General features: G+C 36.4%; 1 protein-coding gene across 1 annotated transcript; it reads right to left on the reverse strand.

Annotated features, from left to right (window-relative positions):
* Positions 1-24,025: 24,025 nt before the first annotated feature.
* RASSF9 (Ras association domain family member 9) lies at positions 24,026-72,693 on the reverse strand. The gene is made up of 2 exons (XM_072655511.1): positions 72,243-72,693; positions 24,026-25,746 (listed from the first exon to the last, which is right to left on the reverse strand). The coding sequence occupies exons 1-2, from the start codon at positions 72,287-72,289 to the stop codon at positions 24,486-24,488; spliced, it is 1,308 nt and encodes a 435-aa protein (XP_072511612.1). The 5' UTR covers positions 72,290-72,693; the 3' UTR covers positions 24,026-24,485.
* Between the last annotated feature and the right edge of the window lie 37,696 nt (positions 72,694-110,389).

The raw sequence follows: 110,389 nt of genomic DNA on the forward strand, positions 1-110,389 counted from the left end.
AGATGTTTTTTTTCTCAACAAAATCATTTTTTTAGTTATTGTTACTGTTGCTAAAGAAAAATATATACACCAAGTTCAGTAAAACATAAAAGTTTCACCACAATATGTTTTTGTGCACAAAAAAGACATAGCATAAAGTAACTCAGTGCTAAGAGGTTTGGAGGCAGAAGTCAGTTTGCTCTTGAACAGCTGTGCCAACTTTCTCCAATTCTCAGATTTCTCAGCTGCTAAATTTGGGGGTTTGGCTAGGCAGGTTCTAAGATCCCTGGAAGGCATAATACTTTTGATTACCATGTTTCTCTAGGTGAGATGACCTCAAGGATTGTCAGAAGGAGAAACAATTAAATATTTTTTTTTTTTTTGCTTGGCTCAGAGAGAAGGAAAACAATTCATTATGGGATGTGACCAAATTTTAGCTTTTTGGCCAACCTATACCTGTAAAAAATCCTCTCTATAACATACTTGATGGATAGCCAGCCTTGATTTAAACACTTCCATGAAAGGGAAATCCATTAATTCCTGGGGCAGGCCCTTCTGCTTATGAGTAATTTTAGTTAAAAGTATTTCCTGTCACCTGTCCTAAAATTTCCTCTTTGTAACTTCAACTCCAGGCTCCTATTTCTACCCTAAAGGAATACGGACTTCAGTCCAGTATAAAAATCAGTTTTTCTTTTAAAAAATATATTATTTTAAACATTTTTTTAATTTTGAGTTCTAAATTCTCTCTCTCCCTCCCAACCATCCCTCACCCACTGAGAAGGCAGACAATATATCAATTATAGATGTGAAATCATGCAAAGCACTTTTTCATATTAGTCCTATTTCAAAAATAAGCAGGAAATAAAGAAAGTAAGAAAATTATACTTCAATTTGCCTTCAAAGTTCATCAATATTCTCTGAAAGTCGATAGAATTTTTTCATCATTAGTCCTTTGGAACTGTCTTGGATCATTGTATTGAACAGAATATCCAAGTCTTTCACAGTTGATCATAAGTACAACATGCTGTTACTCTGTGTCATCATCTCCTACTTCTCATTTCACTTTACATCGGTTTATAGACATGCCATATCTTCTTTCTGAAACCACCCCCGTTATCTTTTCTACAACACAACAGTGTTCCATCACAATCATATACCACAATTTGGTCAGCCATTCCCCAATTGATGAGCATCCCCTGGATTTCCAATTCTTTGCCACCACAGAAAAGATCCTTTACACTTTTTTTCTCCATCTCTTTGGGATACAGACCTAGTAGTGGTATTGCTGGATGAAAGGGTATACACAGCTGTATAGCCTGTTAAGCATGGTTCCAAATTGTTTTCCAGAATGGTTGGACCAGTTCACTACTCCACCAACAATTCATTAGTATATCTATTTTCTCTTCTCCTCCAGTATCTCTTATTTCTAATAGGTGTGAGGTGGTACCTCAGAGTTCTTTTAGTTTAAATTTCTCTAATCAGTATTGATTTAGAGAATTTTTATGTGACTATAGAGAGTTTTGATTTTTTTTCCTGAAAGCTGCCTGTTAATATTTTTTGACTATTTTTTAATTGGGTGTGAGAAATAAATATTTCTCTTATATTTAATAACTAATTATTGCACTAGAGTCAAGGTTTTTCCCCTTTTCTCCTTCCTCTTCCAGAAACCAACCAGGGTGAGAAACCTCTCTTAAAGATTTACGCAGACCAAGATCTAATCAGACAGTAAAAGAAATTCTAAGTTTGGGCAAATGGGTTTATTTCTTCTCTTTGTGGTTGTTCAGAGAGATCTGGGAAAATATTGATTCTACCTATTCTCAAGACAGATGATGTAGAATTGCTATCATATTGATCAAGATTTGAGTGACCTAAGTCATGTACATCAAGATAGCCCACCTCCTCTTGTGTTAACCAGTTGATTAGGCACCCCTCAAGAACGTTTACTTTTCAAAGAACATATAAACTGTGGATCCACTTCCACAAGGGTACTTTGGTCTTAGAGAGATGGCCAAATGACCATCCTTTTATTAATAATATGATGGCCTTATTAGTAAGATGAATAAATTAATCAGAAACAATATCTCTTGAACATTTTTAATCATCACATGGGGAATGGCTCCTATTTTTTATAAATTTGACTAAGTTCTATATTTAGCCTGTGTTTGAAAAATGAAACCTTTATCAGAGAAACTTGCTGTGAAATTTTTTCTATTAATTAATTATCTATTTTACCTTTTAAGAAAATGTCATTTCCTTGATTATCTCTTCTAATTAGGTCTATTTTTGCTTTTGCTTTGTCTGAGATCATGATTGCTAAGCCCAGACTTTTTTTTTTTTTTACTTCTGTTGAATCATATTAGATTCCACTCCAGTCTTTTATTTTAACTCTGTTATCTATTTTTCTATTTTAAGTGTAATTATTGTAAACAATATATTGTTAGATTCTGGTTCCTTATTCATTCTGATATACAGTTTTGTTTTATAAATGAGCTTTTTAATAATGGAACTGTCCCAAAATAGACTTGGTGGCTTTAAATGATCCCGAGTTTATGGAGATTCAGATAGAGGATGAATGACCACAAGAAGGATTCCATGAGTCATTGGGTATGTTATAGAAAGGATTCATGATTTGAATGGGGTTTGTATTGAATAACCTTTGAAATTCTTAGACACATGGCAGAGTGATGAGAATACAGCCCAGGATGGACTTACACAAGTTACTCATTATAGGCACACGTACATGTGGGTGTTTTTCACCTTTTACTCTACTTTTCTTGTGGTATTATACATCCCAGTCATCTGTGGTTTTATGTAATCCACTTACTAAATTTTAAACTTGATGAAAGAAGACACCAAGACTTAACTAAATTTTATATCTTCTCCAGAGCCTAGCAAATCCCTCTGCACACAATAAATGTTATTAATGTTCAGTTGTTTCAGTCATGTCCAATCTTTGTGACTTCATTTGAGGTTTCTTTGAAAAGATGCTGGAGTGGTTTTCCATTTCCTTTTCCATTTCATTTTACAGTTGAGGAAACTGAGGCAAACAAGGTTAAATGACTTCACCTATAGAAACTTCATAAAATATTTGTCATTTCCTATATCACCAAATTCCTCATTTTTTGTAAATTGTAAACTAATGTATTAAGTGAACTATTAAAAAAAACAAACAAATATGGTTTCATGGATATAAAGACCTGGATCCATGGCCTATGACAAATATAGACTGTGTGATCCTACTTCTAAGTATTCTAGTTAAATCTGTAAGACAACTTCTTAATCTTTTTTTGTCATGGACCCCTTTGTCATTCTGGTGAAGAATACAGACACCTCAGAATAATATATTCTTTTCTTTTTAATTAATTAATTTATTTTTAATTTTTGATATTCATTTCCACAAGATTTTGAGTTCCAAATTTTCTCCCCATTTCTCCCCTTCCCCACCCCATAACACCTTGCATTCTGATTACCCCTTCCCTCAGTATGTTCTCCTTTCTATTACACCCCTCCCTTCCCTTATCCCCTTCTTCTCTCTTTTTTGGTAGGGCAAGATAGATTTCTATACCCCATTACCTGTATTTCTTATTTCCCAGCTGCATGCAAAAACAATTCTCAGCATTCATTTCTTAAACTTTAAGTTGCAACTTCTCTCCCTTTCTCCCTCCTCACTCATCCCCACTGAGAAGGCAAGCAATTTAGTATCAGCTATACATGGGTAGTTATGCAAAAGACTTTCATAATAGTCATGTTGTAAAAGACTAACTGTATTTCCCTCCATCCTATCTTGCCGCCTATTTATTCTATTCTCTCTTTAGACCTTGTCCCTCCCTAGAATGTTTACTTCTAATTACTCCCTCTTCCCATTTGCCCTCCCTTCTATCATCCCCCACCCCACTTATCTCCTTCTCTCATACTTTCCTGTAGTGTAAGATAGATTTTCATACCAAATTGAGTGTGTATGTTATTCCCGCCTTAAGCCAAATGTGATGAGAGTAAGCTTCACTTTTTCCCTCTCATTTGCCCCCTTTTCCCCTCCACTGAATAAAGTTTTTTTCTTGCCTCTTTTATAAGAGATAATTTGCCCCATTCCATCTCTCCCTTTATCCTCCCAATATATTCCTCTCTCATCCCTTAATTTTATTTTTTTAGATATTATCCCTTCATATTCAACTCACCCTGTGCCCTCTGTCTATGTGTGTGTGTGTGTGTGTGTGTGTGTGTGTGTGTATAATCCTTCCAAATACTGAGAAAAGTTTCAAGAGTTATAAATATTATCTTTCCATGTAGGAATGTAAACATTTCAAATTTAGTAAGTCCCTTATGATTTCTGTTTCCTGTTTACTCTTCATGCTTCTCTTGATTCTTGGGTTTGAAAGTCAAATTTTCTATTCAGCTCTGGTCTTTTCATCAAGAATGCTTGAAAGTTCCCTATTTCATTAAATGATCATTTTCCCCCTCAACTATTATACTCAGTTTTGTTGGGTAAGTGATTCTTGGTTTTAATCCTAGTTCCTTTGACTTCTAGAATATCATATTCCAAGCCCTTCAATCCCTTAATGTAGAAGCTGATAGATCTTGTGTTATTATGATTTTATTTCCACAGAACTGGAAATGTTTTTTTCTGGCTGCTTGCAATATTTTCTCCTTGACCTGGGAACTCTGGATTTTGGCTATAATATTCCTAGGAGCTTTTCTTTTTAGATGTCTTTCAAAAGGTGATTGGTGAATTCTCTCACTATTTATTTTACCCTCTTGTTCCAGAATATCAGGGCAGTTTTCCTTGATAATTTCATGAAAGATGATGTTTAGGTTCCTTTTTTGATCATGGCTTTCAGGTAGTCCCATAATTTTTAAATTGTCTCTCCTGGTTCTATTTCCAGTTCAGTTGTTTTACCAATGAAATATTTCACATTGTCTTTTATTTTCTCATTCTTTTGGTTTGGTTTTGTAATTTCTTGGTTTCTCATAAAGTCATTAGCTTCCATCTGCTCCATTCTAATTTTTAAAGTACTACTTTCTTCAGTGAGGTATTGAACCTCCTTTTTCATCTGACTAATTCTGCTTTTTAAAGCATTCTTCTCCTCATTGGCTTTTGGGGCTGCTTTTGTCATTTGAGTTAGTTTATTTTTAAAGGTGTTATTTTCTTCAGCATTTTTGGGGTCTCCTTTAGCAAGCTGTTGACTTGCTTTTCATGATTTTCTTGCATTGCTCTCATTTCTCTTCCCAATTTTTCCTCCACCTCTCATACTTGATTTTCAAAATCCTTTCTGAGCTCTTCCATGGTCTGTGACCATTGCGTGTTTACTTTGGAATTTTGGATGGAGAAATCTTGACTTTTATGTCTTCCTCTTGTGGTATATATTGTTCTTCCTCATCTGAAAGGATGGAAGAAAATACCTGTTCACCAAGAAAGTAATCTTCTATGGTCTTATTTTTTTCCCCCTTTTTCGGCATTTTCCTGGCCAGTAACTTGAGTTTTGAGTCCTTTGTCAAGAGCAGGGTATACTCTGAGGACCTGTAAGTTCTCAGTTCCTCCAAAGAGACACAATCAAGGGAGAGGAGTTTACTCCTCTCCTGGCCTATGCTCTGGTCTGGTTGCAACCACAAGTTTTTCTGCCCAGGATCTGCAAGTAGAATTCCCTCTCCAGAGCCTCCTCCAGCTACACCAGTCAGTGCTCCTTGTCAGCCCAGGACTGCCATTCAGGGCTGAGATCCAGATCAGTAGCTCAATTCCCCCAGGACTTTTAGGCCCAGGGCTCCAAAAGTGGATGCTGCTGCTGCTGCCATCTGGGACTAGGGCTAGGGGAGGACCCTGCTCCCTTCCCACTCAGGTGAAAGAACTTTCTCACTGACCTTTAAAGCTATCTCTGGTGTTTGTAGGTTGAGGGATCTGGGAACTGCAGTTGCTGCAGGTGCCGCCCTGAAGCCTGCTCCAGTCCTGTCCAAGCCATGCAGCATGGCCAAAAGGCCAGGCTGTGCTCTGCTTTGAGCCCTGTGCAATAGACTTTTCCTGTTGGCTTCCCAGGCTGCCTTGAACTGGGAATCTCCTTCACTCTGTCATTTTGTGGCTTCTTCTGCTCTAGAATTTGTTTAGAGTCATTTTTTACAGGCATTTTATGAACTGTGGAGGGAGAGCTTCTACAGGTCATCCTTCTACTCTGCCATCTTAACTCTGCCCCCAGAATAATATTTTCAAATGCATGAGTCAAAATAACTGGTGCTCCAAAGGAAACAAATTATACTGAAAAACAGTTAATGTAATATATATTAACTGTACATATATGCATAAATTTGACATATATATGTGTATATTTATAAGAAGGTGTACACATACATAATTACTATTCCAAAAAGTCTTAAAGCTATTAAGCTACTAAAGCTTGAAAGATTAGAAAGTACACACACAGACATACACATATACATCTCTCTGTGTGCATTTTGGTGCACATATATATTTATGCCCCAGTTTGAGAACCACTTGTCTATAAGTTGAAGAACTGAATACCAGCTGTATTGGTAGGATGAGTTTCCTCTTCTGGGAATTAATTCCCTCTACCAAAGCAATCATAGGTTCACTGTCCATTAATGTTTTGTATTTACTTATCTGCCTACACTTGAACTCCTATCCTTCCTTCAACACTTTGCAGCTGTGTGCAACTAGCTGGTTGAATCACTTAACCTCTGTCTGAGTTTGCTCATCTGCAAAGGCAAGTAGTGATACAACCTTCTTGATAAAGTTATTGTGAGGCTCAAATAAGTTAGCACATGCAAAGTGATTTGCAAACTTGAAACTTCTATATAAATACCAGCTGGTATTATTTTCATGTATACCAGTACAAATATATATACATATATATGTATATATACACGTATGTGTCCATATAAGCATATTATATGTGTATGTATACATACATGTACATGTGGGCTTAATACATACATATATACAAACGCACACATTTATTTATCTGAATTACCCCTCCCCATAAAATGCTAGTTTCTGAGGATAAGGGCTACTTCAGTTTGGCCTCTTGCATCCCTAGTACTTCAAACAGTGCAAAGGACCTACTAGCTAATTACCTACCCATGTTTATCAGCTAAAGGCAGCTAGGGAATGCAGTGAATAGCAGAGTGGACCTGAGGTCAGGAAGACACTCTCGAGCTGTGTGACCCTGAGTAAGTCACTTAACCTTTGTCTGCCTCAGTCTCTTCAGCTATAAAATAGGGATACTTAATAGCACCTGCCTCCCAGGATAAAAACAGATAATATTTGTAAAGCACTGTGGAAAGCTTTAAAGCACTACATGAATGCTATTATTAGCTGTTATGTCAAATGTGGGTTTCCTGAGAGTTTGATTCCTATAAACATGTCTCTCTTCGTAGATGAAATGTTGTGGCCTGTGGAAACAGATTGTTACTTATATTTCTTATACAAATATATTTCTTCATGTTGATTTATTCAGCTTCACTGTTTGCAAAAAGTGGGAGTTCAGTGAGGTTGGAGTGGGAGGGAATGTTTATTAAGGAATTCTATTGAATAGAAATATGCTTTGCATGTTTGCATAAACAACAACAAACAACACAACAGAATAATGTATAACCATATTAAATTGCTTGTTTTCTCAATAATGGGAAGGGGAGGAACTCTAAATTTAAACACTATTTTTTAAATATTAAAAATTGCAATTACATATTACTAAAAATAAAATATTTAACAAAAGAAATTGTAGTAATAGAACACAGGAAAAACATTTTAAAAGTATTTTTGATGATTATAGGGTTCTTCCTTCCCTTTCCTCTTTCCTTCTGTTTTCTACCATTCTCTTTCTTTCCCTTTCATTTTCCCTTCCTTCTCTCTTTTTTTCTTTTCCTTCTCTTGGTCTTTCCCTTTCTTGTCTTTCTTTCCCATTCTTTACTTTTGTTCACTCCATTCAATCCCGTGGAGTCTGGTAAATAAAGCAATAATAGAAAATCTGAGACTCTAAATCCTGAACCCAGTTCTGGTTACAATTCAATTTGCCACTTGGCAAATCATTTTATGTTTTCGTATGTACCTTAGTCTCACTCTCTGTACAATGGGGATAATGGTGTTTGACTTAACCTTCCCTACAGCAAAGTTATGAAGATAATCTAAAATTATATATTTAAGTACGCCAAGTCTTTGCAATAATATAATATAAGGTCTAATTAAGTACAAGAAAGGCAACTTCTCTTTGGGCTCCTGGTAAATGTTGTGTAGTCATGATGCTTCTCAGATTTAGAATATGAAAAGTAAGCTTCTAGTCCTTGCTTATTAGTCTCACTTCCATGTGCAAGATTTATGTGCTCCATATCAATTAAGAGTGATAACATCCATTATAGCCAATTTGTTCTAAATTCAAGAATGGTGAGACATGACTGACTTCCTCCTCCCTCCCCCAGGTTGTGTATGTTGTGTCAAAATTCTTGTTCCAGATTCCGTTTTTACAGTTAGTGTACAATCAACTTGCAATTATTTGTGATGGTAGGTTTCAATGGTGATGGGAATGAATCCACAGAAAGGACTGGTGTTAACAGACTTTCACCTCCTGTGAACTTCCATCCCATCACCTACAAAGGGAGTGATAGATGAAGGATGCTGGAGGCTGCTGGACTGTCAAAATGTTGGTATATTTGCCATGCAAGGGTATCTTCTTCTATACAGTTTCATGGATACTAATGCAGTAATATTGCATTCTTATTTTTAAACTATATAATTTATTTTTCAGTTCTCAACATTTACTTCCACAAGAATTGGAATTCAAAATTTTCTTCTGATCTCTCCCTACCCCAACCCAGGACAGCATGCACCCCATCCACCCCTTCCTCCAGTCTATCCTCTTTTCTATTACCCCCTTCTTCCATCCTCCTCCCCTCTTTTTTCTGTAAGACAAAATGGATTTCTATGCCCCATTGCCTGTATGTCTTATTTCCCAGTTGCATGCTAAAACAATTTTAACATCCATTATTAAAGCTTTGAATTCCATATTCTCCCCTTTCCTTCCTTCCTATCCACACTCATTGAGAAAGCAAGCAATTCAATATAGGTCATACATGTGTAGCCATGCAAAACACTTCCATAACAGTTATGTTGTGAAAGACTAACCACATTTCCCTCTATCCTATCCTGCCCTCCATTTATTCCATTCTCACCCTTGATATGTCCTGTCACAATGTTTGCTTTTGATTATTCCTTTCCCCAATTTGTTGTCCCTTCTATTATTTTCCCTCTCCTATCCCCTTCCTCCCTGGCTACCTGTGGGGTAAAATAGATTTCCACATCCCATTGCATGTGTGTTATTCCCTCCTTAAGCCAAATTTCATGAGAATAAGGCTCTCTTATTTCCTTTCATTTCTCCTTTCTTCCCTTCCATTGTAAAAGCTCTTTCTTGTCTCTTTCATGTGAGATGATTTGCTACATTCTACCTCTCCCTTTCTCTTACTCCTAGTACAATCCATTCAGTAGCAAATTTTATTTTTTAAATATTCTACCTTCATGTTCATCTCACCCTGTGCCCTCTATCTATGTGTGTATACACACATACAAACACACGTGTATATATACATACCTACACATATATAATATACATATACATACATACCCATACACTTCTACATATATACACACTCATACGTGCACACACACGCACATTATTCCCTCTAACTACCTTAATACTGAAAAAGATCTCATGAGTTACAAATATCATCTTTCCATAGGGGAATATTCAACTTTAATGAGTTCCTTAAGACTTCTCTTTCCTGCTGACTTTTTCATGTTTCTCTTGATTCTTGTATTTGAAAGTCAAATTTTCTATTCAGCTCTGATCTTTTCAATAAGAATGCTTTCAAGTCCTCTATTTTATTGAAATTCCATTTTTTTTTTCGTCTGAAGGACTATACTTTGCTGGGTAGATGATTCTTGGTTTTAATCCTATCTCCTTTGACCTATGGAATATCATATTCCAAGCCTTTGGATCGGAAGCTGCTAAATACTGTGTTATCCTGATTGTATTTCCACAATACTTGAATTGTTGTTTTGTGGCTGGTTATAATATTCTCTCCTTGACCTGGGAACTCTGGAATTTGGCTACAGCATTCGTATGGGTTTTCCTTATGGGATCTCTTTCAGGAGGTGATCAATGAATTCTTTCCATTTCTATTTACCCACTGGTTCTAGAATATCAGGGCAGTTTTCCTTGATAAATTCTTGGAAGATAATCTCTAGGCTCTTTTTGATCATGGTTTTCAAGCAGACCAATACTTTTTAAAATTTTCTTTCCTGGATCTATTTTCCAGGTCAGTGTTTTTCCAATAAGATATTTTACATTGTTTCCTATTTTTTTCATTCTTTTGTTTTTTTTTTTTAATTTTTATTTCAAATTTTAATTTTGGTTTTATAATTTCTTGGTTTTGCATAAAGTCATTACCTTCCATCTATTCCATTCTAATTTTTGAAGAACTATTTTCTTCAGTGAGATTTTGGATCTCCTTTTCCATTTGGCCCATTCTGCTCTTTAAAGCATTCTTCTCCTCATTGGCATTTTGGACCTCTTTTGTTATTTGGGTCATTCTATTTTTAAAGGTATTATTTTCTCGAATATTTTTTGTGGTCTCCTTTAGCAAGCTGTTGTCTCATTTTTTTTATGATTTTCTTGCATCACTTTCATTTCTCTTCCCAGTTTTTCCTCCACCTCTCTTACTTGATTTTCAGAATCCTTTTTGAGTTCTTCCATGGTCTGAAACCATTGCATATTTTGTGGGAGACTTTGGATGTAGGAGTCTTGACTTTGATGTCTTTGTCTGATGGTATACTTTGTTCTTTCTCATCTGAAAGGATGGAAGAAAATACCTTTTCACCAAGAAAGTAACTTTCTGTATTTTTCCCCTTTTTGGGCATTTTGCCAGGCAATTACTTGACTTTTGAATCCTTTGTCAAATGGAGGGTATACTACCCTAGACTTCAGAGCTTTGTGCAGCTATTCTCTGAGAAATGTATAGGGACCTGTAAGTTTTCATTTCCTTCAAGGTGGCATAATCAAGAGACAGGTATTTACTCCTTTTCTGGCTTGCACTGTCATCTGTGAGCAACCACAAGCACTCTTTTCTTCCCTGGAACTGAGAGTAGAATTCACTCTCCACAGCCACCACTAGCTCTTCCATGCCAGTGCTCCTCCTCACCCCAGGACCACCACTCAGGCCTGAGACCCAGATTAGTCTCTTGATTCCCCCAGGGTCTATAGGCTGAGAGCTCCAGGAGCAGCACCAGTGGCTGCCACCTCCCTGGAACGGGGACTGGCTGGACCACATTCCCCTCTCACCCAGGTGAAAGAGCTTTCTCACTGACCTTTGAAGCTGTCTTTGTATTTATGGGTTGAGAAATCCGGAAACCACAGCAGCTTACAGCAATACAGTACCCTGAGGCCTGCTCCAGTCCTATCTATGCCCATGCAGCCCAAGCTGGGCTGTGCTCCATTCTGAGCCCAGTTCCAAAAGACCTTTCGGGTTGACCTTCCAGGGCTAGAAATCTGTTTCACTCTATCATTTTATGGCTTCTTCTGCTGCTGTAGAATTTGTTTAGAGTCAATTTTTATAGTCATCCTAAGGGCTATGGGGGAGAGCTAGAGCAGGTCCATGCTTCTACTCTGACATCTTGATTCTGTCCCAATATTGCATTCTTAAAAGCAAAATAATTTATAAGTATAATACGAAACTTGCAAACAGCTTAGATTGCACAAATTAGAGAGGTCAAGTGATTTAGCTGTGATCATATAGGTATTAATAGAAAAGTGGGTTTGAACTCAATTGTTCTCATTCCAAGGCCAGAAAACTTTGCTCTTTGAATTGTGTCATGTTTCCAAGGCAAATAAGTGCATGAATGAATTAATGAACAGATAAACAAATAGATACAGAAATGAATGAATGAATGAATAAAACAAATAAATGAGTATATGGATAGAAATGTAGATAGACAGACAGATAGATAGAAAGATGAATTAACGAATGATTTGTGTCATGACAGTTATTTTATACATATAGAATAAAGTAGTACAAGACATCCTGGCTGACTTTTCATTGCATCATTCACAAGACTTCCTGCACCAAAGTGATGTGCTCAAATATATTTTAAAGGTATTTTGAAAAGGACTTGAGCAAATGAGAAAGCTTTCCCAGAATACTGGCAGGAATGTGCTGAAGCTTCTTCTGAGCAAGTGATGCTAGACCCAAATATAATACCAACAGAAACAGAGGGGCAAGGGATTCTTATGAGTTCCTATAACAAATGGAAGAGTTCCTAGAGCAAGCTGGGAAAGTGGGATGAAGATCCAACTTGGGGAGGTATTATGGTCTAGTGGAAAGAATATAATCTCTTTCTGTCTCTGTGTGTCTCTCTGCCTTACTCTCTTTCTAATTTGTATATTTATATTAGAGTTATGAATCCTATAAGTTATGTATGCCCACACTATCTCCCCAAGAACAGCTCTCTATTCACTACATCTTGAAATTTCTCCATAATCGATTCCCTTTACAACCACCCCAAATTTGTTGTGTGTTTATCCCTTGGACTTGATTAACGTGCTTCCTTCTTTCTATGGGTTTCCATACTGGGAGTTCCCTACTTTGTTAAAGCTCAGGTATGGGATACCACCACTAACAATAGCTGAGTCTTTTTGAAAAAAAAAATAATTCTCTGGAGGGGGAATGTGCACAGGCTGCATATATAATGCATAAGTGTAATGCAAAATACTTTTTAAATCAAACATACCAAGGGAGTTGTTTTGACATGTGAGTCATTATTTCCAGGGATGCAAATAATAAACATTTATATAGTGCTTACTATGTATCAGGAACTATGCTAAGAGCTCTATGAATATATCTCATTATTATTTATTGTTCCTCACAACAAGCCTAGGAAGTGGGTGCTTTATATCATCCTCATTTTGCAGTTGAGGAAACCGAGGCAGAAAGAGGTTAAAGTGAATTTCCTGGAGGCTAGTAGGCATCTGAAGTGGGATTTGAACTTACGTCTTCCTGATTCCAGGCCTAGTACATTATTCACTGAGTCACTTAGCTGCCTCCTAGCTTTTAGCTCCAAATACCGAGGCAAAATCCTCAGTACATTCTGAAGTTCTCTTTAGGAAGTACCTGCAGAGCCAACTCATCAGTCACGTTAACGGATTCCATCCAGTTACCTTAGATACCACATAAGTGTCTGCTAATAAGTAATCCCTTAAAGCAATTATATAAAATTGAGTCAAATACTTGGTGCAGCAGAAAAAAACCTGAAATTTGGGTTTCAGAGACCCTGTCATCAAATTGTAGCTCTGTTGTTCAGCAACAAGATGTCCATGGATAAGTCAATTGACTTGTCTGAGGCTCAGTTTCATCAAATATAAAATGATGGTACTGGTTGACTCCTATAGTCTCTTCCAGTCCTATGATCTTTTTCCTTTGAAACTAAGACCTATGAACTGGCTAATGAAGCTGATTCTGAGGCCCTATATTCTTCTCATCCATGCCCATCCAACTGAATAGATAGTGCCAATCATGAAAGTGCAAAAGCAGCAGGCAGGAAGGAGCAGAGGCAAAATAAATGTAAAGACTTAAATGATTGAGAGCAGCTTGTCTATGGAAACCATACTCCCTCTTGCTTTGATTTTTTAAGAGGCTTTTATATTTTTGTTCTAATTTAGCATTTAAATTGATTTGAGATCTTGTCATTGGAATACTCTCTCCAATATTCACCATGTGCTAAAGAAATAAGTACTCATTCTGTCTATCTGTCATGCTTACTTAAGAAACTTGTTTTTATTTAATGCTACGTACTGATTTTTACAAAGTCAGCATGAGATTTACTTAATGGTGTCTTTGGATATTTATTCCATAATGGATGCATGTGAAAATACTGAATTTACAATTCTCTACTGTTTAGAGTTTAGAAATATACAACAATAATTTTTAATAGAATCGTTTCAGCAAATGGAGTGTGATATATTGATTTTCATTGCACCTTTCTATATAATTAACATTTTTAAAAGTCCTTGTTTTGCCTCAGACACACACAGTCTACTTCAAAACTCTTCCAGATTCATTCTTACTATATGATTTCATTTGGAAAGAACCCATATTCTATCATAAACAGTTCTTAAAGGTGTGTGGGTATGTTTGTCCTTCATTGTCTGAAGAAGACCATGCCATCAGAGAAATAATGATATGACTTGCACTTGACTTTGTTTTCTGAGTGAGGGAGGGCTGTGCAGGTCACCAGCCTCACTTCTCCTCCAGAGACATCTGAATCCAGTGACCAGATATTCATCAGGATGACTGGAGATGACCCAGGATGAGGCAATTGGGGTTAAGTGACTTGCCCAAGGTCACACAACTAGTGAATGTCAAGTGTCTGAGGTGAGATTTGAACTCAGGTCCTCCTGACTCCTGTATTGGTGCTCTATCCACTGCACTACCCAGCTGCCCCTCTTAAAGGACAGTTAAAAGTCATAGGATCATAGATTTGGAACTAAAAGAGACCTTAGTGTCCATAGATCTCACCCTCAGTTTACAACAATGGACACTGCGACACTAAGAAGGAAAATGGCTTGCCCAGTATCACCTAATATCTGATCTGGGATTAGAACACAGGCATTCCTGACTCCAAGTTAGTTGACTGAGTTCACTACCCCAGACTCTGGCCATCTTGCCTACAACCCTTATTTTATAGGAGAGGAAGACCAAGACCCAAAGGAGTTAAGTGGCTCAGCCATAATCACAGAGAAGTAAATGGCCAAACCAGGATCAAGATCCTATACTTTTAGTCCTAACACTCTTTCCATTACAGAAAGCTCCCTGTCTTCTTCTCTGTCTCTGTCTGTCTTTCTGTCTCTCTTCCATATTGGGTAATATGTACATGGCTCTTCGATCTCTATGTTCCTCTTGTTTTATTAAGGAGTGACTGGCTAAGATCTTGGCTACTAAGTCCTTTATGCTCCACTCACCAGTTTCAGAATAGTAATTAGTGTCCCGTGTAATATTAATTATTCCTCACAGATGCAAACTGAATGAGACTCAAAAGGAACCTGTGTACCCTGTATTTTTACCCTAGCCCTAATTACATATTACCTGGATTGAGCCAGCTGCTTCAACAGTTGCCAATTTAGTTTAAGCTCTGAGAAGCCACAACACCTGTGGAAGCATGATAGCAGGCAGTAACATCCTGGAAATGAGTTAAAGCTGGCTGAGTTCCTCACATATGGGAATGGGATGGGTGTTGACCAAAATGAAAGCACTCTAAGCTATACCACCCCTTCCTCCTCTCCTCATGTTTATTTCTCTGATATGCCAGTTGGCTTTAATCCTAACCCCTGCCTCTAGCTGCCAAATATTCAAAGTAGAATGCATCAGGGTGGCATTTTTAAGCATGACTTTTTTCTAAGTTGTTGAGTAAAGGAGGAAATATGGCATAGTGGAAAGCTTTCTGGTCTTACAGCCAGACAAATTGGAGGACTTGGTTTCAATTCCTCCCTTTGAAAGCTACCAGCATAACCTTGGACAAGTCCCTTTATAACAGTCTGCCTTAGTTTCTTTATAAATTAAAGGGTTGGATTACATCACCTCTAGCATACTTTCCAATTCTAGAGCTATACAATGTGAGAAACAACCTTTTGACTTAGAGGTGGGTAAAAAGAATACTAGAATTGAGTCAGGAAACTAGGGTCTAATCCTAATTATGACATTTACTAGATATGTGACATTGGGCAGGTCATTATCTCAACCAATAAGCATTTATTAAGCGCCCACTGTATGCCAGCCATTGTACTATGTGTTGGGGATACCGTAGTCCTTCCCTGAGTGGGAGGAGGCTTTCTGGGCAACCTCAAGGAGCTCCATCTTTTTGAGCCTATATCCTCTCCTGGATGTTGAAAAGAACGATATTTGTACAGAGTATACCAAGAGTCGTAGTGCATCTTTCATCCATTAAAGCTTTTAGGATACTCTAGCACAGGGGTAAGGAAACTACAGCCCTGAGACCACATGCAGCCCTCTAGGTCCTCAAGTGCAACCCTCTAACTGAATCTGAATTTCACAGAACAGATTTGTTCTGTAAAACTTGAACTGTTAAAAGGCCTCACCCAAGGACCTAGAAGGCTACATGTGGCCTTGAGGCTACAGGTTCCCCACCCCTGCCCTAGTATATGCTTCTATGGGTTTTGAGGATTTAATGATATAACGTCTTCTAAGTGCTTTGTAAACATGAAACTGTTAGATCAATGACAGTTATCAACGATATTATCCTCATCATCAATTCATTCTTATCATTTGTTCAACAGAATTCTTATTCTTTCTTGTTTTGCAGATTGCGGCATTGGTGGATAATGTGACTTTGGTAACTGAATGAAAGTATTAAGATGTAAGCTTATTTTCTGTAGAGTCACCGTAACTGCATTTGAACAAGTTAATATGATCATTGCAAGGGCGATTATCATGTAGTCAGGGTTTTATCATTACTTCTATTCATGAAATTTTGAGAAATAGCTTGATAGCTATTAGAGAGGTAGTCTGTGAATTAGAAAAAGCTGGGATGCAGTCCTGCTTCTGATACTTATTAACACTGTGACCTTGGACAAGTCACTTAGCCTCTAGGTGCTCTAGGCAGCTCTGTCAGACTGTATCAGAGAAGGTGGCAGTCTTATAGATTTTATACACATACACACGCACACACATATGTGTGTGCGTGTGTGTGTGTATATATGTGTGAGTATATTTGTATATGCCCGTGTGTCTTCCATCCATCATCTATCTGTCTGTCTCTCTATCTATCTATCCATCTATCTATCATCTTTCTTTCTGTCTATCTATCTATCTATCTATCTATCTATCTATCTATCTATCTATCTATCTGTCTATCTATCTACCTATCTACCTATCTATGTATCTATCATTTCTATCAATCTCTAGACCTAGGGATATGGAAATCTGTAGATATAGAGAACTCTCTATAGATAGAAATAGATATTTATATAGATATAGATATAGATATATGAAAGTATCTATGTTTATCCATCTACCTAGTTGCTGGTCATCCTTTATTTTCAAAGAGAACCAATGATGTCATGATGATGGGATAAAATAGTAGACATTGGGTGACATCTTCAATTGCACATGAATTTGAGCGAGGTGGAGCTGCACAAACTCATCAACCTCTCCCTTCCTGAGTCATCAAAATTCAGTGGTAGGACAAAAGTTAAGATGACCAGAGATGGCTTGAGATTCAGTGGGTAATCTTGGCATCTTTGATGTCTGACTAAGCTCTAAGTGCTCCACAGAACCTGCTTCAGCCACCATGGCCATTGGAACTAACTGTTCTCATCTGTGAGAGGTAGTACATTATGTGAGAGGTAATCTTCACATGTTTGGGGTCCCCTTAACTCACAGACAGGTTTGAGGCTTGTCAGTTACCTTCAGCCTGGTTTAGCCTGTCTACTGAGACAACTTTACCTAGGTGTGGTCACTGTGCATGTTACAGCTTCTTAAAGACACAGGTGAGATTTGGGTGGTAGGTGGACACAAAGGTGGATGAACAACCCTGAAAAAGGTTCAGTAAACTCTCACACTAGAAGTGCTAGTCCTCCCTAACCTATCTATATATCCATATCTATATCTAGACACATATATGTATATATGCATATGTGTGTATATATACACACCCATACAAAATATGTATGTATCTATACACATATATGCAGAATACAATTGTATGTGTATATGTACATATAAACATATTTATGAACATATAAACATACAAACAAAAAAGTAGTGTATAGCTATGTGTATATATATATATATATATAAAACATATCCTTTTTTTTTGTAGTTATTGTTACTGTAGACTGTCATTCCAATTCTAGCAAAAAGGTCAACAGAATACAGAGATTACTCTTTATTAACACTCACTACAATTTTAATTACCTGAATGACTTAAATAAGAGAACTTTAAGGTCTGAATTTCCAACATTAGTTGGAATTATGCCTAAATTTCTAACTTTACAAATGCAGAGTCGACCTGAGCGTTTGTGACAGTGTGATAGTGTCTGGACCATGCTAAAGAAGTGACCTCTCAATAAAATACCACTTTGCTAAAATCAGCTCTAGTTTCTTTCAATGGATGTTCAAGGCCTTTCTTAATCTGGCCATGAATGACCTTTCTAGCTTTGCTTAGGGAAGAATTTCATTGGTGAAAATCAATGAAAATCGTCACTTGGCAGAGTGGAGAGAAACTAGAAGATACATGATTTAATACTTTCCAACTTCTACTGATTGTCACTATGTTATGAAATAAGTAAAATTAAGAAGCAGAATTACCTCATATTTATACATTAGAGGCAATTTGAAGTGAATCAATTGTTCAATTTATAGTCAGGAAATCCGAAGTGCTAGACTTGTGTCTGATTATATCTAGCTACATGATCATGGATGAGATACATCTCTCAGTGCCCCTTTCAACTAAGAAAATAAAAATGAGATTATGGGGGCAGCTAATGATAGATTGACAGAAGATTGGGCCTGGAATTAGAAAGGTCTCAGTTAAATCTGACCTTAAACATTTAGTAGCTGTGTGACGAAGTCACTTAACGTCAGTTTCCTCATTTGCAAAAATGCAGATACTAGCACTTGCCTCCCAGAATTGTTGTGAGCATTAAATGACATAATAATTCTAAAGCCCTTAGCATAATGTCTAGCACATAATAAGTGTTATATAAATGTTTGCTTTCTTCTTCTTATTATTATTATTAATCTCATTTGATGAAGTGGAGAATCTTTGAAGAATTTGAAGACTCCTACACTAATATTCTTCAATAATTCAATATTGCATCCACTCCCTTTCCCCAAATAAACAAAAATCAAATTTTTCCTTTCACTTCACTTGAATAATCCAGATAATGTCTTTAATTTTAAAGCTTCAGAATATGAGCCTACTATAAAATTTAGGGATGTATTTTCTAAATCTCTGTAATTCTGGCTCAAAACGTTGGGAAAAAAGATATTGGAAAGTGTTTCCTTTAATTGGTTTTTCTCACTAGATTCATGAACTAAGAACAAGTAATACTTCTGGCTGGAGTTTAGGGTGAATTTAGGCCTCTCAGGATACTTTTTTTTTTTCCAAAACTAAGCTCAAGTGTCACCTTCTACATGAAGCCTTTCCTTATTACTCAGGCTACTAATGACCAAAACAAAAATCCCTTGTATTAATTTAAAATATGTATACTTGTCCTTTTGGTCAAATATAAGCTCCTTGAGGGAAGGAATTATTTCATTTTCATCTATGTAACTTTGGTACCAAGCACAGTACATGAACATAGATACAAGAAGTCTTGTGCTTTGAAACAGCAAAGAAATTCATTCTAAGATGTGAAGGAATTTGGTAGATTACGACGAAGGAGATCTGCCAGTGTGAGGATTCTTTATTCACTTATTTCTTCCTTTTACAAGCATTTATTAGGTGATGAGTTTTTCCTGGTGACACTTTATCTGAAGGAATGCTTGAAAACTCTAATAATGAAAAATAACATCTACTTATATTTGCTTGGGTATATTTTCATAAAAGTATTAATGCAAATATGTATCATATACTATTTATATGATCAGGAAGAATTTCAGGAAGTTAATAAACAAATATTAAAGTAATTTGTTTAATTTGGCACAGAAATAGGTCAACTAATATTAACTTTCATATGTAGTTACATATCATGCACAGAAAACACTTGGTCAAAGAAAATGGTAAAATTATTCTTTAATATTACATATCAGTTGCAATTTGAAGAAATCATATGTGACTTGAATTTGTCCCACGGGATTAATTAACTGGTAGCAGAAAAAGGAAATAATGTTTAAATATATCCCCCTTTTCTGGAATATATATATATGTATATATATATATATATACACACACACACACACACACACACACACACATATATATACATACATATATATGTATACATATATATATACATACACATACATATATAACACAAAAACAAATGAGATCTGTAAATTCTAGAAAAGAAAGTGTTCATGTTGCATAGAATATTTTCCATCTCTAAATTATTTAAAATTTGTCCACTAAAAACATTTTAACATTTAAGTAGTAGAGATGATACTTAGATAATTATAAACATTTGTTTTGTCTAGGGGGAGAGTTCAATTTCTTTGGTTGTATCCTTGCCTTGGAATTGAAGAGTAGACAACTGAGAAATTGTCCTGTGCTTAAAAACAGAGAAGGGAAGCCATACTAGAATATTCTTCTTCATGGAAATTTCAGATTAATTTTTTAAATGCCTATCCTGTCTCTCTGGGCAATCTGTAATGAAAAAACACATCCATCCCTATTTCTTCAATTAATAGATGACACCTTAATTTAACCTTGCTGGCATTTGAGTTTTTCATCAATCACTGTGAAATTCGATGAAAGATAGCAGCCGTGTTCAAAAATATTTTTGGATGCACCATGGTATGACATGGTGCTTTTTACTTGTCACACGTATTTATTAGGACGATACAGCTAGTGCTATGATGAGGATAATGATTTTATATCATCACTATTCTTTATCTAATTATACAATACCCTTTTTGTATGTTAGCATATGCTTCTTCCTAGTCTATAAAATCCTTGAGGACAAGACCATGTCTTTACTTAAATTTGTTACTTCTCCTACACCACCTGCAGCCTACATTTTTCACAGGCCATCCAAAATCCTTTGGTGGGCCATAGATTACTAAACTAACAGAAGACTTGGCTCCAGAAAGTATTTTCCTATCAAGCTTGTTCTTTCATTCAGTCATTTTTTCAGCTATCTCCAATTCTTTGTGACCCTGTTTGGGGTTTTCTTAGCAAAGATACTGGAACGGTTTTTCATTTCCTTCTCTAGCTCAATTTATAGATGAGAAAACTGAGGCAAACAGGGTTAAGTGACTTGCCCTGGATCATACAGCTAATAAGTGTCTGAGGTCAGATTCAAACTCACAAAGATGTGTGTTACTGACTCCAGTTGTGCCATTTAGCTGCCTGATCAAACATAAGCAAATGCAAATAATTTGAGAGACTACTAGATTATTATAAAATATTAGGATTTTAGCAGAGGTAATCCTTTATGCACTATAAAGTATATGTAGATATCCTGAATCAAAGGGATAGAGCACAAGACAGAGCCCCCTAACATGTAAATATAACAAATCAGACAGCTTTAGTTTTTCTACTTCTAAATGTCAAGACATTTTAAAACCCCATAGTTAACTGGGCTGCATTACTAAGGACACTATAAACTGTATTAGTGTTATGCTTTCCAACCAAATTTCCATTCAACATGTAGAGTTACAGTACACTGGTATGAGGCTGTCATGTTTTATTTTATAAAATACACATATATGAATATTCTACATGCATATCATATTTGAAACATGAACTGATGCTTTATTTATCATGTAGAAGAAATATATCTTGGGGTCTCCGCTCCATACATCAGGAATGCACAGAATTGAACTCCACTATATGGTGAATATTTAACATGGTGTTGGACTATGAATGCTAGATTTGGATTCAGAAGGACATGGGGTCTAATCCCAGGTCTGACACTTTCTATTTTTTAGCTTTGTTAACTTTATCATGTCATTTAAGCTCATAGAATGGGTTTGGTAACACTTGTACTATCTTCCTGACAAGGTTTGGGGTATTATCATAGTTGACTGATAGACCTAGAGCTGAGAGGGATTCAGAGGATTTCCATTCCAGTCCCCTCATTTTACAACTGAGAAATTGCAGCCTCAGAAATATTAGGTTACTTATCCAATGTCACAACTACCACACATTAGAGCTGGTCCTTGGACTCAGCTTTTCTCATTCCAAATTCGCTGCCATCATTATTATTATCCTTAAAGTCACAAATAGTGACTTTATAAAACAGGTGCCACTGTGTTAGGCTATAGAAAAGTGTTTTCTTCCTTCAAAATCAGAATTCAAAACATTTCTTTTGTCATTTTTCTTGAGGAAATTATTTCCTCTTTGAGTCTCTTCTTTATATTAAGCAATAGTCAAACAGGTGAGAAAAAACATCATCCTTTCTCCCTCTCCAAAGAGCAATATTCCAGCTACATTATATCACCTTTTCTCCCTTGAGAGACAAATGACTCCTAATGGATTGTTTTCTCATTGTCACAGAAGCTTCTGATTATGGTAATTAAAAAACAGAGACTTCCCCTGATAGAGGAATATATAATCACATAACCCACCAAAATCCTAGTCAGTAAAGCTTCACTGACCTCCTGTCCAGATGTGAAATAAATTTTTGTTTTGGCTCAAATATGTGATCTTCCCTTTCTGTGTTTTATCATTCATAACTTTTGCCTTATAATAATAGCTATTGAATATACTGAGCCATTTCAACTTCATTTTTGCCCTAGTTCTTTTTTTCTTTCTTCTGTATGTTACATATACACACATATATGTACATACATATATGTATATGTACACACATGTGTATGTATATGCATATATATAGACATACATACATACAATTCCATTCATCTATTTACTTTGAATTCAGAAAGCTTTGGGTATCTAGTAGAAACGCTCAGGTCATAAAGTGGTAATACAAAATCTCCCTAACAAAGTAAGTCTGAGAAAATAATTCATATTTTGAAGAGTAAGGAGATGGATAAAAGGGGAAAGAAGTAGTAAAAAGTTGGATTCAAGAATTCCCTTTAAAAAAATTCCCTTGGTAAATAGCACTGGGAATCACTGAACAACATTGTGTTAAAAATAATTTAAAATCAGCACATCTGTATTCACATATACATTGACATATAGGACAAAAATACTACAACACTTAAAATAATGTTCAACTACAGAAAGATGAAATTTACTGTTTTCAATATAAAAAAAATATGCTCTATCTTATGCCTCTGTAAATACAAAACTATGCTATTGGAAAACTACACGTATTGTCTGGTCTAATAATGCCTATATCTGGCAACTCCTGAGGTGAAAACAGTGGTAGAATCTGTTCTCTGGAGATCATTTTCAAGGACATGAAGTTGCTTGGACACTACTTCTCAGTTCCCATTATACTGTATAGCCAGATGTTAGTAGGAAATTGCTGATTTGATTTAAAAGGTTCAAGTCAAACCTGAAAGCTTTGATTTTTATCGGATTTACTCTTACTGACATATTTGAATTTAATTAATGAAATTTTAATCATTTTAAATAGGAATACAGAATCATTGATTTGGAGCTTGGGGCTTATCTGGTCCAATCTTCTCATTCTCTCTCCCTCACAAATGAGAAAAATGAGTCTAGAAGCAACCCTTTTAGGTTTTTTATTTGTTTTTAATACCCACAGAATGGTTAAAATGTGTAACTCTCACCTTTTGTAGATATACAGCACATGTGGAAATAGTAGAGTACAATGAAAATGTACTCACTCAGGAGTTAAAGGACCTAGGTAAAAATAGTTCTGAAGCCAACAACCATGGTTGTCTTTCACTTTTCTCTGGGCTTCCATTTAGCCCATCTTAAAGTGAGAGTATTAGACCATATGACCTCTAAGGTCCTTTCCAGTCATAGACTGATAATCCTATATCAAGTTTTCTGTTTGGTGATTCTTTCTGAAATTCTATTTTGTGTTTCAGTGAAGTAAAGAATTCCTGTGTCCCATTGATATAAGCCTGAGCCCTTCCTAGGCAAAATGGAAGAGAGCCACATAATTCTTCTCTGGGGTTCTAGGTTACTCAGAATAGTTGTTTTTGTCTAGCTGATGATTCCACCCCTTCTTCTCACAAATTACCCAATGTTTTAGCCTCCATCACTGTAGCCCCAAGTCCTCCCAGCAGCCCTCCTCCACATTTTCCAACGTAGATCTTTCTCTACAGGTTAGGAAGAATCTAACCGAATGTGTAAGTAGAAATTAACACAACAAAGATTAAGAAGAAGTCAGGTAAAATAAGCGAACCTCTATCACCTTTTCAGACATAAAATTCCAACCACTTAGCACTGAAGAAAGCTTTTATATATGGTGTTTATTATTCTTATTATACAGTATCAATTGTTTGGACTCTTTCAAAATAATGACCAGTTAGTTTACAAGTCATATGAAATATAAACTAAGGGACAAAAATATCCTCTATAAGCTCAAGTTATATCTGTTATCATCCTGTATAATATCTCTGCATATTTGAAGTTCCTTTTGTTTTAATGTTTCTAATAAACAGTATATTTTATTATAGAGCTTATAAAGGTTAAATAGGCTTTTTTTTTAAAGTCAGCTCATTTGTTATCCTTGTTTTCATCTACTTTGTAAGTACTTTAACTAAGTATCCAAGTGATGTAGTCAGTAGCAATCATTGATGGAACCAAAGAGATCTGCCATTCTAGCTTTCACCATCAAATGTTCCTGTTTAAACAATCTTTTAGAACATGATAGTAAGTCATCAAACAGCCATTCCATTTATGTTGATAACAGCACTACATCCCCTAAGGCGGTTTCGGAGTCTTGACTATGAGTAGAGCTTATTCCAGTATCTGAGTCTGTATCATTGGTATAGGAAGGAAATACTTTCTGAGTAAAATGAGGACCTGCCACACTGCTGCTGGTACCCTCAACTCCTTTCTCCCTATCTTCATTAGATTGGCATCCATCCTTGTTGCTGAAATGAAGCAAATTCAGTTCCTCTGCCAGGAGGTCATATTCTATCGCTTTCTTCTCAAGCAAGGAGTCATTATATTTAATCTCTTTCTGGATGCCACTTAAGTGAGAATGGATTTTTAAACCAGCTTTCATGCTTTTCTCCAAATCATGCTTAACACTTTCTAAGTTTTTCTTTTCTAATTCTTCAGTAGCTGTCGCTTCTATTTCCTCATTCACATCTACGCAAATGCTTTTGACTTCTTTGTCTATTTCAGCAGATAACTTGTCAATGAGCAGCCTATAATATTTCAGTCGCTCTTCCAGCTGTAAAATCCCTTCACTCTCACTCAGATAATCAGGTGTCTGATTTTCTTCTTGCTTCACATCTTTTTGTCGTTTGACCTCAACAGGACTGGCTATTAGATAAGAATCCTGGACGTAATTTTCTCCCTCATATTCTACCCTATCCAGATGAAATTTTGCTTCACATTTCTCAATTTCCAGATCCAGTTCTTTCATTCTTTTGACCTGCTGATGAATGGTATGGTCCTGAGAAATGATCAAATGTATCAATGTCTCCATGCTGTCTCGGTCTTGTATAACAGAGTCCTGCTTAATTTTTGCTAGTTTCCTGAATGTTTTCCTGACTATCCTTTTCTGCTTGTCTAGTGGCAACATCTTCATGTAATTGGCTGGACTGAGGTCCCATTGTTTTTCTGTATTTTGAACTAGTTTCGCTTCTGCTGTCCTCCATAATGGAACTGGAACCAAAGCATCTGCTTTAACTAGGACAAAGTGCATGTTTGGCTGTTCTTCTCCCCAAGCCTTCCAAAGCCTCAGGATTTTTGTGAGTGGAGGAAGGACCCGCTCTGATCCTCTCCATTTTTCTATGATACAGTAATCACTGGGCTGTCCAAAAAGAAATCGTTTCTCTCCCAAAGTGGCTTCATGTTCTTCAAGCAAAGCCTGGATCACATCAGCTGCAGTGGTACGTTTGGTCAGTCCACAGACAATCTTTTCTTCTTGGCAAACCCAGACAACAATTTCCTTCTCTTCTGCCTCCATGTCCTTAGGTGATGATCTAAAATGAAAATAACAAAGAATATTATCTTTCTGTAATCCCATATGAGAATTCAGAAAGGTAACTGAGCAGTCCTACTCCTTCAAGATTTTAGGTAACTTCTCATCAAAATATGATTTGCCAGGCTATGTATGATCAATAACCCTTGGTTATAAAGTGAAAACAAAATAAGAAAATGGGTAATCTGACCACCAATCAAATCATTACAACAACTTTTCATAAAATTAATTCTTTAGAAATAGAAAGAATCTTAAGGACCATCTGATCCAACCCATTTTACAGATGAGGGATCTGAGACTCATGGAGTTTAAATGAGTTTCTCATGGTCACATAGTTAATGAAGATCAGAGAAAGGTTTTCAACCTAGTTCCTCTGACCCTACAACTTGTTTTCTTTTCTCTATCCCATATTGTCTTCCACCATACTATCTGCCACTTGATACCACAGGATTTAAACCTAGAAGTGGCCATATTGATCTCCATCCTCATTTTATAGATGAAAACAGTATAATTCAGAAAACGAAGGATCATGGATGTAGAGTGGGAAGGGTATGAAATCACCTGTCCAAAGTCACACAGATAGTGAGTAGTTTAGGCTATTGGTAGGGCACTGATCCAGGTTATAGTATCTTGCAATTAAAGAACCAGGCTTGGAAAAGACATCAGAGGCCCTGTAATTTGACCCCTTCATTTGGTAGATGAGGAAAATGAGATTTGCAGAGGTTAAATAATTTGGCTAATGTCACATAGTAAACATTAGAGACAAGATATGAAAATAGGTTCAGTGATTCCAGAATCAGTTTTTCCTTTTGCTTTGTTTTTCCCACTGTTCCACAACATAGGTCTTCTACTTTCAAATTCAGTAAACTTTATACTGTCTCTTGCTCCATCCAAAAGCAAACTCTGTTTTTCATTAAGGTCAGCTAAAGTTTCGTTTTTTTTTTCAGCATGGTCCAATGGTAGATTCCTAGATTAGGAGTCAAGAGATTTGTTTTTTAATTGAAATTCTGTCTCCTATCTACATTGTCTTAGGCAATTCTCTCTCCCTCTCTGGGCCTCAGTTCAACAAATGGTAAAACCATGGAATGACAGATTTAGAGAGAGAAGGGACTTTTGAAATCATTAAGGAAACAGTTCTAGGAAGATAAAGTGATTGATTAAAGTTCATATACATAGTAAGTGATAGAGCCCGGATATAAAACTTATTCCTGACTCCAAATCTAGTCCTCCTGATTATACTGGATGATTCTCAAATGGAACACCTGTTCCACTTCTACTTGCCTGATTGAGCTTCAGTTCTTTATTTTTAAAATAAGGGATTTGGAGTAGGGGGTCTCTAAGATCCCTTCACACAGTATGAAAGGATATGTTCATCATTGTTATTATAAGGCCCTATTGTAATTTACTGTGTTGATACCAATAGCAAAATTGAAAAAACTCAAAGATCAAGTGACTCTATGGGGGTCTCAGTCTAAAATGGAATAAGAAACTTCACTGCTGATATACTTCACTTCTCCCAGAACTACAAAATAAAATTTAATAAGTCCAGGTCTTCCACCAAAATTTAGCCGCTGCTCTATTGTTACCATTATTATAGTTATCATATCTCAGAATGTTGGGGGAGTCATTAAGAGTTAGAAAGAGTAGCATGAGAAAGCAAGAAGATGATCAAAGTGACAGTGCATAAAACATTCTAGAGAGGTGTAATGGTGGGGACTTAGAGGTGACCCTCCATTGATGATATACCCAAGGCATTGACTCTGCTTCACACTAGTGGTATCAAATTCAGGTAGAATTAGGGGCCACTAAACAGCACATTAGATTCACAGTGAGCTAGATACTGAACAGAAGAAAAAATAATAAAATTATTTATGTTTGAATTGTATTTTCATTCATTTTATTAACCATTTACCAATTGCATTTTAATCTGGTTCAGAATACTCTGGAGTGTGGCCAGTCACATGTGGTTCATGGGCTGAGTGTTTGACTTTCTCTCATTTACACTATAAATAGACAGAAGGGTTTGGATATTTGGAAAATTTGGAAAGGAAATTTGGGGAAGGAAACTCCAATAGATTTTGAAGTGAAAACATCATTCATTGACCTCATTTTCCTGAACTATAAAATGGAGGCATTGGATTAGATGGCCTCTAACATCCATTTATAGTTCCACATCTGTGAATTTTTAATGGCAAAAATATTAGCAGAAGTCATGGATGCCTTAAGAGATTCATAGTTCCTATTAATATGTAGTATATACTATATTAGCATATAGTATACACTATATATTAATGTATCCTATTTAAACATGGCTCATATTACTATATTATGCATGTATATGCATATGCATATAAACAAATATATATATTAATATATATATCATATAAAACAACTAATAAGTATCTACTTTGTAGGCAGCATTAATGTTCACTAGCCTAAGATGTCACAGATTTTTGAATGTATAAGTTTCATTTGAATAAGTTCCATAAATTCCACTTACATTGAACATATAAGTTTCCATTGCAAATAGAAATCAAACTAATTCTTTAGTCATATATATTTCAGTGATGGACACAAAAGATACAAAAGACAACACATGCTCCTATTATTTCTAATTATGTAGAGGCAGCATCCTCCAAAGAGGAAAGCATCTTGGTTTTCCACTCATGGGACCTGGGTTCTAAGTCCACCTCTGACTACCTGTATCATTTTGGGCAATTCAGTTAACTTCCCTGGAATTCATTACTTTCAATATAAAATTAGGAGATTTAATTAATCTATAATCCCATGTGGGAAATTTTAGTAACAATTGTTCTATTTTTAATATGATATCACAGTAACTATTGTAACATTTTGTTTACTCTATGTGAATTACAAAGGAAATACCGAAGACAATGTTCTTTAAAATTAAGATTGTGAAATGTCTGTGATTTAGTAGCAATGGAGATACATTTTTCTTTATTAACTTTATCTTTAAAACTGTTGTTAAAATGAATGGATTATTGTTTTTTTTTCTCAAAATAAAAAGGTGCTTTAACACCCCTAAATGAAAAGTTGCAAAGTTGCAAATCCACACAGCGGATTTCAATCTAGTGCGTTTATAAAGATCATCTAAAAAACTTGACTGGTTTATTCCTGTTTTGTTTTGTGGGAAATTTGTCTTATGATCCTCAAAATGATGAAAAAATGTGATACTTTGGCAACTGCTAAGAAGGACTTTGAAAGACATACTGACGTAGAGTGATAGGATTATTTCCAAATTTAGATCAAAGGGAAATTGCCAGAAATATACTCAGTATTTGACTTAAGAAAATAATTTCCAAAACTAATTGTAAAAACTAGGTGTAATAAAAATAAAAAATGAAGCTGGTAGCTGATGTCTGTTATATAACTGACCTAGAAATCAGCTTGTAAGGCTTAGATCATGTAGTTACTTTCTATTTGTCCTCTATATAATGGCCATATATTTATATCCCAGGTTTTACTGTTCAGCTGATGTTTTTATTTTCCAGAAATTAGAATCTCTCAGGTCCAGACTTTACCAATCCAAGAAGGAAGATCTCCTCCTATGCTAATATATCCTCCCCACCTTGACCCCCTTTTGCATATGTCCCCTAAGAAGTCAATGAAGGTTTTTTTGTCTTTTTGTAATGATAAACATCCCAGCCCAGATTCACTGGCTCAACTGTATTATTCCTCTCTGTGGGAACTACCCTCTGTGGAAGAAAGGAAAATGTGGTTCTGCCAGTATTCTTCCATACATGACCAGAAACATATAACTTTCATCCTTGTTTGGGGTGGGGAAGGGAGCTCTGAGTCAGCCAGGGACTGGGGTAGTGATCTTGATTGTCAATATTTATTCTTTTTCGGGGTTGCTGCATCCATAGTCATTGGGAATCAAAGATGTCATGCAGCTGTTTGGGCTCTTGGTCCAGAAACTTCAGTAAATTGAACTCACTGTATTTGGGACTGCTAGTGAATAGCTGTTCTTGGTAATCTCTGTAGTAAACCTCTTTTCTCCCTATAAGCTTAAGCCTCTCACTTCCCTTCTGGAACCTTTTAATTACAGACAAGTTCTGATTAGCTTGTCCATCAGACTAACTCAAAGCCCTTATCTTGGTGTGCTCTAATTAATAATATAATACTAATGATAACAATTCAGATTCAAATCCTGCTATGTGGGCTTCAGAGGACTTTACATATATTATCTCATTTCATCCTTTAGACAACCCAGTGAGGCAGGTACTACTATTATTCCGATTTTGCAAATGAAGAAACTGAGGCTAAGATATGTTACAGGGTCACACAGCTATTAAATGTCTGATGCTGGGTTTGGTCCTAGATCTTCTGATCCCCAGGGCAAGCACTATGCATGCTATTCAAAAACTCAAGAAAATACTATACTCAAAACTCCAAGGAATGTAAGAAAATCATGTGGCATCTTGATAGTTATTTTCACCCTTCCAAAAAGAGACAACAGAGAAATAAAAGGACCATGGATACATTTTGAAAAACTCAAATGGAAATTTTAAATCCCGGGAGATAGAAAATGAACTTTAAATCATTATAGAAGATAATAAATAATTATTAATAAAAATTAGTGAAATCTGGAAAAAAACACATAGAAATCAGTGAGGCTAAATCAAGGACATTTTACCATTATGTACATGATTTTAAAGATTTTTAAACCAAAAACCATCTCATTAAAAACACAAAGATAGAAAAAAAATCAAACAATTCACTCAGTCTTTTAAATTGGAAAGTGTTCCTTTCTCCTGTAATATTTGGCATTTCATTTGCAGTATCTGGCCCATAGTAGGCTCTTAATAAACATTTTCTGACTGAATGACGGCCAAAGACCACAGGAAGATATCCTCCTCTATTTTCTACACCAAAGTCAAGGACTTGGCAATCCTGAAGAAAGTCCCTGACCTTATCATGCCCCATCTAGCAAAAGGAAAAAAAAAAGAGGAGAAACAATTTCAAATGACCACAGAGGACATCGGCAAACACAAACTTACCTCTGCATCCTCCCGTCCCTGGCCCTAGATGCTGATGTGCTTTTTCCAAAATAGTAATGATGATTTTTCCAATGAACTGAGATTATTTCCTCAGCTAACCTGAATCCAACTGACTGACGTAGGGCTCAGCATACTCAGGGAGACAATTCATTGGTCTACCCCAGTTATGAGTCTCTATTTCTTGTCTCCCCACAAGCCCCAGGGGAATTTCAAAGCCAGACCTCCAGCCTGGGTCAGTCATCCTCATGCTCTTATGAGCCCAGGACTTTGCTATCAGGTTTCACTGCAGGGCAGGACAAGGACTATGAACAAGGGATGATTAGCTTTGGGAAGCATCTCTGCCAGCTGGAATTCTGCCATAGGGACTCTGGACTAAACAGTCCTGAGGAAGCAAGAGACATATGTCAATGCAGATGTGCTTCACAGAAATGAAGGTCAGTATTAAAAAAAGAGAAAAATCTGATCCTCTCAAAAAGACTAATTAGGGAGTGATCATTTATGCTCCAAAAGGAACATGGCTCTACTAAAGGAATTCATTTCAGCATTTCTTTAAAATACTTCCCATACTACATTTTAAATAAGATTTGATTTTTACATAACTTTAGGAGTAGATTGATTCATAAGAATTTCTGAGGCACCTACTGTGTGCCAAGCACTGTAGTGGGCATTGAGGAAGCCAAACACATATTAAATAATCTTTGTTCTGAAGGATCCTGTCAGAAGATATAATAATAATACTTACAGCACTGAAGATTATGATGAGGATGATAGTTAACATTTGTATTATATTTTAAGGTTTGGAAGGATATAGACATTTTTCATAAATATGACATATACATATATTATGTTTCTTTGTTTTCTCCCAGTACAGTAGACAACATGTATGTGTATGTGTGGTGTTCCAAAAATGTTAGTGAAGTTACTAGCTTTAAAAACTTTAAGATTTTAGTAACTTTCAAATTTCAATGGTTTAAAACTATACTAAGATTTTTAGAACATTCTATGGGAGCTACCTCCAGTCATTCTGATCTCTATCTTGTCACTGGACTCAGATGACTCTGCAGGAGAAAGTAAGGCTGGTAACTTTGCAAAGACCTCCCCCACTTAAATCCAATTCACTTGTGTGTCATGGCATCACCTCCCTGATGTCATGGTCCTCTTCCAAAATGAAGGACAAGCATTAACAACAATAGAACATCCTATATAGAAAATATATACAAAATAACAAGTTCATTTGGGTAGGAGAAAAGGCACCAGTATATGTTCTGAAAAGCAAAGCAGATTTTCATGCTCTTAGTGTTTCAACTTTCTTCAGAGATAATATGGCATACTACATGTGTACGTTCATCCTTCATTGCTGAAGAAGACCATGTCATCAGAGAAATGATGACATGACTTGTACTTGACTTTGCTTTGAGTGAGGGAGGGCTGTGCAGGTCACCAGCCTCACTTCTCCTCCAGAGCCATCTGAATCCAGTGACCAGATATTCATCAGGATGACTGGAGATGACCCAGGAGGAGGCAACTGGGGTTAAGTGACTTGCCCAAAGTCACACAGCTAGTGAGTGTCAAGTGTCTGAGGTGAGATTTGAACTCAGGTCCTTCTGAATCCTGAACGGGTGCTCTATCCACTGCACTACCTAGCTGCTGGCATACTACATATATTAAGACCAGACCAGGAACCACGAAGACCTAGATTCATATCTTGCCTTCAGTTTCTACTACCTGGGTGACTATGGATCAGGAGTTTACACTTTCTGAATCTATTTCTTTATCTATTGATAAAGATTGATGATAATGAGATAGATATAAGGATAACCTCCAATTTGAGAAAAGCTTCACAAGCCTTAAAGAAATATATAAATATTAGTTATTATAAATTATGACCCAAACACATTTGTAGAATTATGGAATGTCTTGTCTATGAGGGGATTTGCCTTTAGAACAAATAAAAATTAAAATAGCAAAATAACAAGTAACCAATCAGAGAATCTCAGAATTAGAAGAAATCTCAGATGTCACATGAAGCGTATGATGTCTTCTCTCAATCTTTTTTTTGTATAGCACTTATTGCATGGAATTTTTTTTCTCCTTTATTGATCAAAAATTTATCATTTATTAACTCTCACCTCTCCTTATTTTGGTCTCTGGAATCACACAGAATCTAATCTTTCTTCCATTTATGATTTTGCAAATATTTTTAGACAATTATCGTGTTTCTTCTACATTTTATATTCACCATGCTTAACAACTTATTTCCTTCAAATGAGAAGTACGTGGCAGAATTTCTGCTCCCCTCACCATCCCTGTTGCCCTCCTCTGGGCATGCACTTGATTATCAAGTCAGATCCACTCAACAAACATTTTAAAAATGCTTACAATGTGCTAGATACTATGCTAAGCATAGTGATAAAAATATGAGAAAAGGAGTAGGTCTCTCTTAAGGAACTTCTATCTAAGGGAAATCATTATTAAATAACCAAATATTGGGGAGATCTAGGAATTTTTCCTTTCCTCATTTGAAGATTAGGTCAAGGCTTAGTTCCCTGAAGGGCAGGGCAGAGGATGAGATGACATTCTTGGAATTACCCCACCCAGCTAGAGAATTTTACAAAGAATTTAATCTAAGGTGAATTCTGGTCTATTGTGTTCCCCTCAGCCGGGTCTGAGCATGGGTGGATCCCCTCTTGTCTAGATTGCCCTAGGCAGGCGTAGTCTGGATAAGGATAAATCTCTTTGTACAATACTGGGTGATCAGAATCACACTCCCAGTCCCTCACTAAAATAAACACACCTCTCATTATAATAATCATTCTTCCCATTGATTGTTAATGATCAGAGTTGATTGGCACCCTCAGGAAAACTCACTATTCCAAGGATATAAAAGCATTAAGTGGGTTCCCAGAAGCATCCTTGGCATTCCAGTACCCAGCTGTTCCATTTTATTCAAGGGCACCACTGACCTTTTTTATTATCAACTAGCATGTTTAATAAAATGATTAATTAAGCAGAAACTATGTCTTGAATTTTTTTTATACATCACAATTCTAATAGGGAAAATTCAGTTTAACAAGATAATAAACATTTCTTAAGCATCCTCTCTCTGCCTAGCACATAGTAGGAGTTTAATTAATGATTACTGATTAATACTGATCGATTGTCAGACTTTATGAAAACCTCTGAGGATAAAAAAGAAAAAGCTTCTCCCTCCCCCTCCAAAAAAAAGTCTAATGGGGGAGACAAGATGCAAACAACCATGTATAAACAAAATATACATTACTCTAATATATGATAAATTACCAGTATTGTTAAGGAAGAGCAGGTGAAAAAAGTATTTTACAAGGTGGGATGTTGGCTAAAATTTGAAAGAAACAAGGGAAGTCATAAGATAAAGACAAGGAGCAAGAGTATTCTAAGAATAGACCAGCAATCAGTAAAAATACAGTCAGAAGATACAATATTGTCTTTATAAGGAACAGTCAGCAATATAGAGAATATGGAGGAGAATTAGGTATAAAACCTGGAAATAGAGGAATTGTCAGGTTCTTTCCTAAAATATGGAACCCTGAACCGACACTCTATTCCAGATTGGGAGACAGAATAGCGAGGCCATAAGTTTTCTTTTCTCAATGTTATGTTTCTACTTCCTCCAGCCTTGGAGTCAGGAAATCCTGGGTTCAAGTCCCAAATCTGATACAGAAGAGCTGTGTGAATTTGGGAAAGTAATAATCTCTTAGTGCTTGGGGCAGCTTTCTAGGATAGGCACACTCTCAAGCTGAAGATAAGGCAAATTTGAGGGAATCTTTGAACCTGGAGGGGAAAATTGCATCTTTGTTTTAATATGATTGATTTCATTTATAATCCTGTTCATTTTATTTTATGCATTTAAAAACATGATTCTGAGATAGGATCCAGACTTGAACAAATAGTCAAAGAGGTGGATGACAAAAAGACAGTGAAGAATACTTATTTTAAGACTATAAATCTCAGAGACTAGTCCCCAAACTATTTCTGTGAAAGTAGTTTCCACACTGACAATGTAGAGAACAGAAAATTAATGTACTGGCTTACAGTCAATTTCCAATCATTATCTTCCGTATAGGTTAATATGGTTAACATATGTGTGTGTTTGTGTGCATATACATATATATGTATACACACATATGTATATATATAAATATATATTAAGCATAACTATAGTTAAAATTTAAAGTACTTATTGATACAAAGCACTTTATAGGCAAAAGATGGTAAACTTTAAGAGAAAGTTTGTTTTTGTTTTTTTTTAGGTTAGCACGTTAGAAACAAAAAAGCCCAACACTCCTCATCTTTCATTTGTACGGTCAGCATAATTTAAATGTTGGTAATTTTTATAGTCTGACATATAATTTACAAAAATCAAGCCACTAGACTGAACAAGTTTAAAAGTAATGACCATTCATTACTAAATTTTGGCAAGAGGCTTTCCACACCTGGTATGTGCTTCATCATGTCTAAAGTCTACTTTATGGCATTGTTTGGGTTTTGAAAGTTGCATTTATTTCATAATCCTATTCTGATTGGGTTATTCATTAATTCTTTAATTCATTCAGCAAACATTTATTTAACTCTGTATAAGGTCTGGGCAAGTCACTAAACCTCTTAATGTCTTAGGCAACCCTCTAAGATGATAAATTGCAAAGAAGATCCAGACCTGCATTGGTCGAGGAAGTTTGCTCACCTCAGAGTTCCCTATAAAATAAATCACATATCCAGTCACATTTACTGTACTGTGTGTGTGCACGAAGATATTGTGTGTGTATGCATGTGTGTGTCTATATCTATGTAGGTATATCTGTATATACACATTTATATGTATGTATATACATTACACATACATATATGTATATAAATGTACACACGAGTGCACATGTATGTAATGTATATGTATACACACAATTATACATGTGTGTGTATATATGTGCATATATATTATCTATGTAGGCATAATTTTGTCCCTGCTTTCAAAAACTCTGAATTTTATAATAATAATTCCAGGGTCAGAGAATGCCAGAGTTAGAAGGAACCTCAGGAAGCAACTTGACTGATGATGATGACAATGTTGTTAACCTTTCCTACAATATATCTAGAAGTGATCCTTCAGTCTTTGCTTAGAAATTTCCTATGACATTCTAAATCCTGACCAAATATCTCTAGTTCCTTCAATGAGTACTTTCATGGGATAAAAGTGAGTCATTTCATCCCCTTCATTTACCCCAAACTGGCCATCCTCAGCCATCAAAGTCTTCCAAAATGGCATTACTGAACTCAAGTTATTTTGGCTAGGGCCTGATGACAACCTTGGGTGATGGGACTTTCACTTCCTATTCCTGAATTCCATGCCCATACTAACAATGCTCCTTAAGATCTAATTGTCTTTCTTGGCTCCTGTATCATATTCTTGTTCTCACTCTGAGTTCAATTAACAATGATAATGACATTAATCAATAATAGCTCATATTTGCATCTTACTTTGCAGTCTCCAAAGCACTTTGCATCCCCCTAGTCAAATCTAACATTTCACATTTTATTATAGTTATGAGACAGTTGTTTGTTTTTATCATGACCTAAGGCATATTCAAAAGAATAGTTAGGTTAACTACAGATATCTATTTAAGGAAGTCAGTGTAAATTAGCAGAAGGCCAGAGCTGATCCCAGTCACTTAATCACTGCCTGCCTCAGTATGTTCAACTATAAAATGGGGAAAACAATAGCATCTATCTCACAGAGTTGTAGTAAGGCTTGAGATAATATTTATAAAGAATTTCTTACAGTGACTGACATATTGTCGCTGCTCAGATGTTTCAGTCCTATCTGACTCTTCCTGATCCCATTTGGGACTTTCTTGGCAAAGATACTAGAGTGGTTTGCCATTTCCTTTTGCAGCTTATTTTATACATGAGAAATTGAGGCAAATATAGTTCACTGACTTGCCCAAACCCAATACATGTCTGAGGTCAGCTTTGACCTAAGGTCTCCAGGTCCAACACACTTTCCACTGTGCCACCTTGCTGCTCACATGGTATGCTGTGAACACTTGATAAATGTTTGTTCCCTTCTCTTCCACTTTACACTGTCAGAGAGAATAAATTATTGAAGAGTTTCTAGAGGAAGTCAATGCTGTGAAAGTCTTAGAGAAAAAGGTTTCTATTTCCTTGTCTGTAATATATATTCGCAAATATAAGATCCTCTGGGTGTCATGCAGTAATAAGATTTTATCATTTCAAGTAACATTAGAGATTTTGTATAAAGCAATACACATTCTTATACCTTTCTAGTCAAATATGTTACTGTAAATCCTAAAAAAAATTGTATTTATTTTGTATTTTTGTAATTGACACAAATGTAATATATTCAACTAATAACATCTGTAAAGTTAGTCTTGAGAAGATCTGTTTTATTTTTGTACCTACATATGAATAACTGATTTCAAGAAAATTTTGATAACTAAAGAGAAAAAGAATATAGCCGTGTCTTTATAACAAAGTAAACCTGCACAAAGGTCATTGAATATTTGTTAGGATAAAGGATGGAATATGACTTCACTAATACAGGGAATATCTACCTTCTAATGCAGGTCAATACCTTCTCTGCAATTTATAGTCTTCAAAAATTGCCTAAAAATTAGAGAGATTAAGTAACTTCCTCAGAATCACAGATCCCATGGGTGTCAGAGACAGGATGTGAACCCAAGTCTTCCTAATTCTAAGATCACCTCAATTGCTCCTCTATCATGCAACTTCTTGAGAGTATCTCTGAAAATAGATGGACTAGGACAGGGGAGGGGCATAGGGAAGAAAAAAGAAATTTGCATGATAATTTTGTTGTGTATTTGAAAGGAAAAGCAAGTTACATAGAGTAGATTTGCAGTTTCATGTGCAATCATCTTTTTTTTATTGTACAATATTATGGAAATACTTTTCCCCCACCATAAATTAAAAATATAATAAATTTTAAAAAAACAATCTCAATCATATACTATTATTTCTTGCTGCTTTTTTTTTTAGCTACTGGGTTTAAAAACCATTATTAAATTGCTAAATTTGGAGGTTTCATGATTTAAATTCAATTGGTACATGAATTTCTAATATATTAAATTATTAAATTATATTTTCAAAGCCCGTGGGAATCAGTGCTGTATAGCAGCCAAAGGACCTCGGTTCACATTTTACCTCAGACCCTTACTGCCTACATGACTTTAACTGTTACTGTTCAATAATTTTTCAGTTGTATCCAAGTCTTTGTGACTCCACTTGGGATTTTCTTTGGAAAGATACCAGAGAGGTTTGCTATTTCTTTCTCCAGGTCATTTCACAAATGAGGAAATTGACCTAAACAGGGTTAAGTGATTTATCCAAATAGTAAGTATCTGAGCCCAGATTTGAACTCAGGAACATTCCCAACTACAAGTTGAGCACTCTATGGTGGCACCTAGCTGCCCTCTGTGACTTTGGAAAAGTCACTTGATCTCTCAAGGTCTCAATTTCCTTGCCTGTAAACTGAGAAATTTGGTTGAGTTGATCTCTAATGTACTTTCCAGATCTAAATGTTATGATCTAAAATCTAAACTAAAATTAAGTCAAGCTTTAGAAAAAGCATGTATATAAGAATTTGTGCATATATGTACATTTAAATATGTAATTAATTATAAATTTCAAACCCAGGATCTAGAAAACAGCAAGAAAGAGTATAACTGAGATTGGTCTTACACACCATGTGTATTTTAAAAAGAAGATATTCTAGGGACTGGATATAGGTATGTATAAAGATGTGTGTTTATATACATACACACACACACACACATACATACTCTCTATTTCCTTTCTCTCTCTCTCTCTCCTTCCTCCCTTTTCTCCTCTCTCCCCCTCTAATATTTAAACATTATCTATCTATTTATCTACCTATCTATCATCTATCTATCTATAGTGTGTATATGTGTGTGTAATATAATACATTGTATTATATCTTATATTATACATATACATATGTATACATATGTGTATATACACATTATAGACAAAGAAAGTCAAATAGTTGGATGTGTGTATGAGTGTGTGTATGCACGTGTGTGCTTCTCCAAAGAAAAGTCACAGATCTAGAAGTGGATGAAACTACTTCTCAGAAGCCATCAACTCTAACCTCCTAATTTTAAGATAAGGAAACTGAGTTTTAGGGAGGCTAAGTCATTTGTCTAGGGTTACCCAGATAATAAATATCTAGGGGAGGACTTGAGCTCAGTTCCTCAGATTCCCTACTTGGCGTTCTTTCCATTTTAGGCAACACTGCCTGGAGAGTAGCAGACAATAGCTTTGTATTGCTTTTCTACAGGTGGTGATCTAGGTCACTAGGCTAAGAAGGAAGACTCCTTACTTCTCCACCTCCACAGTATTCCTCAGGAGCCCTGACAACCTTAAGGCAAGCAAGCATCTACTACTGGGAATTGTTTGGAATGAAATCAGCCAACTGGTGCTGAGTTTCCCCAAAGCTTACTAGCCTTGTCCTTGGACTAAGGTTGAGAGACCATTACCTAACCCTTACTAGAATCTCTATTTTCTTTTTATACTAAGCCTATGATTAAATTGGTATAGGTTCTCTCAATAGGAAATTCTCTTTAATAACATACATTGACATCCTCTCTGAAATCTATCAATGTAGAATCTTAAATCTCCTGAACCCGAACTGAAAGTATACAAGGCAATGCTACTATTTGGATCATGACATTGACCCTGCCAAATCACCCTCTGGCTATTCAGAACTCCAAGGCAGAGCCCAGGAGGACAGATCAACTGGACTAACCTGAGACTCCTAGGGCTTGGGAGGCTGCTTATGTGTCATAAAAGAACAAAAACCTTCCACACTAGCCAGCCCAACTCTGTTTTTGAGCCCATCCAATACCTTAGTAAAAAACATGAAAGAAACAGGTGAACTCGAAACTATTCATTTGTAGATTGTCTCCCATCTTGTGAATGAGATAGGTTTCCAATGTACATACAACTTGGTTTTGTTTCCCATAGAGAGTGTAGTAAGTGGGAATTGGATACTAGCATTGCCCACAAAGGCTATTCATTTAACACCCTTCCCCCAGAAGAATTATAAGTACCCAATAAGCACCATTTGACCAATGTGACCTATGTAACTCATAAAGTAAGTTTGCTTTTTCTCTTCTTACCACACCCACATTTTATTTGCTAGCAAAAGATAAGATTAGGAAAAGTGCCAGCAAATAGTACTATTATTAGTAACATGGTAACATTGTAGGATATGAGGAAGGGTTTAGAAGTGGGGCAAGAAAGGTGAATATGGCTGTGGCGGCTTCCTTGTGCCTTCTGTAGGGGGAGCATCTAGAAATAGAGGGGGGAAGGGGCAGATTCCAGCAACAGCAACTTCCAAAGGGTGTCTGAGACCGAAGTTTTGTTCATCTTTTATTCTCAGAGAAGACCGATTATATCAGGACGATGATGTCTTGATGTGAAAGTGAATTGGATTTCAGTGAAGTAGAGCTGTGCAAAGACATCAACCTCATTCTGGTCCCCAGAGTCATCAGAGTCTAGTGGCAAGACCTGAGAGGTGGTAAGAGGCACCCTTGAGAGCTTGCCATAGTGGAAAGAACACTTTACCCAGAGTCAAAACATCAGGTTAATATTCTCAGTACCAAGTTGTATTACCATGGGAAAGTCACATACTTGTGCAAGCCTTGGACTTCTGGTCTTACGATGATAATAACACCTCTCAATCCCATTTCACCTTTGTTTGCTTTAAACCAGTCTGGGTATTGCATCACTGTGGGGGAACTCTCAGGGTGAAAACTCCCTCCACTGATGCAGACCAAGGATGTCTTCTTAAATTAGAGTTTTGGAAAGTGACTAGATGCAGGGAGAGATTGGATGTGACTTGCCCACAGTGACTGAGCTATCTGAAGCAGGATTTGAACTTAGTTTTTTCTGAAGCCAAGGCTGGCTCATTCCCTCCACTCTGGACTGCCCCTTACATAGCTATTGTAGGAGCATGTGATATTATCGATATACAAGCTGTTGTTCAAATGTTGAAAACATGTAATACTAGCATTATTAAAGTTATTATTATTATTATAGGGAACAAATATGATGTAAACTAGATGTATGTGACTCCAAAATGTCATTTGTAGAAACAATTAATATTAAGAAAGTCCTATTTATTCAAAGCTTGCTTAATCTATGCAGGATATGATAGCTCCCAGACTCCCTTAGATCTAGTATTAGTTTAGATTGGGAAATTTGGTCTGATTTGGCGAAAATCTTTATCCTACTTTATCCTACTAGGAAAAAAAGGTAAGTAATTCTTAAACTGAAAATATTTCAGACAATGGCTACCATAGTAGGTTTTATTTGTGCTACATCACAGTTCATTAGCCTACTGATTATCCTAGTTAAGGACTGCCATAAGACCAATAATTAGTGGGGTGTTTACTTTGCTAATATCCATTGATTTGTAGGATCAAAAATCAATTTTGAAGGATATTTAGTCAAATTTCCATATTTTATGAGGAAGCCAGGGCCCAGGGAGTTTTGATTTCTAGTTATCCACTTAAAGAGAAGTATCCTTGGACTCTTAAGCATGGGATCTAAACTTTGGTTGTTTAGAACTTTCAGTCATGTGAAGCACTTCATGGCCCCATTTGGAGTTTACATAGTGAAAATACTGGAGTGGTTTTCCATTTCCTTCTCCGACTCATTCTATAGATGAGGAAACTGAGGCAAACAGGGTTAAGTGCCTTGCCTAGAGTGACAAAGCTAGTAAATGTCTGAGCCCAGATTTGAGTTCATGAAGATGTCTTCCTGATTTTAAGCCTAAGACTCTCTCCACTGCACCTCCTTGCTGCCCATTCTAAAGCTAGGTCAGGCTATAAAAGGGAGTAGGATGCCTGGCAACAGCACTGTCTCCACAATCAAATCAACTGTGTTTCAATTCCATTTTTGCCTCTTGCTACCCATGTGACTTTGGAAAAACCACTTAATCTCTCTGTTCCTCAATTCCTCATCTATAAAATGAGAAGCTAGGACAAGACATCCTTTGATGCTCTTTCCAATTCTATGTCTATGAGGTAACTGAATGGTTTAGTAGGACTAGGAATCTGGAAGATCCAAGTTGGAATCCTGTCTCTGGTACTCACTAACTGCTTAACTTGGGCAAGCCATTTAAACTTGCAGTGCCCCAGATTCCTCATCCATAAAATGAGCTGTTGGGTTCAATAAATGGCCTTCAAGGTTTCTTCCAGCTCTAAATAATAATAATCTTATAATCTTAAAATAATCTTATAATCCTGTCAACACTAACAAACACAATCAAACTAAAAGATCTTTAAATAAACACACTACCTGAGGTAGTAGACTTGTTTTTAACAAACTTTAATTGAACTGGTTTGTCTATTTGCAGTACATTGTTTATTACTAAAAGAGGTCTCAGTAGCTGAAAAAAAATATGTAACCTCAGTGTACGTCATGGTATTTTTAAAATGTTCTTAGTAGCAACTGAAACCCCAATTATGGTAAATAGGAAATCTTATTTCACCAAAATTATTCTCTTTTAATGACCTTTCTAAATATATGTGTCTGCATTTATATGTAAAAACACTGCTTCTGTAATTATATAGTATGCATTTATGACATTCCTACACACACAAGTTATATGCAGTTATGAATGTCTTCTTACCATTTTTATTGCAGAGTCCATCATGCAACCCCTTTAAAGTTAAAATTCCCACAGAAATCTTAATGGGGATTCACTTGTGGGTACATGCTGGGGGAAAAAAAAAACCAAAAAACCTTGCATTGCCTCATCAGTTAAGTCAGTTTTGATGCTCTATTTCGATAATATTTTTGTTGCAAATATTTTCATACTCTTCTGCAATGTTTTTTCACCTGCATGAGCTCCTGTCAATATTTTCTAAACTTAGGCTATTGAGTAGCAGCTAACTGTTTTGTTAACCACAGACATTTCAAAGGCCATCATCTATCAAGATCATCGACAATGCTAGATTGCTTGTAGTTCTACAAAATCTAATTTCTACTGTTTTTACAGATTTCGTTTCAGGCAGAGAGCTTTTGAGGTTTCTAAACCATTCCTTACATTAAATTTCCATGTTTCTGATGGTTCTTCTAAAATCCCCTTCATTAATTATCCTTGACTTTCAGAATGTCTCAGTGGGAAAATCAAGAACCTTCCAAAGAATCCAGTTCATATTTGAGAGGCAGTGAAGGACATCAGTGTGTTCATCTATAAAATAGGTATATTGATAGCTATAGTACCTAACTTGAGAAGTAGTGCAGTTTAGTAGAGACTTGATCTCAGTCTCAGAGACCTGAGTTCTCCCAGCATTTATAAACTTAGGAAGTTACTCTGGACCTTGGGAAATGATGAGATGAACATTGCCACGTAGCTCGGATAACAGAGACTGCACCTGGAGATAAAAATTCCTGGGATCTTAGAGATCATAGAATCTTAGATCTAGAGCAAGAAGGAAACTCAGAGTCCATCTAGGCCTGTCCCTTAATTTTCCAATAAGGAAACTGAGTTCCAGTGACTTGCCCAGTGTCACAGTTATTAAGTGATAGGGCAAATCTAATACTCTCTCCCTCTAAAATATCCTCCTTCTCCTCCTTATTCTCCTTCTCCTTCCCTTCCACTTCTTTTTCTTCTTCTTTTTCTTTTTCCTCTTCCTCTTCTTCTTCTTCTCCTCCTCCTTCTCCTCCTCCTCCTTCTTTTTCTCCTTCTTCTTCTTCTTCATTTAAATGATTGTATTTTTTTCCAATCACATGTAAAGAAAGTTTTCAACACTCACTTTCACAAGATTTTGAGTTCCAAACAAAATTTTTGAGTTCCTTCCTTCTCTCTCCTTTCCCCTCCTCGAGACAGAAAACAATCTGATATAGATTATACATGGGCAATCATAGTAAGCATATTTCTGCATTAATTATGTTGTGAAAGAAGAATCAGAACAAAGGGGAAAAAACAAGCGAAAGAGAAAACAAAATAACAAAATGTGGTGAAGACAGTATGCTTGGATTTGCATCCAGACTCCAAAGTTCTTTCTATGGATATGGATAGCATTTTCCATCATGAGTCTTTTGGAAAATACTCTTCTTCTTGATGGACTAGCTACTATTTCAGCAACAGTTACTAAATATTAAATGACCTAGATGGAGGCAGTAGGAGTATTTGGTTGATATTCTGCATAGAATTCACAGGAATCATTCAGATGAGAAGGCTTAGAAAAGTTGGGATCTTTGCTACTGAAGAAAGTAGGCAATGGATGATCCACCAAAGGCTACTTCCCCCTGAACAGTATTTATCTATTTCTGATATTATCTTCACCTCTGAACAAGACTCAGTCTTGCATGGCAGCATGGGTGAATGGGGCAAACATCTTCTAATGCCAAAACTATGGCAATAGAATTTAGACTGAAGGATACATTCTTATATACATTTGACATATACAGGTGTAGGTGTGTGTGTGTGTGTGTGTGTGTGTGTGTGTGTGAAGATATGCTTAACTCTAAAACTAAACTCAATCTATTTCAGTCTTACAGTGATTGTTCGGAAGGCACTGGAGTTCCTCAGAATTTTCACTGAGAACTTTAATCATTTTAGAATAGGATAGGGATAGGCACTGAATCTATGATTTCAATGGTATGGGGAACTCCTAGGGGAGGACACATCCTCTACAAGTAAAGGTTGGCAGTGCTCTGCAACTTCAAGATAGATGTATAGAGCACTGAGACATTAAGTTGTCTGCTTAGGATCACACAGCAAATATGAATCAGAGGCTGGATTTGAACCCATGCTTTCCTGGCTTAGGGAAATTAGGTAGCACAGTGGATACAAGATGGGATTTTAGTTGGGACTAGATGTTCCTGGGGCAGCTAGATTGTGGATAGAGTGTCAGTGCTGGAGTCAGGAAGTTTCTTTTTCCTGAGTTCATATCTGTCCTCAGACACATACTAGCTGTGTAACCTTGGGCAAGTCACTTAACCCTGTTTGCCTCAGTTTTCCCATATTTAAAATGGGTTGCAGAAGGAAGTAGAACATTACTCAAGAATCATCACTAAGTGCACTCCAAATGAGGTCATGAAGAGTCAGAAACAACTGAAATAACTAAACAAGAAGATGCTCCTGAACTGCCAACAATACAGGAAAATCAGAACCTAATTTATAATATTTTCTTGGTACGTAATGCTTTCCATTTTTATTCAGACTACCCTTTAAGCCAATATCTAAAAGATCTGACTTTTAGATTAAAATTCAAAAATATCTTGAAAAGTCAAGAGAATAAAAAATTATTCTCCTTTTTTCACCAATGACCAAAAGCATGACTAAGAGGAATCTCAGAATAAAAATAAAGATTGAGCCCCCACCTATGAACAGCACCATGCTAAGTATAATACACACATATACATACATATATATACATATACATATATACATACATACATACATATATAAACAGACACACACACGCACACACAGAGACACACACACACACACACACACACACACACACACACACATATATATATATTAAAGGCCAATAGTTACAATCGCTGCCCAGAATTTCTGGAAATAGTAAGTAATTAAGAGAGTGAAGTCATTAAAAATTAAGATGGTTTGGCAAAAGTTTCTTGTAGAAGATAAGATTTTACTTGGGACTAGATATTCCTGAACTGAATTACAAACTACAGAAGGAAATCAGAGCCTAATTTCTAAATATTTTCTTTCCACATAATGCTTTCAATTCAGACAACCCTTCAGGCCCTGAACTAAGGAATCTGACTTTTAAATTTAAATTCCAACATGCTTTGAATTACTGTGGAAATAACATTTAATCTACTCAACGTCTTAAAGACAATCAAAAGCATGGTTAAGTTACATCTCAGAAAACAAAGATTATGCCCTCACCTGTAAATGGCACCAAGCTAAGTATAATGTTAAAAACATAAAATAGTAATAGTCAGATCTCATTGCCCAGAATTTCTGTTTCACTAAGAAACTCAGTCTTTTCATGACTCATTAAATAATTTCCAGGGTTTTTTATAGAAAGAGCACGAGCTGCAAAGATATGCTCAAAGCAGATAAGGAGTCATTTCTCAAATAGTCCTTTCTCTAATAATAATAATTAATAATAATAGGTAAAATAAATAAATAATAAAAATAATAAATAATAATAGTCACAATTATCTAAGCAAGTTCCTAGTTTGATATCTATGAAGTATAAAGCCTTACTGAGACTTTCAAGTACTGTCATTTTGTCACATCAAATATGCTAATAATTACAAAGCATGTAGCATGGTGCCTGGAATACAATAAGAACTATATAAATATGAGCGACCATTCTTGTTATTCATCCTTCATTCTCAAAGAGGTCTAATGACATCACAAGGGTGATATCTTGACTTGTGCATGAATTGGATTGAAGTGAGTCAGAGCAGTTCAATATCATCAGCCTCACTCTCTCCTCCAGAGACATCCATAGTCCAGTGGCAAGACAAAAGTCAAGATGAGTGGAGATGGTCCAGGATGCAGTAGATGACCTGGTCTTTTCTAAATAAAGGTCTTTCCAGTGTCTCAGTTTGTCTTAGGCAACACCCATTCAATGACTAAGGAGTAGGCAAGAATTGAGACAAAAGAACCACTAATTTATCTTCACAAAAATATCCATCTGGATGGGGAAGATCATTGAGGTATCTTGTCAAAACAGAAAACAACTGCTACTTACATTCATTCTAAGACATCAAAACTAAATAATGAGTTGTAGAGACTTGGACTGGGGAATTTTATTGGCCATTCAATACTCTACCAGCTACGGTGATGATGATGTTGATGGCCATAATGATAGTACTATCAAGTCAAGGCAAGAGCAGAAGGTTAAGAAAGGAGCAAATTTGTTATAATGATTTATTTTTAAAATTATTTTAACCTATATATGAAAAACAAAATAGCATAGTATAGAGACAGCAAGTATTGATTTCAGAAAGACTGAACATTCAAAACCTACCTCTGAAACATAGTGGGCCCATGTTATCTAACCTCTTAATTCTTTAGGCAATAAGTTGCAGAAAAAAATGTTGATATTCCTTCACACTACAAAATCACTACTCTCCTCCCTATGCATATGTTGACAATAAAATAAATGAAACATATTTTCTTTCAGTGTAGTCTTGATTTCAACTATTCTTTGTAGAACATTGAATCTATTTTGAACAAGATGAGTAGAAAAAATTACAAAGATGAAATATCAACTATTGTGAAAAAGGTGAAAAGCTCATTGAAAGATAGGGGTTGCAGCAAGAAAGATTGCCAAATTTGGAATCAAATCCCTTCTCTGCCATCAATTACCTATGTTGTATATGGTTGTGTCATTTGTCCTTCATTCATGAAGATGAATTATCTATGTAACCTTGGGACATGTCATGTAAACAAAGTTGGTAAGGATTTCAGAAACCACCTATTCCCACCTCATATCTATAAATATGAAAAGTAAAATGGCATAGTATACAGAAAACAAGTATTGATTTCAGAAAGATTGAACATTCAAAACCTACCTCTGAAACATAGTGTCTGTAAGACTGGGACCATGTCACCTAACCTCTTAATTCTTTAGGCATCTCTCTAAGATAATAAGTTGCAAAAAAAAAAAAAAAAGTTAAGATATTAGGGGCATTCCTTTATCCTACAAAATCACTATTCTACTCCCTGTGCACATATTAATAATAAAATAAATGAAATGTTTTCTATCATTTTAGTCCTGACTTCCATTATTCTTTGTAGAACATTGAGGCTACTTTGAACAATTAAATTTTGAGAAAAATCAGATTTACCTGGGACATTACATAATTTGCTCAATATCACTTTGATAGTAAAATCAGAGGTGGGATTTGAACAAAAGTCTCTCAAATCCAGAGTCAGTGCTCTTTGTGTTTAGTTTTTTCATCTGTAAGATAAGGAAGGTAACCTATCAGAAATTCTTAAACCATGAAGTTGTGACCCACAGTTTAAGAAGTGCTAAAAGGATCACTAGTGGAAGAAAAAAAGTTTAAGAAGTCCAGACCTCTATGAACAGTTCTAAATTTATTATCCCATGAATGCTTTTGGGACAGCCAAGTGGCACAGAGATAAAGTGCCAGGCCTGGAGTCACAAAGATCTAAGTTCAAATCTAACACTTACTAGCTGTATGATCCTGGACAAGTGACTTAACCCTGATTGCCTCAGTTTTCTCATCTATAAAATGAGCTGGAGAAGGAAATGGCAAACCAATCCACTATCTTTGCCAAGAAAATCTGAAATGAGATCAGGAAGAGTTGGACTTGGCTAAATAATAAAAACAAAAAGCTACTTGAGGGCAGGATCTTGGAATCATAGATTTAGGACTGGGATGACAATAATGAAACAACATATCAAAATCTACGGAATACAGTAAAAGCAGTAATCATAGGCAAATTTATATCTCTACGTGCTTATATCAATAAAAAAGAGCAGATCAATGAATTGGGTATGCAAGAAAAAAAGAACAAATTCAAAATCCCCAATTAAAAACTAAATTGGAAATTCTGAAAATTAATTGAATTAATAAATAAAACTTGGAGCTGGCATTAGGAAAGTCTATAAAATAGATAAAGGATTGCTTAATATGATTTTTAAAAAATTAAAACCAAAACCCAAATTACTAGTATTAAAAATGGAAAGGATGAATATACCACTAAAGAAGATGAAATCAAAGCAATTGTAATGAGATCTTTTGGCCAACTATATGCCAATAAATTTAATAAATTAAGTGAAATGAAAGAATATTTACAAAAAATATAAACATTTGGCTTAGATTAGCAGAAGGAATAAAATATCTAAATAGAACTATTTTAGAAAAAGAAATTAAGCAGGCCATAAATAAACTTCTTAAGAAAAAAAGCACCAAGACTACATGGATTTACATGTGAATTCTATCAAACATTTAAAGATGAGCTAACTCTAATATTAAATAAATTCCTCAGAATAATAGAAAAAGAAGAGGTCCTACCAAACTTCTTTTATGAAACTGATGCCTAAACCAGGAAAAGACAAAACAGAGAAAAAAAAATTAGAAACCAATTTCACTAATGAATGTGGATGCAAAAATCTCAAATAAAATACTACCTAAAAGATTACAATACCTCAAAAATATTATATGTTATGACCAACAAGATTCATACAGGAATGCAAGGATGGTTTAACATAAGGAAAACTATTATCATAATTGATCATATCAATAATAAAAGTAACAAAAATGATATGATATGAATAGATGCAGAAAAAAGCATTTGCTAAAGAACAAAACTCATTTCTATTAAAACACTTGAAAATATTGACATAAATGGGCTTTTACTTGAACTGATAAAAAAAATACTTAAAACCATTTTCAAACATTATTTATAATGGGGATAAGCTAGATGCCTTCCCAGTAAGATCAAGTGTGAAACAAGGATGTCCACTGTCACCGGTGTTATTCAATGTTGTATTGGAAATCCTATCAATAGCAAAAAGAGAAGAAAAAGAAATAGATGGACTCGGAATAGGGAATGAGATAATAAAACTATCTCTTTTTGCAGATGAGATGATTGTATATTTGGAAAATCCTAAGGACTCAACAAAAAGTTAATTGAAATAATTAATAATTTAAGTATCAGAAGATGAAGTAAACCCATATAAATCATCAGAATTCCTATATATCACCAAAAGGATCCTGCAGGAAGAGACAACTAGAGAGATCCCATTTAAAGTAACTCTAGATAGTATAAAATACCTTGAAATACTTCTACCAAAACAAAACTAGTATCTCTATGAACAAAAAAATTGTACACAAACAAAATGAGGTTTAAATAAATGAGGAAATATCAAGGGTATGCAGAGCCAATATAATAAAAATGACAATTTTTCCATACTAAATCTATATATTCAATGTCATCCCAATTAAATTATCAAACAAATTATGGAGCTAGAAAAATAAACAAAATTCATTTGGAAGTTCAAGAATATAAAAAACAAATAAGAGGAAAAATGTAAAGGAAGGAGGTTTAGCAGTACCAGATCTTAAACTATATTATAAGGCAGTAATTATGAAAAATATCTGGTACTGGCAAATAAATAGAAAGGTAGATCAAAAGTCATCCCAGCACTACAACTGAACCTACAAATTTTGACTCTGTTTCCATCATTGTTAAATAGCAAATGATGCTTTCCTTTGATCTTAGAGATAATAGGGAACCACTGGAATTTATTGAAATGGAGGAGATGATATACTGAGACTGAGTCGTGCTAAAATATAAGGAAATTCTATGTTTGGGGAAGCTAGATGTCACAGTAGAAAGGAAACAGGACCTGGAGTCAAGAAGACCTCAGTTCAAATCTAGCAAATCCCAAAGTGTTATATAAATTTTAGCTCACAAAAAGTTAGGAATTCCTGTGTTCTGTTTGAAAAGACAAGGGACTATGTAATGTATTTACCAAGATTTCTTTCTACTACTTACTGTGCCCAGGTCTACTCTGGACCTCCTAGTTTCCACCTTCCTTTATATCATTCTACTGCTTATTCTCTCGATCTTTTCTTTTTTTTTTTCCCCAAAGAGCAAACATTTTCCTTCTATTCTGTATCTTTTCTGCCTTATGCTCTATCTCTCACTCTCCTTCCCTCTACTTTTGTATCAATAAGCATTTATGAAGTGCATAATGTGTATGTTAGGATTTGGGATGGCTTCTGAGAATTTTTTTTTAACATTGAAACAGTTCCTGCCCTCCTGAGCTTATAATATGCCCTCATATACAAAACATAGAGTATAGGTACAAGGTTCATCTGGGGGGAAGACATCTGCTGCTGATTCTTTATCCTCTGTCTGTCTGTCTGTCTGTCTCTCTCTCTCTCATCCTGTCACTCCTCTCTCTATATATCTCTCTCTTTCTTTCCCTTTTTTTCTATCCTGATTCTCTACATTTTTCTCTATCTCTGCCTCCCTTCCTTTCCATCTACTTCTCTATGTTCCTTCCCCCTTCTCCTTACTGTTTTTCTCTTGCTTAATTGGCCTTTATATGAAAACAAAAGCATATAATATATTACTTACTTTAAGTTTAAACCTCTTTTATGTTCTTTGGTCTTAAATTTTAAAGTGGTCAAATAAAACAAAATCATCTCTCATTTATTTTTAAAATACTTATGTGGTTCTCAACTCCATTTTTACCTCTGGAAATGAGGTATGAGCATGATGTCCTTAGAAATGCCATGTATGGGGAAAAGTCCAAGATTTGAATTCAGAAGAGAAAGTGGTTTAGAACTTAGTTCTCTACTACTTTCTTCTCTTTGTGGCCCTGAACAAGTCATTGACCCAGTTCCCACCGCTTTCTTCTTCTGTAAAATAAAGGGATTGAACTTGATGATTTATTCCACTCTAAAATCCTAAGATTTCTAGCAATGGCAAGGACTGACACTTGCTGGACAGCTTTTCCAGCTGGTAGAACAGGATAAGATCTCCTCTAAAGTAAGAAACTGATAATTGGTTAAATCAAGTAATTAAATATGTAACCAACTATGTGGATTTCATCTGACTAGTGAATTGCCAGAGAGGCGTCAAACAATTTGCTGTTTAATAGAGAGATAGATCAGGTAGTAAATAAATTCCAAATTTGGAGTTGAGACCTAAATTTAAATCCCACTATAAAGACTTACTAGTTATTTGATCATGGGTAAATCATCTTACCTTTCAAATTCTCAGTTTACTTAACCATAAAATGTAAACGATAACCTATGAATTACCTATGTTTACATGGTTCCTGTGAGAAAAGCTTATGACAATTTGTTATTGATAATTTTATGAAATCAGCATCAAACATGATTTTTTAAAAAAAGCAGTCATAGATTTCACTTCAATAGGATAGCCCTTAATATTTTCCTTTTTTTTTTTTTAACATTTATTAATTTGTATTTAATTGACAAAAAATATAAAATTGTAGGGGTTGCAATTGGGTGGGAATCCCCTGCCCCTTCCATGGTGAACTTTGGAGAACACATGGACAAGAGCTGTACAGGATAAGTAGACATGAACAGACAGCGATCTGCATTAAGGGAGGAAATAACCAGAGCAAGATTACAAATCCTTCTGGAGTGCCAGAAGACCATTAAATGTCATTTTTTGTTCAGAGAAGTCCTCAGAGTTCATTTCATGGTGTTTAGTACCTGTGCTACATACAATTCATATCCATGAATGATAAATCTCAGTTCAACATTTTAGCTGAGTAAAAAAGAAAAATGCTCAGAAACCTATACATGCATTTATAAGTGTTATAGATATTTTTTTTGATCACTGAGAAAGATTTGTGATCTTACTTTTTGTGGGGGGGAGATAAAGATTCAGGGAATCTGCTGTTAAAATATAATTTATTCTGAACACATGGCCACAAACATTTCATACATACACTTATAATATATACATATGTCTTCACACATATATGTATATATACACACATATACCTTTTTATGTATATATGTGTATATGTGTGTGTGTGTGTATTTCAGGTTGAAATCCACTGTTACAGATACATTTTATATTTTTCAATTAACATTTTTTTCTTCTGCTTCCCTCTGCCCACTGGGAAAAAAATCTCATAAAGTATGCATGAAATCTTACAGTGTGCAGATGCAAAGATATCAAAGAGAAAAAAAAACTCACTGAATAAAATCATTAATCAATTAGTATCTGTCACAGAGCTGGGGAAATAAAACAATCAATATGGGTAATGAACCTATCAACAATAGTACAGCTAGTACTACATAAAGCCACATAAATATTACTTATTTTCTACTTATGACTGTCTTCTAATGGCATTTCCATTTACTGGGAAGCTGATAGCATCAATCTTTCATACGTATTAAGGAAAAAATTTTCTTTCCATAAGCATATGGATTTTGTAGCTCAGAAGGAACATAAATAGGTGTGTGTGTGTGTGTGTGCGTGCGCGCATGTGTGCATCCCTTTAAATGAATTCTAAACAAACTGAGCTCATGACTTAGATTCTAGAAATTGATCATCATTAAAATCTAAATGTTTAATGTAATTCATTTCCCAAATGATAAGCTTTCATAACAATTTAACCATCTAGTTATTTCCAAGGTAATGCATATATAGTATTTGGCAAATATACAACTTTATTGATTAACATTGGCTCTTTGAGGAGAAAATATTGAAATGACAGCACTTTCTTTTTATCCAAAACTATCTAGTTGGGTAAGTTCAGTTAATGACTAGCTTAGTCATTTCAACATTTAGTTCCAGTTCTCCTTTTAGCCAGCAAAATTCAGGGTCTGTAAATTTAGAAAAATTATACACACACATACACACACACACACACATATAGTTTCTAATTCTAATTATTCTAAGCTTGTATGTATGTGATCATTCAATACTTTTGGTAATTGCTTCAGATTTGTTTATTTAAATGACTCATGAGAAAAAATGTTCTAGAATATGAATATACTAGAAGAACTATGGAATTCAAGGAATTTCATTTTGTTATGATGTATTATGAAAAAAACCGTCTGTGGTTCCTTAAGTATTGTCATCTCCTCTACCAGCAAAGACTTGTCTACAGTTCAATGGGAAGCCTTTGAGGGAAAGTTTTTACTGACAAAAGTTCATCACTCTGTGGCCAAATTGATGATGGTTCTTTCTGAACAGTTCTTAGGTACAATCCATCCTCAGTAGGTTATTCAAAGTCTTTTCAGTTTAATAAGGCTTGTGAGATTTAACACTTCTCTTGCAAAATAGCTGAGATTTCACCCCACCAGCATGAAGCATCTTGGAAGGAATTTGGTGGAGGATGCTAACCTACATGAAAACAAATGACTAGTTTGTGTGGGATTGTATAAATTCTTGTTTGACTGTCCCAATAAATGACCTCAATTGGTTATCTCATTCAGGAGTCGAGGCACCTGCCTCTCTGGTCATGCTCTCCTCATTGAGATTAGATTCATCAAAAATGACCATTTAGAAAGAAATATATGTTTCATCTAGTTTTTTTTTTTTTAATTGGAAGGATTTCCTTGCTTGTCAACATTAGGACATTAGTTCCTTGAGGAACTAGAGTGGACATTTAGAAGTCTTCTGCCATAGTTTGCAATTTTTTGTGCAATAGAAATACTAAAAAGAGACCTTTAAAGGTACCATGAGACTTTCTTGGTTTGTTTCTGCTTAGTGAACCATTATTTCCGTCAGAGAAAACTGAGGATACTTGGGATTGGTATTACCAAGGTACAACCTCAATGGATAGACGTGAAGACCTGAACTATTGAAATGGCCTAATGTTTGGTCTCCTGGTTTTGTCTCTGCCCTTTTCAAATGAATTTCTATCCAACTTCCAAAATAACTGTCTTAAAGGACTGTCCATGTCATTCTTGGACTCAATAAAGTGCAATGGCATTTATATAGCACTTTAAGGTTTACAAAGTCCTTTCCAAATATCTCATTTTCCCCCTCACAACACTGTGAGTTAGGCACTATCATTATTCTCATTTTATAGCTAAAGATACTAAATCAGATAAAAATCAAACAACTTGCCCAAGATCACACAGCTAGCGAGTTTCTGAAGCTAGATTTGAACTCTTCTTCCTGACTTTAGGTTGAACACTCTATCTACTGTACCACCTAGTTTTCTATAGCCTATCCCCACTATTTGCAACTAATTTATCTTTTCAGACTTATTGTTTATTGAATATTTTTCTCCCCAGGGATATTGCACATTGATTGTTCCCCTCTAATTAAATTAGTTTCCTTTATGTTCTTCATGCATGATATGTCACATTTTCTTTCTGACTTTATACTGGCTAAACTGAGCATTTTCACTAGATGTGCCCCATGCCTTGGAATGGTGGACTTCTTGATTCCCCTGCTCCCTTCGTGTCACACCTACCTTCTTAAGTCTAGTGCTTCCTCTCCATTTGCCTCAGTTCCCTTGTCTGTAAAAAAGTGCTGTATAATAACAACACTTGCAAGTGTATTTAAGCATGCCCAGATCACTCAAGAAACAGGCTGCCATGTGAGAAATGCCACAGACCTGCTTCTTGGAGAAGGCATCCTGTGCTTTCCTATTACATTATTCTTTCTGCTGACTGCACAGCCAGAAGAGAGAGGCGGCAGCTTTAAAACTACCTGACTGGAACAGTCCAATAGCAAGACAAAAGTTAAGATGACTAATGATGCTTCAGGATACAATGGATGACCTTAGTGTTTTTAACGTCTGAACAACCCTGCGTGTTTGTTGGAATAAATTATTCTCGTTTGCTCATTCAGCCAGAAAAAGTGTTCACATGTTCAGAGTAGATATCTGTCTTATTCACCATCAGGTCTGAGGTCTATCAGTTATCCTTACCCTGATTTAGACTATCTGAAATGCTTTACTGGGGTGTGGGTTGTGCACAGGCTATGACATTTTGGAACCACAGGTCAGAGTTGAGAGAAAAGTGGACACCAAATGTGGATAAGCAGTCCTGAAAAGGGCTCAGCAAGCCCTCTGCCCAGCAGCGCTAGTCCTCTCTGAATACCCCATTCAATTTAATGAGGGCAACAACAAACAAACGTGGACAAACAAGTTATGTGCAAGATACATAGAGAAGAATTAACAGAGGGTAGGTTACCTTCCAGGACTGTTGTGAGGATGAAATGAGATAATATTTGTAAAGCACTTTGCAAACTTTAAAGCGCCATATAAATGCTTATTATTATCAATTACTGAGATACAAATGAACTTTTTGCCTTATTCCACTGTCACTGAGATACAATCTCTGTCTTTACTTCATAGCTTTGATTTAAAAGTCTTTTTTTTTTCCTGTTAGTTTAATCCCAGTCCCAGAGATAAATTATTGACATCTTATTGGCCATGTTGATGTTGGCGCCCAGATGTTCATTCCCCTTTGGCTTCCACGTGTGAGTCACTCTCAGTTCTGAATCATTCAGCCTCTTCTCCTATCTCCTCTCCTCCCATTCTCTAATCGAAGCCCTTTTTCAAACCATAAGAACTGAATCAATGTTATCAGACGATGAATTTGTTCCCTTTAGTTTCCCTTCACCCACTCTCATTACTTTCTTCTGTGCTTCCTTCCACTTACAGCTAGCCAACATCATCAGTGGATCACCCACTCGGTCTTTCATTGACTTTATAAGGCTATGCTCCCATATCCTAATGGCTTTCTAAAGGTTTCGTTTTTTATGCTTACAATACCCTTACACGAGTCACTCCCCATGGAAAGATGACTTTCTTCAAGAAAAGAAATCCACGCATAGTAGATTTCACTGAAACACTATTCTAACATTTGAGAACCTAAGTTCCTTGACATGAGTTTATGTGTTTGCTCATTTAATCCAGAACCAAAAAGAGATTTAATCAGTGATAAATAACTAAAATAAATTTAAATCTATTCTTAAAACTCATCAGGACATATTACTAAACTAACTACACTTTTAAAAGAAAAGGGTATCTGTTAAAAAGGGTAGCCAAATATGCCAAAATCACTCTAGAACGTTTTCAGGATCTATATCACATAATTTCATCAAAGGTAAAACTATTTTAGAATGAGATTCTTGGGAGATGTATTAAACAAGAAACATGAAAGCCAACCTCATTACAAATTATTCCATACTATTTTATGTCTAATGAGTGCCCCGTGCTACCTCAGACAAGTGACTTAAGATCATTGGACCTCAGTTTCCTTATCTGTAAAATGCAGAGGTTGGACAAGGAAATTTCTTAAATCTCTGCCAGCTCTACTTCAATTATAATATGAAGTTGTTCTCACTGGTGAGAAACATAGTAATTAAATCCAAAGTTGGGTGCATGAAATTTTTTGGATTTCATTTTATATTATTTTATTTTAATTTGTATTAAATATTGCATTGCCCATTCAACTGTGAGATTTGCTATGGTATAGTGTCATCACCTTTTAAGGAGAATTATTATTAGAACAAAATTACTTTATTCTTTCTATCCCTCATTTAAATATTTCTAAAATACAGGACTATATTCTGCCTCCTGTTCTTTTCTTTCTTTCTTTTTTCTTTTGAATGAGCAATTATTTATTTAAGTACCTACTATGGGACAAACATTTTCCTGAGTATGTTACAAAAACAAGAAAACTAACCCTATACCTAAAAATGTTTAAGATTTAATATTCAATGTAGTAGAAAGACCACTGGAGTTGGAGTCACCAGGACTTGAGTTCAAATTTCGGTTCTGGCACTGTGGGACCTTGGAAAAGTCACATAACCCACCTCAATCTCAGTTTCCTCATCTTTAAAACAAAGTTATTGGACTACATGACCTTTAATTTCCCTTCCAATTCTTGATCTATGATCCCAGCATCCTAAAATACCTTAATATCCAAAATGTCTTATAGAAGGCATTGTGGTGGGCATGAGTGATACCATCATGACTTAGCAACAGCCAGAACAGAAGCAGAAGCCACAACAACCACAACATATCACATATCCCTGTCCTCAAGGAGATTACATCATTTTAGTGAGATATAAAAATATAAACACACAAGTAAATCCCCCCCTTCTCTTTCTCTCTGTCTGTCTTTCTGTCTCTGCCTCTCTGTCTGTCTCTCTCCATATATATGTGTTTGTGTGTGTACATATGTGTATAATATATATGTATATATGTATATACTATATATATATAAGATATATGCATACATAATATGTGTGTAATAAATACACACACACATACATCACTGAGGATTAATAGGTTCGGGAAAGTTTTCCCATAGAGAGTGGCACCATGAGCTGAGATATGAAGCCACCTGTGGATTTTAAGAAGTGGCAATGAAGAGTGAATTAGGGACATTAGAATAATCTATGCAAAAACAGGTTGGCAGGAGATTGAGCAGCCAGTTCAAGGAATGTCAATTAGGCCAATTTGCCTAAAATCTAGAGACTATGTGGAGGGAGAAAGGGAGTATAGGTTGAAATTAGAAGGTGAAGGACTTTAAATGTGAAGCTGAGGAATTTGCATTTTATCCAGAAGAAATAAAGGGGTCTTTTGAGCAGTATAGTGGCATGGTCAGCACTAATGAACTCTCCTTTGTAGTAACATTTGAAAATAAAAATCAATTATTTCACTGAAAAGAGGCCTAGGGTTTGAGTTTCCATCCATGTACAAAATGGGCATACTTGGTTAAATTCCATACCTAGTCCTTCATACTACCTGCCAGTCATTTTTAATTCCACCCAGTGACTCATAACTTGTCGTGTTATTGAATCAATACCTCCCCAACTCCAAAGAATAAGAAAAAATAGAGAAAACAAAGTCAGTGATGATGTAGAACTTCTAAGTAATCAGGGATAACTGGAATAACTAAACTCAGTAAAAATCAACCAGATGTGAAGTTTAAAAATGTTAAGTGAGCTTTGCTTCCTGAGTCTAACAGCTATGAGTCAATGTTGTGTTTCCTTGAGATTATTAGCATTTCTATTATGCTTCAAAAGTCAGAGGAATGTTAGACTTTAGCATGTGATTTCTTCCACATGAGCTATTGCTAGTCACAAAAACTCAAAATTTGAGAGCTGGCAGGGTCCTCAGCAGCTGTCTAGGTCAACACACATGTCAAAGCAGCAACAGAAGACAAGCAAACAATATTTATCTGGAACTTTAAAATTTTTAAAGTACTTTACAAATATTTATCATTGCATTAATCCTTAATAAGTGCTATCAGTATTCCCATTTTACAGCTAAAGAAACTGAAGCCAAGAGAGGTTAAAGTGACTTGTCTAGTGTCACAGGGCTAATAAGTATCTGAGATCAGATTTGAACTGAGGTCTTCCTGAATCCACATCTGGTATTATTACCCACTCTGTCACTTAGTAGCCTCTAACATACTCAATGAGTGGTCATCTAGCTTCTGTTTGAGTATTTCCATGGAGGAGAGACCCACCACCTCTGAGGCAGCAAATTCTACTTCTATATAGCTCTAATTGTTACAGTCTCATTAATCTTGGAGAATATAGCTTTCAACACTTTCCAAGCTCACAGTAGGTTTTGTTGGCTCCCATATCACACGTTATGGAAAACTTGTGTCCACCAATGCTTCCATATTTTTATTATTATTTTTATCAGAACAGTTATCTCTGCCCATCTTATACTTGTGAAGTTGATTTTATTTTTGTCCACAAATAAAAGGTATCTATCCCCATTGAACCCCATCTTAATAGATTCAACTCAAAGCTAGCCTGCCATGATCCTTTTAGATCCCAATTAGCATTCAGTATAAAAGCTACTCTACCCCTCCCCCCACATATACACGTTGAAACTTCTGTAAATTTCATGGGTATCCCATACATGCCTTTATCAAAATCATTGATAAAAATGTTCAGCAGGACAAAGTCAAGTTCAGATCCTTGGATTACTTCACTAGATACCTCTTATCATTCTAACAGTTTTCTCCCTCCTGAAGGAAAGGATGTAATCCATGGGATTATTGGGAGACATCTCACCTTTCCCCCTCATTTTCCTCCTCTTTAAAATAATAACTTTGGACTAGATGACCTCTGAAGTCTCTTTCAGCTCTAGAGCAAATATTCTTTTCCTGAGATCTGTGAATTATATTTAAACCCAGAAATGACTCCTTCATTTCTCCAATATACTGGTTTGGTAATCTTGTCAAGAAAGGAAATGAGATTGGTCAAGTGTGTCCCAACCCTCTTGAAGTCACATTGGCTCTTTGTAATTACTGCTTCTCATTCTTGATGTTCATCAACCATCTCCTTAGTCATCTTTCTAGAACTTTCACAAGAATCAAAGTAACAATCGCGGATTATACTTTGAAGGCTCTGCTCTCTTTCCTTTTGTGAAACTTAGGAGAACATTAGCCCTTCTCCATTCTTGTTATACATTTCCCATTTTCCATGATCTAGCAGATGTCACTGACGATGACTCATAAATCACACCTGCTAGCGGCATGTGTAGATGTAGTTCATCTGGACAGATGACTGAATTTATCAAGGGCAGTTAAATGCTGTCATGTTATCTAATCAGTTTTCTTGGGTATCAACACCCTATGAGTAATTTTTATTCTGACATACCAGTGTATTTCCTTGGCAGAGAAAGCAGAAGCAAAATAAAACTGGATAGGTCTTCTTTTCTCTGTTCAGTTATCATCATCTAATCTACTTCAAGGAAAGGTACAATCTTTTCTATTCTTTTTCCTTTTCTCCTAATAAGGATAGGACATGGCCCCTATGATTTCATTGCTATGGGAGCTACCAGATATAGAATTTCCCTCTCTAAATGGAGGTCTGTAATATCTCTTTCAGTTATTATCTTAGAGAGTTACTGAGAGTACTGAGTAGCCTATATGGGTCAGAAGTAGGATTCGAATCCAGATCTTCTGACTTTAAGCCAGATCTCTGTCTAATGTCCCACACTGTGACTCCAGACATGATAAAACAAACAAACAAAAAAAAAAACAAAAATTCTTTTCGCATTCCCTTTAGTTCCCATAAAAGCCTTAGCTTATTTTGGCATTATAGCATTCCTGAGTGATTTTTTTTTTTTTTTTTAGAATACAGAGCCATATTCTTATCTTCATTCTTGGATGCTTGGCATTAATTTCATCTTCTTGACATTTCTCTTTAAAATCTAGGTTGGTTGATAAATGCTCCATGTTTGCCAAAGACTTAATATTCATAAACAACATTTTTAAACATTTTTTTGAAGTTTCCTTTTGGGAATGTTATTTTCATCCATGTTAATCACCAGAAGTAGGCACTTGTCATTTATTTTGCTAAATCTTGGAAGGTTCTGGGTTGTCTTGAAAACATGCCCCAGAAAGACAATAGAACTCTCTGTTATCAGATCAACAAGTAACTTCCTCAGTACCCACCCATCCCGACCCTAGCACCAACACCACCACATAGCAGAGAATCACCACCTATACTTTTTTCTTTCTCTGACCTTTACCGACTGAACTTTTAACTGAGAGCTTATCTGGATCTATTAGATCATTTAAGGACAAGTTACTCATTTGTTTATTTTTTTCTCTGAGCCCAGCTTTTCATGAAGATTCTCAAATTTCTTTTTAAGTTTGAATAGGCAAACTGAACATATCCCTCCATTTCTTCAATTTTTAACCTATTTACCATCATCTTGACGAGACTCAGATCTCCCTGACAGGACTCAGATCTCCCTTCCTCTACCTCATAGCCTCTTTCCCCTCATATTGAGCCTTGATTCGATGTATTTTGGGGCATTTCAATCTCCAGATCAACCTGAAGAAAGGATGGGATATTCTTTGAGTTCTTTTATGTCCTCTAGCATGATAATTATTCTAAACTTGGAACACACATAATAATCACTTGGCTGTGTCACAAGTATGCACTTGATGCAAGCCACATTCTTTACAATGAGTGAGTTTTTAGCATGAAAAATTAAAAAAAAAAAACTTAATTGTAAGTGTTTACACTGCAACCCTAACCCTAGTACAATGTTTATGTTTGTCACCTTTTAATAATGTAACACTGAACTTCTTTTGCCTGTTAATAAGAACAGTTCAAGAGTTGCAGTCACATCTACCTCTCTGAGACTAGAGCTAATCTGGTTTTTCCATTTGTCCCACCCCAAAATTGACTCTATACATTTAATTTATCTTGTACCTGTTCTACTTACCTTCTCGTCATTAGCTGCCATTTTCTTGCCTTCTACTTTCTAGGTTTCCTTCTTGAGTTTCCTTCTTTAGGTTCTATATCTAATTCTTCATCATTTTTATATTCTTAATTTCTCTTAATCATACTTTCTTTGGATGAACTAAAATCTGAATTAGTGTTTAAGACTTGAGATTATTTTCCTTCAAACTTCCTTAATTTTTCCAAAAATGTCTCCAAATTACTCCTCCTAAGTTTAAATCTATCAGTTATTTTACTAATTCAAACCCTTCCATGTCACCTATAGAATTTCCTTCTCTTTTGGCTCAAATCCTCCCTCTTTTTCCATTTCTCTTGTAACCTTCTCCTACAGGATCCAGTAGTAGAAAAGCCAAGTCAAAGTCCCTGGTAAGGGAGGTAGATTGACACATGCCATTCAGAAACAATAGTACAGTTAATTTATTTATATCATGATTCTAGTACTAGAAGGGGAAGGTAGGATGAGACATAAGGGAGGGAAGAGTCCTGGGATTAAGAAAATGCTAAGGAAGCCACAGCCAGACCAGAGGAAGTGAAAAGAAGTGTGACTGATATTCATTTGTCTGAAACAGTAGTCTCTCCAAAGAGGTATTCACCATTCAGAAGAGTGGGTCCACAAAGCAGAAGCAGCAGTGCAAATTTCCTTGTTTGGTGAGAATTTCCATTAACAAGGGGAAATTATTTATGTGGATGTCTCTCCAAGCAGGAACGATTGTTCATCAATAATTTTGTTCTGACAGACTTTGGATAAAATATAACTGTGTTATATATATTTGTTTCATGGACCATAGAAAGTAGAGAGATGGAAAGAGAACATTTCAGTAGATGTATCATGGGTAAAAATTGGCTTTTATTAATGGCCACATATCTAACCATTTGTACATTTAAAACTCTACTTGATCTGGCTTCCATCTGCTCATCCAAATTTATTTCATATAACTATCTTTTCTGCATCCTGCTCCAACCAAATAGACCCAATTGCTTTCTCTTTTGTAGGTCATTCTTTTCCTGCCTCTGTGTCTAGTCATTGATAGTCTCCTGTGTCTGGATAGGTAGATCCCATCAACACCTATGCCTATTTCAATCCCTAGCTGCCTTGAAAGTATGATGCATAGATGATATATCCTACATGAGGCCCTTCTCATTGTAGTTAGCATTCTCTCATTCTTGAAATTACTTTATATTGCCTTGTATATAGTTTTGTTTACTTATCTGCATACTTGATGTGTTCATCCAATACAATGTGAGATACCTGAAGACTACTCCCTTATTATTTGCTAGAGGTTCTATGCAGATATATACATAGTAAATAGACACATGTTTTCTTTCTTGTGTTTATATCTGTAAATCTTGGCACTATTTTGAATATCCATTGATCAGTTCACTCATCTATTTAGCTAGACGCAATACATGGAGTTCTGGTTCTAGAGTCAGGAAGACCTGAGTTCAAATCAAGCTTCAGACACTTGTTATGAAAACATGGGCAAGTCACTTAACTTCTGTTTGCCTCAGTTTCTTCATGGAGAATGATAAAAAAAAAAAGATCTAATTTCTAGAGCTGTTGTATGTAATAGGTACTATATAAGCGTTAGCCATTCATTTGTGTTTATTGACTTATTTGCATAATCCTTGGTAGAGAAACTACTGTCACTGTTACAGATAGCCTATTCCTTTGTAATATGTGGTCTTTGAGACTTGCCCAGAACAAAGTTTAGGTGACTTGGCTGGTGTCACATAGGCAGTATCCATCAAAGACATGATTTAAAGCTAAGTCATCTGATTCTGAAATCAGATAGTAGTAAACATTTAATAAATGTTTGCTGAATTGAATTTGATTTTAAATTTGTAAAAACGCATATATGTGAATGTGAAATGATTTATCAGTAATATGCTCACCAGCATTTAAATGGAGATTTTTTTTCTTGTTTGCAGATATACTGGACATTGTTTTCCTCCATCATTCATTGCTTAAAGTTTTAAACATTCTATTTCTTTCCACTTCCTGATGAATAGTTTTCCTAAGCTATATTTTCCTCCTCCAAAGTAATTACTTTTCACTTGGGTAATCATTTATATTTGCAATTGTTTGGGTTTTCTTTGAAATTTCAGTTATCTGATAAGCAGAAATTCTCTGGATGGTATAGTATTACAGGATGCTCTTAGCCATTTGTGAACTTGACAGGAATGGAGTTGCTATCTCCCCCTAAAGAGAAGTCAATTATTAACTCTTTAGAAATTGGACCTGCTTCTCCCCCGCCACACACACTCCCAGAAATATAGTATTCTCAAAAGCAAATACAGATGACAGAGTACAAATCTACGTAGGATATGTTCTGATCCAGATATGTTCTCTGGAATTGTGTCATGAAATCTCATTTTAAAATTAAATGCAAAAATAAATATTAAAATATGAATGTAAAAACAGAAACAAAAGCAAGATTCCTCTTATCAAATGCTGGCTTAGATACCCTACCTGGAATCAGCAAACCTGTTCACCAACTTCAGTCTTTACTCCATTCTCAGATTTCAACTCAATACAATATGTATCTGGTGTTCTGTGACATATGGATCTATTTTCTCATCACTTGCTTTGGAAGGGAGGCTTCACCAAGGACTGTTCTAAGCGCTTTCCTGGCCAGTGCATGTGTATCAGCAAGGCAATATTCATAGCACCAACAATGACTATGAACTGCAAAATACAACACTCTCCCCATGGAGGACAAAAGCAAAACACTTATTCAAACACCATAAAGCCATATCCCAACACCAGAAAACCAAATCTATCAAAGCAACAAAGAAATCCATCATAGTAACCAAAAAGTCTATACACATTTTCAGGTCTTCCCACAGACAGGTTCCCCTAAGCAAAATCCCCTTCTCTCCCTCACAGTTAGCTAACTGCTTTCTCTGCCATTCCCAGCTCTGACTAGTCTTCCTAAATTCCTCTCAGCTCTGCTCCAGCTCTGCCTCTTCCTGTTCCACCCTTTCAGCAAGCTTCTCTCACCACAGCCTTCGTGTGACTCAAACTCATGTAACCCATGCTTACATGGGACTTAAGGAGGTCACATAGGCCTTTTAATGGATGGGAAAGATTTTCCCATTCCATGAAATATACATTAATTCCACTAAAAAATATATGAACAATACAGCATGCTATAAGCTTTTGGAGATATGTTAACCAGCTAACAAACTGCTCTTTTTTCAACAGGAGAAAAAAAAGACTCCAGACATTTTGGATTTATTTTTCCTATAAGATGTTTTTGCAATGGCAAGAGAAAAGGAGGAAGGCCCCTAGCACCTTGGGTAGGACATGTACAAGAGTGACATAGAATGAGCAGCCATAGATGGACTGTAATGTGCATCATTGAGGGTATAACTACCTCATGGAGTTTAAATGTCAATCTGAGTGTTTTTATTCTAAATTCTGTTACATGTTATCTGGTTTATTAAAAAAAAAAATATGGACATGCACACACACTCACACAAACACACACACCCTTACGATATTTAGGGGGAATATATTGATCTAACTGGTGGACATCATCTGTTCTAAATTTTAAGAAAAATCATGTTTGATCTATATGAACATACTAAAGTGGATACTGCTTTTATTGGGTGGTAAAAAAATAATCTGTTGTCTAATTACAACTGAATAAGTTATTAGATACTGTGGGGGAGGGGGTAGGTGGAATAGGGTGTGGAATTAGGGTAGAGATCCCCATAATTTACTGCTTAGAGGTACATATATATCAAAATTAACCTGCAGCTTGGGAGTTGCTTGATTTTTAAGTCATTATTAAAAGCCATTATTACATTATTAAAATGTAAACACACTAATATAATTGTCAATGTTCCTGGTGATCAAGTTTATTTAACCTCTTGACGACAGAGAGGGACTTGATACCACTAAGTTCTATTACCACTTATCATAATACCTTCATTCTTCTCTCTAATAAAGTCCCTACCAAATCTATGTGGCTACTTAATCTATGTGTCATTCTCGTACATGTCCTACCCAAGGTGCTAGGGGTCTTCTTCCCTTTCTCTTGCCATTGCAAAAATATCTTATGGGGAAAAAAAATCCAATGTCTGGAGTCTCTTTTTTCTCCTGTTGAATAAAGAGCAGTTTGTTAGCTGGTTAACATATCTCCAAAAGCTTATAGCATGCTGTACTGTTAATATAATTTTAATGGAATTAATGTATTTTAATGGAATAGGAAAATCTTACTACTATTAATTAGTAGAAAGAGCTAAATGTATTTTAAGGTGTCCGTGGCTAAGATACAGTTAAATCCCCCACCAAAAAACAAACAAACAAAAACATGGTACTGAGATCTGGAAAATTTGGTTCAAATCCCAACCATGTCACTTGGTATTGCCTATGTGTCCTTGGGCAACTATTTTTACCTCTTTGAGCCTCATTAGTCTCATCAACAAAAATGAAGGAGTTGGAATAGAGTACTTCTGAATCTATGATTCATAATCATCTTTGTACAGGCAGCTCACTATCATGCCCATGAATATAAAGTAAATACTGCCATCATCACCAACACATACACTCACACACACACAACACACACACAAGGGATGGGAGGGTGCATGTGGGAAGTCTATTTGATGGCTTCTGACCTTGAACTGAGGGAAAATTGGACCTTATATATTATAGTATGGTTCCTGCCATATATTATGGTTAGCTTTCCCAATGGTTATGTCAGTAGACTGCAGGCTTAGACAGGTCCTATCAAGCTGGAAAATCCTTTAGTATGGTCCCTGAGACAGAATGAGTCTCCTATCAGTCTAGCTAACATCATAGAGGTTTCTTACTAGCAAGCTGATCCTTAGCCAATGAATTTTTTTGTCAGTGGCCACAGGAGGGAAATTTTAATCCCAAACACTCTAATGAGATAGGAAAAATTTTGTGGCATTGTTAGGATAAGATGGTCTTTAAAAACTATGATTTATTAGTTATCCTTTAAAAAGAGTAATTTATTTGGCTAGACAACAATTATTTGGCAATAGAGCCATGGTAGTTATTTGATGTTACAAATACATAATCTATTTCTATATGATAAGGATTCTGTGCAGGTAATGCAAGGTGAATACACAGAATTGAGGGTTAAAATCTTAGGAAAATATTAATATGTTATAATACTCATGATTAATATATTTGATTAATTCTAGAATCCCAGGATTTACCTCTGGAAGGAAAGTTAAAAGTTAACTAATCTCACTCTCTTGTTTTAAGGTAAAAACAGCAACAGCAACTGCAACTGAAGCCTCGACAATTGAAATGATTCACCCAAGACCCCAGGAACAAAACAATAGAATTATGATTAGAACATTCCAACAGTTGTCAGCATTCTAATATTGTATTGTCATATTCATTGCTTCTAAATGCATCTAAAATCAAATCTCACCATTTTGTACCTACGTTAATTATCATATACACTGAGATCTGCTATTGCATGATTTCTGAGGTTTATTAGAGAGATTTATGTAATTTAGATATCAATAATGGTTTGATTTCTAGGAAGATGTGTAAAAATTCTTTGGAAATCTTAAAGTGCTATGGAAATGCCAGCCATTGTTATTAATATCATAGGCTTCTAGGATCAATGAGATGTATAGCATGTAGGGTTAGAGTTTGATCATATCTCTAAAGCTGGAAGTGACCTCTAAGACCGTCTAGCTCAACGGGTCATTTAAAAAATGAGAGAACTAAAATCCAGCTAGGCAAAGTGATTTTCCAAAGGTCATAAAGTATTTTCAAATATTCCGATTGGTCTGTGATATCATCCACCTAGATTTTCCTTCTGGTGATGTAGATCAGGGCCCATCTATGCCTGCCTATCCTAGAGGACTTTTATTCAGGTCTTTCTAAGAGTTTGTCCACAGGGAGTCTTCCCTAAATGCAAGAAAGACCTTCTTAACTTTTACTTAATATTGTAAAGTTAGTACTAGCTCCTTTAAATGGTATGCTGGCAGTTATGGTTAAAGTGCTAGAGGAACCCATTTAATGAGTTGACCATGGCCCGGTTTTTCAGCAATTGTAGTTCCTTTTGTAGTGGCAATCTAATATTCTAGACATGTGGAGAGATGGATATAGACATAGACATAGAAACAGATATCTTTTAGATTAGATTGTGAGGTCCTTGAAAGTAGGAAACATATTTTGTATCATCAGAGCTTAGCACAGTTCATAGCACATAGTAAGTGCTTAAATGTTTACTGACACTCTGACTAGATACAGAAACAAAGAGACAGAAGCAGACATAAATACTGATAAGGACATAGATATACAGATAAAGCTATGTAGACAGACAGACATAGAGATGTAGGCATGTAGATATGGATATAGATATTGATATATATCTAAATATACATTAATATACATTTTAAAGAGCTGATGAATGATACTGAGAATAATCTTTTAAAAATAGTATTTTATTGTAAAAATTCTAATCTAAATGTGTAATTGTCTTTTACAGATGCCATTTTGAAAATCTGTTAGGTAAAAACCCAAAAATGTCTGTTGGTATATTGTGGCAACTCCATCCCTTCCCTGATTAAATGTCCAGTTTTCTGTTGCTCACTGTATTTACAGTCATAGAAACCACCCAACTACCTCAAACAGGGGGTGGAAAGCCTTCAGGAAGTGTATTATTGTTCTTTAGGTACTTGATTAATTTACTGGAAAGGAGAACTCCAACCTCTCTGTCTTCTTTATTCTTGACTGTAACCTGAGATCTGCTTATGGAAATCCATAGCAATTTTGGGATTCAGTCACAGAGCATTTTATCGTTTCCTAGCTAAAGCAAAGTATACATCTCATCAGACCAAAGAGATACTATAAAATTCACACTCATCCTCTTAGGGAGGATTCTTAGTTACACAAGTGGAGAGTGGATCTCTCTCTCTCTCTTCCTCCCTCCCTCTCTCCCTTTCTCCTTCCCTTTCCCTTAGTGTGAATGAAAAAAAAAAAGCATTTCTCACCTCCTTTCCCCTTCTTCCTGTCATATGCTGCCTTGCTTGAAGTACTATTTAATTACAACTTTCCAGTTTATACATTCTATTGCTAAATTATTTTGCAACTGAAACAATCAAAAGCTAGTGAAATTTTTTTTAAAGCCAGCTTAAAAGACTTTTCAACTAAAAGAAAGGTTAACATTCATTATCAAGGTGATTTAATTCTTAAAAATGGATACTGTGAAGAGTTTATTCAACACAATGATATTTCAAAGAATTGAAGATTTCTCTATATTTTGTCCCCAAACTCTTGACCTGATGTGACTGAAAAGGGAAAGAAAAAAAGGCTTGCCTGCTTGTATTAAATGGTTACTCTTGTTTCCAGATTCATTGAATTCTTTGTGCCCCTTTAGGCTTCTAATGATATTAAGTATCAAACCTCATTGATACTTTATGAAACATTAGCTTCTTTGTGTTAAGAACTAAGCTCACCTTGCACATAGCTAATAAAATAGCCTTTATATTCTTACCACATTCTACAAAGTACAAGTCTTTTTTAGGCTTCCAAAATCCCAGTCCTTTATTACCAAAAATTCAGAAGTCTCACTTACTTCACTACCTTCATTCAATAAACTCATTTTCCATGTACTCTTTTCAGAACATTTAGGTTTTTTATCCCCTGTGAAATGTCGTTAATACTCTTCTAAAGGAAACAAAAGTGAAAAATATACTCATGGAAGGCAGAAGTCTGAAACGTATAGTGCGCATTAAAATCTCTAGTACCACATCTACTATTCTCATCCCCCTCATTCTTCCCCTCCTTCTCCCTATCCACTCTTCATCTCCCCTCCTGTCCTTTTTCTTGCTAATAATGAAACAACAATGTTTCAGCTCTCCTTTCAATTTACTTTTTTTTTTTTAACATAGATATCTCAGTGCACGTACATTTTCTTAAGGTCTTCTAAGCATTTAATACAACAATGTATGCAATGCATTTTCTATTTGTATCTGACTCTATATGATCACATGTTATTTATTTATCTCCTTATTTATTTTAGGGGGCAAAGATACTTGAGTGGTTTGCCATTTCCTCCTTCAGCTCATTTTACAGATGAGGAAATGGAGGAAAACAGTGTTAAGTGACTTGCCCAGAGTCATAAAGCTAGTAAGTGTCTGAAGTCAGATTTGAACTCAGGAAGATGAGTCTTCTTGACTAACACTAGATACATTGCGCCACCTAGCAGCCCTAATGAAAATATAGATCCAGTAAAAAATAAAAAAAACCCATATCTGAAAAATGGTATGTACTCATCAGCAGTCAGGTTAGGTCTCACTATTTACTATCATTACTTAGTTAATTATACTACTATGAATTAGTTAACCCAAATCAGTTATTGTATAATTAATCTATTTTTTATTCAAATTTGCCTATTGTAGAAAGGAAGATGTTTCCTTTTTTCCCTCCCTCTGCAATCTTCATTTTATGAATAGTCTCTGATTTCTATCTGCAGCAAAAAAATTGCTCACAAAGCCAAAAGAAAAACCACACAAGAACCCAGGAACAATCAGCAGATAAACTCAATCAGGTCCATCTCACCAGCAGTTTCCCCTCTATAATCCATGAAAGTAATTTCTTATAATACTAACTATTTAGGAAAGGCAAGGATCATTATTGGTAGATTACAGAACTGTGCCTATGTGGCATACTCATCATTCTCAGTTTGAAAGATCAGAATATTGATCTCTTCACATGAACCCCAGACATGCTATGGTTTTGCTACTTTAAAATATATCATACACAAAAAATCTTCAAAGGAAAACCAACCTTTGTCTTAGTACAGCAAATTTCCACATATTGTCAATATCCCACCATTGTCAATATCCCAGTCAGTAATCCTGCATCCCTGACAAAGCATCTCCATCAGGAGGGACTTTTCAATTTCTCAGACAAACACTCCAAGATGAAATCTCCCTATTTTGTGATGGACTTTGACCTTTTCATCATTGCTATGCATTGAGAAATTTCATCTTTGAAGACGTTTGTGGACTGACTTTTTCAACGGAAGCGGGTTTACATGCTTACAAAATAGTTGGTCTAGTATTAGCACTGATATAATAAGAATGAAGAATGAACCTGAGTGAATAGGTTTGACTGGGAGTATATAGAGATGCTTTTCTAAACTTTGACTAAGTTTGGAATTAGTGAATTTGTCTACAAATGACTTCAATATAATTTGATAGTATTTAATATAAATAGAATGCCTACTGAGTACTATAACTTTGTAAAAACAATCATGGTTTTTCTTTGTATGAATTTTTCTTACACATTACCATGATTAACACAATAAGTTAATTATAAGAATAACCATTAACAAGATTAAACCTTGTTCAAAGCACTTTATTGTCTTGGTTAATGAATAGATAAAGATTTGTTTAATTACTAGGAAACTCACATTCCTGTTAAAAGATGGTGGAGACATTTTAAAAGCTGAAGTCTTTTTTTATTCCTTTTTCCTTTGAGGGATGTGCTTTGTTTAGAGAATTTCAGTTAACAGAAAGAGTAGTAGAGTTAGAATCATTGGGCAGAATTATTCAAAGAACTACATTTTCCAGTTTGGAAATCAAAGGTTGGAAATATGCATTAACATTTTATCAGTCCATAATTCCAAAGAGACACTTAAAAATAATTACACTATTTCCTACCATATAATTGTGTGCTTTCTAAATTTACACTAAGTAAATGGTGACATGTAGAAGCAGGTACGATTGGAAGAAAAGTAGTGGAAAGGTGCCCATGCCAAAGTAAATACTTTCAAAAAATAAAACCTGTATCTAAAATTATCCTGAGATTTTTTTTTTCTAGCTTAAAAAAGTGAACATCTAAGGGAAAGCACTTTAATAGATACTGATACAAGCATTCCAGCTCAAAGTATACACACACCCATTTTTAAACTAGATTTCCACCTTTTACATGATAGACTGGAAATAGCAAAGCAAATCAAAGGTAAGAGAGTAGAAAGAAAAATCATGCAGACAACTAGTTCCCACCATCCACATAGAAAGTTCTAAAAACTCAAAGATTCAGTCCATACAAGCAAAATCTACCTACACGTACATTCTCCATTAGGAAAACCCTTCCTGCTCAAGTTTTAAGATGGTCTCACTCATTAGATCCTAAAAAAAGATTTTATAATAGATTTTATAAAGCAGTGGTTCATTTGATCAGTGGTTCATTAATTATTATGATCCCTGTACTGTATTTGCATCAAAATTCCAACCTGAGAAAGCTCCAATTTAGATTTTTGCCTGGGCATAATCCATCTCAGCATCTTTGGGAACAAATGAGTAGATTTTTAAGTTCACTCATTAAAATGTCCTGTTGAGACACAGGTGAAGGGATAATAGGTGGGGAGGAAGAGAAAGCATACTGGATAGACAAATGGACAAGGAGGAAAGGAGAGGAGAATAGAAAACACTACACCTTTCTCTACTCTTTCTCAACTTCTAGTTTAGTCTCCTTTGATCAAAATATTCCAACAGCATTCTCCTCATGTTGTAAGTTTTGAGTAAGCTAAAGTTTTGTCTTGTTGGCTAAGGTTTTTTTGTTTTGTTTTGTTTTTTGGTTCCCCAGCAGCTTTTCTCTCCAGAAAGGAAAACTGAAGGAGAGAGGGAGAAAGGGAAAAAGGGAGGGGGGGGGGGAGAGAGAGAGAGAGAGGATTAAAAAAAAGTTACACATACACACAAATGCTTTACCTGTTTTTATGCCGAGTCTTTAGCAAGTTTCTTCCAAAGGGAGCCATGATCTCTGGAGCAAGTTAAGAACATCAGTTCCAAAGGAAGCTGGGGTGTTGTCTGTCTGTCTAGAGGTATTGGGGTGTGTGTTTGTGTGTTTGTTTGTGCATATGTGTGTGTGTGTGTATGTGAAAGTCTCCTTCTTCCCCCCACTCCTTCTCAGATCTCCCTAGGTTGATTCAGCTCCTTAACAGCCCAGCCAGGAGGGTTGCTCAAAGTTGTGCAATTGGCAGCTTAACTTTGATCAACTAGCTGCTTGTTGGTGCTGTTTCTCCTTTGGAGTCCTGCCCAGCTTCAGTCTCGAGGAAGGCATTTATAAGCAGGAAAAGAAAAAAAAATAGGGATGGGGGTGGAGGGAAGCCCTTCTATTGTGTTTTTAAGTTATTTGCAGACTTACTCAACTTCAAGACCTGCCATGGGAACATAATGGGCATGGAATGGAGACTTCCCTGAAGATGGAAACTTTCTCTTTTCTCCCTTTATTCCCCGCCCCCACCCCACCAATTGAACTGAACACACATAAAAGGATTAAAGAGACTTCCCCCTGTTACAACCCCCCCTTTACTCCCAACATCCTGACCCAAGTCTATGAAAAGTAACCTGATCTTGTTCAGCAGATCTGATGAGTGCTGGGAAAAACACCCTTTGCCTACTATTTCTGGTTTTTAACAGTAATCCCCCTGCCAGGGGGTGGGGGGCTTTTAAAGATGTCAGCCAAACAGTACTAGCAGGAGGGAGGGGGGCAGGGAGACTATGCAATCATATCTAGTTGAAGTCAAAGTTCCCTTTTCCTTTTAGAAGGAAATACCTTTGAGTGAGTCTTGTGTTCCAAAGCCATTAGTGTCTGTCTGACCTGTTTTTAGGTATTTATAGAGAGTGGTTGTGGTTGGAAGGTCAGAATGAAAAGTTTTGGTGGCATGAAAGAAAGAAGATCCTTGGGGGTGATGGAGAATTGGGTGCAATCCATCAAGGGCACACAACTAGGGTGGTATCTGCAATCTGGGATTTAGGGTTGGTCTCAAGACATGGGTAGCCAAGCAAAGCTTATCCATAGATTATTTTTACTTGAAAAAGGGGTGGTAGCACATCTTCAAGATGACATATAAAAAAATACCCTAATCAGGAAAATTCTGTTGGACACCTGACTTAGAGAATTCCCCACACTCAGATCAGCTCCCGTTTTCTCCCCTTTCCTATACTGTCACCACCCCCATATACCCACAAGGGATGGGGACAAAGAGCACTGGTTTCAAGACAGATATGGATTCAAATTCTTCATCTGAGACTTGCTGAGTGACCTCTAAGAAGTCCCTTAATTGTCCTAAGGCATAGCTCTCTTTTGGTAAAGAGGACATATTTAACTAGCCTGCCTACAGGTACTTTGTAGTTCAGGATCTATGATCTTCTAAATTGAAATAGGAAGTAGAAAGGAAAATACTTTAGATGTATTTGATGCGATTGAGGAAATGAGATGGAGGTTGGAGGGAGGTGCTTTCATGTCATTTCATGTAAAGCCTGGGGCTAGAATATTGCAAAAATAATGATTGGATAGGAGCATCTGTTGGGTGGGTGTGGGGTAGGTATTCAGGTAACAGAGAACAGGAGCTGCTCCTGAAATGAAATTAAGTCAGGTGCCCAACAGAATTTTCCCAATTGGGGTCCTTTTTCCTACTCCAACCAGGAGGATGTCCTGCATCCACCTCCCGCTTCTGCATCCCCTACTTCTGATCTCCAGCTTTCACTTCAGACAGGCAGGATTCTGAAGTGAGTAACCAGGTGTGATTCATCCCAAGGCTGGGGGCTCTAGGAAGCCCAGCTCCCTCCCTTATCCCTTCATTTCCCTTGGAACAGTGACAAAGAAATTACTATAATTTCATTCTCGTATTCTTCCTTTACTGTGGTTGGTGATGCAAACTATTTGCTGAGCTTTGCATGACACTGCAGGGGCACAGGAAAAAACATTGTTTCTCTCCTCTCTCTTGAAAATGCTAAATAGTCAGGAGTCCCCTCTAAAGTACAGCTGATTTCATAGGGACCCTTTAGAAAGAACATTTATCCCTCCTCCCAACTAGTAAAAGCTTTTCACTAAGAAGGAAATTAAATAAATTGCATTTTTTCTTTCCCCCTTTGCTAAGATAGCCACAAATGGATCCGAATGTGGAATATTGCTCTGCCCTGTCTTGTATTACCTTTCAGATATTCCTCTTGCTTCAAGCCTTTGAAGAGATGCTGGTTGCCTAACTGTTTTGTATTTTAACTGTATCAATTGCCATTATGTCCCACAAAAAGAATGAGAACACTCAAATTACAAATGACTAATGATTTTATTAAAATAATAACCATTGGCATCCATATGTGCCAAATTTATAATTTGCTCACACATAACCACCTTGGACTTGGCAACATATATTATCTCTATTAGATGATATGAATTTGAAAAAGTTTAAAGGTTATTTCCAAGTTCACACAGGTAGAGTTGGAGGCAGGATTTCCTGACTACAGGTTCAGTATACTTTCTACTAGGCCACAATATGTATGGGTACATGTATATACCCATATTATAGTTAGGTATATAAAGTGTAATAAATGTGCTTATGTGCAGTAGACAGATTGGGAGACAGAATTCACCAGTCTGAATCCTGTCTTGAACAGCTCATTACTTGCATAATGCCTGCATAATCACTTTTCCCTGAATTTCAGTTTATCTACTCATAGTCAAGGGTGGGGTAGGGATTGGACTCATTGGCCTTGAAATCCTAGTCCTAGAGCTGTGATGCTATGCTGCTATACTTTTTCCTTTTTCTTTTTTTTTTTTTGTCCCATAAATTAGACTGTATAAGGTTTAGGTTTCAATTCTCCACTTACTTACAAGTCTATCACAACAGATTTAAAATGTGCTGGAAAGCTGTCAGGCAAATGCACAAACTATATATCATATCTCCAGAGGTATATTTTATATACAGCCATCATCTATTGCTAAAGAATTTTAGAGTCCAGCATTTCCCTTATTCACTCACATTGCCAGCTTATATGAATGGGCCAGGGTGGTTCATTTTTACATTGGAAGAGACAGAATTACAAAAGAAGAAACAACTTTCCATCTTGATTAGCAGGATTTTATGTGGTTTTTTCAAGTTAGCACAAACGGGAAACTCACTTATTATGTTATTCCTCATATAAAATGTCCCAACAGTACTACTGATGACAAGCTTCATGATAAATATGCATTATTGTAAACTATTAAGTGGTGCTCTTCCTTTTCAGTTGATCTATGTAGAGAGACACTCACTCTATATCTGATGTAATTCAGGGGAGGTGGGGGGAACTGTTGATTCCAGTATTCATCATTTCCAGGTGTCAAAAAAAAATCTCTATGATAAAGCCATCCACCATGAATTAAATATGCTAATAGACTCCCTCAGTTTTCAGAATCTGATCTTCTTTTCCTTGTTCCCCCATCCCCACCCTGCCTCCTTCCTCAAACTGTATTCTATTTACTTATCTGTGTCTATGTTTTAAAACCACTCTTGTTAGAAGCATGTGTGTTTCAATTTTTGTATGCTCAGTATCTAACACAGCACTGTGTATATAGTAGAGGCTTAATAAATGTACGTCCAATTGAATCTCGCCCAACTCCAGATTTTACAGATCAAGAAATGGAGGAATCCTATCTTGTTTTTCTCTAGCTTCTTCTCGCTCCAATGAACACCACCAATATCAGACTGATATTCCCTAAACATTAATTGAGTCACACCACTACCACCACCACCACCACCACCACCACCACCACCAAAGCCTTCCATGAAAGGATGAAAATCAAAAATCAAAACTCCTTATCTTATCATGAGTATATTTTTATTGTCTATTTGGTGATTCTATGGCCTAACTCATCCCGCATTATCCTTCTACTCCAAGAAAGAAAACACAAATCCACTCTCTGTCCATTTATTATGTCTTAACGCTCCCAACTCTATGCTTTGGCTCATGCTGTTTCTTTCCACATGATAGAGGCTATTTCCCTGAAGCAATCAGAGAGCTTTTCCTACAAAATGTTGATTTAACTAAAACAAAAATAAAAACACCTTAGAGTGTTGGAAATGGAGAGTTTGGAGAGAAAATTGGAGCAGTATATTCTTCATGTTGACTTGGAGCTGAGAAAATCCACTGAGGTAATAGAAATTATTTCTAGCATTTATATAATTCTTCAATGTAAAGTTTGAAAAATACTTTACCTATGTCATTATATTTTATCCTCACAATCACCCTATGAGGCAGGTACACTAATTTTAAAGATTTGAAACAAGAAAGATTCCCAGGGATCTCAGAGATGAGATTTGAACACAGGTCTTCTAGACTCCAACTATGGTACTCTCTCTTCTGTTCCTGCTATCTACCTGACCAGTGAAGGAAACCAGTCAAACTGCAGCATTCATTGTATGGCATAAAAAACACTAAATAAGGGGTCTGCATATGTAAATTCTAGTCATGATTCTTCTATTTTCTAAATATTAAATTTAGATAATTCAGACAAAATAGCTTCTCTCATAGAAATGGAGTTAATAATACTGTTTCCATCAAATCATGTATCCATAAGTCATTGAATTGGCTGAACCCAAAGAATAATCATTAAAGGTTTTGGGTGCAATAAGCTTTCCTCCAAGCCATGTGTATTCTAACATTTTATAACTTTGTTACCAATGACATAGATTAAGTGAAGGATGTATTTTTGTCAATTTATAGATGATCTACATCTAGGATGGTAGCTAACTCAAAGAATCATACACAGAGTTTGAGTACTTAGAGAGATTTTGACCTCCAGTCATAGTGCAAATCCATACTTGGCCAAGGTTCTCCATTATAGCAAATCCAAGAAAAATTCACCTAGCTTGTGATTAGAGACATCCAGTAAGGGGGATTCGCTATAGCCAAAATCAGCATATTCTCTTTTTGGATAGTTCTAAATGTTAGGACAAATGTTAGTTCTGAATTCTAAATGTTAGTTCTAAATTTCCTGCCATCAAGCCTCAGTTGGCATCTTTGCACTTTTCTTAACTCTTTTAGTTCTACCCTTTGTCATTAAGAATAAGTTTAATCCTTCCCCATCCTACCCTTCAAATAATTGCAGACAGTTACTACCACCATCCTTCCCCATTCCCCAAGTCTTCTCCCTGTTACACTTTGCCAGTTCAATCATTCTTTACAGAGCCTTTCAAGATCATTTGCCATACTGGTCACCTTGTTCAGAAGACCCCCTCTTCCCTGAAATTATCAATGCCCTTCCTAAAATGTGTTATTCAGAAATGAATATCATACTCTAGGTATAGTTTAATCAGGGTAAAGAACATTATCATTTCTATAGCCCTGCACACTGTCTTTCAATAAAACCTAAGATCACCCTAGATTTTTGATCAACAATATGACAATAGAAAGATACAAAATGGAGGGTAGCTGGAATGAGTTCAAATCTGGCCTCAGACACTTACTAACTGGGTGAACCTGGGCAAGTCACTTAACCCTGTTTGCCTCAGTTTCCTCATATATAAAGCAAGCTAAAGAGGGAAATGGCAACCCACTTCAACATCTCTACCAAGAAAACCCCAGTAGGACCACAAAAAGTCAGACATACCTGAAAAAGAACTCAACAACAAAAACAGCAACTCTCTTATAATGTTTGGGGAACTATTGTATAGATGGGGGGAAAAGACTGCTTTTTTTAAAAAAAGAAGATGCCATATTCAGATGAATTTAAGACAATATGCTTAGCCTGTAAAAGTCTTGAACTTGGGGTTCAGAGAATGATCTTGATGTTTAAGGGATTAAAGAGATATTGATTGAAAGGGAGAATAGACTTGCTCTGCTTGTTTTCTCAATGAGTAGGGATAGGAGTATTGGGTAGAAGTGGTAAAGAGACATATTTTCTAAAAGTTGGAAATACCCAAAAGTGGAATGGATGCCCACAAAGGAATGGGCTCCCTCTCATTGGAGTCCTACAAGAAAAAGTTAGACAAACAATTGTCTCATATATAGTGCAGGGGACCAGTAATAACATAGAGGTTGGCTAGATGATGAGCTTAGAGGGCCTTCCCTCTGACAACAACTCTGTTGCTCTCTAACTTTTATATCTGGTCACTGGATCCAGATGGCTCAGGAGGAGAAAGTGAGGCTGGTGACCTTGCACAGCTCTGCCTCACTCAAAACAAAGTCAAGTGCAAGTCAGGTCATCATTTCTCTGATGTCAAGGTCTTCTTAAAAATTGAAGGACAAACAGAACAACATTTTTTGCAGTTATCAGGTGATGAATTGGATAGTGTGGGCATGCACTACACCAGTACAGGTGATGATCCATTCATTCACATCATCAAATTTTGTGCGATTATTGCCCACATCTTTCTTTACTTCCTTAGAGGATAAAAGCAATGAAATAAAGCAATAAGGATTTGTTTTTACTGAACAGTGTTCTTGCTACAGAAAATAATGGCATACTGAATGTTCATATTGGCAATTGTTGGCAACTAATAAAGGTTCCTAGCCATCAGCCTTCTAGACACATTGCCTACCCTTGGAATTCCTTTTCTTCTCCTTCCCTCTATCCCATCTCCTCGTCCTTCTCTTTCTTTTTGCCCCTCCATGAATAGAGATTCTGTTGTGACCTCCGGATTGCAGGGCAGAAAGAAAAGGAAGTAAACTTTGGGGATTGTAGGAGACTAAGGAGTGAGAGGGTCTTAGGATATGAAGAGGAAGAACCTAGTGGGGTGGCCTAGAGGGCAGAGATGACACTGAAATAAAGATCTGAGGTCTCTTGCAGTTCAGGAGGGCATTTTATTTGGTTTAGTTTCTGGTGCAAGATTATTATAACTGCAAACTCAAAGGAAACTAAATTCATGGTGCCGGTTGATGTAGGCAATTTATAACTTAAGAAATTTTAAAAGGAGATTAGGGCCTCCAGGTGGCACAGTGGATAGAGCACTGGGCCTGGAGTCAGAAAGACCTGAGTTCAAATCTAACCTCAGATACTTACTAATTGTATAACTCATGGCAAATCACACAATTCTGTTTGCCTTGGTTTTCTCATCTGTAAAATGAACTGGAGAAGGAAAACGCAAGCTACTCCGTATATTTGTGAAGAAAACCCCATGAGGTCATAAAGAGTCAGAAACGACTAAACAACAAAAGGAAAATGAGAAGAACAAAATTATATGGCACATCTACCTAAGCCAATTGGGAATTCACAGTAAATCTAGTACTACCATGGTGAGCTGTTGAGACGAGGTCAGAGGTCACTAGGATCCCCAAGGAGAGGAAAACTGGCCCAAATGAAAAGTGGCTGATCAAAGCTTCCATGCAGATCTCAGTCTTGCAATAGAGAGAGAGAGATGAAGTCTTACATAGTGACAGCAAAAACAACACTACATTATCCTCGGTCCTTACAATATTCCTTGGATACAAGAGGCATCTTTACACTCTCCACCTGCTCTCCTCATTGTCATTACATGACAGACCCACTTCAGTTCTGATTCTATCACCTGGAAACTTACGAGGTACTATGAATTCCCCAGGTTTCCTGATTTGTTAAGTATTAGATGGGCATGTAAATGTGAAAAGGCCCTTTTATTTAGTATGTTTCAAGGGAAGGACACATGACTTTAATGGTAAACACTCAAAGAAATAGAAAAAAAGGAACTGCAAGAGGAAGGAATTCAGGATCTTGGTGACCCAGTGCTTGGATCTAGAGTCAGGAAGACCTGAGTTCAAATCTGCCTTCAAACAGTCACTAACTGTGTTACCCTGGGCAAGTCTCCACTTTTATTTGCCTCAGTATCCTCAAATTTAAAATGAGGATGCTAATAGCATCTAACTCACAAGGTTGTTGTGAATATCAAATGAGATAATTGTATATAAAAACATTTAGCATGATGCCTGGCACAGAGTGGGCACTCTATAAATGCTTATTCCTTTCTTCGCTGCCCTCCAAAAACCTTAGCAATAGAGTTAGTACTGCTGCCTCTAAATTAGGACAACCTCCAAAGCCCTCGGGCACATTATCCTACAAAGACACAGAGTCCAGGGAAAGATGGGTTGAAAAATAAAGCATGATGGCTATGAGACTCACATAGAAAACACAGGTAACTAAATAGTAAACACTTAAGTCCTGGTTGTTGAAGTCCTTTCTTGATATTAGATTCAGTATCCACTTCTGGTTCAAGGGATCATGCACCTAGATTGCTTCCTCCATCTGGTGATTGTTTTTTACCATTTTGTTCTGTGTCTGAAGTTGTTAATGGGTCTATTTCTGATTCCCCTAAAATGTGCTGTCTTCTACTGGACTTCAGTCTCTACAGTGATGTGTTTAATGGGGGAAAGGAGGAACCAACTCATTTGGAGTCACTCTAACATCCCCTTTCTAATGCAGTCCTCCCACAACAACAACTGCCTCCTCAAGCTACTTCTGAACCTTGTCTACTGTGCTTCTGGTGTGGCATTTCTAAATTGACTTATTATGTTTTATACACACACACACACGTGTATATATATATATGTACATATATATATACAACTTATCTATTTATATGTATATTATAAAAATCAATTATATGTAATGGATTATATATATCCATTATATATATAATAAATTTTATATACATGTATACATACATACATATACATATATGTGTGTGTATACATATATATGTACATATATATATATTGCCCAAGGTTGATCTAGTTATGAATTATCATCTGTCTTTATCCTGCGATTAAAGCACTTCACTCCTCCCAGATGACTAAGGACTTACTAGTTTATATTTTTGATTGATTGATTCCATCTAGAAGTTTGGGCTTTCTGTGTTTATGCAAATTGATAAGGCACCTGGAAACAATATAAAGGATTTCAGGTATGAGGGAATTCCATAAAAGTGGCAGGGCAAAAGGGCAAGGATATCTGGCTAAAAGACGAGACATGACTAAGGAAAGAAAAAACTAGGCCAGAAAAAAACAGGGCTTTTTCTCCAATGAAGCAGTGGCTGGGGTGGAGACAGCTTTCGTCATTTTTTCTGAGACCTCCCCTTGTATCACCTGACAATTGAATTTCAGGTCTGGAAAGCTGGTCAGCTCCTTCTCTCTCTTAATATCAGCAAAATTTAAATGTTACTTGAAGGATACATAATTTTCTTACTTGGGGAACTACCTTTTTAAGAACTCTCTCCACTAAAAAAGCAGAAACAAGTCTGTGCCTTAGCAGATAAGTCCTAGGAGCTGCTGAGAGTAGACTAGAAGTTAAGTGACTTAGCCAGGATCAAACAGCTTGCAAACATCTGAACCCAGGTATTCCTAATCATAAGAGTAACATGATCTAGTGCCCTGTTGCTCTGCTCTTAGCAGGCATTACAAATAAATGTTTGCTGGATGGTAATGCTGAAAGCAACAGAGACCTTCAATCTTATCCTCATCACCAGTCTACATAGTCACTACCATTTATCGGAAGGACTAATATTATAGAATTTTAAATTTAGAGCTGGAACTGATGCTTGAAATTATCTAGTCCCACCACTTGACTTTACAGTTAAGGAAACTGAGGCCCAGAGATATTTAAATGACTTGTACAAGCTCCCATCAATCATAAATGACAGAGGAAGAATTTGTACTCAGATTCTCTGATTCCAATTTTTCTCTAGTTAACTAGGTAACCTGCCCACTAATACATGAGCATGAATCGATTTATCAGATTAAATTACTAATACTCATAATCATATGGAGGGTTGCCTGATGAAGGAATGGATCATTAAAATTTGAAGTCTTTTGTTTTTGTTTTGCTTAGTCAGAGTATTGTCTATAGGGCACCAAAATGGAGCCCACTGAGTAGTATTATGGCAGCAGTTATGACCTGATTGATTGCGGATAGGGAAGTAAAGGAGGGTTGGAGGGACAAAAAGGAAAAAAATGGTTTATGGAAAGAGTCAGCAGACATGAGGTCAAAATCTAGAATTGTCACATGTCAACTGTGTAGCCTCTGCTTTATCATTTAATGTTTCTAATTTTAGTTCCTCATCTATAAAACGGAAGAAATAATGCTTGATTAATATCAATATCACTGGTTAATAGTAATTCTGTCATGAAGTTGTGGGAAAAAGTGTTTTAGGAAGTATTATACTAATGAAGTATTATATTAATGCAGACTATGCCTATTACTTCTCCATTATTTAAGTCCAGGGATGGAGAACCTGTGGCCTTGAGGTCACATGTGGTCCCTATGAGTGGTCCTTTGATTGAATCCAAACTTCACAGAACAAATTCCCTTAAAAAGAGAATTTGTTTGTAAAACTTGGACTCAATCAAAAGCCCTCACCCAAGGATCTAGAAGGTCATATACAACCTTGAGGTAACCTAGTCCTAAAACTATTTGTAATTAATTTCTAGCACAAAAATCAACATCAATTCTCATGATGCTTTTACTTGAACAGAGACCTTATCAAAAATTAAGAATGATCATAACAATTCTAAAAGAGTTTTTTAGACACTTAGGTCCAACTAGCATAACATATGTTTCCCAAACAATTTCAAGTACGGATAAATAACCATTAATCCAGGATAATTGAGGTATAGACTAGAAGCAGACATTCTTTGCCAGCTTCAGGATTCTATGGTGATGATATGCCCCCCTCCCCCTGGGACTGGGCAGACTGGGAAGCATTCCCATCCATTAAAAATGCCATGATCTAGTCTGGGGAGACTAACACAACCTTGTGTCCAATTAGTACATTCATCTTCCACCAGCTTCAGTAGGTGTTTTCAAACTTTCAACTAATTGAAAGTCAGTATTTGAATAGCTGACTGGTTGGGTGTTGGCCAGGTTTGTGTGTCCTAAATAAGATGCCAGGTTTCTTCATTTAGTTATTGTGGCTTCTACTAAATTTAATTAGGTGAAGTGACACATCTAAACAAGGGTGGCTGCTACTAGAAATTATGAAACTACAAAGAAAGGTGTATGACGCATTGACAGGTACTTCAAACACATCACACATGTGCTTATGTGCATACAAATACTCACCAAAGTTCACTCCCCCATGGAAGCAGCAACTCTTAAGATGCTAACACTTTTAGTTTGTTTTAGTAATTTATTATTTACAAAGCACATTCACATTCATTTTCTCATTTGATCCTCAGAACAAAGCTATGAAGTAGAGGGAAGGGCTACTGTAATACCCTACTGAACATTATTCAATGTTCCAACAAAAGGATGCTGGGTAAAATAGTAATAAACAGAGCTAGGGTGATTTGGTGCTGTTGAAAGTGACTTAACCAAAGGCAAACAATGGCTCCAGGTCTCAAACCCTGTTTGCACTAGATGTGAGTTTGAGAATGCTATCTGGGAATCATAGCAGAATATATTTTGGGTTGGAAGGGACTTTAAATATTATCTAATAACAGATGGTTTATAAACTCCTTGAGTATGAGGATTATTTCATCCTTTATATTTGTGTCTCCAAAACTTAATATAGTGCCTAGAATATCGTAGATGTTTATTAAATCCTTATTGGTCAATTGGCCTTGTCTAAACCCTTCACCTTAACAGATGAGGAAACTGAAGCCCAAAGACACTTTCCCAAGGCCAACAAGGTATAAGTGAAAGAGAGTCAGGACTTGAACCTTGTTTCTCAGGCTCAAGATCAAGTGCCTTTCTGCTGTCCCGTATGGCTTCTCCATGGCCCTATATGGTCTCTTGTTCACCATTTCCAACCAAAACAAAAATGTCTCCTGTCAAAGTTACCAGTGGGCTTAACACCTTTACAAACAGATGTCGTACCATGGACAGCCACTGGGAGATGTCTGTATCTACAAGACACAAAGGTGGATTTTTGTGTGGTCCATGGTTGAGGGAAGGAAAGTCAGTGGAAGAAATTGGGGGAGTTTAATTTGGGGAAGAGAACTCTGAGAAGAGGCATGATAACTGCATTCAATTATGTGAAAGATTAACATTAGTAGAGGGATTAGATCTGTTTCCAAAAAGTTAACAGCAATGAATAAAAAAATGAAGAAAATGCCTTCTCTCTCTCTCCCTCTCTCCCTCTCTCCCTCTCTCCCTCTCCCCCTCTCCCTCTCCCCCTCTCCCTCTCCTCTTCTCCCTCTCTCTCTCTCTCTCTCTCTCTCTCTCTCTCTCTCTCTCTCTCTCTCTCTCTATATATATATATATATATATATATATATATATATATATACATATATGTGTGTATGTGTGTGTATGTATGTATATATTTACATATATAGATCAAGACAGCTAGTTGAATAGATGGACAGATAAGATGATAGGTATAACAATAGAAATAGATATCAATATCTCTATATCTATAGATATATGACATTTTAAATTACAAAAATTGTCCAAAAGTAAAATGGTCTGGCTCATGAGGTAGTAAGCTCCCTATCACTTATGGTCTTCAAACAAATGATTTTTGATTACTTGTCTCTATGATCCTCTCTGCTCCGGTGAGAGAATATACTAATTACTTTTGTGTTGGTGCTTATGCTTTTCTCTGTAATTTCCTGGAAAGAACTGGGGCCATAAAAACTTGTCCTGAATATTCTCTTCTTTCAAATAAAGAATGAAAACACTTCGAGCTCAAGGAGGTAATCCCCAGGTTTAGAACTTTATTCCTCAGTTCTGCCTGGGTTGTTTGTGGGTAATGAAACTAAAGTAAAGGTGACAATGTCTCCAAAATATAAGAACATGTAGAGGAATCTTAAATCTAGAGCTCACGGAATCATAGAATTTCAGAGATGCAGTTAAACTTAGAGTTAAATAGTGCTTTAATTTTTTCTTGTATAGTCTAAATTTTCTATTAATTGGTATTAGTTTTGTCCTATGGAGCCTAGGAGAATGAATGCATTTTACAATGTTTCAAATATTTGAATTGTGTTTCTCCTTCCTTTCTGTCATCAGATAAAATTCCTTGAACCGATTCTCATAGAATATGGTTTTTACTCCTTTCACCATGCTAAATCACCTCACTTGGGCCAGACCCATTTTTTTTAGCATCCTATGATGTGAGGAACCCAGAATGGAACCCCATAACTCACAGAACCCTTTGCCTCCTGGTTTGCCAGGGAGTGAGCATTGTCAAATGGATTAAAAATGAAGTACCTCTGACAACAGATGGATTTCTAACCAGAAGCCACAGAATCAGTGGTGTTTGAACTTGGAATTAAAAATGGTGGGAGGAACTGATAAGAAAGAATGCTACTCCCCTAACTGATATAGCAGGGATAAACTCAATACACATAATGATATCTGCATTTTTATACATGGGAATTTGTTTTGCTTCACTGCATATATTTGTTAAAAATGTTTTTTTTTTCTGTCTCTTTGTCTCTATTTCTCTCTACCTCAGTATCTATCTCTCTGTGTCTGTTTCTATTTCAATGCGGGAGGTAAAGATGGGGAGGAGAGAAAATAAGTGATTTTTAGTTTACAAAAATAAAATTAAATAAGAAAATTAAAAGTTATATTTAAAAAGAAATAAAGGTGAGAACCTTTTATTTAGAGTAACTGGGAAGCTCACATAAGGGCTGGGGTGGTAGATAGGTTAGTATTCATTGCTTTGGGCACCCTTCTGCAGCTAGTGTACACTGAGACCACTTTAAGATTTCAAGTTGAAAGAAGGAGCTATGGAAGGAGAGAAAGGGAGAAGGAAAGGGAAGGAGAATGGAGGGAGAGAAAGGAAGTACCAAGATCTGAACTGTGGTAAGTTGAGTTAAGGAGACAATGGAGCCTTCTGGGAAACGAGGGCTGAGGAATTTGGGACTTTTAAGAGTCCTGATGCATTCTGTTGGTTTAACTTGTGCATTAGCATAGAAATCTCCAAGGGCCCTGTGGCTACTTGGTCATGACACTGTTGAAGCTAACCCACTAGTTTGAAGACTGTGAACAGTGGAGACAGTGGAACTCCTGTTAACCCTCCCTGGTTTTAGAGATTTCCAACACCAAATACTGACGCCATTGAATCTCACAACTGAGGCTAACACATATTACTATGCTCTTAGAAAGAATAGTGCTTACATTTGAACTTTTTATATCATTTATAACCATTTATAACACTCAGAGTGTGGTTCAAACAGTACAAAGGTGATTAAATATTTTCTCTGGAAAGTACACTTCTTCTACTGATAAAGTCTAATGGAGTGTCTTAACTAAGAGAAAGTACAGCAAGTTGGTATATAAAAAAGTACTTGCTGGAATTTCAGATTGAAATTAAAAGAATATAATTCAGTAGCAATAAATGCAAAGCCCTAGACGTGGGTTAGAAAAGAAAATCACAAAACATAGAACCTTTCCTTTTAACAACAAAGTGCAATTAATCAAAGCAGGTAGCAGAGAATAATGGTGAGTATAGAGACTGAGTTTAAATATCACCTCTGTCCCTAAGTACTTTTGCAACCATAGGCAGATCTTTTAATGTTCTGGGTTTCCGTTTCCTGATTTGGTAAGTGAGGAGTTTGGCTTAAATGACCTCTGAGGTCCCCACCCAGTCTAGACCTCTGATGCTGTGATCAATGCACATATTTACCATGCCTTGCAATGCCTGCTTCATTCCACACCTTATTCTATGGAATTTCTTATAAAAGGAAGAAAAAAATGCTTCACCATCAGTCTTTTGAAGTTGGCATTGGATACCTCATTGCCCAGATTTCTGAAGTATTTCAGAATTCCTTTATTTTTCCCACTTTATTGTGGTTATTGAGTTGATTGTTGACTTAGTTATGCTTACTTCATTCTGCAATAAGGATAAAAATCTTCCCAATTTTCTCTGAATTATTGCCATTTCTTTACATCACAATAATATTCCATAACATTCATGAATCACAAATTGTGCAGCCATCCCAATGAAATAGGCATTCACCACAGTAGCCTACTTTTTGTTCCGCAAACACTCATCACTCATATCCATGCTTTTGCAGTAGCTCTCCACTATTCCTGAAATACTCTCCTCTGCCTCAGTTTCCTGGCTTCCTCCAAGACTCAGCTGAAATTGCCCCCTTTTCAGGAGGCCTTTTCTGTTCCCCCTAGTTACTAGTCCCTCTCTCCGAGATAACTCTATCTACTCTGTTTTTGTATTATAGATATGTAGTTGTTTGCGTGTTGTCTTCCTTATTAAAATGCGAGTTCTTTGAAGGTCAGAGCTGTTTTGATTTTTATTTAGTATTGTCTGCCTGGAACCTGGTAAATGTTTAGTCAATGCATGTGTCTGATTGAATAATATCAGTTCTTTCCATTTCTGATGCCATTATTTCCAAACTGTACCATCTTATGCACATCCTTACATACGTGAACTTTTGTCAATGCCTTTCTAAGATCTCAGTTTATCAGTGAGAAATCTGTGTCATCATATGAGGACCTTCAGATAACCTGATGCTAACAATTTCCAACAGTATCATTAGCATTTTGTCTTTGAGAATCTTCTACTCCTCTTTAGTCAAATCGCTTTAAGAGTCTCAGTGATACTTCTAGCTTTTTTTCCTGTTTCTGAAGCCACTGAAACCCCTGAGAGAAATTACTGTTTTACTATTATATTAATAACCAATTTTTAATTTGGGATCCAGGCTTTTCTCCTTTATTGCATCAATTTGGGCCCATTCACTGTAAAACATAAAGTCATTCTCTGAAAGACATAACTGATTGATGATATTGTACTAGTCTTCAAGGTAAATGGGGGCCATCTACAGTCATCCTGATTTATATCCTACCATTGTACCCAGATAGCTCTGGGGGAAAAAAGTGAGGTTGGTGACTTTGCACAGCTCTCCACTTAAATCCAGTTCACTTGCAAGTGATGGCATCACCTTCCTGATTCCATGGTCCTCTTTGAGAATGCACAAACAGTAATAATATATTCTTCAGTCCTGGGCAGGATCCCACCCAACTAGGAGACTGTATAAATACATAGAATGTAAATAGAATCCAATCTGGACTAGTTCTTACCGCAGGGAAATTAGCACCTATTCTTGTACCATCCATAAGAGTTTAGGGTGACCCAGCTCAAGAAAGAGAAAACCAACCAGAGCAGTCTAGATGAAAATGGATTCCGCTGTTCCAGATGGCTAGAGGTGGCTAAGTTTCATGATCAAGTCACACTCTTAACAGGAGAAGCTGAAGATTTCTAGCTCACCTTCTTATTAAATGTCCACCAATAAGGACTAATTTTCACTTGTAAGGGGATTCCCTTTTAAGGATTAGTTAAAACTTTTAGGATCTCCATGTCTTGTGTTTGATTGCCAAGAAAAAAATCATTAACTATCAAATGATTTGTTATTAATTACCCAGAAACTCTGTCTCTTGTTTGTTTTCTGGTAATTTGTCATATCACCTCTCCTAATTCTCTTGGCAAACTGAGTTTGATGACCCCCTTACTATCTATTGTCAACTCTAAGGTGGCATGGTTGATTCCTCCCAAATTCCCCTCATTGTTGCTTTAGCTCCTCTTTATTGGATAGATCCAACATCAATATACTACTCACCATCATTGCTTCTTGCATGCTCTGAAAGATAAATTATCAGTAAGATAAGTCAAGACTTGATTATCTACTTTACTTTTGATAGAGAACGAGATATCTTGATCACTGAAGCACCACATTGCAATTTCCTTTCTTTCTGTCAGTTTTGTAATTTGCATCAGGATCTCTGTTTCCATTTCCTTTAACTTTCTAGGAAATATGTGATATATTACCATCAAAATATTGCTTCTCTTTCCCTCTATTTTTATTCTCATTTAACTCACCCAAGAGTCTTTCTCTCTAATTCAAGAATTTCTACACAGGTTTTTAATGTATAATGCCACTTTTCCACCCATTTAAGGGATGTTTTCTTGTGAGCATGATGCATTTTCATTGTTATATTACAGACAGTATGGACATTCCACCAAGATTTGGTGATTCTTATTAAGATTTATTTGCCAATGACTGTTTCATCATTCTTCCATTAATAATAATCATTTGGTAGTATAAGTGAGAAACTGGAATTTGAATATAAATGTCACTTTGTAAAAGTATTGACTAAGTTGAGACTCTTCTATAAAATATAAGTTATTTCAGATCCCAATTCATTTAGCAAAATTTAAAAGATGCCATATGATGACAGATACATAATTATTTTAATTGAAGTATAACTCATTTGATTTGTCTTTGTATCTCCCTTAGTGCACCGTATACAATTAATGCTTAACTCAAGTTTGTTAAATAAATTAGAGTTGAAATGAGACATTATAATCAGTAATACACATAAAAGTAAGAATAATTGATACTTGTGATGACTGTTATTCCTTGCTGTGGATATTGGCCCAGTTTTATTTGAGACTATTCATGTAGTAGAAATATTCAGCAGTTCAGAATTCATTATGTGGTAGTTAGGACTAACAGGGAGTATTTGTAGGTAGCATTTATATAGCACTCTAAGATTTGCAAAGAACTACTCGATCCTCACAGCAGCCTTCTAAGGCAGGAACTTATATTACCCTCACTCTACAAATAAGGAAACTAAGGCAGAGAGAGGTTAAGTGATTTGTCCAGGGTCACACAGCTAGTACATGTTATATAATTTTTGTATACACATATATTATTATATGTGTACATACAATAATATAACAATTTTACCTAGGGATTAACAGCAAGTTTCTTGTTGGTGGTTTTAAAAGATTATGAGATATGCAAATATACACACATGTGTATACACACAAACACAATACATACATATAGACACATATGTTTATATACATGTATACATACATATGCACATGTAAAACTTGGCACTTCATGCTTTTATGAGTACAAATATTCCTTTCAGCACGGGTTTCAGCAAGACTTAAAAAAAGTCACTCGCAGGCAAAATGGACAAGATGGAGATCTAGGAGAGAGCATGAGGCTCTGAAGCAGGTTGAAAAACCATTCTCAAGAGCAATAATGCAAGGAGATATCAAAGGATATGACTACTTTTTGTGATATTGTGATCAGAAGACTGGCAATACGAGAAAAGAGAGAATTGAGTTTGAATCTTGTTTTGGCAATTATAAGATGTATGCTGCTGGGTAAGTCAGTCAAACCCCCTGAGCATTAGTGCCTTCTTCTATAAAAAAGGATATAATAGTATTCCCTCCCTAATTCAATAGGGGTGTGTGTGTGTGTGTGTGTGTGTGTGTGTGTGTGTGTGTGTGTGTGTGTGTGTGTGTGTGCGCGCGCGCGTGCATGTGCGTGTGTGTGAAAGACACTGTGTGAAACTTGAAGGCCAATATAAATGTAAGATATAGAAGCGTTCTATTGGCATCATTCTTTTGTTCTCTTCTGGTGAAAAGGAAGGAAGGAAGGAAGGAAGGAAGGAAGGAAGGAAGGAAGGAAGGAAGGAAGGAAGGAAGGAAGGAAGGAAGGAAGGAAGGAAGGAAGGAAGAGAAGGGAAGGAAGGGAGGGAGGGAGAAAAGAAGGAAGGAAAGAAAGAAAAGAAGAAAGAAGGAAGGGAGGGAGGGAGAAAGGAAGGAAGGAAGGAAAGAAGAAAAGAAAAAAACCTTAAGGACCTGACATGCTTATCAAATTTGAAATTAAGAGGAATACCTTAATCTGTGAGGAAAATTAACGAGGAACCAAAAGGATTACATGGGGTAGAACAAGAGTTTGCCTCTGGGAAGATTTATTTGTAATAGCAGTAAATACAAAATCCTGAACTCAGTTTAAATAAATCAGCTACAGAAGTACAAGATTGGCAAGATGTAGCTAGACAGTAGTTGATATACAAACATACATGTATGTATACATTTGTGTGCATACACCCATATATACACATGTATCAGATCAGCACATGTATGAACCTTTACATACACATATATGCATGTTTATGTGTGTGCATGTGTGTGTGTGTAAACTAGAGATTTCACATGACTGGCAGCTTAGCCTGAACTAGCAATGTGATTTGATTGTGTTAAAAATAAATATGATCCCAAGCTTCACTAATTGAAATATAATAATGATAACTGATAACCATATAGATCTTTTGTATTTACACAGAGCTTTAGGAACTTGATTTAATCTGATTCTACTGTACTGCCGATAGTAGAGGAAGATTGCTCCACACTCATTATTAACAGATCAAATCAAGCAATTAATTAAGTGAAAGCTAAGGGAAAGAAACATGTGCTAGGGAAAGTCATGATATCCCCTCAGATTCCAGGATTCCAAATTACTGGTTTACATAGAAACCCAGATGTCATCAGGGCATTTAACAAGAAAGAGATGGCCAGGTATTATCTGGGGTCTTTCTGAGGTCACAAGGATGATTGCAAGTAGAGGCTTTTAATGTAGTAAACAACATGAACCAGCAGAAATGCTATATCAATCAGTTCACGCCAGGGAGTTTTCAAAGAAGATCAAGTAATGCCATGAAATTGGATTTGGACTGAATGGTGGTGATGACTCAGCTACACATGAAGCAAAAATTCCATAGTGAGGCGATGTACATGAATATACTAATCAGTGTCAGAGATCTGGGTTTGAATCCTGACTTTCTACCTTTACCCAGTGATATGTTAGTAGAAGAAACTTTTAAATTTAATTTTCAATAATAACATTTTCTTCATCACTTTCCTAAATCAGGACAGCCACAAAACAAGGTCTTATTTATAGTGTGTGCCCATTTCCCAGACATGAGTGCTGACACTGACAATTTATCAATTAGCTGAGCTGAACCAGCAGTACTGACTGCCACGGGCATATTGTGTAAACTCCATGGGACTCCATTTCCTCATCTGAAAGTGAAGGGGTAGGACTAGGTGGCCGAGCTCTTGTACAGCTTTATATCTATGTGTCTATGGTCTTATGAACTGTTCACAGACTTGTAGGTTCCCAGTGCCAAATGGTTCCTCTGGATTGCTACAAAGGCTCACAACATCAGGAGACACAGGGATTATCATCTACTTTTACAGATGAGGAAACTGAAGATAAGATCAGATTTTAATACAGAAATCAGAAACCTAGTAAAGATTGGAGCCAGCCTTCTAGGTCTGATTCAAGGTGGATCATCATTATGTTGTTATTTTCAGAATATCAGACATCAGAACTAAACGGTAAAAGTAAAGGTTTCTAACCTCAGGTTTCACAAGAATCCAAGAACACTTGAATGGGATATAATTATATTTTTCACTTTGGTTTCCTTTTCTCCAAATGCTAGCTACACAAATGCCATAAAAAATACTGAATTCATTTATCCAAGCTTATATGAGAGAGCCACTATGGTTCTTAGTAGATGATGGCCCCAAAGTGATTCATAATTAATAAATGAACAAAGAACACATTATTCATCAATTATTAGATGCCATGGATAATAAACTGGTAGTACAGGAAAGGACAAAGGGACCAGAGGTAAGAATGAGACTGAAGAATAGGTTCAAGAAAAATGAGGCCACGAAAGGTGGAAGGGAAGGAGATTGTGGCTGGAGAGGGGAATTTCATAGTTCATCTCTTGGAGGTACCATTTTGTTTTTCTAATGATGAGTGACATCTTGTTTGTGGTTACCACTGCAAGTGATAAAGGAAATGTGGAGAGGGAGATCATGGGAGGTGAGAGGGATGATGAACTGAGAAACTAATGTGTGACAAAGAGTGAGCCTACACTTCTGTTTGTTCTTGCCTAGACATGGAAGAAAATTTGGAAGCAAGTCTCAAATTTTCTATTAAGAATGAGTGCTAACAATTTTCTTTTCAAGGGATTCTGGAACTGAAGGGGCACAAAAGAAACTCTATTTTAAAAGTCAATGTTATATTTAAGATCTCTTCTTCCTTTGAGAACAACTGAACAGCAATAACAAAAACAGGAAAAAATAAAACATTAAAAATTGCTACTTTTTAAAAGGTTCAACAAAGATAGAGACGATTTTATCCACAAATCAGATTTCAGTATGATTTCTGAACATTTCTCTCAAGTACTTGACAGGCAATAGCACAATTACATTGTGGGAGGAAAGTAAAAGATTCTGGAGGAATCTCAGTTAAATGTTAGGCTTGGATTTTTTTAATATAAAATTCTATACTGTCTAAATGTGATTGGATACAGTAGTGTCCTAAAGAAAATGATACTATGATTATACAGAAGACGAGGGAGAAGATGAAATAGTAAAGAAATATATGAAATTCCACAGATTGAAATCTAGTTTCTTCTCTGACAATGATTTAACTCTCAGCTAGTGGATGTTAATCATTATTAATTTATTTCAATCCAGGGTAAACTGAGGAACATGTAAATAGTCATCTTTCCTATTAAATGAAAGCAAGAGATCCATTCATCTGGATAAATTAGCAGTCATTTTGTTCTCTTGTGAATCAATTAGTCAACAAGCCTTTATTAAGTGCCTATCATGGGCCAAGCCCAGGAGTCTGATAGGAAGAGTAAAATATTAACCATTCATCTAGTTAATTGAGGTTTTCCTGGTAAAAAACCATAAAATTCAAAATCTACCAACACTAAACATCAAATATTTTAACTAAACTAGACTGCATAACTTTAAAAAATAAATATCATATATCATTAAATAGCCATTTGTGTAAATTATTGTTTCCATGAATGTGGGCTTCCATAGAGTACATTTAGATAAGGGTTTGGCATAGGCATAGAGAAATAATTCAGTTAGCCATAAGCTAATCAATCTTTATGATCCTTCAGAAACTGGATAGTATGCTTAAAAGATTTTTTTAACCCATATATAATCTGAAATCTCATTAGAACTCATTAAATCTTATTTTGATAATTGGAGATATTTTGGTGCGATGAGGTCATGATTCTGAACACCAATTCTCTTGGCATATCACTTTAGAGACTAAGAATATAAGAGATTTTTTAAAACCTAATTTTCAGTCTTTGTCCAAGGAATTGCTTTAAAAAAAAAATCACTGGTAAAGTTTTTGTTTCTACTGCTGTTTGTTTCTTTCTAATTAAAGTTGGGGAGAAGTAAAAAATAATATGATTAGACAAAGGTCCTGGTTACTTTTGTTCTATGAAATAACATTAATATGAATAGCATTTACATAGCACTTTAAGGATTGCAGAGATCTTTACAATATTATCTCATTTTATTTTCACAACAACCCTGGGAGATAGTTAGTAAATAAACATTTATTAAGACCTGTTATGATTCAGGAAGTGCACTAAATTCTGGGGACATAAAGAAATGCAAAATGCAAATCCTGTCTTTTAGGACCTCACAATGTAATAGGGAGATAACATGCAAATAACCATGTACAAACAAGCTATATATATGTATTTTTTTTTAATTGGAACTTTAAGGAAGTTGGTGAAGCTAGATGATGGAGCTGAGGTGGGAGAGCATTCTGGGCACATGGGGCGAGCAAGCTATGATGCCCAGAGTTCAGAGATAGTGTCTTAACAGCAACGTTAACAGCAGTGCTTAACAGACTGAATCAGAGAGTATATGGAGTGGGGTGGCATGTAAGGCAGCAGGTTATTTGAATGCACAACAAAGGAATTTCTATTTGATCCTGGTGGTGGTGATGGGGAGCTTCTGAGCCGAAGATTGATGGGGGTGAGAGAGAAAGGAAGTGCTCTTAAACCTAAGAGGGTCTTCCTTCTGACTGGCCTGACAGTACATCATTTGGACCTCTGAAAGTAAAGGTAAGGCAATTCTTATTGGTGGACATTTTAATTGGAGGTAGGCTAATAGATCTTAGGTCCTCCCTGTTACTTCATGGGGGGCTGGGGGTGCAGGACTAATTCTCAGGTGAAATGGTTATTCTGCAGCTAGGGAAAGCAGACAGACCTTCAGGGGTGTGATTGATTATACCCCTCTCTGACACTTGAGAAATGCTAGTCGTTTTATGAGACCTAGTTGCTTTCAGCAATCTTGGCTGAAAAATCAAAATTACCTCAGTGAGGATCTCCCTGTTCATCTCTTTCTAGTAGACAAGGTCAATGCCAAATTTGATGAAAAAAGAAAGCAAGGACAAGGAACAAAGATATGTTCTCTGTGGAGGGCCTATCTCAAGCTGGCTTCTGTTTGATGGGTAAGCAGAAGTGGGGTGTATGGGTGGGGGTCCCAATTGGGAGGGACTTAACCTAAACTGGTTAACAAGTAAATGCCTTGGGAGCTGGGAATGATTACAGTGCTCCATCACACCCTTTAGAAACTGCCTGTCCTTCAGAAGTGGGGTCTGATAAAAATAAGGAAAAAGATAGATCCTGGAGTAATATTGGTTATTAAATAATACAGCATGATATCAATTTTCTTCAGAAAAGTAACCTTGACAATTGAAGTAAAATGGGGAGTCAGAGTATTAACAGAAGAATACAGGTTCTGCAGATCTGAGAGACTGTATACAGGAGGTTAATAGTTTACTGTGTCTGATAAAGGTATTTATTGAATTCATCTGAATACAAAGGTGTACACAACATACCTCAATAGCTATTTACTTTCTCATGTGATATACACCATGTGAAGCAATGGTGGGAGCGGAGGGGAGAAAAGAGGGAAAATACGAAGATAAATAAGATACAGGCACTCTCCTTTAGTTTCAAATCTCAGGAGAAACATGTTCACAAGTAACTAGTATGACACAGAATATAGGTGGCATTGGTCTTCTCTGAGAAGGAAGCACAAACAACAAGGCAAGGGATAATCTCATGATGCCTTTTTACATCCATCACCTAGCATAGAAGTTGGCCAATAATCAATTCTTAATAAATCCCTGTTAATTGATTCAGTTCATTTCACAATTTTTCCTTTGCTCCCAGTTCCTCTCCTGTCTTCTCTAACCAGCTAGAAATAATTTTGCTCAAAGGTCTTAGTATGTCAAGGAATATCAGCCCCACCACCTCCTCAGTTTAGAAAAACCCTTCACAATGTGGCCCCAGTCTACCTTTTCAGACTTGCTTCATATGATTCCCTTTGATACACCTTGTGTTCTAGCCACAGTCCTGTGTTCTAACCAAGGTCCTACCGAGATTCCCAGTAATTAGCATTGCTTTGCTCCTCTCTGTGCCTTTGCCTAGGCTCTCCCTATGCTTCTGTTCCCTTCCTCCTGACAGAATTCTTTGTTTTCAACTCAGGTGTTATATCCCATTAGAAATTATAGAGGGATTGCAATTCTGATCACTGGAAGGAGTATATGCAATTAGAGAGAGCCTTAATGAACTGAAAGGAAAGTAAGTATCATGATACAAAGAGATGCAGTGTAGCCTATTGGACAGAAAGCTGGCTTTGGAGTCAGAAAGACTGAATTTAACTCCCCTTCTCTCCTATCTGTATGACTCTGGGCAAGTCACTTGAGCATTCTTGGTGCTCTGTTCCCGTGGAGAACATTCAAATAGAACTGGGGGCACTAATCTGTACATAAACATCCCTGTAGACTATATATTAATTTTAAGATGTGATATTATCAATGTTTAATTATATATTTATTTATTTTGTTAAATATTTCCCGATTACATTTTCATCCTGGTCAGTTGCACTTCTGAGTGTTGGGTGCTACATATCATATGTTTAACAGCTTTGATCTAGGCAACTCTCTGAGATTAATTTCAGAAAGTCTATAGAACTGGATTGGTAGAAGAAGATTTCTTATGCTGGAATCTGCAGTACCTGTAAAATCACCTTGCCCAATCCCTATACCTATGATATGAGTCAATGTTTCTTTTTAAAATAATGGATCGTTTATTCATAAAAATCTCATAAAATCCAATGGTTTTACCAAGGCATCATTCAGACAAATCAGAATCACAGCTTCATAACCAAATCACCCTTTAGAAAAAAAAAGTAACTCCATAAATAAAGATTAGCAAAGATACATTTGTATTTCTAGAACTACTTTTCTAAAGAGAGATTTTCTTTCTTTTTTTTATTTTGTAATTACATTTTCAATTAGGAAAGGTACCAAACAATGACCAGGAAATAAAAAAAGAGGTAAGAAACTTATCATTTTAAAGACAATGTATGAAGCAATAGAATAGTAGTTGTCTGGTGGAAAATACTTTACTCAAAGAAAGGGCTGAAATTACACATGAGAGAGGAAGCAGCAATGTAAATGAGAAAGTGGTAACATATTTCACCCAGAAATAGTAATCACAGATTGCTTCAGGTGGTATATCTATGGAACCTTGCTGTGGTGGGCCTATAAAAGAAATATAAATAGTTAAAACATATGTTGGTGGAATAGATTATTTTAAATTGTGGTTACATTCAATTTGGTGTGAGTAATGAGAATAAAATTTGGAGAACAGTTCCCATGATAATGTCTTTTTAAAGGTCTTTTTTTTCTTACACTAATCTTAAATCACTGTTTTAATTGCTGAGAACTGAAAAATCTAGATATTCCCACAGTGTATTTGAGGTAGGATATATTGAAGCAAACACTGGTATCAGAGAAAAGTTTTACCAATGGAACACAGTACACCTTGGGAAAGTTCTGAAAATCTCAGTTACAACATCAGGAAAATCAAGCCCTCATCCTGCACTGTCTGTTTTCAGAAACAAAGCAAGGTATCTTTGCTTTACGTAACTGCCCTCTCCCGCTCCCCAACTACATTGTTTCTATAATCTCTATCATATTCTTAACTATTTTAGAGACTGTATTATTTGCCTTTTATTGAAAACAAAACCCAAAGTGGCATCAGATAAGAAGGAAAAGATTATTTTATGTGCAAAAAGAGCTGAAGAATACTTAGTTTAAGAATCTAAAGGAGCTTTCGGTCCTTCTGAAGGAGGTACTATTTCAGCAAATAACGATCCTAAGACTGAGAAGGGACAAAAAGAGCCTTCTGCAGCTTTGGAATTCGAGAGGATCTACAAAGAGATTGTAAGTTCCTTGAGAGTAGAGACTGTCTTTTGTCTCTTTTTGTATCCCCAGCTATTAGTACATTGACGCATAGTAGGCACTTGGCAAATGATAAGTTTTATTAATTCATTGACTGAAAAAGTAGATGATTTGAGGTGCAGAATGAGACATAGAGTTTGGGATATATCCAGTTTGAAGAGAGAGAGAGAGAGAGAGAGAGAGAGAGAGAGAGAGAGAGAGAGAGAGAGAGAGAGAGAGAGAGAGAGAGAGAGAGAGAGACAGAGAGAGAGAGAGAGAGAGAGAGAGAGAGAGAGAGACAGAGACAGAGACAGAGACAGACAGACAGAGACAAAGAGGAGAGAGTTTCATGTTGGTGGTACTAGGAAACAAAGGTGAATAGGCAATTTGGGGTGAGATGATAGTTGGCCCTCAAGTCCAAATAAAGAGTTTGTATTTGGAATAGGTAACAGAGGGACTGTATATTCTTGGGCAGGTGAATGAGATGATTTGGGATAATTTACTGACTTTTCCTTGAATACTGCTCTTATGAAGCAAGTGTAAGGGGTGCCTCAGAATACTGTCAAGCAGAAAAACAATCTAGTCTTCCTCTTCTAATCTGATTTGGTCAGCTAAAGTCAGCTTCCCAATTCTACCTATCTCCTCACAAAGAAAATCACACAAAATGGGCTTTGAATACGTATCCCAGTATTCTAGGGAGCAGAAAAATAAGACGGTGACCTGATGACTGAGACTTAAGTAGGCAGGTTCCAGGGAATGATGATGGTGATTCACAGGAGGAAGTAGGAGGTAGAAGATTATCAGTAAGCTATGAAGGGGAACACATGGGTTTCCTTATTTTCATGTTCCTGATTTTTTCTGGATGATTCCATCACTTCTTAGCGTGCTAATCTGCCTGACAAAAACAAGTGGCCAGATCAGGAATTACCAGCTTAATGTGGTGTTGAATACTATAATCCCTGCTATTCAGTAGAGTGAGACTAGGAGCTCTGAACTCCAGTAGGAATAAAGTCATTGTATTATCGTCGATAAGTCTGGCACCTATGGGGTGAACCCTATGGGGGTGGGAGTGGGAGTCATCAGGCTGCCTAAGTTGGAGAGATCTAGCATCAACTGTGGGATCAGCTTCTTAATTGACTGTTATATACTTCCATAGCCTGGATGAGATTGGGGGGGGGGAGGCAGTTGAAAGATACAAAGACAAAGAGAAAAGGAGGGAGAAAAAGAAAGAGGGATGAAAGCAGAGAGAGAAGAATGGGGGAAGGAGAGGAGTGGGAGTGAGGAAGAGGGAGAGGGAAGGAAGAAGAGGATAGAGGGAGGGAGAGAAAGGAGAGAGAGAGAGAGAGAGAGAGAGAGAGAGAGAGAGAGAGAGAGAGAGAGAGAGAGAGAGAGAGAGAGAAAGAGAGAGAGAGAGAGAAAGAGAGAGAAAGAGAGAGAATGAGAATATGAATTACTAGGATCAGAGGTTGTCTGGTACTGGGCTTTAGCTTCAAACTGGCATCATAAAGAAAGGAAGAATTCACTGAGGGAGTAATCATCTGAGTTTCATGATGATAACTGTTTCCTTTTTTCTTAATGGTGCCAGAGAGTTAACTTTCCCTTTATGATACTGACTTGACAACTGGCTTCCACCTGTGTAATGAAGTATTCCCAGTCCAATTGTTGCTAGGATTAGGCTCAAGTCCAAGTCTAAATGGGAAGTTCAATCAAAGGAGCAAGAAACCAGGAAAAAATGAGTGAGAGATGTTGAGGAAGGAACAGTGAGGATATTACCAAGTCCCCAGCAATTTTCCCAAGGAATATCATGAGTAGTACAGGTAGGGAGAGATCACTGCGACATGATGAGGGGAACAGGCTAGTCCCTGTTGAGAATACCCCCCTCTCTTTCTTCTGTTAATATCAGCAGGGTGGCAAAGATGGTTAAAAAGATATAAGAGCAGATTAAAGTCTACACTATGCTAGGGGTCTAATAGCTGACTTCAGCCTGTGTGAGGGAGAAAGCTTCTCTGGGGCCATGAGGGCTTGGTGCAACAGCTTACCTTAAATGAGCGTGGTTTACTTCTACTAGCCTCAATCATATTTCCTCCCATGTAACAATGCCATAGTTACTTTAAAGAGATATAATAAAATCTAAAATGGGTATGTGCTACAGTTAATGTTTCAGTAAGGACTGAAGGTCATGCAGGGTAGAGTCTTGAAAGCCATCTACAGAGATTTTGAAGTTGCCAAGATGGAAACAGAGGACAGGTAGAAAGAAGAAGATTACTCAGTGCTGAAAAATCTGTGAAAATCTAAACAGATCTGAGGACAAGGAGACAATCACAATCGCTGTGATAAGAGGACCAAATGCTTAAAGAGCTTTCCTTTTTTTATAGCCCGAGAGTTGCTGATGATATCCTACTTAAATTCCTTCTGCTATAAACTGTAATTATGTTTTCAAGTCTTGAGAAAAAAGAAAGCATCGCTACTTAAATATCGATTAAATTCCGTTCTTAATTTTTTACTGTCCAGAGACTCCCAAAGATGGAGAGATGGAGGAAGCAGTATGGATGGGGAGAAACCCTCCTGGCTTAGAGTGAATGTCAATAGTAACAGTTTCTCCTGGAAACAGCATCCTGCCCCTCCCAACATGATTTAACTATTTATTTTGTTTCTTTTCTATTAAAGGGGCCATCCCCCTGACTACTTTTTAAAGAGGCCTATTCACTGAATGGGCACTACCTCACTTTAAATGAGTACCTGAAAAGGCCTTAGCCTAAAAGAGCAAGGTCTCCCATTGCATCCTTGGCCGTCTCCAATCATCTTGATGAAGCCACTGGATCCAGATGGCTCAGGAGGGAAAAATGAGGCTGGTGACTTTGCACAGCCCTCCCTCACTCAAAACAAAGTGCAAGTCATGTCATCATTTCTCTGATGACATGATCCTCTTTGAAAAGAAGGATGGACACAACAACTTGTGAGTATTAATATAATCATAGGATCTTAGATTTAGGAGTGAATGACTTCAAGGGCCATCTAGCCCACCCCCCTGATTTAAGAGCTGGGAAAATTTAAAAGCCCAAGGAGGTTGATACTTAGCCCAAGGTAATGCAGGTAATAAATATTCAAGATAGAAACTCAAGTTGCCTAACTCCAGAGCCAGCACTCTTTTCATTATACCATTGGTGGAGAAATTAGGATCGAGATTTTGAGAATGCAGCAGAAGAAGAAATTTCTAGAGATAAGTAGATTGAAAACATTACAGGACTTCGTGACAGATTCTATATGAGATAAATGAGTGGGAAGAATCTGAGTAGGTTTGAAGCTTTCTAACCTGTGAGATTATATGGAAAATAAAAAGGATGATGTCAAGTGACCAAAATGGGATACTTAGGAAAAGGAAGGGTGATACATCTAGCAATTACCAGCCATCTAGTAATTGCTATGATCAGTTATCTCCAATCCAAGTCCAGTTAGGAAGTTCATATAAAATAAAATAATAGGACAAAGAAAGCAAGGAACAGGCACCAAGTCTTTACCAATCAGCATTTATTTGTTGTTCAGTCATTCAGTTATTTCTGATTCTTTATGACCCTGTGAATCATACTGTTAGTGGGCAAAGATATGGGATTGGTTTGCCATTTCCTTCTCCAGTGGATTAAGGCAAATAGAGGTTAAGTGACTTGTCCAGGATCACACAACTAGTAAGAGGTCAGACTTGAATTCAGGTCTTCAAGACTCTAGGCACAATGCTCTATCCACTGAGTCATCTAACTGCTAGGTATCTATCTATTAAGCACTTAACATGTGTTAGGCACTGTTTAAAGTGCTGGTTGGTTGGTTGTTGTCCTTCATTCTCAAAGAGGGCCAAAATGACATCACTATGTAGGACTTAAGGCGCAGTGTCCAATTGTCACTGATCAGATTAATATGAGCTCAGAAGAGCACAGGTCCAGCACAAATAATATATATGAACATTGGAGGAGAGCAAGGTGCTAGGAATACAAATGATACAGCAAAAATTATCCCTGGTCCTAAATAGCTTGCATTCTAATGAGGATAGGGAGATACAACACACACACACACACACACACACACACACACACACACACACACACACACAATATATATATATAATATTGTGTAATATGCTAAACTGTCATATCATAATTTCATGTTATTATATAATATGAATAACTTATACATATATGTGTGTCTCTCACTTTCCCCATATATATTTATACACATATAGATACAAATCAGTAGATACAAGATCAATGAAGAAAAGATGGAATCTTAAAGGAGAAGGCACTAGCAGATAGAGAAAGAGGGACAGACCTCTTAAAGAAGATAGCATGTAAACATTAAAGGACATCAAGGCTGTTAATGTAAAGATAAGGAGGGAGAGCATTTTGGACATAGTAATACTATTAATAAGGCAGAATCTTTACTCCAGGGCTAAGAATTCGGTGCAGGAAAGAAACTGTGGGTAGTATATGTTGAGAGGAGTGATTAGTACCATTGACTTGTTTTCCAAGTTAGCATCAAGAAACCATGGGACATATAACAACAGCACTGGGAGGTACCATTTCAAATGGTGAAGACTGCAGGGAACTATTTGGCTTTCTACTGGCAATAACAGTGGGGGAACGATGAGTTCATATATATATATATGTAAATATGTAAGTGGGTGTGTGTATATGCATGTATATATATGTATGTATGTATATATGTGTATATATATGTGTGTGTATGTGTATATATATATGTATATGGAAGCAACAGTAGGGAATATATGAGATTATGTTCTAGCATATGGAAATACATACTAAGCATAAGGAAATGTCAGAGCTGGGAGCAGTATGGTGTTGGAAATGCTTCTGGAATTGAAATCAGAAAGACATGAATTTGAATCTGACTTTAGATACCTACTTGCTCTGTGACTCTGTTCCAGTGATTTATTTTTTCTTTCTGTGCCTGAGTTTTATCACATCATATTAAAAAGGTTAGACTTTCTGGTCTCTAAGATCCCTTCCAACTCTAAATCTTTGACCCTTAAGCTTCTATGTAGCCTTCTGAGTGCTTAGCAAGGAGGTGATAACCAAGGTCATAGAAGTGAGAAAATGAGTTCCCCAAAGGAATCCTTGCAAAGAGAGAAAAGCAGAAGAATAGGAAAGAATCTAAGAGGACACTCAAAACTATAGGGTAGGGAGAAGGCATAAGTTAAGAAATGGGGAAGAGAATGGGCTGTCAGAAATAGATTGTTGAATCTAAAGGGAAAGAAAGATTAAAAAAGAATGAGAATTGAACAAAGAGAAGTCAAATAATGAAAACCGAGGGAAAAAATTCTTGGATTTGAGAAAAACAAAGTCTAAATTGACTTTGATTGAATATTCATTGTAGTAATGAAGGCAAAAGTCTAGTTGCTGGAAGTTATGCAAGATGAAAAGGATCTTAAAAGCCATCATGTCATCATAACCCCTCAACACTCAACATACTAAGTGCCATGTACTGGGCTAATAAGATCTGGGAGATGAAATATCTTGCACAAGGAACAGTAAGGAGCCTGGTACCTCTGGTTCACTGAAAACATAAGGGTGAGCAAGGTACAAGAAGACTGGAAAGGGAGAAGGAGACCAGAACTTTAAATGGAACCACTGGAGTTTACAGAATGGAGGAGAGTATGTCTTGGTAAGATATTCACTTTAGGAGGATTCGTTTAACAGCTGAGTGGAGAATGGATTGGAATGCTGGAGCCAGATCTAACTGGCTTGTTCAGTTTTCATCAAGAGCATTTACACTTTAAGAATTTGTAAATATCTACAAATCAGAGCTTGATCTATTGTTTTGTTGATTGTTTAGATATAAAAGTATTAATAAAGCAGATTAAAATGAAAATTGTGTAAGTGCATATATGTCTATCTGTCTGTCTGCCTCTCTCTCTCCTCTCCTCTCCTCTCCTCTCCTCTCCTTTCCTCTCCTCTCCTCTCCTCTCCCTTCCATCTCCATCTCCATCTCCATCTCCATCCCCATCTCCATCTCCATCTCCATCTCCATCTCCATCTCCATCTTCATCTCCATCTCCATCTCCATCTCCATCTCATCTCTCTTCCCCCTGGAAAGTCCAGCTGTTAAGCATCAGCATGCCTCTCTGCTTCTCTACAAACATTGCTTAAGCTCTGAAAGGGTAAAGTAGAAGGACTGAGGGAATGAAGTCATTACCAGGCTGGAAAGCAAGTGACGGCAGCCTATTGACAACAACAATGAAAAGGATAACAGCAACAATGATGACAACATTTGTATAGTGCTTTAAGGTTTGCAAAGTGCTTTACATCCTTTTTCTCATTTGGCACTAACTGTCCCCCTGTACTTGAGTCAGGAAGAACAAACAAGATGTTTCAATGAACCAGGCCTGTGGTGATGAAGACCTTGTACCACAGGGATGCCTGTGTCAGATGAGAAACATGATTGTATCCAAGAGATATTATAAAGACACAAATGAGAGAGGTTGCAACAGATTGGATATGGGGATTCTGACAAAGCAAGAAATTGAGGATGATACCAAGGTTGCAAGCCTAGGGAACTGGGAAAATGGTGGTGCCCTTGGTGGCAAAAGGGAAATTCAGAAGAGCGGAGAGTTGGAGGGGAAAGCTAATGAGTTCACATGAGGAAAATGGAGCTAAGGAGGTTGAATGATTTAGAAAAAGTGAGAAAGGCAGTAGACATCAGAAGCAATATTTGAATCTAGGTCTTCTAACTGGAGAACTCTTTCTAATGCACTATGCTGCCTCCAGTAGAAATGAGTTACTAGAAAGTGGATGGAGCAGGATGAATGTTTTCAGTGAAAAACAGGGAAAGAATTGGGACTGTAGCTAGAAGGGGCAGTTGGTGTTGTGAAGGTTTGTTAAACATTTAGAGGACAGCATATTTGAAGACAGAAAAGAAAGAATTTGGGAAGAGGAAGAAATTATTGGAAAGAGAGGGTTGTAGAAATAGGAGGTTTGAGGAGATGTGTGTGTCAGGGGCAGATATAAATCTGAATGCTAAGCCAAGACAGAAGAGAAAGGACAATAAGAGGAAGATGTAGATATTTTGAGATGAAGATGGGAGTACACGAATGGCAGATGATCTCAATTATATCCATAATATATAGAGTGAAGTAATCTGATGATTGTGAGGGTGGGTGGCAAAAGAATTTAAGATGACAAGGGAAGCTCTAGGATTAACTGTGGGTTAGGAAGACAGTAAGAGATGACAAAAGGATCGACAAGTTGCAGCGAGAGCCAGGTTGAAGTTGGCCAACATTATTTTTTAATGGGCCAGGTGCATCTTTCTCCATCGGCTTTCTGGGGTTTGGGAAGAAGGATGTAGAAAAATAGATATTGTGAGTAACTCACATATCAGTGCAGTAGAACATCAAAAGGTCAAGAAGGCAAGAGAATCTAGTATGCTGTAGAAAGTAGCAGGGAGATAGTGGACCAAGTGACTCTTTGTTCTCCAGAAAGGAGCTAATGAATTCAGTAACATACAAGAAATTTAGTGATTCAAAGACCTTGGGCAAAGGAAAGAAGATGGATCTGGTGATTGTGGTGAATTAGTAGGAGACACACTATTGACTCCCCATTGTCTCTAGGGATAAAATATAACTGGCTCTGGAATCAGAAGATGTGGGTTCAGATCTCATCTTTGCCACTCTGTGTAACTTTGAATAAGTAATATGATACTTTCTGGACCTAGTTTCCTCATATTAAAATGAGAGAATTAGACTAAATGATCACAAATGTCTCCTCCAGCTCTAAATATGTGATCCAATGAACTCACAATACAAACTCTAATGTAGCCTGGCATTTAGAATCCTCCACAATTTGATTTCTACCTACCTTTGCCAATTGGTTTCATGAATTTTACTTTACAAATAAATTGGTCTATTGTTTCTTAGACTCAACATTCTATCTCCTAGTACCATGTCTTTGTACTAGCTGTGTCCTCTTCCTGGAATGACCTCCCTCCTTAACTCTGCCCTCTAAATCCTTAGCTTCCAATAAACCCTCTAGACATGTTTCACTTCTACCACTAAGACTTTATTTTTTAATGTTCTTTTCTGCCTCAAATTAGTTTCTGCTTGTTTTTCTCTGTATATGTTGTCTACTACCCCAAGTAGAATATAAACTCCTTGAAGGTAGCATGACTGCTGCTTCACTTTCATCTTTGTATCAAGCAATCAACAAGAATTTATTTAACACCTGTACCTGGAACTGTGGTAAGTTCATATATCTAGTGCCTAGTACACAACAGGCACTGAAACATGTGACTGTATTAAGGAAGCTGTATTAAGGAGTGTTGACTTGGATATTCTGTTCCCCAACTTGGTTGCTGTTGTTTGTTTGGTTGTTCATCTTTGTTTCTTGAAGAGGACTAACGAATCAGGAGTGAATTGCAAGTGAATTGGATTTAAGTGAGGCAGAGTTGTGCAAAGTCATTAGCTTCACTCTCTCCTCCAGAATCATCAAAGTCCAGGGGCAAGACATGAGTTACATCCTGGTAATGGCCCAGGATGTAGGACCTTTTTAAGCTAAGGTCTTACTTGGTGAAAGTAGCACCAGAGAGATATGGATGGCCATGGATGGAGGTGAGAAGGAAGGGAGGTGGTCATGGAGTTTTGAATATGGGCCAAGAGAAGAGCATCTTTAATCCCAGAATAGCTCTGATTCCAGAGGCAGGGATAAATTTATCCCTAGAGAAAATGGAAAGCTGGTAGCATCTTTCCTACTGACCCACCAAAATCACCAGATCTTTCTTGTTTCCTTTGCCCAGAGTCTTTGAATCACTCAGTTTCATATACTTTACTCAACTCATCAGCCCCTTGTTGGAAAGTATGTCTCATGGCAATGAAATTCATGTTGTTGTCATGCTGGTATATTGTTTCTGTGGAGGTGTGTGGAATCAAAGGTGGGAAATCTGTACAAGGACAACCACTTTAATGCTGAAGTTACTAAAGATAGAGATTGTGGAGACTGAAAGGAACAGGGAGAGAAGAAGAAGAGACACTAGCTATTGGATTCATCTAAGAAGATGGAACTTGACATTGGGACAGGAGACAGGGAAAAGGATAAGGCTGTACAGTGAATTTAGGAAGATGTCTAAATCCACCTCCTAAAGTATAGCTATACTTTCAAGGCCAAATTCAGGGGCAGAGATCTATTAGTTTCTTTGTTATGCTCCAATCATGAAACTGAATCATCTTCCAGAAATCAATGAAGATGATGAATGAGGAAGTAGTACAGGTAAGGACAACATTTAAGAGCCTGTTCAGATAATCATGGCAGCTATTTAGAATGGTACATGGAGTGCCAAGCCTGCAGTCAGGATGACTTATCTTCCTGAGTTTAAATCTGGCCTCAGACCCTTTCTAGTTTTGGCCTCAGTTCATTCATGTATAAAATGAGTTCGAGAAGGAAATGGCAAACTACTCCAGGATTTTTGCCAAGAAAACCCCAAATAGGGTCACAAAGAATCGGACACAACTGAAAACACTGAACAAAAACAACTCAGATAATACCAGGATCATAGATCTAGAAGTGAAAGTGACTTCAAAGGCCATCTACTTCAATCTAATAACTTTGTATTTGGGGCAATAAAAGCCCAAGGAGACTAATTAGTTTGTCCAAGGTTTCATGGGTAATAATAAAGCATGAGAGAGGATTTGAACAAAGGCCCTCCAGCTCCAGAGGCAGAGTTCTTTCCACTGTATCATGAAGGAATGAGGAAGGAACTGAATTTTTAGAATGACAGTAAGAATGAAACAGAAGGGCTAAAGCTAAGAGATAAAATGAAATTTCAGGATTTGGTAATATATTAGTTATGGCATATGAAAGTGAGAAGTATCTATGATGGCTTGAAACTTTCTATCCTGTGAGATTGGAGTGGGGGGAAAGGTGATGGCAAGGACCAAAACAAGATAGCTTCCATCAAGCAGACATGGGATGCAGTTAAGATGGCTCAGTGAATACAGTGCTCACCGGGAGTCAAGCAGACCTGAGTTTAACTCTGGCCTCAGAAGCTCGATAGCTGTGTTATCTTAGAAAAGTCATTTAACCTCAGTTTCCTCAATCGTATAATGTAGCTAATAGTAGCAACTAACACTCAACGTTGTTTTAAAGATCAAATGAGACAACCTTTGTACAGTGTTTAGCATAGTACCTGGCACACAGTAGGCATTATATAAATGTCAGTTCTTATTATAGTCAAGTACTTATTTTCTAATCTTTTATTTGCATACCTCTGCATTCTAAGTTACTCAAAACTCACTTAAGTTATAGGATATGAAATTGGACAAATTATAATACAAGTCTCACCATAAAGCCATAATAGAATATGTGCCTATCTACACATGTGTACACACATATCTATATATACATCTATATATAGATATATAGATATGTGTGTCATGCACACACCTACACAGATACCTCACACTTGCTATTTTTAAATATAGTGAGTTATCTTATATAAAGAAAAATGAGCAGTTTCAGCAAAGTATTCCCTGGTGAGCCCAAACTGGGAGCCAGAGTACCTAAGGCTAAGGGTAAAGATGTAGAATAAATGATACCTGTCTGAATCCAGGTGGGGGTGAGGTTGGGAAGAAAATCTCTAAGAAGTTGCTTTGAAACTCTTTACAAATACGATTTACAGGTGGGAGGGACCCTCAGTTTTATTCAGCCTAATCTTCCCATTTTACAGATAAGCAAATTGAGATCTATGGAGGTTAAATAATATATTTAAGGTTGTATAGATAGTAAGTCACAGTTTAAGTGCTCCAACTTAGGTGAACACTGGCAATAGATATGGTGTATTTTCAACACCCAGACTGCCTTGAATTCAAGAAGAAAAATAAATAAATAATCATGGGCAAGCATAGGGTAATCCAGCAAGGTGAAAAAGCTAGCTTAATACAGCCTTTCATAAAGCAAGTGATTGATGACTATCACTAAATTGATGGTCTATTCTGAAACTATTTGCTATTTCTAGGGCTACTCTTCCAAAAAGCAAGATTTTAGGGGTACCAAAAATAGCCTTCCTCATCAAAACTTTTTCTTACCTACTTATCTGCTTTGATGTCTAAAATTTTTCTTACCTATATATTCCTTTGGGTTAAAACATTCTGTTCACCAGTGTCTCCCTAACATCTTAATGGGAATTCATTTATTCAGCTTTTCTGCTGATTTTTTCCCCCAGAGTGAATAAGGCAGGATGATGGAGGGTACATGTTGCCCTGACATGAGTAGAAGATCCTGGCAAAGATAATTGGATTTGGAGTTAGAGAGCCTGATTTCAACCCTAATATCCTGCTTTATGTGTGATACTGAGTAAGTCACTTTATACTTAGAGAATTGAAGCTCCTTGGGGGTGGAGACCATTTAATTTTTTCTTAATATTCCCCATACCTACTGCAATACTGGCACATCCCAGTCACTGAATATGTACTTGTTCATTGAGGAAGGCAGGCAGGTGTCACAGGGGACTGAAAACTGGGCTGGAATCCAGGAAGACCTCAGTTCATTTGCTGTCCCTGATGCTTAATAGCTCTGTGACCCTGGGAAAGTCACTTAATCTATCTCAGCCTCCTTTCCCTCATCTGTGAAACAAAGAGGTTGTACTTGATGGCCATTTAAAATCCTTTCCCCGTCTAAATCAAGAATCATTTGATTAGTTGATCTCCCTGGCTTTCAGTTTTCTTATGTGTAAAATATGGGGGTCAGAACACCAATGAATAGCCTTGTATAGCTGAGATATCTCACAGTCTTTTCTTTCAATTTTGTTAGAATTGAGATCATTTTGTGGTGAGAAATAAGCAAGTGCTTGAAAAGAAGGAGTTCTAACTATTTTTAGCTTTTATTTAAAATCAGATAGTCGAATAGTAGGTGAAGAATGTATAGTTAAATAATGAAGCTCATGATCCCTTTAGAAAGGAACCCTAAAATTGGAGTTCAAGGATCTGGATTCCAACCTGGTCTCTCACACTTATTATGATTTCTATGATTTTGAATAAATAGCAGTTTCTCCAGACTTTAGTGAACTGATCTGTAAAACAAAGATGCTTGGACCCTATGATCTCTGAGGCACCTTGGAAGCTTAATACATAAACATAAGTAAAAACATATGGAGGACACTGGGCACAGAATTAACCTCAATTCTGACTGACAAAAAAAATCTAACAATGAACAACATTTTCTACTTGGCCCTATTACTATCTTGCATGTTGGTGCTCCATTTTCTTTCCACTGAAATTGGTAAAGGGGTTTCATCTC

This window comes from Notamacropus eugenii, chromosome 3 (genome assembly GCF_028372415.1).
Source record: "Notamacropus eugenii isolate mMacEug1 chromosome 3, mMacEug1.pri_v2, whole genome shotgun sequence".
In the NCBI taxonomy this organism is placed as follows: domain Eukaryota; kingdom Metazoa; phylum Chordata; class Mammalia; order Diprotodontia; family Macropodidae; genus Notamacropus; species Notamacropus eugenii.

Excerpts from the sequence above, each read along its gene's own strand:
- RASSF9 (XM_072655511.1), bottom strand. The coding sequence starts at position 72,289 with ATGGCTCCCTTTGGAAGAAACTTGCTAAAGACTCGGCATAAAAACAG. Across the intron at positions 25,747-72,242 it reads AAGACTCGGCATAAAAACAG|ATCATCACCTAAGGACATGG; the intron begins GTAAAGCATTTG and ends TTTTCATTTTAG.